Source organism: Leptonotus elevatus, chromosome 2, assembly GCF_054856555.1.
Source record: "Leptonotus elevatus isolate MCC_2025b chromosome 2, RoL_Lele_1.0, whole genome shotgun sequence".
Lineage (NCBI taxonomy): Eukaryota > Metazoa > Chordata > Actinopteri > Syngnathiformes > Syngnathidae > Leptonotus > Leptonotus elevatus.
In genome coordinates, this window is record NC_141240.1 from 31,990,025 (window position 1) to 32,134,203 (window position 144,179).

Below are 144,179 nucleotides of genomic sequence, written 5' to 3' on the forward strand. Positions count from 1 at the left end.
TTCATAGTCTACAACCAATCAGCTGTCAGCACTTGGACAGTAAAATCGATGGACCGAGGTTGGCAGCACCACCCTCAGGCAGGGAGGGACAACAACAGCACAGCGAAAAACTCAGGGTCATGACACTTTCTCCTTAGCTGACTTATACTTGGCCTCCATCATAGACTTAAGAGCCTAAAGCATACAGTATACATAGAGCTGAATTAACTAATGTTATATTTGGCTTACCATATTCAGAGTTATCAAATCAAAATTCTGATTATCATTAACACAATTTGGAGTTATCAAATCAAAAGGGAAATACTCCACTTCCGCTGGCTATACACTCTTTCATCCTTCTTTCTTCAATCTACTAAATCTTCAGACCATCTCTTTCTCATTCCTTCTTCTTTCTAAACTCTCCAAATTCTCTAAAGATGTTTCAAGTTTTAGTATCCAAAGAATCAAATCCATATCTAAACTACGAACTGACCCCAACTCTCTATCAAAAAGTAATGTTTTGAATAGAGCCGAAGGAGTTTATATTGCTGTCAAGCATGAAAAATGACTTCCCGAAGCAGTCACTTCCGACACCGTCATTTTCGGCACCTCCTCTAAATGAAGCAAATCTTGATATGCGCTTTGCGAAAACGCCCCTTCCATTACTCGAAACACTTCGAAATCTGCACATCTCATGATATCATTAGTGATTTTGTTTTCTTTTATTGTCGAAATTCTACCGTCTAACCGTCTTGATAGTTCCGAGCTGTTGTGCATTTTGTGCTCCTTTCCCAACCAGTGATTTGCTCATCAAAATGTGTTCAATTAAGCTGTAGACGTGTGATGAGTGAAGTAATATAACAAATATGATAACTATTTGATAATGCACATTTAGTTGTCAAATAAAACCTTTAAGTCAAGGTACCACTGTACATGACGACTCTCGCAGATGTGAGTATATCTAATGGCATCATAACCAATGCAAAGACAAAGCTTGGATGATGCAATGATGTTTCAGCATCACCTTTCATACGCTGACTGGCAAATACATGCCCATACAATAAATTGCAACAGTACTGAAAAAAAAAATACTCGAGTTGCTGTCAAGGTCACTGCAATCATGATACTTTCTCAAGTTGTTGTTTTACTATTTACCTTTGAGGCTCGTCTTCAGCCCAGTCTCGCATCCGCATTCTATCCCATATTCCATCGCTTGTTACATGGCACATGGCCTGGGTCCAATCTGGCGAGTCAATCTGCGCTTTTACTTGAAAAAGGATGGAGAAAAAAATGTTTTTGAGCTTTGGGCCTTAGAAGTTGCTTTGGAACCTGGGCGTCCAAGATGTGTGTTTTTTTAGCAGAAAAAAAAAAAAGCTAAAACACCCACACAAGTTGACATCATTGCTAGTCTCCCCAACCCCCCTGTGCAAATTTGGACATGATTACAAGTGAGAAAAGCAAAGGGGGGTCTAGCTTCATGGCTGCAATGGAAGATATTGCTCCCATGTGTGTGCGGCACACACACACATACACAAACACACTTCAGCCACAAGTACATGCATGCCCAGCAAGTCGACTTAATATGCATAGTTGCACAAATGGCATGACTCGGAAAGTCTCCAAACCTCACTGGAGGTGAAAAGTGTCCAGGAAGAACTTGAACAATGGCGCTCTGTGGCTATAGTGTGGCGATCATATTACTTTTGCTTAAGTCTTTGATATGCAAAAACCCAAGCCAACCTAAATATTGCTAGATTAAGGGCTCCAACAACGACACTGGCTTCTCTGCTTTAATTTGTCCAAGTGGAGCATCATCAGACTTCAAAAGTCCTGACTGGAAAAAGTCAGTGATTGAGTAAAAAGTCAGCTAATTACCAACGGACAAATGCACATAATTCTCCCTTTTTTTTCTCCCTTCCGGCTCGTACTCAAAAGGGAATGTTGTCAACCATTTGGGGGATTATAGTGCACGACAGCTCAAGCACTTTTCACTTGAGGTGTCAAGGTTTCACCGGCTGGAAGAGGAGAGTTAATTCCTGCCAGGACAGGCGGCACTTGGGAATCTTTACAAATTCTGTGAGGGGCTCCTGAGTGGCTTGTCATGCCCTCCAGTGTTTGTAGCTAGGTTAAATATGACATTTTTTTAAACTAACTCTCTCTCTCTCTCTCTCTCTCTCTCTCTTTCTCTCTCTCTTCCCCCCTTCTCCAAATATACATATGTGTATCTGTATGAATATGAAGCCTTTATGGAGATGGAGTACTCTATATGTGCTGTTAGCCTGGACGTCATGTCTGCTTAATTAATTTAATTACAACATACATTAATTCTGTAAAATTATCAAAATTCACTAACCTTCAAGTTATAAATACAGAGGTCACAGAGCAAATTAAGTTTGTAAATTGAAGTGTATAGTTTGTCTTTAATTAAGCAACAAATCGTTAATGTTAGTCTAATCACGTAAAAATAGCAAACATAAAATACGGACATTTTATGAAAAAACATTTTAACTTCTGAAGTATGTTTTAACTCATCAAGTGTGTTAAACAAACAAATAATAATAAATATTTCAATATCTGTCTCTTTCTAAAAATGTGTCAAAAGAGAAAGAATCACTTTTACCCGTTATGTCAAATCCAAAAGGTAAGCAGTGTTGCAGTATTGGCCTAGATTAGCCAAGAAAGCCTGCTCTGACGCATATCCGAATTGTGCCGAGAGAGAGAGAGAGAGAGAGAGAGAGAGAGACGCAGTATAAATATATCCTTCAATGTGTGACAGCAACAGCATGATAGTGACAATTGCTTTCAACACAAAGGAATCTGCACATGTGACATTTAAAAAGGAGACAAGCCATCATTTTCTTCAATGCAACTTACGTGTGGACAAAGAAGAAAAAGAAAAGTTACAAAAATACTTGTGGATGTGTGGTAACATGATAAATGTGATCGGTGAATTCTACGGGGGTTTATTAATGACTGACCATGTAAAAGTTCCCTTCTGACATTCCTGCTGCTGCTCAACATGCTCATTTTCTTGAGATATTAGGCAATTTAATTACAGCTAAGAGCATTAAGGAGCAACTTTAACTATAATTTGCAGTTCATGAACTGTTTTTGAAAATGACTCTTAATATAATTAACTTCTGTCATTAGGCCTAATCCCTGCAGGCTGTGGAGGGAATGCTTCCTTAAAGACATTACATACATGCAAGGCCACATTCATCCTTCTCCAGCAGTAAGGTTGGACCAAGAAGTCCTCAATGGAATAATTAACTATTTCCATGGACGGAGCATAACACGCAGCTAAGTCCATTACCAGCCCTAGAAATAAGGAACAATCACACACCAAGAAAAAGGGGAAAGAAAACGCAATATATTTAAAATGATAAAAATGTGAAGTTTAAATGAATTTTCTTCCCATTGTTGCAAAAATAGCCAAATGAGGATGGGCAAAGGGTTAACAAATCACTGCTGATTTTTCCTGAAGACATTAACCCTGTGTTCACTCAAACTGTCACAGTGTGCTGCATTGAAGAATGCTGCTTAATTACAGCAGATATTTTATGTCAAAAATGCTGAGCTCTAATTAAATCAAGTTGCTAGTGATGTGAATGAACGTCGAGGCCTCAAATGTGGCTTCATAAAAAATACATGCTGATCCCTGAGAAAAAAAAGTGGTAATTTGAAAAAGGAATGGGCCCTGCACCTTGATGGCTAAGTGATGCTTTGCTTAACGTCTCCTCCGATGAGGTTGAGGACGTGTCACTTTGTCTTTGGCGGCCTTTAATCAAGCTCCAGCCGCGCTGAACTGACCGCTGATTTTGCATGATATGATTACACCTACCATGCTGTGCGGCGTTGTGAATTAGCCTCCCTCCACTAGAAAACGTGTAATGAGCGATGTACCCTGCGCCCAGCTGGGACCATGATCCGGCATCCTAATCAGCCGTCAGCCCAGAAAAATAAAAATAAAAAAGATGCTGTTGCCGGCATGTTAGAATCTGTGTTTGTGCATATCAAAAGATTACCACTTTGGCAAAACACATAATCACTTACCCCTTAGTGAGAGGGAGGGGGAGAGAGGCTCTCCTTTGAATGTCGGAGGATATTACCACGGTCAGATGACCAGCTGCATGTTTGCATGATTTGTGAGGGTGAATTTGCTAAAAAGCCAACAAAGTCCAGAGTATTATATATGTTTGGCACAGTTTCATCTGACAATCAACAACAAATTAAACTCTGTTTGGGGCCAAAGAATGTAAGAAACCTGATACTGTACTTAATTCATCCTAAATATGCTCATTGTTAAAACCAAACTCACCACAAACCTATGCACTACATAAAAATAAAAATAAACTTGACTTGGTTGACCTTATGTTTTATTCCCATGGCGTAGGCATTTACCATGTTAAAGCTGCACACAGGATGGGGCCAAAAAGCTAATAAATAATCCAAATGTGCATCTGTATGTATACTGAATGGATGCAATATCACAGTGGAATTTTAAATGCGCCTCTGTTTTGATTTAACTTTTCCAGTCTGGATATATACAGAAACTAGATGTACTTGGGCTTCATGATTCAAATACTGCTACAGACTAACAGAATTACAACTAGTCGTTTGCATCCTCCATATCGTTCACATCTCTCCTTGTATGCTCAGCTCTTTTGGTGATAATGGAAAAAAATGTATATTCTGGCAACATTCTGTATATGCATTAATTAATCACAAGTTAGGTGACTTGAGTATTTCACCTTATCAGGTAAATAGTCAAATTTACATGGTCACAGTTAAATAGCGAGCCAGTAGCTGTGCACAATAAGTGGACAAGAGACCACTTGTACTCCACAAAACTACAAACATCAACACAAAACAACAGCAACATCACCTACAAGTTCCTGAGAAGTCGAAAACCCAACTGTACTGAAACTTAAACTTTAAACTTACAGTGAGTTGTCCTCCAGTAGGGGGCTCACCTGCCTGGTTTATAACAAACTCTCAGTTGGGGCCTCTGCTACCATTTAGGTACGACTTAGGCTGAAGGTGACTGAGGAGAAAATATCTTGAAGTTTAAAACTCATTTGGTGTGGTTTTATTAGTTTAGTGACCATTCTGAATTTGTTTTTCATGATTTACGTTTGTGCCTTCTTCTGCCTTCTGTTTACATCCTATCACTCTTTTGATTTGATTTTGAAAAATGGCACATAAATAAAGACTGAGCTTGGCTTATTTTTCAGATATTCCACGTTTGTAGAATATTTATTCATGATAATGCGGGCAGGGAGTCGGAGAGTGATGCCGAAACATTAGGCGAGTGTCTTTCATCAGCATCTTCCTCCTGGGCCCCCCTCCTCTTCAACACCGCTGGCATCAGGCTGCACCACCTGCTCCAGGCCTCATTCCGCACGGGCCAGAATGAACAGCTGGCCGATCTTCTGACGCTCTGATTGGTTAATCCCTGCTGGTCACTTGTGCCTTCTCCTCCCTGCATGTCATTGAACTTTCTCTCGCCGAGCGCCAAGGCCCTTCCTCGCTTCTTTGGACGTGCCCGTCCTTCGTGTGCCCCACAAACAGCCCGGGTCAAATGTTGGGATGCACACGTCATTTAATGCGGTCAAAACTAATTTCACTCTTACGTTATCAATAAGTGGATAAACACATATAGATGTTGAGCTTTTTTGACCCAGTGAAGATCAAGAGCAGCTAGGATAGGATTAACACCGCTGTATTTATTAAGAGACACATTCGATTTTTATTTATTTATTTGTAATAATAGACGATTAGGCATTTGTGGATGAGGTTAAAAATTGAAAATTCTCATTTATTTCACAACAATTATTTAAAACAAACAATAATTAGATGTGTAATACATGTCAGTCATGTCATACAGTTGCGTAGAACTGCTTATTTGACTATTAACTAAATTTGATTATTTGTAATAAATAATTTAACCAGCTATTTGATAAATAAATGACCCAAAATGCTATATGTACAGGGTCTGCTCTATATAAACCTTTTTGTTTTAGTTCAGTATTGCCTATAAATGAATTAACCAGTCATATAATGAATCAAATCAAACAACAAAAAATTAGGGACCCTTGATAATTAAATGCTTGTTGGACCGGATTAAAAACGAAGTGGGTCAAATGTGGCCCACAGGTCATACTTTTGCCCAACCCTTGCTTTAAAGCAAAGGTCACCAATATTTTTAAAAGTGAAAGCTACTTATTGGGTAATGATTAATGGGCTTTCAGGTTGATACACACTTTTGAAATAAATTTGCTCAAATTACCATTATGATATTAAAAATATTAACTAGGAAACACTCTCAAATATCTGCCTGTCTTTACCATTTTGAAATGATTACCCCCTGCAACATTCCTAGAAAATTGCAATGTCCCATCCTATTTTTTTAAGAACACACCCACAGGTCCTTAGGGCACCGTGTTAGTGACCCATGTTTTAGGAAGCTTACAAACACTACATTGCAGCTCTTTGCTTACATGTTAAAAATGATGATTATGTTTTGCTTTAGTTAAATCCAATTTCCAGCCTTAGTGATGTGCTTAGAGAGCATTTTCGACAACACGAGCGTATCGCTGTCATTGAGCGCCACGCAGCCATATGCCCGGCCCAGATTGGCGGTTTGTTTTGGACAGCTGAGCTGCAATGATTCACTGCGGGGCTTCATGGAGACCAAAGCTAAGTGTACATTTAGCCTGAGGCCATCGCGCTGCCTGCACGCACGCTCTCAGCGCCTCCATTGGCTCCTTTACATTGAAAGCATCCTCACACACTGTCTTGTTCTAATCACTGACACCTGATCGTCTTACTCTTCAGTAATGCATTGTTGCGTTGGGGGCATTTTTGTGTGGCTGGGTGAGCAGCCACAATTGGGAGTGATGCAGGGTCATGCTTAATACAAACAAAGACAGTAATATAGCAATGTAAATATTTACTTACAATAAGTAGTATTATGTATAATAATGTCTTAAATGTAGTGTCGCAAGTGAAAAGCAGAAATAATTGTTTTCTTGTTTAAATCAGTCAATAAATTAAGTGCACCAAAAATCTATCCTATTCACGTTCATTGAGCTCAATTCCAATTAGAAGCGGGCCTCGACTAATAGTGCCAGACGGTATTGATCAGTGCATGTAAAAGCAGACTGGATCACTTTCAGCCAGTATTGCAGAATGACCGAAACACTTCACGGCGATGGTCCGTTTTTGTCTGGGCTGAGGATCATTTCTGTCTTTGCCTAGCTAACTCAGCACTTCTCATTTGTGCCTCTCCTGGATTTGAAGATTTCATTACATCCATCCTGACCTTTGACCTGTTTATGATAGATGCGGAAGTAGCAGACGGTCAGTTGATTTAAAGATGCAGCCCTGAGAAAAATACCGCGCTGAACCAACCGGCTCGCTCCTTCAACACTCACCCCTTTTCCGCCACATCACATATCAAATTCAACAGCTAATCAACATTTAGCCCCCTCACTGCCTTGCTTTCATCCATGAGATAGTCTGCGAATGATCCGGTGGCGACGCGATCGATGGGAAAACGCAAAGCTGGTTCTGATGTTTGGCATCGCTCAACCTTTGGTGCTTTCATCTGGGCCTTTTGATGTTGCCGCTCATCTGCATAAAGTGAAGAGCGTGATGGAGTCCACCTGTCAAATCCAAGTACAAACGTGGGAAAACACACTTTGCAACTATTATGTCCTCCTGCTCAAATTAATTGGTGTTTAAGAGGAAAAACGTCACTTTTGTTTTGTTAATGTTCATGTGTAGTAAAATAAACACATTTATTTGAAACACTAATAGGCCCAAAACTTCTTTTTTTTTCACCCAGCTTATTTTTAAAATGAGGTGTGAAGTTCTAAATAATAATAATGTGTAATATTACATTGGAGCAAATATGTAGTTTAAAATAAAACAATTTTTATTTTATCATTACCGTGATAAGCAATAGTAATGAATAAAAAAAACAACACATGTATATATCATGATTAGCAGATTCAGAGTTAAACTAAAATCAAAGTGAGCAAAATGCAGTAACATATCACAATTTGTCGCCACCAAAACAAAGAGGACGCAGCAAATGTTTGGTATTTTGTAATTTGGCTACTTTTATTCGAGCAGGGTCATTTTCAAGAGAAATTACAAATCAAGAATTCAATAATACTTTTACAAAGACATTTCAGGAAAGATTCTTCTTTAGTCATGATATCATACATAGTATTTAACAGTCCCTCTTCATTTTTTAGCTTAAAAAAAGAAACAAAGATGAAGAAAGTGGAATTTTTTTTCAGTCGAAAATACAGTGTTTTCACAATTGTATAAAAGTTCCCAAATTTGGAATTTTCCATTATGTGGAAAATAGAGGAAATAAAATAAAATAAGATTAAACTTCGCATTTCACAATGTTTCAAAACACAATAAATGCTCTCTTTACGTAAATTTTGCCCTATGATCAACACCATGTTCCTTTTTACTAAAATATATCTATATATTGAAGACCTATAGTACTGTACACAACAGTATGAAATAAATAAAATTAGGAAATATAAAATGGGCCACATAAATAGTTTTTTTTTCCAACCTACAAATAAAATGAATGCAATTTGTTGTTTTCCAAAAAGAAAAGAAAAAGGTTTGGTGTAATACTGACAAAGAAACATTGCACAACATAATGTAAACTAAGTAACTGCTGCCTAGAGTCTTAATACTGACACGGGTGCTGCAGAGAACAATGGTAAACCATCCCATAATACTGAAGCTGGTGAAAAAAAAGTAACCTTCCTTTGACACAACACGAGGGTGGCACTTGCAGAAAACACACAGGTTAAAAGGTTTGCATATAAGGCTTCTTTTTCATAAACTACCTCAAAGGCTTCATCCTTCATTTAATACCCCCCTCCCAAAGCATCCAGAACCCACATTTTCCCTTAAGACGGAGGCGCCACAAGCTCATCTTCCTCCTCTTTGACCCATATCCTTCACAGTCTTAATGATTGGAGGCCTGACACAGTGTGGTTGCAGGTGGCGGAACCAAAGGTGGGTGACGACAAACACCAAAGGGCTAAAGGGGTACGCAGACCCCGCTGCTCTTGTTCCAACCCCGTATAAATATATACATAGGCAACACTTTATCTTTTTTTTTCTTCATGATTATAGAAGCGGAGTGCAATTTGTACAAGTCACTGTTTTGTGCTATAAATACTATGGAACACGGGCAGGGGGAGGTTAGCACCACACTCATGTTTAGGCCTTAGGACTGTACATTTTTTCCAAATGTATTTATTCTTTGTTGGGTTTGCATAATGCAGCTTCAGTCACAAACCCCTCCCCCTCCCTTCAATGCCGCTGCCTCATTGATTTAGCGGTCAAAGCTTCCCGGAAGCTTCAGGCACGTGCACGTACGGTTTAAAATGTCCCGTCTTAAACCGAGCAGGTAAGAATACTGAGCCGCAAGAAACGTCACACGTTTCCCGTGGAGAGACGACTACATGGCGTCCTCCATTGTGTCCTCCCGATCCGATTTGGTTTCCATTTTGCCATCCAGCGAGCTATCGTCCATCGAGTGCTCTCCGTTGTCCTCTTCGTCCCTCAACGTGTCCGGGTCCGTGTCCATGCTCTTGCTTTCCTCCTCCTCCTCAAACTCAAACTCATCCTCCCTGCGTCCTATCTTCACATATTCTTCATCCACTTCCTTGCGTCCCTCTATGATCCCTCCGTTCACGCCATCGTGCCGTAAGATGGCCTCGCGCTCCGCCAGCTCCGGGTAACCCTGAGGAGTGATTCCCTGCAAGTAGGCCCGGCTCATCAGCAGCTCCGTGGGCTCCAGGTGGCCTTTCTCGCGGGCCTCTCTCTCGGCCGCCTCGCGCTCCTCTGCCTCGCGCTTGCAGTACGAGTAGCGATGGTTCATGTGCTGCGAGTACGAGCCCGAGTGCGAGAACCTTTTGCCGCACTTGTCGCACTGGTAGGGCTTCTCGCCCGAGTGCAAACGTGAGTGCTCAATGAGATGGTGCTTGTGTTTGAAGGCCTTTTTGCAGATCTGGCATTGGTGCGGCCGCTTGCCTACGGACACACAAAACGAAGAGCGGAGGACGTGAGTGGCATGACAATGGTTGGGATGCCACAACAAATCACACAAAGCAGAGGAAAGCAAAGAGTTTGATGGGTTGGATGGCGTGGAGCAAAATGACATAACGGGACATCAAATCCAATGTTATTCAATATTGTGAGGCGAAAGTGCGCTCGCATTCGCAGGCTGACATTATGGAAATCCCCTCCTGTGGCCCAAACAAAGAAACTCGGTGCGTCGCACTCGTCAATGCATCATAAATACGGTGGCTGAGGAGTAAAGAAATCTGAACTCACTGGGAGGTGGGGGTACAAGCTTATCTGTAACTATGATTGAAGTTCATGCATGTTGATACCATGCCTGCCGCAAGAAGTCGGCATTTTTTTTCTTTTAAACTTTTGCAATGTACCCCTCACACGAGGAGAAACTGCTTTTTAATCTCCAGTCCGACCACTTCCCTTCTGTGCAGGACCAGAACAACACAGCGACGTGAGCATGAAAGCTTCGCTGCCCCAACCCCTGCTTTCATGTCCCAACAGATAAGACGCACAAAAGCGGTGAACACTAGACTAGAGATAGCGTCTGAAATGAATGATGCAACCCCATGAAAGAGGAACTTTATATCGTAACAGCAATAAGTAAGACTCTGAAGGTGCTGATGCGATCTATCGCCAATAACAGAGCTGCCTTTACTGATCAGGATAACGACTACCGCAACTATGTCCACCCTGTTGATGAAGAAGCAAGTTACAAAATGTGCAACAGAGGAAGGAGGAAGAGGAGGGGACACGTTAAAAGATTCACTGAGGATTTTCAATACAAACATTGACAAAAGGAAATATAATGGGGTTGGAAATAAGGGTCTTGAACAGTATATACCTGTGTGTTCATATTTGTGTCTGAGAAGGGAACTGCTCTTCTGGAATGTTTTGTCGCACAAGTCACACGCGTACATACCACTTTCAGTCTTCTTAATCTTCTTCCGCGACAGACAGGAGTCGGGGTCTGTCATGTCGTCCAGCCCTGACATGTAATCGGCTGTAGCGTCAAGCAGCTCGCCCTTAGCAACAACAAATAACAACAAAAGATAAGAGAAAGAGGACAAAAAGACAACAATTAGTTTGGGCTCGTATTGAAAGCTGAATGTGGCCAGCACAAAAATGAAAAGCCAAACTACGCAGTAGGAAGCAAAAAAAAAAAAAAAAAAACGCACGTAATTTTTCAATTATACCGTATTTTTCGGACTATAAAGCATACCTTTTTTTTCAAAGTCTAGCTGGTTCCATTACCAATAGTCATGGCGGCACTTGTTAAAATTAGAACTCTGACTCCCACCTAAAAATTCCGATCCCTAGTCGTGTTGACGCACACATTCCATTTCAGAAGGTGGCAGTAATGCACCAAAAGTATTTTCTAACAAAAAAAAGTAGAAGAATATGGAAAGGGAAAAGAAGAAGAAGAAGAGGTAGTCATGGCAACTACTGTGCGACGTCAGTTTGCTGCCACTAGTATGTGGCATGTACCACAACAAGGATTAACTACAGTACCAAAAGGTGCATTAACCGTCCAGGATTTTACCTTTAGCCACATTGCAACGTGAGATAATAGTTAAGTAAAGTGATTAATCTTCAAGTAATCGATTATCAAATTAATTGACAACTATTCTAATAATCGAGTAATCGTTTGGAGCCATTTTTTTATTTAAAATTTTCCAAATCCTTATTTCTGTAGTCCTTTATGAAAGAAGACGGATTAGCTTCTATGTTTAATCAAAGTAAGTAATTTGCAAACATCTGTTTTTACTTTGGAAAACAATGACTAAATTGGTAACATAGTACAACATCCATCCCACTTCATTATATTTCACAATCATTATACACAAATATGAAGTACAAAACAACCACCAATCACTGGTTAATAAACAGTAATCAGGGAAAAAAGTTTTGTAAAACACTTTCATGAAAAATTTAAATCAATCCAATTGATAGATTAATCGATTCTAAACATATTAGATAGTGACAGCACTATAGATAAGGTAGGTCATTGTCAACTAAAAAGAAAAACTTTTCTGTTATTAGTAGCGGAAGTTTCAAATCCAACAGGAACTCATTTACTGCCGACAACACGATTAGGGAATGGGAGTTAGAAGGAGTGAAGCACTACAGCATTACAATTTGGAGCCAATCCGGATAAAGGGGAAGATTTCCCTTTTTCATTCCACGTAAAACATGCACATTTAGCCATTTTCTCTAATTTTATAGTGAGCTTGTAGTGTTAGTTGGACTGCCTCACAGTCAAGAGGTTCCAGCTTCAGTGTTGAGTTTGCATGTTCTTTCTCCCTGCTTACTCACCATGAATTGTCTATAGATGTGAATGTGAGTATGAATGTTGTTTGCCTGCATGTGCCCAGTGAACGATTAGCGGTCAGGTCAGGGTTTACCCTGCCCCAAATCATCTGGGATAGACTCCAGCTCATCTGTGGCCCTAATGAGGACTTGGATGGATAATGCATAAATCTTAATGACAAAATGCCGGCATTTGCAGATGCTGTGTATGAAGGTGACTATTATGTGGCTCATCCAAACTAGGACTGTTTGACTTTGATGTCAGATTTTTTTTTGCTAGTCATTCTAGTTACTTATTGATTTAAATATTATTGATAAATCTTCATAGGAGTAATAATGCTAATATCTTAGTCAGTAAGGCTCCAAACATTTACATGATAATTGTTGTATAAAAATGTAATGAACAAGTCCTGCAGCCTTACAGAATGCATTGAAAGGCAGTTTGCGAGGTGGTCTATTGTTTCGCTTTTCACTCGAGTCAGTAGGAGTACCGTCCCTTTAAAAATCTATTTTATGATGAAGACAAGTGTGGCGTGTGAATTGATGGAGAACAATGTTCCAGCGTGAGAGGAACATTCTGCCACCGCGATCACAATCAGAAGGTGTGACGTGTTCCTTTAATGAACTTGACAAAGCAAGGATGTTTTAAGATGGGCCTGCGCTATCACTCGGCAATCAACTAAACGCCTGTAGCTGTATTTTTTAAATCTAATTTAATAACTTAGAATGAGAAACATTATTAATACTTTTTTTCATCAAAATGGTTCACTCTATGTTAAACAGCCCTCAGCATGCTGTGGTAATGAACATGGGGCCGGTGCATTATTAAACTGCACTTGGAAGCTAATCTCGCTCTAAAATGCCACAGAGGAGTGGCAGAGTGGTGTGGGGATGCTAAGGGGAAGCTCCACTGCGGGTTTTGTCATTTTAGACAAATCCAAACATTCTGGGACTCAACATTGGGTCCAGTGATGTAACACACCGTTTTTAAAATCCTCTGTTTAAAAGAAAAATTCATTCATTATTCTATCAGTGCAGACGTGTCTAATTAGCAGAGATATGAATTCACATGGTGCCGCCTGGGGCTGTCACAGAAACACAGGTGGTTGACCTACCTGGAAACCATGTTTCCGCTGGTACTTTCTCCTCTGTTGCATCTCAGCAAAGGTAGCGGCGCCAGCTGCATATGTGTAGGCCATGTGTGGTAGGAAACCCATCTGTTCCATGCCCGGGTAGGGCCTGAGTCCTGGGATGCTAGCCTGCATTGGTGGCATGAATGTGGCTGTTGGAAAAGCGCTCTGGGGAGGCAGTGATGTGTACATGGGTTTGGCGGCAAAGGGGTTGATGCCAAAGATGGGGCTAGTGCTTTTCTCCAGGCTGCCATTGTTGGCAGAGATGGAGAATTCCTTCTTGAGATAAGCTAGGTTCAGAGGCTCCTCGAAGTGCTCGCGTGGCGACGGGACACTGCTAAGCTCGACTGTAACACTGTTTACTCTTGGTCGGCTCCTCACGGTCAGCGCGTGCTTAGGTTCCTTGATGAGTCGTGGAAGGGAGAGGTCGAGCGGTTCAGCCTGCAGGTCCTCTGACACCAAGCTGTTGGGGGTGTATGAACTGCTGTGCGAATGTTTGGAGGACGTGGACGATAGGTTTAGTGGTGATGGAGTGTTGCTGCGGGAATGGTCCAACTTGTCACCTGCGGTTTTAGCCTCACCAAAGTGGTGGTTTTTCAAATGTCTGAGGGAGTTGTCACAGTTGTTGTGGAGCTCAGCAATGGCTGGAGATGTGATGAAGTCGCCTGGTTTGATCAGGGATATTGGCGACCGCGCCGCCAGAGAGTCTTTGGGGGGAGTGTAGTGGTTGTTTGTTCCGACAACCATTTCCGTGCTGTTGCTGTTCTTGTGGTCAAGCGGCGGTGTTCTAATGCTACCGTATGAAAACATTTTCCGCTGATCAAACCATTGCTTGACAAATTCCTGAGGAAGGCCAACGGCAATAGAGATCTTGAACAGCTCTTCAGAGTTGGGCTCCATGTTCATGGCAAAATATGCTTTGAGCACAGACATGTGGTCCCTATAGGGGTGAAGGGAACCTGTCAGTCCCTTTTCAGCCAAGATTGAAGAAGTCAGATGAGCACTCTTCTCCATGAACATGTGTTTGTTGGGCATCATGTTCTCACTGGGTTGGAGCACAGCTTTGATCTCCTCGTTCATTTTGCACAGGTAGCGCTCATGTTGATGGAGAGGGATGGGACCCGGGAAGGTTTCTTTGCAATACTGACACGTGTATGCCGTGAAGATGTTCTCTGATGCCTTTTCCTCCATGCCACCTTCTAGCATGTGGTTAGATTTCTCATTTTTGATATTGCTAATCTGTCTCTTTGAGTCTGTGGTCAAGCTGTGGAGACAGGCTTTGGCTTCGTTAACCTTCTCAAGTGTGTAGTCTATGATGCTTTTGGTGGCGCCATTGTGATTAACGAGTGGAAGACTGGCCTGTGGCCCACCTGCTGATGTCAGGCCCTGTTTTTGCTCCTCCACCTGTGAGCCTAATTCCTTCATATAGGCTGTGAGCTTGGACAGCTCCTCTGGTTTGCAGTCCATTTTCTGCCTGCACACTGTGTTGTCTACGATCTGTAAGACCTTTTGCACCTCACTCAAGTTGTTAATCAAAGGGTAGCCAATGAGCTGCGACTCTAGCCCGGGAATACCCAGGTGTTGCAGAGGGCTCTGGGCTGTTGAGTTGTGGTGAACTCCCAGTGGACTGTTGCCTCCGACTCCATTCATGAAAGGCCCAGGAGCACCGAATCCATGCGAGGCCATCATCAGCTTATAGTCGTTGAAGTCTAGCGGTTCTGTCTTGATGCTCAGGTGGTTGTTGTGGTCAGCGAGGCCCACTGGCTTGCCGTTCTCAAGCTTTTGCCGCAGCTGGGTGATGGCAGTGTTGGTGGGGGAGGAGGAGGCTGAGGTGGGGGAGGAGCCTGTCTTCATGCTGCCACGCATCCTGCCGTTGACGGCGATCAAGCCAATACACTTTTTGCTGCTGATGTGCGAACTGTAGGATCCAGAGTGTGAGAAGCGCTTCTTACAGTTGGGGCATTCATACGGTTTCTCACCTGGAACGTAAAAACAGGCACAATAAGATGTCTGGTTCAAGATTGGCACATTTGCAAACACCTTTTTTAACTGCCACTTACCACTGTGGATGCGGAGGTGTTCTTTCAGGTGGTGCTTGTACTTGAAGGCCTTGCCGCACTCGGTGCACTTGAACTTGCGGTTGCCGGCTGCTTGGTTCAACAGTTGGTGCTGTGGGAGAGAAATTTGGCGTTAAAATTCTTCACAGACGCCACAAGATTTAAGGACGTGACCATAAGTGGTCAAAATTAGAACTGTTATGCTCGCTGTTGAATGGACACAAGCGGTGGCGATAGAGAGGATCCCACACCTTTTAATTTCCTGCCTACTCGACTGTCTTTAGAATTTGGTAGCCTAGAAAATAATCTATATTTAGCGCATTTTCCTTCATTAGAACCTGTGATATGATCTACTTTTCATTCATTTCACAGTAATAAGTCTTGTCTCACCCAGCATACCTGCATTCACACCATTTTTGAAAGGTTAAAATTTCTTGTCGGACAGAAAGTATATAAGCATTTAATTAGCAATGTCTGAACCTGCTCATCACCATGAAAACATTCACTTTGAGTTAGACGAAAGGAAATCTAATGCCCCCTCCTACCGGCGCAGTCCTGACAAATGCTGGGGTGTATGAATTCCTGGGGAGACAGATGGTAGTGCACAGGACACTACAACGAAAAGCTCCAACCTTCGCGGATCAAGCGGGGAGAGTCGGGGGCCCCCGCCAAGCGCCGGAGAGAACCGCGCCACTCGTATGTTGCTGAGTTGCATAAACAAACAGCAACAGCTGCCTCGGTGCCTCCGCCCCCACCTCTTCCTCCCCTTCTCCCCCTGAGGACCTCTGCCCGCTAAAGTTTAGTCTCACTGCTAATAAGACACTATGGGCCCTTAATTGTGAATGGCACCATCAAAATGCTTCATCTCGCCTTCATGCACTGGTGCCATCAATGCCGCCACACTTGTGGGCGGGGCACCGGCAGGATGCTTGCATATGTATAAGATCTAATTAGTCATATTCCGGCTAATTACTTAAAAGGAGGAGGAGCATTAAGGCTTGTAAACATATGAGAGCACATGTTTACTGATGGCTACATTATTCCTTATGCTAATGCATGATGTTCTCAGGTTTGCTAACACAGGACGGAGATGACAAACAACCAATCGCCAAAGAAACTGACTGCGGGCCACACTGCAGCTGATTTTATAAGTTAACATAAGTGGTGGAGCAGAAGGAGCTGCGGTGCTTGAACAGGATTCGCCGGCCATTGAGAGAGGGAGCGGCGGCAGCATGGTAATGTGGGGATTGGGACGGCGAGGCATTCGGCCGACCCATCTGCTCACGTTTACATCCAGCTGGTAGATCAGGTGAGAGTGCTGGCTGATGACTTCAAATTCAGCCTGAGGCTGTCATCCTGTCTCAGGAGACAAGTGAACACAGTACGCGACATGGATTCTTTTTTAAACCACTTTTTTTATCCTCACTTTGCCTCCACCAAGTTTTCATTGGTGCGAATACACTTGAAGGGATGTTTATTTTGCCGTTCTACGGGTTTTATATAGCAACCTAGATTTTTAACGGTGTGTCTCCCCAGGATGTTGCTATTAAATTTAGGTGGAAAATGTGCACATTTTTGACATTTTAATATAAATCTCTGTCCATTTTTTATCTAATTTCAGTGAAATATTTGCTGTGTGTATGCACCGTGTTCAGATTACTCTACCAGTTTTCATTATACAATGCTTCATATTTTGGATCTAGACAATACTTTATTTTTACCACTTTAAATCCAAAATTTCTATGTGACCAATTTAACATTATATTTAAAGTGTTATAATCAAGAGTCAAATTGCGCTAAATTACATCTTCACTATTTAATATAATTCATAATTTAACATCCATGACCAATAGAAGTGTTTCATCATCACAGCTCAACTCGCATCCACTGTCACGAGACACTCATATAACTCTGATCTATGTTGTGTAAATGTTGCTGCTGTTTATGCGGTGTAAGTGTGTATGCGTATGTGTGTGTGTATGTGAGTGTGATTGTATGTGTGTGTCACTAGAACAACATTAAAGACCAGGAGAAAAGTTAAGGAGCTGATAAAAATTTCCAAATTGGAAATTAACACAATCACTGGATCGTGAACACGAGGCTGCAAAATCATATCAAGGAAGGCCATCAAAAAACCATTTAGGGCCTCAATTAAAGTTATTACCATTAAAGGAGTCGCATCTTCAAAATGCCATGAAAAATTAATAATGATTGCCAATCAGAAAAAAAATGATCTCTCTTCTCAGAGGATCAGAGCACATTACAGATAAGATGGAGATTGTGCGTGTGCGTGCGTGCGTGTGTATTGATGGGGTGGCCGGGTGTAAGGAGAAGAAATAGCTAACCTGATCCCTCGCAGGCTTGTGCGTGGCCATATGTCGCTCGAGCTGAGTGCGGTAGGCGAACGTGTAGCTGCACAGCGGGCAGGCGAAGTTCTCCTCATTCTTCTCATGGCGGTACTTGATGTGCTCCTTCAGTGATGTCAAGCGCTTGTAGCCCCGGTCACAGTAGGGGCAGGTCAACAGTTGGGCGAAGGCATCTGGCGTTCCAGGTGGCAAGTCTGCATGGGTGACGGTGGGGTAGGAGGGGAAAGGGGGTTGAAAGGGAAGGGAAAGCGGGCCAAAAGGTCAGCCAATCAATGGCAGCTAATGGGCGGCTTGCCCAGAGTGGTATGGGAGGTATCTACGCAATCTGCTGCACATGAGAGCCACAGTGTCGGCCTGGCACACACACATGCACGCACAGACACAGAAGGCCTTGTAATGTAATGGAGTACAAATACGTAGTTACTTTACTCAAGTAGAATTAGTAGAATACTACATATTTGGCTTTGTTATTATTTATATTTCTGACAACTTTTACTGCATTTTTTAAGTAAAATGTATAGAGCACTTTTACTTTGATTAATTTTCCTTTCCATCTTCCTCACCCATTAAAAAAAAAAAATCCAAAGAAAGTTCTCATTACAGTAATGCCTGAACCGCAGAGGACAGATCTGAAGAAAAAGTCCTGCCTGTATTGACACAATACATATTGATGGAACTGAGGACGAAAACACCTGCTGCTCTCTTTGCTGCAACATCTCCAGCAAACCAAAATGACGGCAATGATGAAATCTGTGACAGTGATTACGAATATAATGTTACACACATGTGGGAGTATCAAAAGGAATGCTTTTCATACATTGGATTAAGTTCCTGTTAATGCCTACCTAAAATACCAGATATACTGGCATTCAAAAATTCCCCATTTAACCTGGTAGGTTGAAACAGCTTCTGATAATCCAGTGAACACAAAACGTCCATGTTCTTTTAGTTATCATAAGCTTGTTCGGGCATATACTATATATATATATATATATATATATATATATATATATATATATATATATATATATTAACATAATGGCCAAGCTAAGATAGGCTAGCAAACGTCGCTCATTAGCAACACAAATCTTTAACTACACCACTGAAGTAACTAAATGAATTATAATGAAAATAAATTCAAACATCCTGAAAATTCTAAACACTCTTAAAGATATACACTAGATATATTTACTTATACTACAAATATTTTAGTATACAGCATTACTTTTTGATATTTATGTTCAGGAAATGTCAGATACTTTGTACTGAAACAATATTATATAAACTTCTAAGTTATTTTCTGTCAAGATATTTAACACTACACACTCACACACACACACACACACACAGCAGGATGGCAACTTCCTCACTGCTGTCACTTCTTAAAATCTTTCCCACTCATATGCTAGCCATGTCTGCAGTTTGACCCCCCTCCCTCAATCCTCAATCCTCCTCCTCCTGCTGGGACCTTCAGAGGTGAACTATCTGGTTTCTGCCCAGCTGTTGCTTTAGACTGTAGGTAAACACTATGGCATCCGGCAAATCTGTGGGACCAACAGCTGTCTGCTCACGTCGGGCAAGAGAACTGCTGCAGCTTCTCATCTCTCATTCGTAACTTTTTTTCTTCTTCCAAGAACAGGAGCCAAACTGAGCAGGCACCATCTTGACGAAGCTTATCTACCTTTTGATATTAGCCCTTTGCCATTTGTCCACCTTGCTTATGAATTTTTTTTTAGCCATGTTAATGCAAATGTAATAAAACCTTCCAACGAAGATGATGTTTGTCTGTTTTTGTTTTTTCCAACTTCAACTTTTTAAATGAATCCACAAGATGCTTACATCAAATTGTACCTATTGCCTCTATTTTAGCCACGATTAAAACAATTAAGCGCAGACTACACTTAAACATTTTAATTTGATGTTTACTACCAGATTACATAATTTATCCATTTTTAGAAAAGGTAGCAAGTCCATGTAATATTCTCTATTCTTCCTAAATATATGTAAAACACATGAGAATGGAAATTTTATACTAACACACTGGTCTTAATAAAAAATGACCCCCAACAAGTTGAAAATGTGGTAGAATAAAACCAGGCTTGTGTCTTAAAACAAGTTTAAAAGTTCCGTACCGTTTTCCTCTGGCCCTGCTGCCTCCGGCGTCCCAAGTCGGGACAGCTCCTCCGGGGCTTCTGGGTAGATGATGGCGGTATCACCTCGTTGGAGATACTCTGCGATGCTCACCACGTGGCTGTCACTGTCGCCCAGCTTCCTCTTGGCAAAATAGTCCTCAAACTCTGAAGTGCAATTGACGCTCTTGACTAAAGGGAAGAAGGGATAACAAATGATAATCCATTTAATTTAATTTCTCCCCAGATAAATGTCCTGTGCAAAGATTTTGGGAATATCTTGATACAAATGTGTGAGGACACACAAAGAATAGAGGAAAGCTTCAGAGAGAATATGTCTAAATTATGGGCTCTAAATGTCATGCTGCACTGCTAAAATAAGAATTGTAACCAAATCCAACTTCAAAACACAGAATAAGCAACAGGCAGAAAAACTGGACCAAGTTAATTCACTCATGACTGCCAAAACACGCAACTGCGCAGACTCTTGAATTCATCAGTAGCAGAGCATGGATGTCACATTTAAAGATCATCGGAGCCATCCGGGAAAAAAAAAAGAAAAAGAAAATTACTATAAAATAAATCTGACTCAATGTTTCACACTACTTTTCACTGTTTAGTATATATATATATATATATATATATATATATATATATATATATATATATATATATATATATAAAGAACATCGGAGGGATTGTGGCTTTGTTGGTTCGAGCCCAACCAAAATATATTACAGCGCTGGCTTGTGGTGCCAAGATGACCAACCTCGCTATGAAACTAAACCAAATTGGCGACCTTCATTAGTCCTCGTCTGAGTGACACCTCATTGAGGATCGATTGTGGCTAACGAGCCTTTTGGGCGGAAAGTCAAGGTGAGCTTTAAAGCGCCATTTGTGACAACTTCACCGGCCAATTTGTAAAAGGTCAAGGTAGCAAATATTTGGTTATCTAGAGAGAAAAAAAAGCAAATGTCATGAATGAATCCCTTTTAGCAGCCACGATTGCATCATTTACGGTGTTCATTAGACATGTCCTTCTGAGCTAATTGCTGGAATTGCGCTTACGATGATTAAACCGGCTCGTTATTTGTGAAAATGATGAATGTAAAATATTTTAACACTGCCAAGGAGGAAATTACCTTCTTCACAATGACAAATGCTTGTCATAATTTCAAAACGCATAAAAGCATTTGTTCCCCTTATTTTAATATATAGCTTGAATCCTTCAAGTTGTGTGTGAGGATTACATTATAGACAGGTAGGCTTTGTGGTGAGCATTTTATTTGTTATTCATAGATACATAGAAACAAGAAAGAACATTTCAATAGCAGAAGATGATGAGCAACAATCTGACTCACCTGTACCATTTCCAGCTATTTGCAAAGTGGCGTCAGGGACCAAAGTGTCGAAATCTTTGATTTCATCTGCACAGAAGGCAAGTGGGGTAGGGGTTGTGGAGGAAATGGACAAAGGGGGCGGAGTGAGTGCAAACCAACAAAGATGAGACATAAAAGGTGTGGGAGAAACGCTGCGCATCACTGCTTTGCCTATCATGCTCAATGAATACTATCATTCGAGACAGACAGTGACTTATTTACCTTTAACATGACAACAAGCTGCGATTAAACACGATATCCACCTGAGCAATTGTTGAGCTTTAGCCAACATGCAGCTTGAGCTCATTACGCCCCGGCTGTGATGCCCCGCACTCCTCCTCACGCACATTATGCCTCCTTTATCACATGTGAACATTTTCATCCAAAGCTGTTACACACAGTAGTGCACACTTGCTCGCACTAAAAATAACACAACCCTGCGCTACAAATTAAGAGTTATCATTACCATGCTTGCATTGCTTGTTGCTGTTGTCCAGTCAGATTCGAGCAATGTTCAAAGATTACAGATTCTTCCAGTCAATCGTGCTAATGGCCCAGCGCACAGCCAGTGTCGTGCTGACACAGGTGAGGTGGTTGTAAACTCAGGAACAAGTTCGAAAACAGTGTCTCCACGTTGTTTTCTGGTCACAATTAAAATCAACATGCTTTCCTAGAGCATGAAGGCCATGTTTTGCATCTTAGTTTTACTGTGTGCCACGAGGCGGCACCGTCCGGTGTCACTCGGCATGCCACAGGAAGAGGTGGAGCAAGTTGCGCTGATCATAATGTTTCCTGCACAAAAGCCGCACAAAAGCCAGAAGCAAAATGACTTTTTTATTTTTAGCTGACAATGGACTTGATGGCAGTGTAGGCTGTGAACACCCCCACTCTCTGGCTTCTGGATGAATTTTTTTTTTTATTGCATGTCTGCCAAGCGGCATCAGAACCGCAGCTTGAGAATAAACGGCTTTTTAGTCGCATAAATCATGAGCAACAGATTGAAATATACCCACACAGCTCAGATTTCAGCACATGTGTGTGTCCTCACAGGCCATGTTTGCTTTGGCTAATCAAATTTGGCTGCATTCTTTTGCCCTGACGCAAGGGGATGACCAGTGGGATTTACTGGTCCTTCTCTCTGCCCTGTTAGTGTTTACCTTGGAAAACATGTGTTATCTGCGGTCTGAAGGCGAGACTAGTGCTTCCAGCAGGAGGCAGGTCCACCTCTGGCACCGGGTAATGTGTCACTGCGGTGAATGAGGAAGGAGGGCAGTTTTCTCAGAAAGTGAGTGTTTATTTCCTGACATGGCACCCAGCACTTTTACATGGCATAAAAGCTGTCACAAGAGATGCGTGTGGGCCACAAAAATGTTCGGCTGGGGTCATGGGGTAGCCAGAGGTGTGTTGCGTCAGTGTTAAATCACAGAAGGCCCACACTTTGTGGAAGACCAAGACTCCAGCACACATCATCACACGGCACTGATGCTGTTTGTTATGAAAACATTCCTATTTTAATGGACGTTCTCCGTTTTGCCTTGGAGCTTTGGGCCTCATATAATGCAATGTGGCTGTTTTCGTGGGGGGGGGGGGGGATTTAGAGAGGTGGAGATGTAGATTATTTTAAACATTTGCTAAGGTTATGTTTTTAAATCTAAATTAAAACACAGCTTCCATAGAGTGTTGATGTTTTAGCTTGGCAACAATTTGTTCATGGTTTAATTCAAAACGTTGTGCTTTGTGAATTGTACTTTGTCTCTGTTTTGCTGCTGCCTATCTTGACTAGGTCTTGAAAAAATAGTTTTTTAATCTCAATGGGACCAACCTGGTTAAATAAAGGTTACCATATTTTTTCTGACTGTAAAGCGCACTTAAAATCCTTTAATTTTATCAAAAATCAACAGTGCGCCTTATGTATGTATGGATGCTGGCTTTTCAGTTTGTTGTATTTAATTACTACATATACTTTACTAGCCTAATGCTGCGGTCACCGGTTAGACCCAACTCAAACTGAGCTTTTCGGGCGGCATATTTTCAATGTTAGGCTATGGACACAATGTGGGACTGGACCGGTGTGAGGTAAATGACACAGCCAGCTTTCAATAGCTGCCAGGGCCGAGCAAAAATGGTTGGATAATACTGATTGCAAGAAACAGCAAGAAAGCATTTAGTATCAGACAAAGAACACATTTTCAAACTTATTTTTTCCATCTGTCCGCTCAAAGCAAATCCCGTGTAGTTGCATGATGAACAAAAGCAAGCCTGATTATAACCTAGCATAACAGCGCTAAATCTATCAAATAAACATATAGTATAATATTGAATAAACTATTTGCTTCAGAAAAGTAATGTGCCTTTTAACCTAGAGTGCCTTATGTATGAAAATATTTTAAAATAGACAATTTTATTGATATTTTGCCTAATAATAAATAAATACGGTAAATAAAAGAAAACATTTTTCATTTTGAAGCACCATACAGCCAAGTAACAGTTCAAAATTTGGACGTGCCAAATTGGGGGAAGGGGGTGGGGGGGAATTGATTTTATTCAACATTACTAGAAATTTCCGCAATTACATGTCCGGGGGCAATGACAATATGGCGCTGTGTCACAATGCTAACTCGAGCACAGGTGATTTATGTGCAAATGTCTGTCAGTGACTATGAAGTCATGCTTTCCAGAAGACTGCATCCAGCCACACTGTGGGATGGAGGAATGTCAAGGACAAGGCCAGATATAAGGCTCTGATTGTTTTCTGGAATCACAGGAGCTTCCTGTCTTGCATGAAGTCACCGTTAAAGTACATAAAATAAAATAAAACTAAAGTGATTTTTCTCCAACGTTTAAGCAATATTTCTGTGAGGCCAAACTCTCCAAGAAGGCCACATTCAGCCTTCTAGACACTTCCAAGCCAAGTATGAAGTTCCTGATAGGACTCCAAATCAGCAGGACAGTGATGTGTGTGTATGTGTGCGTGTGTGTGGGGGGGCTGCTAGCTTATCTCAGGACTCAGTTATGTGTTGAGGTATCTGCGCAGACACTCAGGCACCGCTAAAGTAAGAGTAGGCTGGGAAACACAGCAGCCACACGATTGGGAAAGAGACTCTAATGAACTTGACTTGCTCTCCCAAATATGTCAGACACTTTATCACAGCAGAAGCAGATTATGTGGGAATTGCAACATGGCTGATTTACAGACATTATGGCACCGCGGGTCTTTATCAAATAAACAATTACCGTACGAAACGACAGCTTGTTTATCCTTTATCTTGATTTATTTACCTAACTGTCTTCTTCCCTCTATCCCTGAAGGATATGAACTGTTATTTAGGCTTTTTCCCTCGCCTAATAAATGTGCCACCTCCCAACCTCTAGTATTAAAATTTAAGCCCGCTGAACGTTCCTGGGTTCTTGGGCGCCGTGCATGGCTAGTTCATTAGCAGAAATGAATAGCAAAGCCAAGCTCATTTAAAAAGGAGCTGTCTTACATGACTTCTCGCCGCACTCTGTTCCTGTCACTCGCTTCCAAGAATCATTGACTCTTATTATACATGTAAATGGCTATCATAAAAATAAAAATTTCATTTAAGATTGCTAATGACTTTTTTTCAGCAGTCTGGCTTCCTTTAATGGTTTTACCCTGCCCCCTAATTAAAAGTATTTATCTTTCAAGCATCCGTGACTGGCGCCCTGGCAATCAGCGGCATTCAACAAAAGAGCATAAGTCAAGTTTGGGGGCGTTCACCTTGGAGGAACCACGGCATGATATGCTTAGATCAGAGGTGTAAAACTCATTTTTGTCACAGGCCACATTGCAGTTATGGTGTCACTTAGAGGGCTGATATGACTGTCAAACCATATAAAACATATTTCACCTCATTTAGGTTAAGATGGGATTTGGTGAAAAAATGCTTGGAATCTCAGTTAAAAGTAAAGAAAATTTGCAATTTCGGTACAGTCTAAATGAAATGTTAAGAAACATAAATTAAACACATGATTTGCTTTAGTGTGCCACTAAAATTTATCCGGTGGGCCAGACAGACCCGGAGCCTTGAATACAACACCCACGGTTAAAGTTAAAGTTAAAGCACAATAAAATGGCGAGTGAGGTTCTGAATGGCATCGATATTGCATTCCATTGTGCATCCTCCTTGTGAGGTCAATAATGTCATAGCTCCCATTTCCTTAGCCTCACTTTACCCGCCATAATTATTTCTAGCGCCTGCCAGCCAGGGGAGTGCCATGGAGGCCTCACCGTCAGACCTGGCTTCAACCTTGTTTGCTCGACACTTGGCTGCATTTGTTTAAGTCTACACAAGCACCAGATGGGAGGGGTTTACGGTATAAGATGATACCACAAACGGCAGCATGCGCACATAAAGAATCTGCCAGTCAGATTAGGGGAGTTCGGTGATTAACAGCTCACCTGAACACCACACATCTGGCGGCTTGAATTTAACCAAATTCTGCTCCAGCCTCAGGTGTTTGATATAAACCTCAAACTGGCATCAGGTGTCACATTTTAATTAAAAAGTGAGCAAAATGGCTTCAGGAGCCAAGTGTGACATGCGCCTCTGTTGCTCCCCCCTCCAATGAGATGACATCAGCTGACACTCACCGGTACCATCCACGGAGGCACTCAGCATGTCGCTGTCGGGCCAGATGTGCTCCACTCCGCTGTCCCTCATCTCGTCATCCTCCTCCTCTTTGGTGGGCAGCCCGTGGCTCTCGCCGCACGGTGAGGCGTCCGCGTTGACCAGGCTGGCCGGGCTACCGGTGCCGTTGATCAGTGGGTCTTCCTCGGACACCTGCAGCTTGTCCTCCTCCTCTGTTTCCGAGCTGGTTTCCACCACATTCTCGTAGTTGAGAGCTGTGAAATAGAGGACATTTGGATTAGTGGGCGGGGCCGCTAGTTCCTGAGACATTCTCTGTCACTGCTGCACAGACAGAACATTCTACAAGGATTTCAACATCTTTTGTAAGCTATAAAGTTCCCGCATGGCTGTTTGGCCCAAGGCATGGGTTACACCCCAATTACAGCACTGGAATCTGCGACTGAACCGCAGCAATGGGCAGACAGCTGCCAGTGCGATGTGGGCCAAAATAGCCGCTAATTTCTAGTCCTGCTCACATGCCTCACATGCCAGCGTGCTGCACCTTTCACGGCGGCTCTACGCCTCAACGTCTCTGTCACATTTCAGATGCTTAACATAGCACAAGCGGCACACAAAGTCACGTCAACTACGGTCGTCCTGATTACTCATTGAATGCGGCCAACCATGAACATAAATACAAATGTTTCCTAACATGTAAAAACAATGGGACACAACAGGCCTCAAGGCTTTGTGTGTACACATGGCTCAATTTTTGGGACACCTGCGTAAAAGAAAGAAAACACTATAGTCACTGATAAAACAAAAGTAGTAATTCAATTTCAATTCAAATTTTTATTTCACTCTTTAAAATAAAATAAATGAAAGGGGACAGAAAGAAGTAAAACTTGTTGTGTCTGCCCCTGATTAACACAACAACAAAAAACAACACAAAATGAATGACAGCAAGCGGTCAAGACACCTTCAGTGTAATAAAAAATAAAAAATAATTAAAATTCATAATAAACACAAATAGGCCTATATGGATATATATGGAATATGACTATTGAAAAAATGACTGCTTTTATTCAATCTGACAAAAATATGTTAAAATTCAAAGTAATGAAACTGGCCTAAACTAATGACTAATTGACTATTCTGATATGGCCTTCAATTACCTTAGATTTTTAAATCATATTAAATATCTCTGAAGCTGTCATGACAGTGATCACATGACCAAACACAGTTAGAAGCTGAGCCGTGATTGGTCGTTACCTGAGCCCTAAGCAACTGTGATGTCATTTTCAGTCTAGAGCCAGTGGCAAAATGGCTGCCCGCTGAGATGGCTAAAATTAGGTGGATGTTGTTGCTTAATTCATATTCTACAGACACAATATTAATCCGAATGCCGTGTTTAGACTCGAGGGGGTGCATAAAACAAATTATCATAAAGAAATGTTTTGACTTGACTTCCGCCTTGAATTGCATTGTCCAGGCCGATTTAATTGTTTCAACAACAACAAAAATGTTGGAACATGGACAATTCTGGAATTCCATTAGTTAATTTCAACATATTTGGTTTATTGTTGCATTTTTCAATTTCAAGCTAGGTCAGTGCCTATTGAAAGCAACCAACAATACAGCCTTACAGAGGTATCACTTCTGACCAAGCTGTGAACTCACTCAAAAACTGCGTTAATGCAAATTTGAGACAAGGTTATGGTAAAGGTGGACAAGCTGGGGCAGGGGTGGGGGGTGTTCAGGAGTTGGATTCAGTCACGAAGAGGCACCGTGTTGTGTTGGATCTCACATTTTGAAGGCTTTAATAAATCTATAAGAAGCTGCCTCTTCCCACGGTGAGGTCCGTGCATGACATTTGTGTTCCCGTTCTACATATGAAAGGCTAAACCTCCCACAGCCCCCTCCAGGCACGTATGACTAGCTGGTCCACACTTGCCTGCATCGAACAACTGCACAACAGGTGCAAATTAAAATGAAAACGGGGCTTTGAGGCGAGGTCGGGGGTGCGGGCGTCTGGGATTGCGGTGACCTGCTTCGAATACCAATCGGTGGAGGAAACAAAACCCTTTCAAGAGGTGTGATCACAAGGGTTTAGGCAAGTTCAGACTCAGTAATGCTGCTTGTGATGACAAAAAGGGCAATGGTGACCTGCTAGGGAGGGAGACGGGGCGAGTTGTGGGGGATTGGTGCCGCGATGGGGGGAGGTTGGGCTGGTCAGTGTTCTCCTGGGTGGTCCAAATCTACCTTGGCATAGTTGATACTGAGCCTTTGCCGCACACTGCCCCAAAACAACACTATTATGTTTGCTATTTAAAATGGAATTCACTGCCCAACATCTCAAGAAGAGTTTTTGATTAGAACAAAAGGACCGGAAGGCTCGATCATCTTGCTGCTGCGGAACTCATCTACAGATGCAGATTCAATGACAGCCTGTGAATGACATTATCTAAGGGCGGATAGGTTATAAAGGTTCTGAAGGGGCTATTGTGTGGCGCTAAAAGGAATGAGGGAGCATCTCTTTGTTGCACAACTGACTTCTACTCCCACGTGAGGAAGGTGGGGCACCTCCCACCTTCTACACAACAAACTTTCACAGCAGAGAAGAAAAGTGGTGCTTTCATTTATTTTTGTCACCACTTTGTGTCTCCTGCTGCATGGGGGCGGCCAACTGTCTTGTGAAACTACAGCCAATGCCATCTTCCCCGAGCGTCAGCTGTCTGTTGGCGTCAAGGGAGCTTGTCAAGGCACGACGTGCGCCACTAACGTGCAGAAAGACGCCTTTGTTAAGGTGCCACTGCTGACGAGTCGCTCATCCACCGCCATTGTGCTGCGCAACAAAGTAATTCTAACCTACGAACAGTTCGCAGGCCGTCATTTTGTCACCCTCTTCATCATCCCTTTGTGGCGCAGGCGAACAAGGAAGACAATGATGTTTACTTCTCCGCTTGCTCATCTTACCTTTGTGTCAAAACACCATGTTGGCTGCATAAAGTGTTACCTGCATTGCTGTGCCGCTAATTCAGTTGACGTGTAAGCTTTGACAGTGGTATATCAGACACAGGGCTTTCAGGAGTCCGCCATTAGTGGCTCTCTTGTAAATGGAGTAGTGCTGCCCTATTGATTAGGGCGGTGAGATGGGTGGAAAGTGACAGCTTATTTCATTTTTCATCATTTCTTAAATAAAGATATAAAAAGGAGAAAAAGAAAGGGCAGTAAATACTCCTCAACAGTTGTCAAGATCTGTCACTGGCAGTAATCTACAGCCATCAACACTTTAATGTATTTGTTTGACCAAGCCAAAAGAACAGAATCACATGTGGAACGTTGACACCAGAAAAAGAGTCAGAAAACAACTTTTTTTGAAAGCCAAAGATCAGCAAGGTTCACCGTCAGGTGAGCGGTTTCCTCCCAGGCGTCAAGTTCAGAGTTGCTGCACCTGCACTCTGCAGCGCTAACAATGATAATCACATTCATTTAAGCATCCCAAGGTGCCGGTAAGTGCCGCAAGGAGACTGCAAATCCTGCTCTGGAGCCAGCCGGAGAGAGAGCGAGTGAGAGCGTTCTTCCTTCTCATGGGGCAGTGGTAAGAGGTGATGGCCGCGAGGTGGAATGACTAACACCCACGCTGTAATGCTAACCCCGGCTGACTCTTTAGCCGAGTGTCGAGGCTTAGCTTCGGGTGACACACTTGGCCTCCTACGCCGATAATGAGCCCGGACATTCTCCCTATTGGACCGTAACTGCTCGCGCTCGCTGGCTGTCTCATGAATGTGAGCCAAGCGGATCACCTGGATAGCTAAGAGCGAGATGTGGGGGGGCGGGTGTAGCGTGGCATTAGTCAGTCCTGGTGTGTGGGGGAGGGCACCAAGGTGGAGGCGAGGTCGCTGCCTTGTGGCTACAACTGGCAGAAGTGGATTTTTGCTTTGACCTTTTGTCTGCCACAGCGCCTTGGCTACTTCTCACTCTTCTGCGGTACAAAGCAAATACTGTAACATTTATTTTGAAGAAGAGACGCGGCAACCTGGCAAGAGGGAAACGCCAGATAAAGAAACAAGCCGCCAAACTTTCTCAGATTACCATTTAGAGAATAAGGAATTGTCAAGTCGCCGACAAAAATGAGTGTTTGGATGTTTGCTGTTATCTGGTCTGGGAATGAGGGCACGACAGAGCACGGGGCCACAAGGGGGCCAAGTCGGTGAAAGGGGGGAGGTCGCGGGCAAACAAAGACCCTGAAAGGAGACAGCGAGAGTAAAGGGAGGAACGAGGAGGTGGGGCGATGGCGTGCAATGAATGGTGAAAACTCAGCGGAGTGTAAATGCAACCTGGGAGTGAGTGTGTGTGTGTGTGTATGTGTGTGAGTGAGAGAGAGAGAGAGAGAGAGAGAGAGAGAGAGAGAGAGAGAGAGAGAGAGAGAGAGAGAGAGAGAGAGAGAGAGAGAGAGAGAGAGAGAGAGAGAGAGAGAGAGAGATTCATAAAGAGAGGGTGAGCCACATCGCTGGAAAGTGGAGTCAATTCAATTTAGAAACTTTATGTAACATTGAGATAAAACCAGCAAAAAAAGTAATTGCAATGGGTTTATTTTAGTATTTATTTGTAATGTGGCCGAGCCCATCCCATACAACAAACAAACAACATTAACATAAAAAAGGCACCAGCGACTAATTCCATTAAAGTTCCAATGTGCAAAGCAACAGGCACGGAGTGTGTTTGGGGAGGTGGTGTGTATATATGTTTTGTGTGTGTGTAGGGGGGTGGGAGGCAAATAAGGACTAAGGTTTGCTAAACAGCTCAGTGGTACCACCTTCGCATCGACCAACCATCTGTGACCCGCCTTCCATAACTACAATCCCCCCCCCCCTCCTCATGAAGAATCCCTCCACCCCCCCCCTCCACAACACCGCACGCCTACTGACACCCCCTTGCCACCCCCAGACACCACACATGAACCCCTTTCCTCCTCCCCCAGTTCATGGATGTTCCCGCCTCAGACAAATGTCCCCTCAACCCATTTCCAGCCCCACCTCCTCGTCCTGCTGGTCACACAAGCAAAAGAATAAAAAAGGAGACACAAAAGCTTCTCTGGCTGCCCTCAGGACCCCAAAGGCCTGCGGAGAGGAGGAGGAAAAGGGGCAGGCTGGCGACATAGGGGGGTGGCGGGGGGCGTCAGGCTGGCAGACCTTTTCATTCCTGCTCAGGTAAGACCCACTCCACCTCCTGACTGTACTATTACATGCATCAAGCAACAACACGAGGGGGTTCAAATTAGAAAATTTAATTTATTTGATAATTTCCCAGAATAATTAGAGTTAATGTGGGTTAATTAATATGCAAATCTCTCAGCAGATGTTCGTCAGGGAGGCCAAGAAAAAACAGCCCCCGTCTACCTTCGCCTGGCCGCCTTATTGGCCCATAATTACTGTAACTAACCAAATGTACACACGGCAAGAAAACAACAAGCTGGAAACGGCAGATTCACATGAAAGGAAGCAAGTGCCATTTTTTTCTCGCCACACGAAGAGCTCTTTTTACTCACTGAGCCAGTATACAACAGATTTTGTAAAGTTTGAAAGTTCAAGCAAACCATTGACTGACAATGTGTCTTCCTCTATGCACTCCATATATTCTCAAAGACACATACACCTAAGACCCGACAGCTTTTTAAATATACAACGCTTGTGAAAACACACACACACACACACACACTGGAGATGCGGAATCTGCTGACGCGGACCCAGATCAGGTTGAGGGGGTGCCAGATTGATGGCCGCCGCCCTGTTATCATGTTTAGTATAAAACCTGCGTGTGCGTGTGCATGTGTGTGTGTGTGTGTGCACCCCAGGAGAGCTGGTGTAGTCTTGCAGCACTTTGAGCCACCCTGATAACACATCTGCTTCAACTGAGTGTTTATGAATCATGCTTATCTGTGCGCCGATTGCTACGACGCGCCAGTGCGAGTGTGCACGTGTGGGAGTGGACATTCTGTGTATGTGTGTGTGAGTGCATGCTGCATGCGCGTGTCTGTGTGCGTGTGTGTCACTTTGGGTATTTACTCGGGAGGGAAGCAACAAGCCAATGACAAAAAAAATCTCAAGGAAGTTCCAGCCACTGACATAAAAAAAAAATCACGTTCCATGTCAGATGTTAGCTTTTTTGAAAGTCCAGAAATCAATGGAAATGAACATTTGCACTAGTCCGTGCCAAAGCTTCCAAATGTCCATTTAATTAAATCTAAATTAACCTATATAAAGACTTAACTTACTGTGATATACATTTCTCATAAGAGACTCAGAAAAGACTCTCACCAGCCTTCTTAGGTACTCTTGCATAATCAAATAAAAGATAAAAAATGCTCAATAATGATTGAAACTGTCAGAGAGGTAGGTGTTAATTTAGCAATTTGTGGATCGATGTAGCTATAATTTGCAGTGGTATACATCCCTTCATCATTATATTAATACTGTACATTAGATTGTGTTTCTTACCCGAATGTATGTTTTTATTAAATAAAATGTCAACAAAAATCGAACAACCCCAGTGCCAGCTTTGTACAGAAAACACTGTTATCTACAAAATAAATAACATGCAAGTATATGCAAATTCAAACATAAGCAATCGTTGTGAAATTAATTTTTGTCAAGACTGATTAGAAGCTTTAATAAATCTATATACAGTGTTGCAGCAATCTGATATTGTAAATATATTAGGCTCCCCTGAAATTAATTATAAATCTGTGGTAACATATTGCACTGTCAGGACAGATTACTGTGCTTTTTTTTTCCATGAGCAGAACCTGGACAATAATTACAGGCTTAGACTAGCGTTTGATGTTATGTTCCTTCAGCCGTAGCACACAAAATAAGACACAAACAAATGAAGTTTCTCACACATATGACGCATCCATTTTAGAAGAATTAATGGTGGCTTGAAGTTCGTCTTTGCATGATGCCAAAATCCAGCAAATGCGTACAGAAGCCATGAATCAAAAGCTCATTTGAGGTTGAGCAAGGCACATATAATGCCAAGTTTACGGGTTGGATTCTCACAGTGAGAGAAGACCATTATTAACATGTGCAAGCATCCTTTGGCTTTTTTCCTCAGACACTAAAACTGTTGATCTGGTTTGATCTGACCAAGGCTGTTCTGCATTCCTGCCTGACGCCACAAGGCCGCCGCTTATCTTTGCATAAATAACCTGAGTGCTAAAAACTGTGTTCGTGGAAAGGAACATTGTGGATGGCAGTGATGTGTAAAACATGGGACAGTGAGGCTGCTCACTGACATCAAATTATAGTTACCAGGTTAATCGGTGTGGTGTTGTGGAGTACGGAAAGTCAAGCAGGGACCTCAGATGGACTAAAAATATCAGACACAATCAACCAGTTGTGGGGTTGGGGAGCAAGGTTCCAGGTGAGGGGCCACATGAGGCTGGGATGGGGGGGGGGGGGGGGATCTTCTGTTTCCTCTCTAGATTGAATGAGCCAAACTGGCGGCCCAGGGCCTCATTCACATGGTAATGAGAGTGTAAAATCACATCTGTTACTCACACACACACACACACGTGCACACAAACACACATTTGGTGGTATGGACCCTCTTATCCAGCCTCCAAATTAGCTGTCCGTCAACTAGACATTACTGTTAAGCAATAGCTCAATGTTAACAGCAAAAAATGCTTAATAACGACAGTGTTTGTTTCTGGCTAACCAAGCATCTCCAGCATCTGCACTGGAGGGGCTTTTTTAAACAATGCAAACTAGATTGATTTGTGCTCAAATTTACTGCTTTAATAACTCAACTGTGTGTGCGTGCTAGCGGCAAGGTGCGCCAGGTGCAGGCCGACGGCAATGTGACACGACTTAACCTCTCTCGCCATCTCGGTTAACGGCAAGAAGAACCGCCAGTGCCCGGGCCCCAGAGCCTACCATGTGTGAGTGGGAGGAAACCAGCCGTGTTTTTTCTTTCCCATCTCCCAATCATGCACCTGTCTTTCCTTTGTAACCGCAGGAGGGAGAAAAGTACACTTTTAATGACACTGTGTCATGATGGAAGAGGTGGGACACCCGGGGCTCTTTCAGTCTGCCATAATAAGACAGCCAGCATGTTGAAGGTTGTGACCCCTAACATGTGTTTGATCACATCAGACCATAACATCCCACTTTGCTACAACGAGCTCAAACTGCAAGAGCAGATGCTACATTGAATGTTCAACCCTATGCGAGGTGCCCTTTGTACACATGCATTTATTGTTATTGTACGTGCCAGTCTTGTGTCACAGTCTGAGAAACTCCCTGCTTGCTCAGATGAGCGCTTACATAATTGAGCAGCTGTACTGGTGTGATGTGCTGCAAAACAAACACTCTCTCTCCCTCTCCCTCTCCCTCTCTGTCTCTCTGTCTGTCTCTGTCTGTCTCTCTCTCTCTCTCTCTCTCTCTCTCTCTCTCTCTCTCTCTCTCTCTCTCTCATGCACACAGTTACCCCAGGGTTCAGCCGCCCTGTGTACCTGTCAGCCCTGCTGTTTTTGATCAGTGGATTGAAAGCGGCGCTCAGGTACTCGGGTGACGATGAGGCGCTAATTAGCTTGGCAGCCTAATTGACGTGTAGATTACACCACTGAACAAATACTCCGAATTATTTGTTTTTGCCACTCTTTAGTCTCCTGTACCTCGGTCCTAATGAGCAATTTACCTGCCAAGTTAAAAGAGTGCTTGCGTAAACAAAACAGGCTTCATCAGAGTTCCGTTGCCACATGCGGAGTGAGCATCTCTGGGATTCCAGGGTGCGAGGAAGCATGCTTTTCCAAACCCTGAAGGAGAGGATGGCGAGCATACATAATTCCAAAGGGGAAACAATTCAGTAATGAAAGAGCATGCCATTAAGAGCATAGCTTGGCTTCCAGTCCTCCCCCGCCCCGTGGCCACCACCTCCCCACACTCAAATACTATTTCCTCCATTTTTTGTCTTCAGGATACTATTATTAGTATAGCACACGAACAACCTCTTTTCCCCCGCCTGCATTCGTTCTTTAACAGCAATGCACCTTGCACAAAAATATTGGCCTGAGCTTTCGTTAACAGACTAATCACAACTGCTTGAAGACAAACCAGAAAGGTGGAGGTCATATGCAGGATATCAGCAAAAGTTGAATGTTCGAGTTTGTGGAATCTCGCTTTGCTACTGGATGACCTGTGATGTATCCCTGCAAAACTTCACCAGTTAAACATGTAACTACGATTGCTGAGCCTATTTTGGAGGATGCATGGCAGAATCTGGTGCGCCATCCTCTCCTTTGCCATACGTTTATGGACCATCTAGCGCTTGTAGACCAAGGTAATATTTGTTTTTGGATTTTTCATTAGTTTTGTTTTTTTCATTTGCACTTTTTTTGTAGTTGGTAGGTTAATTTGAATTTGTTTGAATATACTTAGTTTTAATTATGTTATTCAGGTGATAGTTTTTGTAATTTGAATGGTTTAAGATTTAAAAAGGTCACCGTCAATATTGTGTTATAAAAAGCTCAACAAAAACGTGCATACTGAAAAAGTGAGGCCTTTAATTTGCAACAAAAGGGTTATGAAGACTATTGTATTTCTCTTTTGCTGGATCCACTCTGAATCCAAAGGGACAAAAAAACTCTAGCATTATCAAATGCCAAACCAGTGACCCCCGCCTACAGCTTGAACCTCCCACCTGTCTTTTTCCCATCATAATGTGTATATAATCTACCAAGTAAAGGCTTTAGGGGCAGAAAACTGGTAGAAAGTGAGCCCGGCACTCAGTCAGAGCGGAACTTAGAAGTCCGGGTGAGACAGAAAACCTGGGCACTTTTTTATCTTTCTCTCTTGGTCTCCCTAGACAGAAGGGAGCGAGTGGATGGATCTTTTTAAGCACATACCTGATAAGGAAACATGAATGAAGGAAAATTACCTCCCTCTCAGCATGGTGAAGACCCTCTCATCTTTTGAAAACCAGATACAGTCCCTTTCATCCTCGCCAATCGGGTTTACTATGGTGATTAACACCTTAAAATGTGTCATTACGGAGGGCAACAGAGATGGATCAGAGGGCGCCACTCCGCCTTTGCAATCAAATCCGACTGTGTTCATACGTGGATGGCAGCGCTTTGAATTAATTTTTTCTCATCATCAGAGAAAAACACCATTATAAACAAATAGTGCCCCCTGCCAGCACGATCCACTATGCTAGCAGAATTACACACGCACAACTGGACCAAAAACCCTCTCAGAGTTCCCAGGCCTTGCTTTGCTATCACCTCATCTGCACAAGAAGTAAATGACGCATCAGGGGAGCACTTTCCCTTTCCTTCCTCATATCATTTTTCCTCTGCCACTGTTTGTTGTTTCAGGTAATGCAAACAGAGCATCTCACAGCAATGTTCTCATGTTGTTGACTTGACCCCGACCACAGGACCACCTCCCTCAGACATCCAGAGGTGAAGTTTGAAAAGATTTGAAACTCCTCCCCTCCCTGTGCTCAAATTGGAATATGCTGTTGCATAACTACTCAGTCTCCATGGTAATGGGCAATTAATTGATCCTAGGGGGTTGTCTGACATGCAGGATCTTATTTATTAATATGACCTGCTCCAACATGCCCCTTTCCTTCTTTCATCCTTTTTATGTCAGGTGTGACAAAACCCACCAAGTGGAGCCAATCAGGCTTTAACACCTTGACGCGCTCTCTTAATGTGCCCACTGCCGTCTCATCACTGTACCCTCTGCCTGTCCACTGCTGCAAATTGGCTTCCAACAGAAATATGGGGTGTCACAGAGCCATTAGAAGGATGGAGACTTGAAGTCAGCCCCGGAATCATGACAAAGTGCAACAATCAGCCCGTCATTAGCTCTGGCAGAAAAGTCACATCTTCAGCTCACATCAACATTAACTATTTTTAATCACTCTCTTGAACAAAGCGTTTTCATCACATGACAGACAGAACAGCCCCAATTAGACAATTTTTATCATGGTGGCCAGTTCTCACTGTGCACCACCATCAGGGTGGTGGTTGTATTGCACAATAAGTTCAAGTTTGTGTTGCGACTTCCGGCTTGAAAACATAACAAACCCGAGCAGAAACATTTTTCTATGAAGTCAAAGTTTGGACACTGGACCCTCGCTCCCGAGAAACAAAACGCTGTGAAAGCAGGCATCTGGCCATCACAGCTGCTTCCTTTTGGGATTCCTCGAGTTGCAACACGATATAACTCCGCCTCCTTTTTCTGTCCGGACAGGAAGCACGCTTCAACCAGGGAACTTGACCAAAGGTCAACTGTTTTGAAACCATCTTAGGCAAGAGTAATCATCACGCTGACAGAAACCTTGTGCCTGTGAAGACATTTCAATGTGCGCACGGACGACACAATTGGTGTGCTGGCTGGCGCTGAGAGGGCCACCCACGCCTCATCGGCCATACTTAACGTCATTATGCATACCACATAGATTTCCACAACACAAACATTACCGCCGGACACCCAACCAATGTGGCAATTTCTCTTAAAAAGGCAGCATCCAATTTGATTAGCAATGCTCAATTAACGACAATTTAGACGGCAAAGAGGAAGTCGGACCTGAGAGGAAATCAGGTGGCTCGGCGGTGGCGTCGTGCTGAGTCTGTGCGCGGGAGATAAGAGCGGTGTGCATGCAGTCGGGCCCGAGGCCCATTCCAGAGTGTGTGTGAGTGGGGGAGGACATGTGCTTGTACAAAGATTTGTGTGTGTGTTGGCGTGGACGACACATGAGAAAGGTGCTTGACGGCGTGAAGCGACTTATCTCTCATTACGGCAAACAGAGCAGGAAGATGCTCTCTTCCAAACAATTAGAGGACACGCTGTCGTGGTGGACACGATGCTTGCATGCTAGCTCGAACAGCTAACGAGCTGAGCTGCTCACACTTCCACAATGACACGTGACTAGTATTGAAGCTTTTTTAGGATTGCAGAATTAAGAATTGGGAAAAATTGATGTGTGGTTGAAACCAGACACAATGAAGCAACTCTGGCCTCCAGAAATGGAATGCAGCAAGAACGATGATGAAATGAGAGTAAAGGTGGCTTGCAGGAGGGTAAAGAAAAATGTGACAACACATGAAACAGAACCAAAGCCGCTCTTTTGTCCTCTGCGTGCACGTGTGCGCGAGCATATGAGCATCCAGGTTGACTTTCACTTTGCATGTCGCTGCGCATCAACGTGTCGGCTGAATGGCTGAAAGGCAAATGTCGAGTGACAGGCCCTGGAGAGCTCGCTGCCCTGGATGTTGGTGCTCGCCCTTGATGGCGGCGAGAAGAAGATAAATATGTTTGTGGCCAAAGAGGAAGAGGGAAAAGAGGATTTGGCGGCACCGGAGTGTGTCTGACAGCTTGAAGGGCTGGAACGGCGAGCAAGCCGACACCTTGGTGGCTCCCGGGTGGATACGGGAGCCTTGTTCAGGAGGAGGAGCAGGAATAGAATTTTGCAGGCAGTGTATTTGTATTTATTGTGTCACACCTTCCTGCTGACACTATGGGTTCCCTCTGGGGTAAACGGAACCGGCGCCACACACACAGACACTTCCAGGTACAAGTCCCCGCTGATGCTTCCAACCACTTCCAGCTGATGCAATAAAATACTTAATGATGTGCTCACACCCCTCTTGGAGTGTGGAGCAGCCAGGAGGAGAAGGAGCCGCGCTACTCATTCCTCTCGCCTGCCCAACAAAGCCAGTATGATGTTTATAAGTGAAAGTAAAAATAAAATCAATAAAGGCGAGACCAAACACCAACCACCTGGCCAAAGGCCTGCTCTGTTTTGGAGATGCTGAGTCCATGCGCAGGGAGAATGGTCCATAGTCACTAGGGCAACAAGTGGACATTAATACCACAAGTGCATTTAAACAAGCTCTGCTGAGCTGTAACGTGTGGGCGATCCGCCTAAATTTGATCAACTGTGTTGAGGCGCAGGATCAAGTCCAAGTGAATCAAATGCTAAGAAGTTAAGGTAGCAAACTGACTTGTATGATTCAACAGCACCCGTTGCCCTCATGCATGATATTTTACTTTTCGCCACTCTGACAACATCCAAACCTATAGCTGGGTTTCCAGTTTTTCGCTAAATAAAAACGATATGTCTATAATTTAAATAAAGTACCATTTTTACTTGCAGTTGTTTCCATTAAGGAGCGTTTGGTTTCGGAGGCGCAATTCTCGTAACGTCTCGTCTCGCCAGATCTTGCATTTCTTGTAAAATCTTATGAAATGTTTTCACAAGAAGATGACGCCCAGAGTTATTAAGTTGTTGTTACTTTACAGACATCTCTCCCCTCATCAGGCGGAATCGGTCATTTGGAGTTGGTGTTACGTATGTGTGTGTGCGTGCTTACAATTCATGTATGCTGTCTGATCCCTATTTAACTCTATAGCTAAATTATTTTGTGGTTAAAAAGACTTGTTATCCCCTCGGGAGGCAGTTCCGACACAAAAGTGATTGGCTATTGGCCGTTTACTTCCTTCACTTCCCACGCACATGACTGGGCGGGGTCACATGATTGATTGTAATGCGAAAAATGTGTTTCCATTACACTTTTGCGCACATATCCATATAGACAGATCTCAAAAACCACCTCATGAGAGGATAAAACTGTTTTTGCTAGTTGATATTTGAGACGATTTTCGAAATGTAGGTATTTCCGTTACCAGTTTGCTATTGCGCAATTTGTATTTTACGCATTTCTAAGGGCAATGGAATCCCAGCTAATGATGCCCTTGTTCACCTAAGAATTTTGCTGACAGCTAACCAACCACTCTTACCTGCCCCCACTCTCAACTGCACAGACAAGCATAAGGAGGAGGGAGGAGAGCTTCTTAAGGATGATTTCTTGTGTTTTAAACAAACATGACCCTCCTGGTTACTTCAGAGGAGAAGTGGACAAAGCCATGGCTGAGTGGCAGAGAAAGCAAAGAGCCCTCAATGGTGGCAATAACTCCTTGCCTTTTGTTTAAGCATAGGTATGATGGCGGTGGCAAGGGGGAAACAGGGAGGGGTAGGTCTTGGTGAAGTACCATCCAACACCACTTAAAGCTGCACCCTCACCACTAAAAATAGCTACCGTTACTCTGAGAGGAGGGAGAATTAGGAAAATAAAGCCTGTGCGTGAGAGGGCCACGTACAAGTGCGTGCACGTTCAGCGACGCTACTCTGAGACAAAACAGTGGTGGAGTTTGACACCAGAAATCAAAACTTTGTACAACTGTGTGCTAAGGTGTTGAACATCTTATCTGCCGCTCAGGGACGTCTGTTGGAAACTCAGCTCAGGATTGCACCACTTCCTGACATTCCATGATGGAGAGTAGAGGGAGGGAGGGCAAAGAGGAAGTAGGGGGAGGGACGGCCATGTTGAGGTCTTCCAATAAGGGATTATGACACCGATCATAAATATACTCAACCTTATAAATATTTGAGCGTGGCTACTCCTCTTGCTTAATGTGCTATACAGCCCTAATTAAGCTGCCATCTGATAGATGCCACAGCGTAATGATGGGGTGGTGGGTTTGGGGTGTGCATGGCAGGGACAGGGGAGGTAGGGGCGACTGATGTGATGTAGCAGTGGTGGCTGGGGACAGAAATATCATCCATTTTGCTAGCTTTATAATAATGATAGTAATGGTAATGATGAGCTGCTACTTCAATTACAACGGCTTAATGTGGGGGCGACCCAAGAAAAGATCCCCCCTATCTACCTGTTTGAAAATTAATTGAAAGTCCAACTTTCCGCCACACAGTGGGACCTCTTCGCTCTTGCACCGACGTCCCGCCAGTGAAAGATTCTAATTCAAGCTCTTTATTTTGGAGGCTGATGACAGGTGCCAACAATAGGCATAAAGAGAGGAAAGCCGGCCTCTTCATCACACTTTTATTAAGAAGAAAAACAATCTAGTAAAAAGCAGTAAAATCTTTACGGCGCACCACAAAGTGAACCCGTTGATTCTTGTAAGACCCGAGACTGACTTTTCCCCCCTAGTTCAACATGTGAACCTATTGTCCAGTGAAAATGAGAAGCCAGCATTGAAACACTGAGAGGAAGCTGGAGACGCCCTGACTCAATGATTTCGCCATAACCAGATGATCGATGCGGATTAATTATGTGATAGTGGTTCTGGCCGGCTGCCACGAAGTGATCGTGACTCTCAGCTTGAAGGGGCAGAGGCAAAAGTCAGGCCCGTTCAGGTACTTTATTCAATTAGTGCGCTGCAGAGCTGCGCTGGAAGCATAATTTCACACACAAACACATACATATACGCACGGCTGACCCGACACGCTCATATTGCTGAGCAAACACGCATGCCAAGTAGCCATGAGTCTAAAGAGCCCATTATTGTATTTACCTTAGATAAGGTGAACAATGCCTGTCGATAAGAGCCAGATAACGTGGAGTATAAGGTGGGGGGGTGGGGGGTGGTGGGTGGGGGGCGTACATGGAGCTTCACAATTCAACAGTTGTGTCAAAACATGCAGGAAGATCAGAAGGGCAGGATTTGCAGACACCAGAGCAATGTACTGTCAGCTAAAATTTGCAGCTGGCCAAAATTTGGGTGACCTGAGTGATCCACATGGGGTTCAACATCATCCATGTTTACATGCAGTTAATATTTGGGTAAGGTCAAAATTACAGGTTCTGAAGCATTCGGGATAACCGGGATATATGCTTGAGTGGACAGTTACTCCCATATACATGGTCATTGTGCTTAATTGAAATACCTCTATTCGAAAGTGTGGCGAAACGTTACATAAATTTAATATGCTACGTTCAATAAAATATTATATTTTTGTCACTCACCATAAGTATGTTTTTTTTTCCGCTGCGTCGTCATGTTTGTTTTCATGTTTGAGTATTTCCATTGGGTTGCACGCGAGAAGCATTAACTTATATACACGTATATATGTGTGTGTACTCATACACACTATGGCATTTTAGAGAAAGAAAATGCATTCAAGTGAGACCCGTTTAGCCTGTGGGGTGGCGCCGCACATAGAAGTCGTTCCTGTACTACAAAAACCAAGATTCCTTGCAAATAGAAGTGAAGAAGAAGAAGAAGAGAAGAAGAAGAAGAAGAAGAGCATGTACAGAAGGCAAACCAATGCACCGTTCAATCAAGGTATTCTGAATGTTTATATGATCAAGAATTCCAATTACGAAGGGGGTAACACAGTGGTCTTATTCTGTTTTTTAAAAAACCTGAATAAGAGCATATTTGGGTTTTTGCGCATGTATACATGCCCTTTCAAAATCTAAATATTGCCAATACTGGGCTTTTAAAAGGGTTACTGACTGCATGTAAATGTACTCAGTGGGTTGTTTGGCATTCCCAGGAGAGCTCAGCAATTTGAGCATTGCTGGCGTGTGAGAAGGTATCCATCGCTATCAATCCAGCATACTTGCCACATATGTAATGTTCCACCCCCCACCCCTCTTCTCCTGCATGCGACTTGAGACGGGCCCCCAGCAGAATTGTGGGTAATTTTTCGCTCACATGCTACGCCGTCGATGGCGGCGCTTTTTTGAGGTGAGAGAAAGTGACAGCGCCGACTCTCCAGGGCAAAGCTTCCCAGTCGAGTGGATCGGCATAGTGAAAATCACTTATGAATAGTCATTAAGCCTTCGTTACTGAGCGCCTGCGAGCCCGCCACTTCCTGCCTGGCGTCCTCGCAAGGTGCATCATTTAATTGCCCGATGATCCCCCCAATGTATGACTACACATCACACGGCAAGACACTCACACGGCAAGACACAGCCTCAGTCAGCCCTGGGCCTCCACATATTCCGGCCATCTGCTGGATGTTCACGAAGGGAACTCAGAGTAAAAACTAAGTAAAGAAATTGGTTTTGTATTCAGTGATATTCTCTTGCTGACTGCAAAGCTCTCCCAGTCATGGCAACATTTCTTTGCTTTTTTTCCCTTCTGTTTTTCATTCCATCGGTGCCATGAGCGAACTTGTATGGGGCCAAATAAAAGGGTCTATTCTGCCCTGACCTCACAGTGTCACAAACGTTTGCCTGCCACCAAGTTTTTTGTGCTTTGATACATCCATGTTTTCGGTGTAACAACATTCAAATCAGCGGGGTTATCCGTCAGGTGCACTTTGCTTCGGGCGGAGCGAGCATTGTGTGTCAGCTACGAGGGGCATTTATACGCTGCCTTTATTTGCAGAGCAATTTCATCCTTCCCGCGTGCGTGGAGGATTGAGCTCGCAGTCTCGTCTCGCCTTCAAATGTGGCAAATCAGTACAGTCACCCCCTTTGACACCAAATGCAGCACGATTATAGAGTCGATGCAGCCTTAATAAGCTAAATAATGAGGGAATTGCAGAACTACCCCAGTGCCATTATGGCCCAACAATAACGCAAGGAGAACGTAAACCAGTGTAGGGCAGAAGGTAGGCGGTGAGGAAATAATGAGGCTACTGTGGAAGTAATGTTGTCTCTATTGTACGCCTGTGTAAAAGGCTGATTCTTAACACGCACAGCAATAAGCCAGTCGGAGGCTTCTGGAAGAATGGTGCACAGAGCGGTTCTCTCTCTCGCTACTTCACCCCGCTCGCCGCCTTTCTTTCTGTGCTCGTCTCAGTGACAGCCAGCGACGGTGGCGGCTGGCAGTGCCTGGCGTCTTCAAGGCGAGGGATGAGCTGCAGGTGTGCCAAACTTGTAAACATGCGCAAATTACACATTTTTCCAACCCATGGCAATGAGGTCACAGAATAATTGTTGTTTTGTCCTGGGCGATGCATCAGCATTGAGGCGGAGGAGGATTTGGCTTAACGTGATCACAAACATATTTTGGCTGCACGATCCCGTAGCGCTGCAGCTGATATTTCGCCTAGCATCTGATGTTGGCACATCCAGCTGTTCGAACAGCGGTGAAGGAAAGATGAGGAAGTTTATATAAGCAATCATCATTGCCATTTCAACTCGTGATAGAGACAATACTGCCTGTGCCTGCTGTGTGGAAGGTGGACATCAATAATTATTGGGGAACAATTGGAAAAAAAGAAAAAGTCTGTTGAGTTTTTTGAGATTTTAATGCTGCTTACACCTAAAATTGGCATTCCGAATCTAAAATTGCAGTTTTTTTCTAGCCCGCCAAGTTTTTTTTCTACACAGTTTATCCTCCGATTCCACTGATTATCTGTAGTAAGACTGTAGTAAGAAGAGCTGATTGCAATGGGACTCATCTACAACAAGTACCTTGAAAGGACCATCAAGGGCTTGACTGTGGTGATTCTGTGCACACATTAAAACTAACAAACTGGGCGTGCTTGCAACACAACACAGGTGCATAATTCAACAGTCGTGCATGTGTGGCACTGAAAGAGCGCTCGGTAGTCGTCCTTTGGCAGGATTGCATCCAGGTGGCAAGCTATGAATGTCGTCCTCTGTGAGGCTCTATAGAGACGCGAGTGTCTGAAAACAATTCAATACATTCTTCCAAACTAATGCTTTTCATCGTACATTTGTTTAGTAGTTGCGGAATCCTTGCAGACCTTTGACCCTTTCCACGCATCTTCAGCTACTTTCTTCAATACGGTGCACTTTGTTTAAGTAGGCCAAGCATCGGCGGTAGTTTTTTTTTTTTTTTACGAGCCGTTAATATTGATTGGCGCCGGCGCCGAGAGCAGCCTGGCTCAATCTCCGTAACAGCGTTCCATTATATAGCGGACGACAGCCGCGTTAGCCGCGTGTCTTCCATACAGCGGCGTATTCAGCGAGTTATCAAATTGATGGTGACTCAAATTGATTTGGATAATGAAGGTCGCTGCACCTTGAAATATAACGGCCACTTATTGTAATTACTGTCGCAATTACCAAGGTCATCGCCACGGAGACAAAGGCCTGATATACTCCTGCCAAATATGAGCCTTTTATTTTCTGGTGAGTGTAGTTCAGTGTGGATAAACATCTAAAAGTCATGTCAGACATACAACAAATAAGGGCTTAGAATGCTGTTTGACTTCAGCCGCCCCTCTCCCCACGTCCCTCGTCCCTCCCACATTCTCCCTTCTCCTGGCTGCCTCTCTGATGCCTGTCAACAAGGAATGACATCCTGATTCAAACGTACTCAACACCTTGGCTGCAGCGCTCGCGGGCACAAAAAGGTTTGACACAGAGCATCTTAGAAAAAAGCAAAAGTGACTTATTCGCTGCTGTCAGGTGCAGCGGCTGTTTCCTTGCCGCGCTGCCTGCTTGCTATCTGTCAGAATCAAACACTATTGGAGCGTGTTTCCTTTCACACAGTTGAGCCTGCAATGAAACCCGTGGCCTTTGTTTGGCCCGCACTAAGCAGGAGGATGACCTCAGCTCTGAAACAATAAAGGGCCTGTAATGGCCCCTTCAGAGGCACGCCAGGGGGGAGGGGCTATAAACTTTTCTCTTCTTTAACACACTGTGCAAATTGATGCTGTAAAGTAACCATCTCATTTGGGAGATACACCACTTATAAAACAAGTGAGTGCAAAGACCAGTTTGTTTCTTGCTGCAAAGAGACGAAGACTTAGGTTAAATAATTTGCTTTTGACAGTGACTTGTGGCTTTAAAGGTTGTACGAACGGTGGCGCAGGGTAGGCGTAAAGGGGCTGAGGCATGGCAAACTGCTAAGAGGATCAAATATGGAAGCACAACAAAAGCTGTGTCACAAGACCCCCCCCCCCCCCCACACACACACACACACACTCCTCCCCACCCACCGCCTCTACCTCTAACCTCCTGTTACCACGACAGCACCACAAAGGCAGCCCATATTAACACAAAGAACAAAACGGCGGACAGATGTAGGTATTGTCATGTAGAGTATACACCACCCCTCCGAAGACTTCCACCCCAGCCTGCCCTTGTCTGAAAAAGAGCAACTGCGGCACTGCCATCGAGATGGCCATGACAGTCAGCGAGCAGGTTGTCTTGAGTAAACAACAGTCAGATGTTTCCATGTCCACAAGGGTTTTACTTTGAAAGGGTGTGCTGAAATGCAGATGCAAATGAGCGGCCAACTACTGCTCGGCCCACTTTGACATTGTCAGGCTTTTTTAAACATGCTAAAATCAATCAATCAAACCATTACTGTATGTATTGCAGTTATTTTAACATTAATTCCTTATTTATTTATGTATTCATTCATTCGTTAATTCATTAATTCATTCATATATTTATTTATTTTTAAGGCATATATATATATATATACATATATATATATATATTAGGGGTGTTATAAAAAATCGTGAAAACATGATTTTTGTATGGGAATATCCAACAAAACGTCTTACTTAGGGTTAGGATTCACACATTAAGCATGGAAAAATGTTATATTAATGAAACATTAAGCCTTAATATTTTATTTCAGTGCTGTTCAGACATGAAACAGACCACAGCAACCTGTTTGTTAAATGCAGTGGCTCAGTTATAAGCCTGAATTTTCAGATAAATAAATACATTTTCATACAAATCTTACAGTGTACATGTACAAGTTTACTGATTTGTGTTTTCTAAATAAGACAAAAATAATAATAATTCGCAATAATCTATTTATAGATTTGTATCGGGATTAATCGGTATCGAAACCTCTAATATATATATATACATATATATATATATATGTTGAGGGCCGCTATGGATGGAGGGCCACAAATGACCCCTGTGCCATTGTTTGGAAACAATTAGTTCGTGATTATTATTATCTTATTGGTCAAATGGCTACTCTCACTTGGCTCTCAGCTTTCAGTGTTTTTATTTTAAAGGCCCAAATTCATGTCTGCAGTCGGTTCCGGATAGACATGTGCTGCATCTTTACTTATTTGGACCAGTGTGTTGCGGGACATCAATGTTAGACCACTCGGGGTATAATTGCCTTGTCGTGGTAATGACTCAAGAGTGGGGGCGTCGCAGAGCTGCCTTAAATTAGCAGAGGATTTAATCTAATTGGTGAAAGTCATCTGCTTCAACAGTACTCATGCTAAATCCCCTTGCTCGGCAGTCTAGACGGAATTCTTGACAGCCTACATGTTGGGTCCTGGTGGCAGTGGGACAAATGTAGAGCGGAAGACCAGTTTGAGGCTTGTGTGTGTGAGGGGTTAATATGGAACGACAGTGTGGAGCTTTATCTTTCTTTTTTTCTCTCAAAGGAATCAATACGGTTTAAGGTGATTCCTGGTTGTAGAGCTAGGATTTGCCCTGGGGAGGGAGGTGGAAGGGCCCGAGCAGGTTAAATAGAAACAACACATATAATCGCACATTTCAAGCACTCATGTCAGCAAACCACACAAATGCCTCACTGAAAAGTGGGCCATTGCTCGGGCAATTTGGTCGTCATCTTCCTACACTTCTCTTCAATAAACCTGTTGATAGCCTGCGGCACTGCAACAATTCCCGGAGAACACCCAGAGGGAATGTCGTGTATCAAAGCAAGACAATCTTTACCGACACAAAGGCGCTGCTACACCTTAATGTTGACTTTAATCTTCACCCTCAGGTGTCAGAAAAACTGTTCATCTATTCGCATAGCTGTAGCACCTTGAATAAAACGTGGAAATCATCTTACGACTTGATATTTTATGAGCGCTTGTGTGTACGTTGCAAGGTGAGCCGTGTACGCAATTGTGTTCTATTAAATATGAACCTCCTGCACACACACACACTTACACACAGGCGGCGGGGCTGAGTGCATAACTCTTTTTTATGTCATTCAATTTAGCTGCCGCTGGTCTTCATGATCAATGACAAACCTGAAGGCGTGTGCGGCATATGCAGCGTGTCAGGACTCAACCTATCACCTTGGAGGATTCCTCAAAGTGAATCATTTCCCTGCTTTTGCCGAGCATTTGTTTACGCAGTCCCATTGGGAATAAACTGTTACCTACACCTTGCATGCACATAGCAGGCCAATCTTAGTGCTTGTGAGAGATTAGTTTTTAGCACAAAATGTGTCAAAATAAAAACAAAATTTATATATGAACGGCATGTCTTTCTAAGTTTGAATTCTTCTCTTATTTTATGTGGCACGTTGATGTCTAATAGATTATACAAGCTATTAACATAGCCTAACTGGTTGTGTCTTATTCGTGTTGGCTATAAAACAAAAGGTAAAACAAAAACATCCACTGTAAACACAAAAAAGAGCACATAACATTTGTGCACTCGATTCTGAGACCAAATTTTATGAGATGTCGCACACGCCTCAAGGGGTTGTGCAGGCTTCCCGCAGCCTTGCTCCTGCCCTGCTCATACAGTATGTGTGGAAAATTCATTTCAATATTCATCTCCATGAATATTTTCCTGTGTTTTGTGCGAGAAATAAGGTGGAAATCACAAACAGGTTCCGGGGGTGGATGAGTGTTGGTTGGAGGTGGCTGGAAATTGTGTGTGGTGGGGAGACAAATCATGGCGTTACCTCAGGTGAAAAATATTGTTGCTTTGCTTAAAAGTGCATTGGAAGGCGAGCCACGTTATTAGAATGTTTAAATATTAATTCTTCTGCCGGCTCGTAAAGACGATGGAAGCGAACGCTTACACTACTTTGTTTTCCCTACGCCGCTGCAGTAATCTCACTGCGCTCGCCCTCCTGCGGGGGGGAACGTCGTTTGCACTTGGGGGGTAACACGATGGCGTGCAGGTTAATGTGTTTGTGGCGGAAATTCAGTGATATTACAGCAGGTTGTCACATGACCGGTACTGATGGGAGAATTAACACCTGACACCCAACAACCTGCAGCAACCTGCAGCTCGCACATCACATGCTGAGAACTGGCTAATTGCTATCCACACGCACAGCAGTGCATGTGTGTCACCCATGTTGCTATAGAAACGTTGACCTGTGTGTGTTTTTTTCCTTTATACAGTTGAGAGTGGAGCTCTCATTTTTATTTTTTAACTCAGGCAAATTGATGCACTTCAAATATTTTCTGTGACAGACTGAATTTTTTTTTATTTTTTAAGTCGGGGGGATGAAACTGAATTTAATTCGGCTTCAGCTTTTATGCAATCAAAACAATGTGTTCCCAAAGTTTTGCAAATAAATGCAGCAAATAAATGAGCTGGTGGTACAACGTATCTGACAAAAATATTTTTTAGAGTCAACAACCTCAAACAAATGTCGTAAATAAGGCCATGCATGGGAAATATTTTGTTGTACGTTCCTCTATTTATTGTACGTTCCGCCATGCCACTGTTGTCCCTGGCTTTTCCATCTTAAGTCGCTAAAAGATCTCGATCAATCAGTCAATGACAATTTCCCATCTATTTAAGTTTTTATTTTGTCATCCACGGACGTTGAAAAAAGTCACAACCCTATTTTTTAAAAGTAGTGAATAGAAATTACCAATACGATTTCAAACGAGTAATAATAAAAAGTTGTCCGAAAAATAAATATGTACACTAAATGCAAAATGTAAAAAAAATCTGCTTGAGTATGACAATAAGTTCGGTATTTGTACTCTGTGACTTCCACCGCTGGAGATACACAACCCAGTGAGTCACTAACAGGCAGCAGTGTGTCCGCCAATGTGTGGTGAAGCATCCATGTTACCTCCGACACCAAGAAGACAACAAATCGCGACTGAGGCCTGTGCGCACGAACGTGAGAGCATCATCACTTTCAGCTGTTCCTGCCAAGCCCCACTGCCACATGTTGAAGTCACTGATGCGGGAATGGCGATACACAAGTTGGGTGTAGAGCCACTTTAAAAGCTCATCAGGCACGGCCTTTGCTGGTAGGAAATAGCTTATTCATGACAACGCCAGACACGGCAAAGGTAATTACTGACATCAAGGTGGCCTCGCAAATGTTTAAACCTACAAGTGCTGCCGGAGCACATGAATAATGCAGCGTCATTTGCATCTACATCTTTTAAGTGTGCTTTATTCGGAAAAAAACTGTAACATGGGCAGCGATTAAACTTTGATGAGCGAAAGCTGAGCGTGAGTGTGTGTTTGTGTGTGTGCAAGTATATGCGCATGTTTGCTGCATCCTTGTTTCTAGGAATTATTTAAACAGGTGATAAAGGGGACAGAGGAGGTAAGAGGAATGGCCAATAAATAATAATAAAGCAAGAGTGGTACCGCGGTGGCAGCGGTGCCATCAAACAGGTTTGGTGCCGCGGAGCGCCTTGTTTTCGACAACAAACACATGTTTTTACAGCGCTTTGAATAATAATGAGGGAAAAGAAAAGCTGAACGTGATAAGGCGTTTGTTTGAAAGAAGACTGATTGAAAGGCTTACCTGCTATGGACCCAGCAGGTGCACAAGGAGCAGGACCCAAAAAAGAAGAGGAGAGTGAAATTAGTGAACACAGTAGCTTCATGTCACTCAAATGTTTATTGCAAAAAAACATGATGCCATGGCATGATAATGTCTTCACAATCCTGTGTTTGGCTGATAAATGGACCTGACCCCTCCCTCTTTGTTAAACAAACCATACATCACTGGCTCGCTCTGCTCGGCCGAGCCGGGGGCCGCAGAGGTGACACGGAGCAGGGGCTGAGGGGGAGGTGCATGGTGGGTATTTTTAAACTGAGGTTGCAAACAAAGAGCCCCCCCACTTCTGCCCGGAGGATCACCTAGCACCCCCCTGCCCCAATTTTCCCACGCTAACCTCCGGGCTCATTTGCATCCCACCCCACCCACCGCCACCGCCATTATTTTCAGGTGAGCTGCTCCATATAAAAGAGGTGGCTTAAGGATGTGTCACTGTGCACATTAATGTGCATGCGAGGTGATGTCTCCAGGTCCATCAGTGTGTGTATACACCCCTGCCCATTATTCGCCCTCCCCCCGCCCCGGGCTCTTAATTACGACTGACTGGCACCAGACACAATCGCCCCCTTGATTCGTCTGCTTCCCACCGCCACCTCCCCCTGCCGCCGCCATCGCCACCCAGCAGCCCGCGGTTACCCGATTCATTTCCCAGCAGCCGACTGTTTCATCGTAACTCTTTGAGAAACACCTTGGTAAACTTAACGAGTGGGCAAACATTTGCACTGGATTGTGTAAAGCTGGTTAGAAACAGAAATTATTGAAAATCATCCACTAGTACACACATTTGGACTAGAGATGTTCGATACCACTTTTTTTTACTTTTTTTTTACCGGTAACAGTAAGAGTACTCGACTCTTGAGTAGTCACATGACCAAACTCAGAAAACAGGTGAGCCGTGATTGGTCGATTTTGCTGCTTAATTCATATTCAACAAATGCAATATTATTTAGAATGTTGCGTAGTGGGTTCATGCACAATTTATTGTAAAGAAAATTGTTGGGTTGACTTCCCCTGTAAAATTAATAACATGATATTAATGGCAATTTTCTATTCATCTAATTTCAAAATTCTAGTTCCTGATTGTAAAGGTGGCTAATACTGGTATCGGCCACCGTTGCTAGTACGATACCTTGAAAAATGGCCGGGGAAGACGATACCAATATCTGATATCAGTACTCACCCATTCGTACACATTAAGACTTAATGAAATTGTGTGAGCTCACCATAAACTCCCCAATGGCCAACACAGCACTTCCTCAAAGAGACGTCACAAGCACAAAAATATCTATTTTCTCCACCTTCACTTGACCTCCCGAGAGTTCCCTGGCAGCACCCCGCCCTCGCTCAGACACCGAGAGAAAAGATAGTGGCGTTTCCTTCAGCGTACATGAAAAAAATTAACCAACTTAATGTGGCGAGCGCCTTTGAAGTTAAAGGGAAGGAAGTGGGACGCCACTTGAGACGCCAGAGGTAATCGTCCAAGGCGGCGACAAGCGTGATGTCATGGCAAAGTGAAGAAGGAGGGAGCGCGTGCAAAAGCCTCATTTAGCAAATAAATGAGCTCCAAACCAAGAAGATGTGAAGAAGTAAAGCTCCGCGAGTTAACACATCGAAGACGATCGAATCCATTTCGTCGGAGGAGGTGGAGGAAGGAGGGCGGGGGGTTCTTATCAGCGGATACACCTCCATTTTATTTCATTTATGAATTACAAGCAAAGATGCCATTATATATTATTAATTCTCTGCTGTTGCTTTGGCTCCGGCTGCTGCAGCGGCGGCGAGCTGCGGATGTTGGTGGCGGTGTAATTACGTTCTAGCCGGGCAGCCATCCGTTTCCTTTCAAAAATTTACAGGATTCTTAATCACGTTGCTCATTTGGGTGCACGGTGGCGGTGATGGCGAAACACAAACAGGGGGGCATGTCTGCTTGCACGGGAACACCTGCTTAGCATTGATAGCAGATGTCACCCAGTGAACTGAGAAAGGGGAAAGTGCGGCGAGGAGGGGGGAGGCGGAATTAAAAACGCAAGCCTCACCAACTTCTTATTATTTACTGACTCTGAAAATGAACTACTGGAATGGGAAAAGGAGAATCCTGGCAAACGTCAGGGAAGCGGGGCCTCCTAATTGTGCTGCTACCGCCAAGTGAAGGGCGGCATCGGGAGGCTTCTTATAACCTTCTCTCTTAGCTACATCGCTAGCGTCTTATATTTCTATCCGTTTGCATCAGTCTTTGCTGCATTATTCATTTGCATTACAGCTCTGGATGCTAATTAAGCCTTGCCTGGGATGCTGTTGTCTTTATATGAAACATGCATATTTTAGACAGGGAAATGCAGAATGCTTCATTTGGAACCCCCAACTCCCCCATCCCAAGTCACTATGGCACTTTGCTATAGGCTCAGCTTGGCTACTGTTTGCAAGAATAGCGTGTAGAGTCAGAAAAACAACCACAGGGATATTTGATACACACACAAAGGTCTTGGTGACAAACTGAAGACCTTGATGCGCCCACCTATCAGTAAGATAACAAAAGGCGAGAGAGTCAAGGAATTTAGGGAGGAAGAGAACGGGAGACAGTTAGGTGACCCATGTAACATATTTACAGACACACATTCACAACAAAGTGGATAACAAGTCTAGAGAAGAAACTGGCCATGCAAAAATCAAATATGCCCTTGGAAAGAAACATAATTGACTTCATTTACAGCATCTGCTGTATGCAGTCATGTTCGTATTAAGATCAAAATTCCGATTTTTGGAACATATATATATATATATAAAAGGCCGCTGAGAAATCGATGTATTCAAGTCAAGTGAAGCTTGAAGCTGAAAATGGCTGCCGCGCATACTTGTAGTCCTTGTACTCAAAAGACTAAGATTCCTTGAGAACAGAGAATGTTCAGAACACAAACCAATCATCCTTCCAAATGTGGTAATCCGAACGTCTTTATATGGCCAAATATTTGTGGTAGAAAAGGGGTAACTCAGGGATGTTATTCAAGTTTTTTAAAATTCGGGTCATAAAAAGGGTTGACTGCACATTAACAAGCCATGACATGAATGAAGAAAGAATTGTTGTTTTTTAGCAAACTGTCTCGTGTAAATGGCCACCCAAAATATAATACTGAGTACGACTGTGAACAACATTGCTTTGGCTATAGCGCAATAGTCCAACGTAGTTGTTGAGTGAACAAAGAAACTGCAACAAATAGCCATTGAGAAGCACAGTGACGTTGCGTGAAGGGATGTGAGCTTCCGTGCATTTATGTACATAAAGGTGCCAACGCTGCAAGAAAAGCAAGAAAGACAAAAGATGGTGAGGTGTGATGGAGAGGTTGGGAAGGATGAGCGCTGCCTTTAACGCCCATCTGGCTCCGAGATGTAATAAAACTGACGTATTGATTCCTTTGAATTTACGAATGCCTGTTTCATAAACTGCATTTCCAAAGCCGTGGCCTCTTTAGAGGCCCGTCATTTCTCCCCCGAATGGATCAATTATGTGCCCACGTAATCCTGTTACCTGAGGAACCCTGGCATACTTCACAGGTCGCGCTCACATTATGCGCACATAAATTCACTCAAGCTTTTTTTTGTTTATTTGCTTTTTGTGTGTAAGTGTATTCCACAAACCCCATCCACCCCCATGCCCCGCTCTAATGCTGTACTAATTTTAGCGATGCCCCCGCCCCCGGTTTTACTGCTCCGTCTCTCTTAGTGGCTTTCCACGAGGCTTTTCCCTACGCGTCTCTGCTTTGTTGTCACTGTGTACATCTCTTTCACCTAAGCACCATCATCCCATCACATCAGACATGTGAACTCCCGCAGAAAAATATGTTTGAATCATAGGGAGACACTTAGGGTACCATTTTGTCTGATAAATCCACGGTTGTCTCCACACTGCGCCTCAGGCCATAAACAAGGTACAGTTTTTAATACGACACACGAGAGGCTTCCTCCATCTGCTGCAAGATAAACGCCGCTGTGTGCGAGGCAAAGCGCAGCTACACATCTGTTACACGTGGCAGGCAGCTACAGCCATTATAATAATATTATCTCTTATATCCAGTTGGTAGAAACACTTATAATAATAAAATCACAACAGGTACTCGACAGAGTTCAGAATAAGAATTTAAAAATCAAAATTAGAAAGCACTATAAGGGACAGATGTTAATTTGTATCAGTCAGCAATGTTTCAAATTGATCTGCAACGAAATTAGGACCATGACCCATACCTCCAAAATGTTTAACTGTTTTACAACAACCATTCATGTTCATGTGTAATAATTATCCCAGTTCAACCAACACATTTCATTTGAATGTTAGTGTCACAACTGTTCTTATGACAAATTGGCTTCTGTTGCAATATTAGGTCATATTCAATTTAAAGTGAATGTTTTCAGCGACTTAAATTGATTTTGTGTAATCACATCAAAACACAATAAAAAAAACTTCCAAAGCTAAAACCAACAACATAATTAATGTTTTGTAAACCATATGAGACACTTGAAAGGTTGGCTACTACATTTGGAAGAAGAGCTTTTGACCAGTGCTATGTCGACAGGCAAGGCATGACTCAACACATGGCTGCAGCAGGACAGGAAAGGACGCATGGCCAAAAGCAGTCACGGATCATCGCGGCATGAGTGTAAATGTTGGACGAAGATGGCGGCCTGTCAGGTGGAACAGAAATATGTGTACGAGTGTGAGTACAACCTCTGAATATCTTGTTTTACTATCTATGCGTAACCAAGAGTGGTGCGGCAGAGAAGAAAAGTCGTGGGGTGGAGGGGGGTGCTCAATGGTGGTGAAAGCAAAAAAAAATAAAAAAATCAGCCCTCGATCTTATTTTCCACACTTGGGCGAGCTACAAGCAGCTCAGTTACACTACACTTGCAGTGAACAATCAGTCTGGCAAAGGTTCACAAAACAGCGAAATACCTTGTCACTTACTGGCTGACCTACTCCAAGGATGAGGAGGGGGGGCTAACAGAGGGGCTGACAACATGAAATAATCGTCAAGGAACTCTGCTGGGGCTGAAAGAAAATGGGCCAGTTCTACTTACACACATGGAAGATATCCTCTCCCTAAAGTTACACTTTGGTGAGAAACTATTTATACTGAAGCGTGGAACTGCCAATGTGGAGTAAACATTTTTGGCTGACAAATATGGTTAAACGTATTTGCAAGTATGTTTGAATGTATTTGCAAGTACGTTCGAACATAAATGCAAATACATTTAAATGTATTTATAGGCTAAATGCTAAGAACTTGAGATTTTTTCCAAAATGCCACTGGGTATTCACATATAAATACGTTTCAACCTATTTGTAGATTTAAACATATTTTGCGAGTAGGTCTAAAAGTATTTGCAAATATGTTCAAATGTATTTGCTTGTACGTTTGAACGTATTTAAATATGTTTAAATGTATTTCCAAATGCATAATTTTTTTAAAACTTTTTTTTAAAAGTTATTCTACTGATTATAATCCCCAAAGGGAAATTCAATTCACGCTCTGCTGTGTATATTTCGTGTTCCACAAAACACACTTAGATCCAAATCGCAAACATGCCTCTTCAACAGGGGGGGAGCAGGGGACGGTGCCTTGCTCAAGGGCATCTCAATAGTAGCCAGCCACATCATTTTGCAGGAAAACACAGCTCACAATAAACTTCCTAAATGCTTATTAATAAAACTCATGACAACAAAAGTGAAGATGAGGAGGCTCAGGTTGCACTCATGAAGGACATTCCGACCCTCATTTTTTCCCGCCACACTCTGCCGTAACGACTACTCCCGCCGGACGAAACCCCCTTTTACCACACTATAAACACAAGCGCCATGTTGCCGGCAAAAACGCCCGTCATAAGAAGCGTGGCTCTAGCGGGACTTTCTGTAGCCAGTTTTTTTTCCCCCAAGATGGTGGAAAGGTTTGGCTCGCCGTCTCGTTCCAGATCCGACATTCCAGCGCCGCCAACTATAATGATGTACAATGACAGGTAATTACTAGGGGTAGTGAACATGAGAGGTCCAGATCAGCAGTATCTGTGAAGGTTCTGGAAAGTCTGAGTGGGAGCGAGGACCGCGGCCAACATCCCAAGCGGAGCTCCCATCACAGTCCGGGTGGAAAAAATAATAATTCCGAGCCACCAGCTTAAAGTTGCGTTTTCCTTGACTTGGATTGCAATGTGAAGGAGTAACATTTGGGTCGTGTGTGAGCCACGTGCACTAAAGTCCGATTTCTAAATAACTTCCGAGTTTTGTCTGGGGGGGTGGGGGGGTATTTGTGTGTGTCTGTATTTAGCCAACAGCTTCACCTGCATGCCGTGTGTGTGCTGCTGTAATCATCCTCACGTTACACCCACCATCCCCCCACCATAAATTACCTCATCAGTGACTGAAATTAACACAAATTCTTGCAGGCAATTTGACAATTTCTAATGCTAATTAGCTTCTTCCCTTTACTTTTAAACTGTGTAGCACCTGTTTAGGGGGTGGAGTGTGTGCATGTGTGTGTGCATGTGTCTTCGCAGGCACTGCAGCCGCATTCAATCACAATTTTAATTAAGCATGTTGGTAGATGTGTGAGAGAGAGGCAATTATAATGCCGATGAATGATGATTTTGCCGCATTAAATTGTTTTGTTTCTTCGTTAGCTTGATTGCATAAACACTGCTCACTTCTTATCTGCTGTAATTTTGTAACTGTTTTGCCAAAGGAGGGGGAAAACACCAAGTTCTTTGCATTCTTTGATCCAGTTAACCCTTTAATTACCACAGCAAGAGGGAGAGGATTTTCTATCTTTCTTCCTAAAAACAATTAGAGTCCCAGCTTGTCAATCATTGTGAGGGTTTTGTTGCGGGGTGTGGGGCTTTGACCTTAAAACAAGCTCTGTTAACCAATCAAAGTCTTCCACTCTCCAGCACAGATGGGTTCTGCTGGCACCGGCTCCCAATCTTTATGTGCTCGTCAAAGTGACATTGGGTTCCACAACGGCGCCTTCGCCCGCCTTTACTGCTCTGGAACCTTGCTTTGAAATTAATGTAAAAACAAAGGCAAACCACTATGGCGTGTTTCCTGAAGATGCCAGCGCCTTATTTTAGTTTATATGAGATCGTTTTTCCCTAAAGAGCGGCAAGTGGCAGCCGTCCTTTTTTTTCTCTCTCTTTTTTTAGGGACCATTTTTACACAATATGAGAGTGTGTAAACTGTAAGTGGACTTGCCTGAAAACATGGTCAGGAAAAAAACTCCCAGAATCCCTCTGTGCTCTGTCCAATGACCCCACCCCACCACAAGCCCCCAAAACAACACCCATTCTCTAATCCCACTGAGCACTGCTTTCAGTTTGTCCAGAGAGCATGTAGGGGACAGTCCAGACACACACACACACACACACACACACACCCACACACACCATATAAAACTTTCCCTTCCCTTCAGTCACCCTGAAGTGCATCTAACAGGACGGAGCTCCACTCTGAATATTAGCGGCGACTGGCTGGAGGTAAACAGAGCATTAAATCCTGCAAAAGAGGCCAATATGCACGTAGGACAATGGCCCGGCCCGGCATCTCCAAGCCTTTGTTCTGAGCTTAACAAAACTCTGCCGTCACACTGCTTTACCTCAATGCTGGCCTGTCGAAACGGCCATCAAGCCGTCAGACTGCAAAGCTGAGGGCGGGGTGAGGATAGTGGGGGGAGGCGGGCAATTGGGGAAGAAGAGGATGATGAAGACAGGAGAGGATGAAGGTGGTACGCAGTCGTGAGAAGATGAAGCAGCCGAAGACACGAAGAGGAAAGGAAACCGTTAAATTATTTGCAAACAGGTGGTGGGAGGAGCAGGTGGGGGCTGAAATTAAAAACATAATCACCCTGGCCTCTCCCACGCATACGTTAATAACAATATATGGCAGCAAGAAGGGCTGTGTGTGTGTAGGTTAGGGGAGCAATGGGGGTGGGGGTGATCTCTGTGACGGGGAACTGGAGCAGCCAGATTCACTAAAAGTTTCATCACAAAGTCCTTATCTGCTTCCCTCTGAGGGCCATGGCGAGGTTCAAGATGAGTGTGTGACTGGGTGAGAGAGAGAGAGAGAGAGAGAGAGAGAGAGAGAGAGAGAGAGAGAAATAGACAGAGACAGAGACAGAGACAGAGACAGAGACAGAGAGAGAGAGAAATAGACAGAGACAGAGACAGAGACAGAGACAGAGACAGAGACAGAGACAGCGACCTGACCAACACATGGTAAATAAATTAAGTATCTGCCATTTTGTAATTGACAAAAAAAGAACTATAGTGTGAAGTCAGTCCTTTGACTGGCGACCACTATCCCACTGAACAGGATAATGGTATAAAATATATGAATGGATATTAAAATGAGATCATCTATAAAGCTGAAATATTTTCTTATTTTATATTCGCCATATGAAATGTGTTCACTGTATACGAATGCATGTTAATAATTAACATATAGACACACCCCAAGTTGACACAGGTAAAGAAATCTGTGATGGTTTAAAGTCAGAAAATGGAGAATGCTTAAGTCTTGGAAATGGCAGCCAACATTGTGTAATGTAAATGGCTATTAATTGCCAGTACACCATCACAATTAAAGAAGGCTGCTGCAAAGGTAGCACAAATGAATATTTCATGACTTTAATTACTGAAAAGTCATTGGCAGTCACTGCAACTAATTAGCAAACATAATAACATTAGCCAAACTGTGATTGGTGCATCAGGAGGTTGCAGCCAAATTGAGGAAAACAGGAACATCAGAAAGCAGACCAACGCTACCTGCATCTCCATCCACGTCCGTGTACCTCGCCCAGCTTTGTGGGTGGATGGGGTGCTTGTTTGGTTCAAAGTTTGCTTTTATAGCCTTGATTATGGAAAAAGGCCATATATATATATATATATATATATATATATATATATATATATATATATATATATATATATATATATATATATATATATATATGTGTGTGTGTGTGTGTATATAGTACAGCCACATGTCACACTTTCTTATTCAATGTATTTGCTTTATTCTGACTGGTTATTTTGTAAATTCTCACTGGAGGCATCAAAACTATGTATGAACTGATGTGGAGTTATGTACGTAACCAAAAAAACTGAAACGGTGAAATAACTGAAAACATGTTTTGTATTATAGATTCTTCAAAATGGCCATCCTTTGCTCTGGTTCGTTTTTTTTTTTTGCATACTCTTGGCATTCTTACCTCTGGGAACTCCTTAAAGACAGTTGGAAAACCCTTTCAGGTGACTACCTTTTGAAGCTCATTAAAACAATGCCAAGAATGTGCCAAAAAGTAATCAGAGAAAAGGGGGGCGAGGGAGGAAGATGTGGGCTATTTATTTATTTATCTATTTATTTATTTATTTTCACCTTTTTTTCATCGTAGTTGTCATCATAGTTTTGATGCCTTCAGTGAGAATCTACAATGTACATAGTTATGAAAATAAAGCAAATGTTGAATGAGAAAGTGTGTCCAAACTTTTGGCCTGTACTGTATATTATATATATATATATATATATATATATATATATATATATATATATATATATATAATAAAGCTGGAGAAAAAAACGATCTAGTTTTACCAAAAGGCCTGTCTAAGGCAATGTGTTTTTAACAAAAAAATATCCATGAAGAGGCAGCACTTAGCGGAAAAGGAAGTACATTCCTCAATTTGGGTCAACGGGCTGCAAGCTCTATCACCTTCAGTTTGTTATTTTGTGTGAGGGACATGAAATAAAAGGCGGTCATCAGAACGCAGCGACCTAACACAGCACAATAAAATGACCCCAAATCCAGTATGTGTAGAGAGGCCTGACCACTGAGACGTAGTAAAGTAAAAAAAAATAACACAGTGCAATTTATCTGAGGAATGCCGGACGATAAGGACGTGGCTTCCCTTGGAGGGGGGTGCATATGGACTGGGGGTAGCAGCAATTACCTGCTGAGAAGCACGGAAGTCAAACTTTTTAATCTGGACTGTTTGGAAAACAAACATCTAGAGCAGTTGGCTGAGGCGCAATCGTGTGCCGTGAGAGATCATCAGGTCTGTCACAGGAAATTATCAAATTTCCCTTGTTTGGTCCAAAATATATTAATTTGCTACAAACAGTTTATGTTTGTTCAGTGACAAGCAGATCAACAAAATGCTCTACCACTACATGGCAATTAACCTGTGTATCCACTTTTCTGTGCATTTTGTGTTTGGTGGGTTTATCTAATGTAAAACACACGCCTTGGGTCAATCACATTTGGGGAACACTGCATCCGTATCTGACATGATCTTGGCCATACCTTTGCCAACTCACGTAACCTACTTCCCGTGCATGAGACATCAAACTGACTAATAGCAGATAAGTCTGCGTCGCACATCAAACGGCGGCCTCACAGCATTTACCATGTTGCATTGAAAGGCTTCCTGTGAGGTGCAACCTGAAAGTGCAGACGTCTCCTCTGCAGTGTCGGTTTGAGCTGCCTGTCAGGACGGCGGCGGACAGGCCTGTCGGCGTGATTATCCCCCCGCTACCTGAGGAGGTGTTTGTTTGACATCTGCCTTTGACAGCAGCGGGACATGCGGCGTTCAGGGGAGGGGGCTCCCTATCCAGTCAGAACCTATTAACACGTAAATTCACCTCTCAGACTTTTTACCACGCTCGACTTTGCTCCACACGTCCATGTGCTGCGCCGCTGCTGACATTTAAAGCAAAGGGTGCTGCCTCCCCCACCTCTACATTTCATCTCTCCTTGACTCACTCTTGCCAGAGGTTAAATGTATGTTTGAATAACAGAGAGGCCGCGTGTAATTTCTGACCATTTCCTCTTTAGGCTGCAACCTCCGGTTAGCGGGCCGCTTGATCAGTGGCGAGATGAAAGCACGAGAAATGTGTGCAGCCGCAAAACGACCCAATTTTGTTAATCTCACTTGGCAATCGGCCGCAATTAAAGCGAGATAACACATCTGAATTCCATGTGAGGGCACGGAGCAGCGCAGGCGAGTCCTCGTTAGAGAAAGGTAACGAGAGGGTCTGCGCTGAGGTGGCTCACAAGCGGGGTGCCGGTGAATAATGGAGCAAAGTGATCCCGCTTCAAATAGCATGTTCTATTAACGTGTTAAAGGTAGCTTGTGGGGAAAGGAGCTGACTTCCACATATCACTATGCTTTAATTCGACACATTGCTTATTGATTGGTGCATGTGCTGCTGACCTTGCCTCCAGACAATCAAATATTGTGTATTGGTGTGTATGTAAGCAAATCTGACACACGGTGAACGACTTTCCAAATGTGTTTGCACAAAGGTGTCATTTCTACAGTGGCCACCGCCAGCGAGACAGCGCAAGAAAAAAAAGAAGTATTTCCAGTTGATGTGACGGCGCATGTACATGCACAATATACCATCTCAGTCAATGGAAATTTGTCAGGGAAGCTTCAGAATCGGGTTGTGCTGACACATTCAGACAAAATATTACCTTTTTTTTTTAGTGACATCAATTTAATTAGTTCGACAGCCTTCTCAACTCAAAAAAGTAGTTGCACAAACATGTTGATAATCACATGTGCCACAGGAGCAGAGCGAAAACAAACAGCAGGATGAGACGGGCCGGATGGGTCCCATAAAGACTTGTCACTTGCCTCAAATGGGGCGTGATATTTCCAAACGCATCGTGGTGCCGCGGCGAGGCATTAAAGACGACGTGCGTACACAAGCATGCAGGTATTTGCCGGACAATTGAGGTCTACGATTGTGTTTGCTTTTGTTTCAAGGAAAGAAAGGTGGTAAGGGAAGGAAAGAGGCGTGAAATGAAATCAGGCGGGCAAGGAGGACACGTTGATAACATGTCAAGTGGCTCAAGAGTCAAAACGTAAAAACGTCGGTAAAACCGCATTGGGGGCAAGCAACTGAAAAGTCCTGCCTGCATCTCTAGTGGCTAATTCTCACCCAGTCGCCACTTTCCTAATTTTTGGCACTGACTCCAAATGTGTGTGTGCATTTGAAGACCCTCACATCCCCTTTTCAGGAGCAATGCCCCCCCACCCCTCGACACCAGCCGCCCTGTTCCTCCAAAGCAGGGGTTAATATCATGGCTGCCTGGTAAGGCATTATCCGAACCTCTCAGAACAAAAGGCCCCTTTTGCAAACAGACTCTTTCTCCTTCAACCCCCCCACCGCACCCCCACCCCCCCCCCAGTGTCCAAAGGTGTTTGCTGAAGTAAATCTGCCTAAATCCTGCGCAGCTTGGCCAGGAGGAGGGGGAGGGGGAGGGAAGGTGTACCGATAATCCTTCTTCTTAACCAAAAAGAAAAAAAAAAGTTCTGTGTGAGGAAAAGAAAGGGTAAAAAGAAATCCATATCACATGATGCCCCCCAATCCCACGTCTCCCCATCTTTGCTTAAGATTTGCATCCATCCCGCCTGGGAGGTGCGCGATAAAGATATCAGTTACACAAGGAGCTTGTGAGACACCTGCCTGTGTTTGCAGGTCACAACTTTTCCAGGCAAGAAAGCGACGACACCTGCTCGCGGATGCACAAGCCCGCCGCTTCTTCTTAAGAAGCGCGAGTGTCCACGAATAGTGCGAGCACGCCATCTCGTAACACTATCTGTGTGTCAGGAGGGGCCCGGGCCCCCGCTAAAGGAGGGAGGCTATAAAAGGCTTGTAACCAGGGGACCGGCAACAAACAAGCACAAACAGCCCAGTTATTTCTCTCCAGCAGCCACCCCTTCCTCCCTCATCTTCCTCCCTCGCCCCCCCTTTTCATCTCGGCCCCCTTTCTGATGCTGAATGCAAATGTGCAGCCCTGCTGCTGGCGGCGAGAGGGGCTGAATTGTGATTAAGAGGGAGAAGAAGAAGCAGCAGAAGAGGAGCTCCTTTCTTTGTTCTCCCCCCGGGGGATGTTTACCAGGAGAGACGCGGCGGATCAGATATGAAAGGCATTCAGGTCAGCATTGATGTGAGCCAAAGTGAAATGGTACCTAAGGCATTCCAAAGACCCGCCGTGTCAGGGGTCTGGCCCGGCGGTGCCTCTGCGAGTGTGTGTTCTCTGGCCGCCAGGCGGAGGGGGGAATAAAAAAAGAAAAGGAACATCTTCACACAAGCGGTGGTCGAGGATGCAACAAATAAATAAATAAAAATGGGAAATCAGTGAGAAAAATAAAATACTTCAGAAAATGTTTTTCTCGGCTATTTTGGGGGATGATGATGAGGAGGGATGAAAAGGTTCTGTCCAATGTCCGGGAAGATGATCATTAGTGTGTGTGTGTGAGTGTGTGTGTGTGTGTGTGTGTGTGTGTGTGTGTGCATTTGTTTGTGTTTGTGTGTCCCCGGAGCCACAAGCCACACTATTTGCTTTTATGTGTGTTATCAAAGGTGCAAGCAACTCTGTGCATGCCTGTGTACACATGGTGCCGAACTAGGACACGTATCAGAGAAGATGACGACGAAGACAAAACGTCACATCAGGAAATGAGAAAATGACAAAATTTAAAAATTGGTTTGGATTTTTAAATGACAAAATGGAATGAAGGGAACAGAAGAAGACATACTCGTGTGCACTAAACTCACCCAGCGCATGTATTCATAAATATGTAGACATTTTTATATTTATATTTATAGGCCACAGCCGAGGGAAGAACAAATCCAAAGGTGTCAAGCCAGTTGTGATGGAACAAATCTGACCTCTTTATTCCGCCTGTTTGTGGTTGTCACACACTACACAAGGCTAAGGTGTGAGAACGAGCAAGCCGCCACGCCACAGCACGGCGGCCCCCGGAACATCTCGCCGTAATTATTTCACTTGCTCAAACAGAATAATCCCTTCAACGTGGACACGCCGTGAAATAGTTCTATGCACAGAAGAAGCCATCAGGAGTGGAAGGCTGCACACAATTGGCGACCCGTATGGGAATGGCGGCGCTGAATGGCGCGACGGACAACCCCCCGCCATTATTGACGGTATAAACATGTAAATGAAACACATTACCGCTGACAATCAATTGTCCGCGAGCGGCCTGCGAAACCTCCTCCTTCCCTCCCCCTGTACCTTGAGGAGGAGGGGGAGCACCTTGTCTCACTCCCACATGCCCCCCCTATCTCCCCACCCTCCCCAAACGCTTACGATTCTCTCCCACAGAACTTTAAAAAGACTGCGGAATAATAGTAATGGACAAATTGTTTGGACTGGCACAAATGTGGCATTGTGTTACACTCAATGCATGCTTAGACACACACGCACGCACGCACACACTGTCATTCAGGCTACATGTAAAGTGCGTTACTGAGCTGCAGCTGTTATGTAATCTGAGTACAGTTCCGTGGGGACATCCTGACGCTCAAAGGTCAGAGGTCACACAGGGAAATCAGAAATGATTCAGATGAGGGTAATGCAGGATTTAAAAGAGGAAAAAACATATTTCCTGGCTTATATCAAGATTTGCTGTTGCCGGTTGTCTGATGGGAAAATCAGACGCGATTACAAGCAAACTATGGTTCACAGCTGGATCGGAAGAGCAACACCTGGCCGGGTCCAAACTTTCACTTTGCATGTGACTTCAGAATATTAATGTTGTTGTGCAGACATGCAGGAGGAAGTGATGAGCTGTGGTTAAATATCACATGACACACTGGCCAAAGAGCGCTACCGTGTGCCACCTCCAGCCCTGAAGGCCAACAGTCATCTGGATGAGAATGTCATCGCTTGGACAACTTAGTGAGCAAAGGCCTCATTAATACTAATTGGCTGGATGACTGAGAAAAACATCGCGTTCACCGCAAACAGGCCATAAGAAATTTAAAAAGAACTCATGGAGTCGCCTCCAAACTGCTGCAAGATTTCACATTAGTAAGTGAAGTCCGCCAGTGGGCCTCGCGGAACGTTTGGGCTCGGCTCGGTTAGCCTTCCACAGCGGCCGGGGAGAGGACAGTGAGGCGGACAGTGAAGGAAGAGCGGCCAAGCCTCAATACGACTATATTCCCAGGGGGGGTGGTGGGGGGAGGCTGTAAGAGGAGGAGGGCGAGGACATCATGCAGGGAACTTACATGTCATATAATATTATTCAAAGTGCTGGATGTTACTATTTTCACAGGCAATTCAAATATCTGAGCTACTCCATGATGTGTGAAAATAATTTTTTATATTTTTGTACATTTAAGAAAATAAGCCAAAGGTGTTTTTTTTTTTAACAAAACAGGTGTTGCCAAACACTCTATATATATTTTTTATATTAATGAATATTTTAAGCCCAGCTACTGCTCTACACAACTGGAATATTATGTTTGCCCACCATCGATCCAGCAAATCAATAAATGAAATCTGATCCAGATAAAGAATCCGTGGGGACACTGCTTTAAAAAATATAATACAAATACAACAACTCTGTCGTCGAATAAGCATAGTGCAAATCTTGTCTGAGCAGCTGCATGGCAGCCTTCATGTTTCACACGCGCGCGCGCAAATACTCACGCAAGCACGTACACACGCACAGTGTGTATGTGTGGAATAATCAGGAATAACGGGGCCAGGAAATGTCACAGCACATTTGCCTCTTGTGGGAAAGTGTGCACTCAAATGGATAAAGAAAAGCAATAAATGTGCACCTCCAGCGCGCCAATTAGTGTCCGAGTTTAGACGACAAGTCCTTTATTTCTAACCGTCACGTCCACGCATACACGCGACGATCGAGCTGCGTGGCTTTCTGTGTCAATTTTTTTAAATTAAACAAATAAAATAAAATCAATAAATGACAAGAGTAGACTACTGATAACACCAACACGTCAACACAAACACGCGCATTGAAGCAAAAATAAATAAATTCATAAAAATGGAGTCTCGGGTCGCGCGTGTCCTGGGATCAGCCACAGCCGGGTGACCGTTAGACACCCCCACTCGTCCAGTCCAGTCCACCCCACGACGGGTTCGACCCAGCCGGGAGGCCCGTCGATACCGACACAACTTTCCAACATCCAAAGTTTGCTCCTGGCTCGCTCAACACCCCAAAAGACACACACGCACACGAGACTACAGACACGTTTGTCCCCGAGTAACGGTCCGGGCTGGAGTGCAGCAGACATGCAGGGACTCGAACAGCAGAGCAAGGCGAGAGATTCGGCGGACCATCTCTTACCGTTTTTCCGTCTTGGGTTGGCCTGTTTTCTCCGCTTGCACCGGGGCCCATCTGCCATCATCTCCTGTCTCATTTAGAAGTGTGCGTGTGGGCTCAGACGGCAGCTCGCATGGACCCGAACGCTTGGATTCAGCTTGTCGTCTGACTCTGACGGGACACACACACCAAACACGCGCACCCACACAGACAAGAACCGCAACAGTGTTAACGAAGACATCCACACAAACTAACTTTGATGTAGCTACACATAACAAAAAAATACTTTGAATAATTTAGAGGTCATCATAACAACAAGAGAGGATAAAGTAATAGTAGACGCACATCTTTGTCTAAAGTTGTGCTCAATTTTCAAAAAATTTCATTTAAAAGTTCCTCTTTTTTTTTTGTTTTATTTATTTTTGCTTGTTATTTTTAGGTAGCATATAACGGTGCTTCAAACTCGACGATGAGAGGGAAAAGCAAATTCATAAATCATATTTTAGGCCGATTTTAAACTGAGCTCCGCGGGCGTGCACACGCCACAATCCTCAGTGAGGAAAAGTATAACGGAACTTTGAGCAAATTGCTGCATTGTTACACCGCACGCATGCTTTCGGAAATAGCAGCTCAATTATAAACATGCAACTGAAAATGTTCGAATAAAAGCAATGGTTGCGTACGCGCTCAATGTGTGAATTGCGCACAAAGAAAAGCTCAAAGATTGTTGTGGGACCAGCTGATCAAATATGTGCGAATAAGTTTAAAACGACAAGAGGTGGTGTCAGTTGTTTTGCAGCATGGTGCGAGTGGGCACAAAGTGGACCGACCGGGCAGACCCGCGTCGTCTGGTCCTTTCCGAGCATTTAGCAGGGATGCGCTGAGCAAAACGCCGGGCAAAGAGCGCCTGGTGCGGGCGATGAGGAGAGTCCACTACTCGCCTCTGCGCATGCATGGATTTTTTTCTTTTCTTTTTTTTTTCTTCCCTGCGAAACAACTCATCCACCTGCGCAGGTAAGTTCCAAGTGAGGCGCGAGCGCGTTGAAGTGGGGAATATCAGTTTGGAGTGAGAATGAAAGAAAAAAGTGCGTGGAACGTACCTGCTTGCTGTGAGGGGAACAAACAGTGGTGTTGGTCCGATGACACCAGAGCGCGGCGGTGAGCGGATTCCGGTCCAGCGGTGATAATAAAGCCTTAGAAATAAAGCCTGCTAGTGGTTGGGAGGAGGGAGGGAGCGCGCGTCCTGCTCGGGCAGGTTTACAACTGATGTCTTACACCCACTCCAGGAAACAAACCTGGGTCGGGACTGACGTGTTCCGCCTCTTCTAATGACATTTTTTTCTTTCCACCTCCTTTTCTTTGCAGTGCACACGGAGGAGAAGCCCCCTGAAACGCACGCCACCTATCTTCACGGGAGGGGATAATTGAGGGGAGCCAAACGTGAGCATCTTCTGGCTTCAACTTATTTTTTTTTTATTTCCTCTATCCCACCGCCCCCCACCCCGACACGCTCTTGTTGCCCCCTCCTGCTCCTCTCGCTTTCTCCATCCTTCTCTTTTGCACTGTGAAACCAACTATGTCCACGCGGAGTTTGTGTGTGTGTATGTGTGTGAGCGAGTGTGAGCGGGGAGAAACTTGAAGTGCATCCACGCCGGCCGCAATCACGTAAGGATTCTTATTTCCAAAATGTTATTTACATTTGGTGTTTTTGGCAGAAATGTGCATGTTCTGAGTCCGCTTCATTGACCTCAAATTTTTGGATGGTCGCCAAAATCGGCAGTTAGGCTATTCAATGTATAACATGTATTTTTTTTCTTTCTGTAAAATGGAATATAGTAGCAATTAATACGCCTATTTATTGAATCGGTGCACCAACATATGCGCGGTCTGTTTGTGATAATTATTGAGGAAAACTAAAACAGTTTTGCACTCTCAATTTTTTCAAAAAACGTTTATCCCCCGTCATGATACCAATCGGCTAAAACAAATAATACAATTTTAATGTCAATATTTGAGGTATTCGTGCGTTACAATTGTCACTTGTAATTTTATTATTTGTATATGTGCAGAACATCCTCGCACTGCATGTAATTTATATTTAAATGTAACACGAGGGGAATAATTTGCATTTTACTGATTTGCACCTTTTTTTTTTTAGAGCTAGATAATAAACAATAAAATTTAGCAAAAATATAAATTTATGACTCGGCACTAAAATCACGAACTATATTCCAACAGTGACACATACAACTGCTATTTTAGAAGAGCTCTGTGGCACTAAAAGATGAGGGAAAAAAAGAGAGTGGAGAAAAGCATAAAGTGACATAAAGAGACGTAAAGTGTCCGCGGAGCTGCACGAGTCCCTGCACGAATATTATGCGAATATCATCGACATTTTCCAGGTTTATTAGAGTGATTCTCGCTTCTGGAGGCCACTTAAGAGGATGAACCCCACATTTATTAAAGAAGTCAACCATCTCATACGCTCATATTGCGCTCTCTCTCTCTCTCTCTCTCTCTCTCTCTCTCTCTCTCGCTCGCTCGCTCGCTCACCACGCGCGCACACACACACTTCGATGACAGAGGGAGGGTGGGAGGGAGGGCGCAAGCCCCGCCCGTGCAGCGAGTTGATTGGCTATGCAAATAAAGGGTTATTTTGTGTCCCTTCCTCTTGCAGGTCGCTACTGGATGGCTAATTAAATCATCAATCAGTCCCCCTCCTCATTTTTACATCAACGAAAACTCAGATGCATGATTAGGCCTACTGTAACACAGAAAAAAATAGGCTATGTATAATTCAGCTTCAGTCTTAAAATAGGCATTATTTATTATTATTATTGTTATTATTATTATTATTATTAGGCCTAGGCCTATAACCAACGGGTTGACGTTTTACCAGGTGAACTTATAAATTTGATTTTATTTGAGCCAACTTTTCTTGTAAGAAGGAAGTGACGTGCGGCCGCTTTGCTTCGCGTCTTTCCCGGGAAGTGAATGAGGTCCTGCGTGGATTATTGCCACGCGTAATTTGCAGTTGGGGTATTTGCATGTAAACGAAGCGGCGCAGTTGTCGCGCTTTTTCACGTGCGCGCACGCACGCGCACTTGAACACGACACGGCTCCAGATCCATTCATCCACGCCGGCCTGAAGTGGCACCTCTCGCTTTTCTCCACGCACGCAGGCTCTTGTGCGTGGGGCCGCATATTCAGCGTGTAAACGGATTAAGTGTGTGTGTGACCTTTAGGGGTGGCTGTGTTTAATGCATATATGTTGTTAATTGAGAGGGGCGTTACTGTCTTAATATTTATTCTGCATGTAAATTTGATAATAAAATTGTGATTACAAGATTAATTATTGGTCTGTTTGTTTAATACAACGTTGCAGCAAAGAAATCTGATGGGGTTTATTTTATCAAATTGAGTCAATATGTGCTCTGTTCGCTGGGATTTTTTTTTTTTTTATGCGCCTGGAGGCAGAGAACCACGAATATAATCCTAATTTTGGTGTGTCAGACGCAGCCACACACTTGTAGGTCCAGAGAAGGTGTTGATCAAATTGAACTTGCAGCACAACATGACGGCAACTCATGAATTTCAAGAAGGTCATAGGTCAAAAATGCTCAGAATAAAATGTGAATTGATGCTTTGATGCAGATTTTTTTCCCCTTCTTGTTAAAGCTGCGCTCAACTGAACGAAATGTACAAATATGAGCGCGTGATGCCGGATGATTCTCTTATGAATACATTCATGCAAGGGCTTGTGTTGCTGAATGTACGGCGGCTGCACACCAAATGAAGACGCTGCAATAGCCACAGCCCCAAGACAGGGCTCAGCCACCACACAGCTACCATTATGGGCCCAAATTAGATATGTGGGAGTCGCATAAGAATCACAGAAATTTTGTAACATGAAAGTGCACAATGGGGATTTTATAACTGAATATCTCATTATTGTGGAGGGTGGTGGTCAAAAGATTAAATTAGGATATCATGAGGCTCTTGAGCTATAGAGTAGTGATTCCCAACCAGTATGCCGTAATAGATCAATGAAACTATCCAATTTCACTTTAGTTGTTTGAAAAAAATATTTATTTATTACAAACAATGTATCTTTGTTTATCTGCATCATGCGTCAGGTTAACTCTGAAAATGTTAAGATTACACATCAGGTGTTTAAATAAATTACCCAAAAATGTAACCCTCAAATTTTAACACTCCACATTTTATGTTGTGTAGTTTTACTCAAAAGGACAGTGAGAGTTTGACCATGCGCGTGCTGATTTCCCTCTCAGGCCGCATCTCTTTTTTGATGACAAGAGTGGCCGGAGTGACGAGCATTTGAATGCACCACAGCAAGGCCCCAGCATCCCACATTTCATCTCCCTCCTGTGCTTGTTTGCATCTCTTCCAGTTTTGCGACATCAAACTGAGTATCGCTCGTCTGACTTGGGCTCTGATAGACGCCAACGCCACGCCACAGAGATTGACGGACAATTAAAGAGCGGGAGGCGACGGCCGGGTGCGTGTGATGTGTAAGGGCTCCTCCAACATGTAAAACGAAGAGTTTACATTTGTTTCTGATCTCTCTCGCTCGGACAAGAAGGAGAACAAGCTAGCAGAGGCACAAACAAATGTTTGCACTGAGAGCTATTGATTTTGCATCTTCTCATCTATCCACTTACACACACTGTGCTGCCACTTGCAAACACTCACACAGTTACAAACAGCTGCATGTGAAATGAAGCTGCTAATGTTGGATTGAGTAAATAAAGAATTGAAGACAATTGTGCACTGTGCAGAACTTTAATGAGAACTTCACTTCGCTTTGTTAGGGACACCTTTCTGCTCATTACGACATAAGCAGTCGTGTGCACTGAATGTCACAAAGAATCAATTTGATTTTTTTCGAGCTTGACAAATAAAAGGCTTCTGATCTGGGGTGTGATGGATCCCGCAAGGAAACTTTTTACTTGCTGAGAAGAAAAAAAAAGCACAACTTTATCGCTTGCCCCAATGAATAATTGACAGTGTCTCCACTGAATAATTAATCAAACATTTGAATAATTGTTGTATCTCTCATCTCAACATTCATTTGCATATTGCCATGCTCTTAATACGAGTGCACATCCTCTCAGGACACAAAGACACCATGAAAAGAACAAATGTACATTTGCAGGAACCTTGTCCCACATTTCTACTCAACGGCCGCAAAAAGATGCTTAGCGAGGACAAGAAAAAGATCAGGTCGATGTTTCAGAGTGAGACGTGTTGCATTGTATATATTTCACAGAATTAATCTTAATATCCCTCGAGGGAACAACTTGGTCGAAGACATTTGAAAAACTAGAATTGCACTCAGTGTATCACAGACCTCAACCAAGGCTGAACAATTCTAATTTGGATCAGGTCTATTGCAGAAGAAGGAATGTGCATCAAGGCATAAAGAGAACATGCATTAAAAATTTAAATACCGCAATGATGAAAAAAAAACAGACAATAATCCAAATGTGAGAATAATAACAACAGCCACAGAAAGAAAACTGCAATAAACCACTATATACATATACTGTATACTGTTCATTCATACTGTATAATGTGCAATGGAAGTGAAGTAAGTTTTAATTGTGTTAAGAATATATTTTTCCAGTCTACATTGTCAGATACCCAACTCATAAATGTTGTCATTTATTAATCCCTAACAAAACAAACAACAACGAATACAAAAGGCAACATGCACTTATATTCCGACCTGAATTTTTTTTTTGTCTCAATCATCAGGAAAGAAAAAAAGTGGGAGAAATAAACACACACGTAGCAGCAGTAAAAAAACAGAGGAGTAAAAATCAGATTGGAGTTAGATGATGACTCCACCACCAATAGAGGCATGCATACGTTCCAAGGCTCAAAATAAACTGTTTCACATCACACTTTTCAGGCAAAATTAGCATTTTGCACCTCTTCAAAACACATTGAAGAGCAAAACAGAGAATCAAATATTTTTATGATTTTCCGATCCACTGAGACTCACGGAGGCTCACATCACCTATCGCGGGTGTTGAGAGAATCTCAGTTTCAGCTGACTAAAAACATTGGTGAGTCGCTCTTGAGTCAGTAATCACGGTCTTGAATAAACCGTGCTTCTGAAAAGCATCTTTCTCATGAAGGAATGATGACAAAGAGGAAGAAGCTAAGCTAAACTAAGATTGACACGGCTAGCGCGTTTAACCCCAAATGATGGAGTAGACTTTTCACAGACAGCCACGCTAAAGCTTTAGAGCAATTTTAAAGAATATCATACTCGCTTAACAGAATTGGAACCGGAAAAGAAATAACTTCTGTTAGGGTGTATGTCAGCCAGGAGCGGCCAATAAGGTCTATTAATATTAATATAAAACATTTATAATATCAGTAATGTTACTTGTTTGTTTTTACAATAAGAGTCCCGAGTTTTGATTTTGACTTATAAGGTTTGCACAATAAATGTTCTCAAAATCGCAATACCTACAGCATAGCTTAGCTTCTTCTCCTTCTTAAATTTTTTTTTTTAAATTTAATTTACAAAAAAGTACTGTTTGGTGCAATGCGAATTTAAGAAATACATACTGTTGACTCTATCAAACAAGAAAACCAATTGTTCATTCATTATATTGTCATATTTGTATTGTTTAATACAAACTTTTGCTTCAGGTCCCTGGGATGGAGCTGCAAAAATATTGCTCCACAAACTAAGTCAATAATTCGCAAAAACGCTCTGTAGTGTGTCTTGCTTGTGCACTACATTCACTGATGTGTGACGTGTTCACTGCATGCCGAGCCAAGATATCCTATTGGCCCTTGAATGCTCTGAACCAATGGCAGAGCAGCTTTTTCATGTTGACAAAAACAAACAAACTAGGTATCGGTACGGTATTGGCATTGGCCGATACTGCAAAACTAGGTATCGGAATCGGTATCGGAGGCCCAAAAACAGTATCGGAACAACACTCATTTATATATTATAACATATTGTATATGATTATTTGAATGACTAACTATTGGCAGGTTGCATCATAAAGATGAGCATTTCGATTTCATTCTTTTGTTTTAGTGCAGCAAACAAGTGTGCGTACGTGTGTGTGTACACGGACCGCTGCTTGCATACTATGAACAAACAAGCTGCAAACAAACGTCTATTCATGAACTCTGCAGAAAAGTCAACTTTCAACTTGTGACCTCTCTGACAAGCCTCGGGAGTCTCGCACATGTTATATTCATTTTTTTTTTTTAAATATATTTTTCAGCAGTGCTTCACTCGCCTCATCCGTCCGCCGCTAAAGTTTACCGACTTGGGGGGAACGTCACGGTCGGCTGGATGCCCGTTTGTTATCTTGACACTCAAAGGATTTGGAGGGATGTTGATAGAAGTGGGTTGACCACTTCCTGCCGAGCGAAGCTATTGCACCGAGCTTTCAGAACAGAGGAGAAGAGGATGTACGGTGTGCTCGTGGCCGAGGTGCGTCCGGGATGCCTCTTTTGATGGCGGCCTTGTTGTCACAGGCTGCGCTGACTGGAGAGATTGTTGGGCACAATTGACTGTGACAATTAGGGTGCCATCAGCGTCCTGAGTGGCGCTCTTAAAGCTAATTTACATGTCACTTTGTTCTATAAAGAGAAAAATATCCCGTTCACTCCGGCTGTCTCCAATCCATCCCAGATCGCCTTGTAAACTGTCATTTGTACACCGCTCAGGGGAACCTGGCGGACGAGAGGCGGCTGCCATTTCCATGTGAAAAGAGGCAATCACCAGGGCACTGCTGAGCCTATTGTTGGCGGCAAAGGTGGGAGGGGGGGGGGGGGCGAGTGGGTGACGGCAATTTACAGGCAGAGAAGTTAACCTTCTGGCGAGGTGCGTTTCACACCCATTAGGCACGTATGTCTGTCTGGTGTTTGCCGATTTTCTGCTCTTTTGTCAAACACCTTATTAAGCCCCTTAAGTTCGGTTCGGTACAAATTGTGCGCGTATTGTCAAAATCTGTGAAGAGAAATAATAAGGTGCCAATGTTTTGAACCACTTCATAGAGGTACCAACCGCAGTCGCGGAGACATCACAGCGAAGAACAAGAATGGGAAGAAAACTCAAAACCAAACAATTAGAGAATGGCAAGCTCAACTTGAAATTGGGAAAATAAAGTCACTGTCATACACTGCTGGAACACTCTCACACACACTACTGAATTGCTCTCAGCCGCGCTACTGAAATACTCTCACACACATTACCCAAATTCTTTCTCACATTAATGATTTTTCCCTGTCACACAAAAACAACTAAATATTCTCACTCTCATTGATGAAGTGCTCTCTCACACCACTGAAACTGTCTCATGTACTACTGAAATACTCATACACACTACTCTCATGCACACAAATGAACTACTCTCAAAGAAATAACTAACTTCTTTCACTCATATAAACCAACAAAACACACACAGCCACAACTGATTAAAAATGTTTTGTTTTAGCTCATACTGATGCTCTTATACACTAATAAATGCTGTCTTCCACACTAATGAAATACACACCACTGTCTAAAGCACTAATACAAAGATCTCATAGTTTCTGTTTGAAATGCCTCATCGATGCTACTATAAAACGTTTACACACTCTACTATATATTTATTTCCAATCACACTCAAATTAAATATGCACTTCTGAAATACTATCACAAAAAAACGACTAACTTTTTTCTCTCATTTGCACAACCAAAACAGCCTTACACCCACAACTGATTATTTATGTATCTATTTTTTTTAGCTCACATTCACTGATTACTGACGCTCTCACACGCACTAGTAATATGCTTTCTTCCATACTAATGAAACAATGACACTACTGAAATACTCTCATACGCAGCACCAAAATGTTTTCACAGGCTTATGTTTTTGTCCCCCTCTCACACAAAAAAAAAACCTCTAAAATGCTTTCTCACATTCTATTAAATTGCTTTCCACTGACATACTGTACACACTATTTAAACTGTCTTTCCCATGACTGAAACACTCTCATGCAGACTATTGGAATGTGTCATTGATGCTACCAAAACACTTTGACTTCAATTTGACTACTGAATTTTGTTTAATCACAATCAAATTTAATGCCCTCATACACGCTACTAAAATACTCCTATACACACTACCTAAATTATTTCACATATTAATGATTTTTCCTCTCACATACAAACAACTGAAACACTCACTCACACTTATTACTGAAATGCTGTCTCCCACAGTATTAATATTTTTTCTACTACTGAAATGCTCTCACACCCACTATTGAAATGCTCTCACATTCATTAATAAACCACTTCCTTTTGCCACCATTTAGCACATATACTGTAACCCACATACACTACTGAAACACTGTTATACTTTCACTACTGAAACTCTCTAACACAATACTGTAACAGTCTCACACATGACTGAAACACAATCATATGTACAACTGAAACACTCTAATGAATGCTACTGAAACACTCAAACATGAATAAAACGTGTACCTCAGTTTATTATATGTGCATCTTTCAGGTTGATGTGTGAGAGGATTTCAACAGTGTGTGAGAGCAAGTAATGATCCAGTAGTGTGTGTGAGTGTGTTTCAATAGTAGAAATGAAAGCATTTCAGTAGTTTTTATGAGTGCATATCAGTATGTGTGAGAGGTAATCCTGAGTTATAGCCCTGATGGCCTCTCATAGTTATGTGTTAATATCACAAAAATTGTGACAGACAGACGGACCAAGTTTTCCTTGTTATGAGTGGTTGTCTGTGGCAGGTGCAGTGTGTGTGTACGTGTGCGTGCGTGGGCGTGTGTGTGTGTCAGAGTGTGTGAAAGCCCTCCCAGCCCCTCCCACTTTTACCCACTCTACACGCACACACATGCGCGCACACACGCACGCACACACCGGCTGTCCTTTCAAAGGGAGCAGAGAGTGTGTGGAGAAACAGCAGGTTGATGGGATAATGCCCATCATCTGTTCCACCGTGTCATTTGTGCACCGCCGTAACCTGCTTTTGTTGCGGCCGTGTACACACACGAATGCAGGCACTCACGCACACACAATTTGCCAGCATGTTTTTTTTTCCAAGTGTGTTTATATACAAGTCTGAACAGAAACAGAATCAGGTGGGCACCCCGTGTGTGTGCGTGTATACTGTACATGTGTGTAAAGGTGGTGTTACATCACCCTGCACTGCGATTGTGCAGCTCACAATAATCATTTGAATAAATTCCCTCTTGTGATGCGAATAACCTAATCCAGATTTGCTGCTCATTATTTCCATTCTGCCACAAACATACAACAGATATAATCTCGATAATTCTTAATCTCAATAATTCTGTTGAAAACGTTGACAAGGCGGTTTCCTTCTCACGGCCAAAATGTTGTTGATTTTTTTACACATTCAGAGTCAATCTTTCAGCATTTTTTTTCAAGCATACAAGAGTGGCAAATATCGGTGTGAATGTAGGTTACTAATCATAGCCTTTTAATTAATTGTGTAGCATGAGACAGGCTGGATTAGTGTGTGGACAGGTGGGCAGATTTAAACCGCCCCACTCGGACACATGTTGGGACTAAAAGCGAGCCATCATCCCGAACAAAGAGGCTTTTTTTCATGGATACACTCCAAATGTGTCTGCATGTGTGTGCGTGTGCGTGTCTGCGTGATTGCGTGTGTGTGTGTGTGCATCCATGTGGTGACTCTATTATTGTACAATGGTACAATAATTCCTCAGCTAATCAATCTTTTCTTATCAGCTCGAAATCATCTGGTATGTTTTGGTTTTCGTTTAAATGTTACTTGAGCATTTTAAAGACCACCTCTGTAAATGTCATCATTAAATGTTGCTGCAAAGTCCCTCAAACATGAGTCATTGTTGTCATGCCACCTTCGCACATCACGTGACCCACTAACTGGCTCACTTGCACTCAAAACAAAATCAAACACACATGCATGCTAAATTACAGTGGTACCTTGATTGGTAACTCACTTTACTTATATCAATTTAATTTTACCATTGGAAATTGAAACGCCATTTATCCATTCCAACTCCGCCAAAAAGCACTACCAAAAACATTGAGTCACAGCAAAAGTGCATTAAGCGCCTTTAAGCGATGTGGCTTAATGATTGACATCATGAACATGGCAATTTTTTCATGGTGTGAGCACTGAGTTCAGGCTCAGTTTTGCTCCTTCCCATTCTGTATCTGTATGTTTGACTGCTTGTCCCATTTATTAAACAGCTGAAAGTGCTGCTGTTTTTGGCTTGCAACGCACACACAAAAAAAAAAGACCAAGTGACTTGAAAAACCCAGATACAGCTGCATTTGTAAATTTAATTTGTTAAGTAAATGCAAACTACCTTTGTAATTAATTGTAATTAAAATTATAGCTCAATATTGAATAATTTTCTTCATGCTGTAAGATTTAGCTTGGTTACCATTTTGCTTTTTTGTTGGAATATGACACTGCCACTGTGTTGACTTTGTGATTGCTTGAAACAAATAAAAATGAAATAAAATGAATTAATAGTGGTTGTTATTTTTTATATGTGTGGTTGTTTTGACTCCTGAAATGTTGCTTAAAACAATGCATGTATGTTTAATAGAGGATTTATCAAGGTGACAGATTGACCCTGCAGCAAAATACTTTTTAATTTCCATTATTTCCAGTCACATATGGAAAGGAGCTTATGAAACTTCACTTTAACTTTTTAACCAAACTTCCTAACGGCAAGAACATTAAAACATGCGAATGTGGTTAAGCTGAGCTCAATTTGGCCTTTTTTGCAGTCTTGTCACGTATGGACAGGTCTGTCAGTGTAGAATGAAACTGGGCGTCAGTAGTTACATTTGAGCAAAAAAAAAAATGAACACAGTGTTTGGATCTCATTACAAGCAGCCTCCAGTGGCACAGCAACATTTTGTCCTTCATGCTTGCGGGGAGCCATACTGTTAGTGGCCCCCAACGCTTTCACAGCACATCGTTGGTTTGATCTTCTGTTGGAGGTATAATGGTGCTGTGTGGCTGAACAGATGAAGAAAAACGCTTGCTAAAGAGCAGCAACAAAAGGTAAGTTGTTGTCCATGTTTTTGTCTGGTGGACACCTCACTTACTTTCAGCCCTACTTAATTGGATAAACAATTTGTAACAACTTTACAGAAGCCGTCAAGAAGCCAACTGTGATTTGAACGTTTGGAAAAACTTGCTTGTACAGACTCAAGGTCAAACAGACAAAACAAGAAACATAAGTTACAAACATACCGACACACCAAAATAGTTACAAGAAAATATATAGATATTTATTGGAAAGCCTTACACAACAGCCAGTGATGCCATTGTTCCAGATCTGGCATTAAACTTTGTGCTTCTTTCAAAATTGATGTTAAAGTTTCCTTTTAAAGTACCAAGCACCCAAGCTAGAATCAAAGCTTCTGGCATCCGGAGCTGCTACTGCAGCGCTCCAATCACATTTTGCCACTTACCTTTGTGAGCAAAGGGAAAAAAAAAACTGGGAGGAGCCTCAACTTTCAGCCTCTGTCTTTACAGAGCCGTCTGTCAATAGGTGCAGCCAGTGTCAGTAGTCCTTCCCATCAAACGGTGCCTGACAAAGAGGCGGCGGCGCATGGGAAAGGGGCAGCAAGGTGAAACTAATGCCATGGATGTTTGATTCATCAGGGCCTCATTGTTGGCGGCCACAGCTGATTGTGAAGGTGCAGTCAAGCAAAAGGGCTGCGGAGTAATCAGTCGGATTTATGGTGCCGAGGGCCTCGGAGGGAGGAGGAAAAAAGCTGGATGGAAGCTGTGTGCACGGCTGCTAGAACACACTTTCATGTCATGTTCTAATGCTTGTCTTTGTGCATGTTCTTGTGCATAATGCATGTTCTTGTACTCGCAGTGATGCAGGTGAACATGAACTAGAACCAGCCAATCTGTAAACAAAATGAACTCTCTTTTAAATCGAATCAGTAATTCTGTTTGAAAAAAACCCGGAAACCACAGTTAAACAACCTTTGGACCTGTAAACGCGTAAAAAAACAATCATCTCAAAACAAGCAGAACTATTAGTAAAGAAGTGGAACAAACCTGAAAAAACACAAGCATTTGTAAACAATAACATCTGTGTACGTGTTGTGTATAAAGAAGCAGATTGGAACTCAGTGTAAGCACGTGAGCGGTGCTACATCATCATATTTTCGTTCCCTCCCGGCTTCACTTTAACCATGTTCTCCATTCTTCTCTCTAATTCTCAGCTGTCCTCCATCATGTTGGACCACCCCTCCCCCCTTCAATGCACCTTCCTGATTGGTGGCGGCGGCGGGAAGACAGATGTAGGGCGAGCAGCCGCTAAGCCGTTGTACTCTTAAGCCTAATGTGGAAGTTTTATATGCAGAGAGGTGAAGCGGGGAGGAGGCAGTTGCGACTGATTATGATAATTCCTGCTTTTAATACAGCTGTCCCTCCAGCTTAAGGTAAACCAAATGTTGCCATGGGAGATTAGTGTACCTTGCTTGGCTATTAGTGAATCCCTCGTTCCCCCACCCCAACTCAGCCCCACACGCACACGTCAGAAATGCCACTAAAGCCGCTCACGCTAGCATTGATTCGAGAAGCAGAGAGGCAGGAAGCACAACGTGAGGGTGCAACGTGAGGCTTGAAAGGCTGCAGGAGGAAACATTTTGTAACTTGATCAGCTGCTGCACCTGTTGGTGAAAAATCATGCACAGCCTCAACTTCCTCACAGGGATGTTCACTGTCATGACCTTTGGATACTTTTGTGCCAGAAAAGTGGATGCCCTGTAATCTGTAAAATGATGCATGTTATTTATTTTTGACCTGATGTTGTGTCATGGTGAAAAGGTCTGTAAGAAGAAGAAAAACGTGTGTGGTGTGCATGTGTGTGTGCGTGTGTGTGTGTGTGTGTGTGTGTGTGTGTGTGTGTGTGTGTGTGTGTGTGTGTGTGTGTGTGTGTGTGTGTGTGTGTGTGTGTGTGTACATCTGTGCGCTGGGCCATTTGTCAGCGAGTGGTCTGATTGCCTTAATGCCTTCACACCCACAAGAGAACCAAAACACAATTTGACACACTTGGCATCATATGTCAAACAAGATGTCAGCCACCCCAGTAGAAGTGGCTAAACGCAAACACTCATAAACTTTCAGTGTTCAAATAGCCGAGCAGGAAGTCCAGGCGGTAGCCAGATCTCTAATTTGCCTTTGCTTACAAAGAAATGATGGTACCACTTATTCTATGGCAAATAAAGTGGCACTTTATTGCCTGGTACTTTGCAGTATTACACACACATGCACACACAACATTCTCCAACATTGTGGGTTTGGGAAGGCCGTTTTCTGTTCCAGCATGACTGTGTCCAGTGCACAAAGCTTGGTCCAATGCTCATGCTTACATGAGCTTAGTAAGGACAAATCATATTTTCTTAAAATTTTTACTTCCAGTTGGTCGAATGGCATTGCATCCAAATACTTCCATCTACACAAATAGTGTATTGTCAGCCAGGCCTGTTATGCATGAATATACAGTATGTGCCTTAATATGCTGCTTCTGTGCCGTCATCGACATCCTAACGAGCAAATCTGAGCTGACACACGTTTGCAGAGGAGCAGCAAGGCAGCAGAAGTGTGATGCTGCAGGCAGGCGGGTCAGTGGGTTAATGACATCCCGCTCAACCTGACAATTGGAGCAGTATTCAGGTTCAGTGGCAGTTTCCGGCCAAGCGTCAAGATCTCTGAGACTTTATCTTTTAGTCTTCATCACTTCACTTGTCACTTGAAGAGTAATAGAATCAACATTTGTGTGAAGTGAACCTCACTTGCTGCTCATCATTCAAGCAGACAAAGGTAGAGCTATTTGCCTCACACATTCTCTTGCAATGATACGGCTCGGAGTTGTGCTAAATCCAAACGTTTTATTACACATTTGAGTTCATCTTTTCACATCACTCATCATTTCATCAGATCTCCTTAACTTCATCTATGTTGAATCACAAGGAGCCATTAAATGTCTCCCAGGATTTGATATTACACCAAGAGGTGGGCAATATGGACGGAAGATCCGTCAATGACAGACGGCCATTTTGTTGGAGATTAACGATTGACGAGAAACTTTGACGGATTAAGCATTTCCAGAAATAGGTGTTTGTTCGTCAATGTGATCATCAATAAACGGATCAGTACTAACGGATCCGGGGATTCCGTCAATAATTTTTTCAAAATTTTGCTGACGAATGAAAGCAACATTGATGGACGCCCATGATGAATGACGTATGGATGATTACAATGCAGTTCAGCTTGAAATATTGACATATTGATGACGACGGAAGAGTGATGACAGATGCTCAAAATTCATTGACAAGCCCACCTCTGATTACACCAGTCTCACCTGTGTTATAGCAAACCAATAGGATTTCTATTTAAGGTGTGTACAGTACATGTGAACAATGCAGCACAATCTACTGGCTACTGATCCCCTAATATTGAATGCCAATCTGCTACTGAACATAATGACAGTCACTGTCAGCTTTGTCATAACGCACAATTCTTGATAAACATAGAATGACAGTTGGGACAGAGAAGAGGTCGCACGTTTGGGTTGTGTGTGCATGTGTAGGCGCTGGGGTCTAACCTTGCTGCGGCCTGACAGACGCTCACGTTGAGTTGGGGATTTGTCATACAGATCCCCAGACATCCAGCAAAAAAGATTGAAGGCTTATGTTTAGGTCACACATCGAGTGGAGTGCAAGTGTATATTTTGCACACTACAAAAATACACAAATCAATGTAAATTTGCTAGTTGGTTGTCAACATATATTCACCTGGTACTTTTTTACACGCAGTGACGGAGGATATGTTTTGCAATGGATATTGTTGATGAACTCAGCAAAATGTTTTGGCAGCAAGGCCTGAACGTGTAGCCTGGAGATAAATGACATTTTGACTGAGCAGGACACATTCCAGCAGGGACAATGAGAAAGATGAGCAAAACAGCTCGCGAGTGTAAGGCTGCAAGTTCTCAGGAGGCTTGTGATTGGAAGAGTCGAACACAGTGACCGTCGTGACATAGCCGTTGTCTATGTTTTGACATCACTGACAAGCACAGTGAATGAACTTCAACCTGAGATGTCACCACCAGGAAGCAGCCAAATCACGGCGAGGAAGCGATAAGGCTGGTCTGTTGCAGGAAGTGACCACTCAGCTTAAACATGCAAACCTGCCAAGATTCAATCAGCTGGTGTTTTTCCTCAGACCTCAGAAGAAATAGAATTCCATTTGTATGATTTTACCATTTTATATTCCAAACAAACATAGAAGAATAATCTACCCGACTCCTGAGTTTTTCATCTCCAAGTCAGAACTTTGAATTGCAAGGACAACATGGAGGGCGATGTAAAGGTTTGATGTCTGCGTGATTGGCCCAGAGAATGATATGAGTAGGAACAGCAGCACCTGGAAAGGCTGTCAAGTAGAATACAGGCAGAGCAACAAATACGCTCTATGAGACATCCATCTTTGATTTTTGTTATTACATCAGTCATGATTGCATGTTTCCCATTGCGTCACCAAAAGTTAACTTGGTTGTTTGATGTGCGTTTGTGTTTTAAACGATGAAAGGCACGTCCCAGGATTGTTCTGAGAATGCTTCTTCAGTGCGACTTGAGCAGCAGTCCCCAATGAATTCAAATGGCCTGGGTCTATTACGGGTCTCTGGTCTGGTGGTTAAGGACCGCTGCAGTAGAATGTATGGTCATTCTTCAACAAGAGTTTTAAGCCCTGGACTTGAATTCCAGTCCGTTCGGTCTTAACAGACAAACATTCTTGCTGATCCCAGCAAGCCACGCCTACATTCTTCCCATCCTTCCTGCTGGAACACAACTCTGGCAAAAGTCACCTGGGCTTGAAACAGTCGCTGAGCTCATGTGAATCAGTGACAAGCTGCTGAGAAAAGGCAGTTCTGGCAGTGAGCTCTGGGGTGTGTCTGTTCCCGGCCGGCTGTGCACAGATGACAGGGCAGGCGAGCACGGATCCGAAAGGAGGGAGGGCTGACAGTGGGTCGCGTCCTTACAGTTCCCTGATTAGAGAAGCATCGCTGTGGGAGAGTACTGCAGATTATGAAACTCTCACCTTCTCCACTTCTTCTGATTGTGGCTTCTAATGTGGTCAACCTATTCACTGCTTCCTTGACAAAAAGAAAGAGGACTTCTTGGTTTGACCAGAAACAGTACCACAGATCTCTGTGATTGAGCCTATTTAATCCTACAGAGTTGCTCGCCCAGAAATGTCATGTAAGTGCATCGAGCTGCAGGTGGAGAATGGACATGGGACCTAAGAATACGATCTCGATCCGAGCTCACAGTTCTGGCTCCCAACAACAATTTTATTGCCGTCAGCTTTGCAACATTAATGTGCTCGCTGGGCGTCTTTGCAGTCTTTTGTCATCGCCGCCACCACCGCCAAAACGTGACGTCTCATTCTTACAGGTTTCAGACTTATTTCTGCTCCATTGGTGAGGTTGAGTTTACAGGCAGGACTTTTAACTTCACTTAATACAGTTAAGTAAATTATTAGGTACTGGATATCACAATTTTTTTATTATGTTACATATCTACATTTGCAGTGTCACTTATGTGGTGCACTATTAACATTAATCAAAGGTGGCTATAGTACTGTGTAAAAATAGACTGGTAAAAGTAGAATAGACTGATAAAAGTAGAACTATTGATTAGGCTCCTTTGCTTAAGTACAGGTAGTCCTCAACTTACAAACACAATGGGTTCCGAGAGGTTGTTTGTTCGTCAAATTTGTTCATAAGTCAAATGACATTAAAGTTTGTTTCAAAATGAAATTGTATTATTTAAAAAAATAAAATAATAAAAATATGTAAGAAATGAACCAAATTAAACTGTATGCAGTATATGCTTTCTATACAGTACATAAATTAAATACAAAAATACATTAAATTACACAATGGGCTCCGAGAGGTTGTTTGTTAGTCAAATTTGTTCATAAGTCAAATGACATTAAAGTTTGTTTCAAAATAAAATGTTATGATTTTTAAAAATTAAATAAAAATATGTAAAAAATTAACCAAATTAAACTGTATACAGTATATGCTTTCTATACAGTACATACATTAAATACAAAAATACATTAAATTACATCATCCATCCATCCATCCATTATCTCAACCACTTTTACTCACAGTAAATTAAATATTTTTTTTACCAAGTACAATGCAATAAAAAAACAAAATAAATATGCTTACCGATGGTGGAGGAGTTCATTGATTTGAGTTCATGTGACACTGTTGAAGTGGAAGGCATTGTTGGGTGTAACGTTCTTAGGAAAGTATTCCGTAAAAGTGCACATGAATGTGATTGGCACATATGACGAGTCAAGATGGTGACCGCCAAATCAGATTAAAATGATTCCAAGCTATTGTAGCCTATGTTTTGCTTATACGCTAATAAAGAAGACAACTGAGGGCTGCTTCTCATGAATATCCTCCAGGAGAGCCTCTGAAATGTACTCGCAGTGTTAGTGCTAATATTGGGTGTATGAAGAGTGCGTGTGCCGTGGCTCCTGTGCCATGCATCGCACGACAGAGAGGTAGTTGAACTGTGCAAATGATGCGGTGCTGCTCGGTGGGGTTGTGGCAGATAGGGGAATTACAGTACAGTACTGTACCATGTTGTGCCGTGCGCTTAAAAATATTAACTTACGGCATTTACGGACATTAGTCAGCCTTGTTCGTATCTGCGCATGTTCGCAAGTCAGATGTTCGTACCTAGAGGACTACCTTACACTAAAAGTTAAAAAGTGAACACTAAAAACTACAAAATAAACCTAAGACTTTATGTTTTGCTAACATTGTGACAGGACAAGCGATGCTACATTAGCTCATAATAACTGAAAAATGCAATCTACGTGTATATTTTTACCACATTGACAGAATTTTTGAATGCTAGAAGATGGTGGTTTTCAGGCTGGTACAGGACAACACATTTGCCACAAATCATTATTGTAGTCAAGACGAATCTTCTTTCTCTGCTTTTCTGAAATCTGTCGCATATTTCCTGTTTTTTACACCTTCTACTGTCAGGCACCAATATTTCAGCCGCAGTCAACTTCATCTCTACTATTTATGTCTTCTTACTTACCGTAAGTGCGGCAACCAAGTATTTGTGTTTTTGTTACTTCCCACCGCTGCCTTCAACTCAGGCTGTTTTGTGGCATGAATGTGGGACTCTTGACCTCACCACCAACCAGAGTTCCAGGTCTCATCACTCACCAGGGCCGAGCCGGCCCGCCAGTGTCAATCAAATGAGCACTGCAAAGACAAAAGCCAGTTGTTGAACATTGTGATGTCGCTAACAGCAACCAGCAAACACTAAGATGAGACACCAGTCTTTTTGGTACCACTTGCCCAGTAGAGCTTCTTGCCATGAAGAGTCACTTTTTGTCAGTGGCGACACAGCGGTGATTCTTCCACAGCATCGCTACCCCACCACTTTCTTGTCATCGCTATAATGTTGATCCATATTCCCTGCTGGCGTGCAGTATTATATATCTGCAAGAGGTAATGTTTTTCAGAGCCATGACCAAATGTGTTTGGCTTGGCCCAGAAGGCTCAGTGAGATTTAACACAGGTTACATGGGCTGATAGCTGGTCCAAAATAAATTAATTCCAGCAGCACAAAAAAAGAGGTGAACTTAATGAATATTTACACAAGGCGGTGAACATGTCAAACTTCACGGAGGCGGGACAGAGATCACTCACTATGGCGCCATGCGAAGGTGAAGTAACCACATTGTGATGATTTATTTAAACAAGTCGAGCGTTCCGGCAGACAAGCGCTGAAACGGTGGTGATTAAAGCAGAAATGGAGGATGAATTGAAGTCGAAGTGTACGAGAATTAAGGCACTAAAGGCAGTTCTATGTCAGACCAAAGCTATTCAGCTAAATTTCTCATAGCCAGACTGTATTAACACTCCCTCCAAAGTACTACCCGAAGGCTGATGCAGATAGTTTCACCTGGAATAATTATTTTCATTGTCATGTGTCTGCTCTACCCACTCGCTGCCGTACAGAGTGTACAAACTGCAAGACAAACATGGCCGAATCAGGACAATTGACTTAACTCAATTAGATCAAACATAACGTGTTCATTATTTACTAGCGCCCGGACTCTCACCCAAAATCAGCACTCGCTATTCTCGTTCTCATTAATGAACGAGTCCTGAATCACTTTTTGTACTTTTCTGAAAAAACGCTTCATAGCCCAACAAATGAAAAACCCAATTTGACCATAATATTAAATGCTAAATGAAGCACTACCTTCATCATATTTCAAGCATATCAGAATGTAGCATTCATGGCTACATGTATGCTATGGTGATGCAGCGTATCAAACCACTGAAAGGTTTGCCATACCCTGGTCAATGGCAGAACCACATGATGTTTTCTTTTTGGTCCCATTTGAAATCCATCCCTTGTAGTGTAGCATTGTCCGAGCTAGTGCTAAGTTAGCTCGTCTCTCATGTCCGGCCACGGTCCACGTTTGCACACCCCCTTTCATTTGTTACTAGGATGGCATGAGAGGCCAACAGCGCAGCGTTAGGCAAGGCATGCCAGGTTAACTAAATTCTCTAAATTGGCCCAAGATGTGAATGGTTGTTTGAAACCTGAGATTGACTGGCAAGCAGTCTCCGGTGTGCCCTGTCTTTTGCCCAAAGTCAGCTGGGATAGGCACCAGCTCACACGTGACCCTAATGATGATAAGTGGTATAAAATGGATGGATGCATTTTATTGCCAATACATTCTATTCCTAGAGTTAAACATAGTATGGAAAGTAGGACATACAAGCATTAGTGTTCACGTTATTTGCATCAAATGCTACAGATTTTTTGATGAATTATTTTGGAGGATTTATTATAATTGCATTCTGTATTTTTCTCAAACTGTATTTCAATGTGCACCAATTATATGCAGATTATCACTAATCCCCTTTGTGTTGTAATATCACAATTTATGACTAGATGGCAGACTTGCTATAGTTTAACTTGTTTACATACATTGCCCGATACAACAACATGAGGTGGTATTTTTGGTCATTTTTATGCAAAATGTTGGGGGGGGGGGTCCACAGTAGCCTACTTAATGTTGTTATTTTGTTGTTTGCTTCAAAACCTTTTTTGGTGAGTAGTAGCCTTATGGTAGAGTGTCCGCCCTGAGACTGAGAGGTTGTGGGTTCAATCCCTGGCCGGGTCATACCAAAGACTATAAAAATGGGACCCACTTGCCTCCCTGCTTGACACTCAGCATTAAGGGTTGGAATTAGGGGGGGGGGGGGTTAGATCACCAATTGATTCCTGAGCGCAATCCCTGCTGCTCACCGCTCCCTCGGGGGATGGATCAAATGTGGAGAACGAATTTCGCCCCACTTAGTTGCGTGTGACAATCAGTGGAACTTAACTTAGTCATTTATACATGCATTGAGAAATATATTATAAAGAATTGAAATACATCAAGAGCATGTATTTTGCATGTATGAACATATTTTGTCGTTATTTAAAATTACATTTTTGCCATTGTTAGGAAATGCATGGACCTATGTGGCCCCCATGTATAGCACTGATGTCACCATATCGCCTCAGAAACATCAACAATGTAATACCAGCTAGGTCATACTAAGTTTGACACGCACAATGATTTATTTGACGTTTACTAGGGTTTTATCGTGATGTTGGAAAACTCACCAAATTAGACACTTTTATGTTGGATATATTCTTATTTGCCACAGACGCCCATTTATCTCCTGACACTATTGCAGCTCATTGTGCCTATTTTGTGTGTGTCTGCCTTATGCCCCGCCCATTCCCTCATAATTCACCGTGAAATACTCGCAGCCATTTGACACAATTAGGCGCACTCTTCCCACCACATCGCATCCCGCTGGATGGCCCTCATTATCACGAGCGCTTGCCTTTTAGATAACTTATAATGAGGCCGAAAATGTTTCACGTTTTGCTTTTGCGCGACACCGATAGTTCAAAGAGATCCACTTCCAGCTAATTAGGAGCTCCAACACCGCTCTCACACGCTTTTCCTGCTTCTTACGGGGTTAACAGCACCGACATATGGATGTACGCTAGACAGGATCCAGAGCCATTATGTCAAGGCGGTGACAAATATCCCTGAAGTCTGCGTCCCACAGTAATGCGCTGCACTGTGACGGAGGAGATGTTGGAAGTCAGTGTAGGGAGATTTTTCCTTTTTTATTCCCATGATGAAGCTGACATCTGCACATGTCAAGCACCTGCTCTACCACCTCGTCCTGCCCCGGCGGTCTTATGTCGGAGCAGCGGCTCAATCCTGACTGTTCCCATGTAATCCGCCTGGGACCTCAGATCCGCGCTGCATCCAGCACCTGTTTGGACGCGCAAGTGATCCCGCTCGGATTCTTTTGGAAGCTGCAGGAAGAGGAAGTTTTCCCACCGAGCAAGTAAAAAAACGGAACACATTATTGAATAGAATATTTTATTAAGCATGCACTGATTTATGCACAGACAATTTACCATTAAAAAACAACAGGTTTTCTAAGCGCACACAGATAAAGTTCCACTCACACTTGCAAGGTCATGAAGTTCATGGATGAGCTTTAACCTTACTTGACCATCAACATGGCTGTGTTCCACTCGAACCGGCTGGAGGTCATGAGGTGCCAGCTAGTTTCCGTTTACAATGTGAGCACTGAACCTTGGCCCTCACCTGACTGGAGCAAGATAACAGACAAATGGTGTGTGTGTGTGTGTATGCAGGACTCTTCGTTTCTCATAGTCCAGTTCCCTCATCGTCATTGAGCATTCAGTAAGCCGAAATGGTATGTACATGCTCCATTTTACTCTCCAGAAACCTGTTGGCAGAGAATTGCACATGTTGATGACAACTGACGCCTGCATTCTGAAGTTGTCCGGTTGCTCCAAAGCACACATGTCGTACTGAGCTCTGATGTCGCAACGCAGCCTTCTTCCCGCCACGCTACCTTGGCAAGAAGGTTAATAGCCAACAGGTGCAGGTTTATGTGCTGCTGCCTCAGCTGCTTACCTTCGTGGCAAATGTATTGCAGCGGTCGTCACGGTGGGATTTTACTCACACACTGATTTGTCAACCACTCAACAGTTTGAATGATCTGTGTGTGTGTGTGTGTGTGTGTGTGTGTGTGTGTGTGTGTGTGTGTGTGTGTGTGTGTGGGGGTGTGTGTGTGTGTGTGTGTGTGTGTGTGTGTGTGTGTGTGTGTCATACATCAACAATTGCGTCCTGAGCTGCTAACCCCCCCACCTCCCCAACCCTTTTCAAATACAGCTCTACAGCTCTCCTGTACTCATGGAACTCCTGTTTATAATTTGAAGGCTGCAAATAAGAACAGGAAGTCATCTGTTTCCCATAATCCTCCTGTCAAACCAGAAGCGTTCCTGCCCCCCAATATACGCACCGGGACAGCACACATGTTGTGATATCTCACACACAAACAACACACGCGCAAACAATTGCACAATTGCTTTCATTTACAGTATGCAGATGCAGCATACACAAATTAAAAGTTTTCCTTTGTTGCACTTGAGATGCCACCAGAATAAAAATAGGAAAACAATTGTGTCGTTCACAAATTCACCATTTAGTGCCAAATAATTATGCTTTAAAGATGCACTTTGTAACAATTAGCCCAAAAATCTCTTTAAAATAGCTTTTTCATTTGACCATTTAGGACTGAAACATCTTCTCATCAGTAGATTAACACCTTAGCTGTTCATAATGGGAACTCCTGCAAGCCTCTGGCCAAAGGTTTTCAGACTGGATTCGGGTTTGAATTTCCCGCTCTCTGTATGCGGATGTGACGTCATGCATGTGCCCATTGTGCATGTGAAGAAGAAGGGAAAATGCAGTTTCATTTTTCGACCACAGTATACGCTGAATGTAATTATTTTACTCTCAAACTTGATGACTTTTCCTCAAGTGATCCAAAATACATAACACTGATTATATTTAAAAATCGGATTATTTTTGTATAACTAAAATTTATATTATATATACAGTATCAGCGTATGTGAAGAGAGAATGAGTATTCATTAGGGAAATACGATAATGATAACCAGTATGAGTATTATATTTTTATTATAGTCACCAATACCAAGCACTGATACCACTAATACTTTTGATAGATAAAATGTACACACTTGACAGACGATTTTGACTAAAGACCAAAATATTGGAATATAGCATTTTTTCCCTTAAAATTGTAAGAAATTCATGGCAATTTTCTTTTCCTCTAATTTTTAGTTCCTGAACGTAAAACGGACACAAGCCGCGAATGCTGATACCTTAAAATAAGGCTGGTATTGGTACTCGCCCATCCCTAGTTTTAATGGTGGGAATCTAAAAAAAAAACTGTAAAACCTAAAAAATGCAATTTACCTTTTTATTGAAACACTTAATACATTTTGAAAAGACCTAAAGTTCATAATCAGCTATAGACAGTTATGAGGATATTCATGGTCCGATTGATAACTAACCTGCAACAAATGCGTGCATGTAAAATGAAAACTAACTAAGGGTCAAGGCAAAGGTCAACTATATCTCAAGTGAACGATATTTTCATTCAGGTCGGGTCATGGGCAGACAGTGCGCGGGTTTCACCATCTTGGCACGGCTCTGCAATTAGTAGGCCATGCAAAGTGTTTCCAAGAAGTCTGCGGCTGCTTTGTCTTTCTAAACGAGGTCAGATAGTCACCTGGCGAGGCTGCAAAAGGTTCCAAAGTGGGAAGGCTTTGTTTGGAGGATGGCGAACCTTTTCCCTGTCGGCTTTCCAGGGAAGATCGAGTATACAGTATATGGGAGGGTGGAGATTTATTTACTCCCTCCTTTTTTTGTTGTTCAACCCATAGTCATTAGTGGGCTACATTGAGGAAGAGGGAGGAGAGGGGGGGAAAGAAACGTGAGGCCCTTTGCGGGACCTGAACCTTTTCAAATGAGAGCGCGCCTTTTGTTTTTGCAAGCCTGTCAAGAACGGTCACCTAATTAGAGCTGATATCTCTGGCCAGAGAGAAGCCGTTTGTTAATGGCTCTTTACTGAATGTTCTTAATGAGTTTAGATGGCCATTGTGCGACACAGAGCTCCTCTAAGACAAGAGCACACACACTAACACACACACAAACGGTGAAATGAGGGCGAAGAGTCTACATGACTGTGGACCAAAAAAGGAAGGTGTAGAGAGAGCTGTGAAAATCATGTATTGCATCAAGGCGAGTCATTAACGCAGATCTGGCCACAATTTTAAATCCCTATTTTCAACTCCAGATGGACGTTTGAATACAAAAAACAAAACAAAAAAACAAGAACGTCTTGATCAAGTCACGTCAAGTCACAGATTATTTTATTCTGCAAACTCTCCTCTCCTCAATCCTGCCTCAGCACCAACCCTCTCATCCTCCATCTTATTTTTATTTTATTTATTTATTTATTTTTGCTTTTGTTCATGTCTCAAGGCTACAGCCTCCCCTTTCTTGTCAGTTCTGCGGCGAGGGAACGAGCTTGTTAGCTGGCATGGATGCTTTGACTGCAGACACTTTGGCCACTTGCCTATGGAAAGAGAGTCAAACCACAACCTGGTTTAATTGTCACATGGGCAGTCCTGGGAGAGGTCTTTGCTGAGGTCCAGGCCTAATAAATATCAAAAGCTCCTCTCATCTCGGCTCCTACCCTCCTCGTCTTGCTCACCAGTGAGGGAAAAAACTTATAAATTATCGCAGACTTTCTCTTCTTGCCTCACAATCTCTAGTTATTTTTCTGTATTTGTCCCAGAAGTTTTCATCAAAGCCAAACGCTGTCTGAGGCCTCGTGCAAGACCATCCATGCAATTTATAGATTTGATGTTTATAGAGGCTTGCTGTTCCTCGCTTGATTTAATGAGAGTCTAAAGCTTGAGCAAAATACACAGCAGCACATGAAGAAACATCTGCACGCCTGAACAGCAAACAAGCTGTTTCGGCAGTCAGGAAGAAAGCGCGAAGGCAGACGGGGAAGTCCAAGTTGATGCTACTTGATGCTCCCAATCGGGCCACCACGCTGCTGCATCGCGATACGCTGCCATGGAGAATTGATTCTAAATCGTACGCAGCATGCGCATGAGGTGTCAACAGTGGGCTCCTTGAGAGGAGAGGGTAGCAAACATCCCGTAACGTAACGTTCTATTCAAATGAAGGTTCCAATTGAAAGGACATGCCTGTCGAACTGTGCATAAAGACGTTTTTATGCTCAAAGTACAGTCTGAACTGGAGTTTGCTCACCTTGTTTAGATGCACAGAGGTTGATGACATCTTTTTATCAGGACAAAGCTTGAAGCTCAGCGCATAGCATCAAGCTTATTTTATTTATTTATCATCTCTGTCAATGAGTAGAACAAGCACAGCGCAGTTGAAGAATGAATACACGTTGAAGTGTTATGAAAGTTCATTCACATGAATGTATCCGCAACAATAGGCCAAACCTTTGCCCAGGATGGTTTGAGCAGGCCAAGAACAGCAGCATCATTCACATGAACCGCGAAAACAGCATGATGATGATCTAACGTTGGGCCATAAAATACACTTTCATCATCATCATCATCGTCACTGTACACATGAGACACAGTGGCGTGGTTTCACGGGGTTTGGAAATCACGGCGTGACATGAGAACTGATATCAGAAGTCTCAAGACTTTTAAACCGTGACTAAGAGCTGCTCCCAGTAAATTAATTGAGATAATCAAAATATTAGACACAGTTTTTGGTATAACGCAGTATTACTATGGTTGCAATAATAACCACAATGTCAATCAAAACTGAAAATAATTTTAAAGGCAGAAATGTTGTATTGGAAATTATTGTGTTTATGTATAAGTGTTTTTTTTTATGTGGACTGTGTATGTGTCTCATATTTGTTGAACATTCTATATTTCACATGTGAGGGATTTACATGTATTTATGCAACCATAATGTGCTGCCTGTAAGACAGACTGACAATTTCTGCTGCATGGGGACATGAAGTGAGTTCAGGTCAGATGAGAAAAGGGACATGTACGGTGAAAAAGAAGAACATAACAACAATGCAGTGCTCGAGGCTTTAAGTGTCAGCCATGAAAGATGCACACAGACAGTTGCCTTCTCTGAAAAACAAAGAGGGTTTAAGCTTTTAGCGCCCCCCTCTCAGTCCTTTTTAATAAGCACACTTTGTGACAGCTTCGGTTTCATCGGCATCTTAGGTGAAACCAGGCAGAAACTTCCAATTAAAGAGGGAGGGGCCCTAACGAGGAGCGACCTAGGAGGAAGGTGATGATCTGCATGTTTTTTTTTCTTGGAAACCACTTTGTTAACCCAGTTAGTGTTGTTATAATAGCCACCGCCATGCTTTATGGACTAGCCGCAATTGGATTAGTTGTTTGCGCTACTTGGCGGCGGCAGGATGTGAGGAGAGAGGCACTTACAGGAAGTCCAGCTGTTGATTTCAAGTCTCAACAAAGAGACGTGTCAAATGGCGCTTTAGCTTGCATCTGCCTGCCATTAACTGAGTGCCGCAAGAGGCTAGACTTCTCACAGAGGGCCTCGCCATCAAAAGTGACGAACAGGCTTTTTTATGCTTTAGCTCTTGACACTGTCAGTCTCGTCGACATGTTCGAGATGACAAAACGATGACAGCAAGTGGGGGAGGGGCTGGGGCGCAAGTGATGAGGTCACCATGGGTCACCATCAGGAGGCGACGCCATTTCCTTTATGTCAGTGTGTGATGAGACAGCCAGCATCAATTGTCAGCAAAGTTTTCATGGACTGCCTTGCTTTGTTCAGGATGTGTCGCATGCCAACATCGGACAGGAAATGAACTAAAAGTAGCCCAGAATGCTACTAAGAGTAAACCATGACAACATGGGAAATGACATGTAAAAGGGCAGGACACCGGTACCTACCTGGTCTTTTAAAATGTCAAATATTAACTTTTAAATTAACAAACTTTTGGCTGGCCAGTTCAAACAAACTTTTACCAAGCTTGGTCTCGCATGGTGTGATGGCAGAGGTTTTGAGTGAAAGCACACCATCATGGAATCATTCAAAGTGTTGCGAGAATGTCAGGTGCTCTTTGGCCTGCTCCTAAAGCGGCTGTGCTGCAACCTGGGGGCGAGGGCACGTCTCACAAAACATGTTGTCTGTCACAAACTTGTCTTGTGATGAGAATTTCAAGCTTATCTTTTATCTGATCTGTGGGCAACAAATTTCCATGCACTGTGCACTGTGAATCGGCTTGATAAATGATGAGCCGTGCATTTTGATGTGTGACTATCTGTACTATAGTAATCATTATGTCTACCCAGGAGTTTTTGTTTGTTAGTTTTTTCCACCATCAGGTTTCCACAGAATTTAACGGATTTTCACAGAATTTTGTGGAGGGGAAGAGTAGAAACTGAGAAGAAATAAATTACATTTTGGTGTGAATCGAGATAAAATGGTTTTCACAGAAGTTCCCCTCCGTAATTTGCAATATTTTTCCCCAATATACATTCGTTATGACATAATGTATTAATCATAATGAAAAATAAAGGCATATTATATTTCATTACATTCACTTGCTTCACTCACTCAACTCACAACACACTTGGCACGCAGGCAGGGTACACGCAGCTCTTGCTTATGATACAGCGAGCACGATGGATACCTTTTTAAATGTACCACGTCAGCAAGTGATTTTAAAGCACACCTGGCAAAACATAGAATAGAAAGTAGAATGCGCTAGGTCATTCTAAACAAATTACATTCATTTGAGTAACTACATATGCTAGGTAAACAAAATTATGTATGCGTCATCATGTTCAATATGTGTACTAAATGTGACACAACGCATTTTCTTTTCTGCTTTTCTCTTAAATTTGTTGTCCCTCATTCAGTTCTGCTTTGCTCATTCAGTGTATTTTTAAATTGATTTTCCTTGAAAATCCATGCATGTTTAACTGTGTTCAAGCATATTCTTTACATTGCTAGTGAATGTCATTCTTTAAGTTTAACATTGCACTTTGTTATTGTTCCATATATCTCATTCAAATTAAGGATCATTTTATGCTAAAAAAATGGTTGCCAAATAGGAAACCACATAAAAGCTCAACAGATGGCAAGGAGTAAGAAGCAACACAAAATAGGGAAATAATTTGTTCTTCCAGCATCGGTAAAGCTGTGACAAGTTTTTATTGTTACAAGGATAAAACCTGAAGGTAATCTCTTTGTCACTTTAGTTAGCCTTCCAACATTTTCTAGTTTTGTTTTATGCCGAATGTTAAAGTGTATGGTCGCTGCAGCATAATCTAAAGAAGGCCCAGGACTTTGGCACATACTGTATGAATGAAAGTATTTTTTCAGTCTTGGCACAGGCATTTTTTTGTTCTTGTTTGTTTCTTTGTGTTAGTATTTAAAATTAATGAACCTATAGATACAATATTGTGGTCTGCTAGCCAAAGATACTTTCACAAAATAAAATCACTAATTTTATGCAAAGAGCTTTGGCAAAGGCCTGTGCTCTGCTGGGTGACATTCTAAACATAAAACAAGTGTGTGTTTGGTAGATTATTTATTTTTGTAAAAAAAAATCTTATAATACATTTACAGTAACACTGCTGGAAAGACTATTTATGTCCCTCTTAAATAAAGTACCTACCTGTAAATGATAAGTTCGTCATCAAGGAGTACAAAATTAGTTGGTCGAACCTGACTTCTCACCTCTGCGCATTGAAATTGTATTTAACATTACATCATCAACGAGGATTTATCAATTTGTAAAAATGACATTCACAGAGTACTGACCAACAGTATATATTTGTGAAAAAATATGACATTTACTAAATCATGACATAGGAATATGCATCGCAATAACAGGTACATAACAACAACCTACCTAACACGAATTTCCCAACTTTTTGTTTAATGATTAGTGAACCGTGTACTATAGCTCACAGTGAATAGTGAGCCATATAATTTTACACCTGACTGCCCCCCAAAACATGTGGTTAATGTTTACAAACCAGGTGAAACTCACCTGTGGACAAAAGCGGACTCCAAGTTAACCATTGCAGTTTCTTTTTGAAAGGCGACTCAGGTGAAAGTTTTAAAATGTGTCCATCTTAACGAAGTGTGGCTGACACTGCACAAAACATCTTTGATTGTTTGTGTAGCTATTTTGTTTATAGGTATTACCTTCTTGAGATGCTCTGGCCAAAGACTATAGATGAACAAATTATAGGAAACACACAGCCATTTATCAGTGTACATTTTTAATTATGTGAGCAAATGTGTCTCTACAATAGTTGTATTTTAGTTTGAAACATCCATGAAAGATCCTGCAGTTAATGCATCAATTATGCATAAATGCATATTGCAATGCTTGTGGAATAAATCCAAATTCTCCTCCAAACAAACCAGGAGTCATACTGTGCTGCTTTGCTCGCCATAGATGAAATAAAGACATTGTGGCATGCACGCACCCTCCTCCTTACAACACCTTCATTTAATCCACTTACAATGTTTGAGCTGTTTGCCAAACATGTCGACATCATCAATTGTCATGTTGGCAAATAGCGCAGCCAATCCGCTTGTGAATGTTTATCTCCTCACACACTCACCCACCTGCAAAGAGGTGCTGTCGGGAAACCGTTGGGCCAGCGGCGCCTGTTGCTAAGGAACCGTGTCATCATAGGTGAGCGTAACCTCTCGAAGCAGATAACAACGCAGACATCTGCACTGATGCTCCATGTCTCTCTCCTGCCACAGCTGCCCTGCAACACAGGTGACATGAAACAAGATCACAACATCCCTGTGCACCTCGCAGGCAGGAGGCTGGCTGGCCCTGCCAACATTCAATGTCTCCTTCCAAGAATCACCAGCACAGCTTAATATCTTCGCTAATGTGATTGGTGGAGAGACACTCTGTGAAGGATGTTTTTAATTCCAAACGGCGCAAACGTGGCCCCCATAACGTGGGCGCCCAAACTGACGTCTCATCACTGATGAGCGGGGACATTTCTTTACCTTGCAGTGAGGCTCGCAATGCAACCTCGTGATAATTTGTTCCAATGAGGCAATCGGATAATTCAAAGAGAAGAAAACACACGGTGTCACACCCAAGCGGTTTTCCCTCTCAACAATAACAGCTCTATCAGATGAAGACTGTCTGAAGTGATTTGAAAGGCTGGAACACACACACATCGAACCAAGTTAAATCCAGGGTTGGAAGTGGCTAGAATTTCTCTCTCTCTCTCTCTCTCTCTCTCTCTCTCTCTCTCTATATATATATATATTGTAGATTCTCACTGAAAGCATCAAAACTATGACAACTATGACAGCTAACGAACACATTTGAAGAATCTCCAAAGTAACCAGTGATGAGAATAAAATAAATGCATTAAATAAGAAAGTGTGTCCAAATTGTTGGCCTGTACTTTATATATATATATTTAGGATAAAGAATGACATTCACTAGCAATGTAAATAATATTCTTAGATCTGAATGTGGAACAAAAAAATTAAAGAGAAAAGCAGAAAAAAATGTTATGTAATTTTTTTTTTCGGGGGGGGGGGGTGTCTGGGGGTACGGGGTGTTAAACCTCCTCAAACCACCTAAATGCAAAGAAAATTGCATTTGGCGCAGTTATTCCTATGACACACAATGCAATACAACAGGCCTTACACATGCATTAGGCTTCTGCATTAGACTTACTGTAACATGATTGTAACAAGGCATAGGGCTACATGAGAAACAGATTTTCATGAAAAAACATATTTTTTCAATGATGTGCAAAATAACAGTTAACAAAAACACCAATAACCCCAACCTCCATCTCCTAATATTATGTTCCCTCATTTCCTAACATCTAAATGCAAAACCTCAATTTTAACTACTTTAAAATATAAATTAAGAACATAAGAGGCACACTAAAATGGAAGATAATGTACATTGACTTTTTTTGTTAATAAAAATAAGTAACATCATTTAACAAAAATAAGTGCAAATGTCTCTTACATTGTGCACATTGAAATATAATATATTTTGAGGATAATGTAAACATTGACTTTAAAAAAAATATATTTTCATTTATTTTATCTACTTTTTATTTTATATATCTTCATCATCCGCGTCAACTCTTTTTTCTGTTGCATTTGTATCACATTAATTCAACCAGTTGTCTATTACGTCTCCTGTCTTCTTGTTCTTGTTGCAAAAAACACGTGTGCATATGAACCAATCGGAGCTAACTATCCATGCTGGTCAGTCTGTCAGCCAATGGTATGGACAACTGAGTCCAGGGTGGTTTGCTGCACATGCATGCGCACATCGACATGACTCGACCGATACACTGAGACAGAGCTGGTGGAATCCGTGGAAGAATTAAATAATACATATCTGTGAAAGCGATTTAATGCTACACAAGCACATTGGAACATTTCAGAAGCACTTTATTAGACTTGGTGCTTACACGTGTGTATGTAAATCTGATGTTTGTTTTCTTCTTGGAGATACGTGTGTGGCAGCCAGGCAGGTTATTTAACGTGGGGTTTTGACAGTTGCCATCATATTTTCGGGACCGAAGCACCGTACCGGATCATTCCGGCCCCTAAATTTTTTACCGGTACGTAGTATCAGACCATTCCAGCCCACTTTCACCATTGGTTAGATCAGATATTTACACATGGTATCAGCCAGGTCACATGAGGTGGGAGATTGTCAGGAGAAGCGTTGATGGATCAATTATCACTTAACGTGTTGCAACAGGCCTGCACACCAATCTTTTAATGGGCTCACTATTCACTGAGCAACTTTCTCCTGATGTGAGACTCACCTAAGTTGGCGAAAGCAGATTAACTGTAATGGCATGCTTAGTGAGCAAGCCAGGTCTATCGTGGGCCAGCGCTGTTTTATTTATCAAACGGGTAAGGTCAATTACACGCAAGACGATGAGCTGAGAAGTTCTGGCAGCTGAACTGAACTTGATGTAAGCGGAGGCGTGCTGAGATTGCCTGATGTTACGTCATCCGGGGTGCAGATCAGAACTAGGTAGAACGCATGGAAGCACCTCTTGGAGTGACGAAACGGATCGCTGGTGGAGGTAAGCGCCAAGCTGGCGAGAGCATCGTCGAAACGCTTTTGCTCTTTTAGATGTGCAACATGCTCGTCAGCAAAGGTTTGATGTTATAGTTACAGCATCCGCAGCATTCCAGTTGTGGAAGAGAAAACAGCGACGTACTGCAATTTGTGATTAATATGCAATTTTCTGAAGAAAAAAATAATAGTAATCCACAATTGGTCCGAGTATTGTTCATTGCCTGCTAAAAATTATGATTTTTTTTTTTCACATTTAAGACGGTCACAGACAGACAGACAGAAAGATAGAGAGAGAGAGAGAGAGAGAGAGAGAGAGAGAGAGAGAGAGAAAGAGAGAGAGAGAGAGAGAGAGAAAGAGAGAAAGAGAAAGAGCAGCAGGTAATAACAGCCATTGAGTCTATGGAAGTGTCTATTGATTGAGGTTGTTGTAAGGGGGGTGTAGTTGTTGCCGCTGTTATCGATGGGCTCAAAGGTTCTGCTCTTGGGTAGAATGATTCGCTGACTAAATGAGGGGCTCTTCTGCCACAGCTTGTTGTAGAGGGGGATGAGAGGAGCTAATCAATACAACCCTGATTTTTGTCCTTCATCCTCCTCTCAACCATGGTCTCCATGTTGCGCAACTCTAGACCAACCACAGAGATGGCCTTCCGCATCCTCAACACCTTGTTGACAGGACAGGGAACCCCAAAAAACTGTGAATATTTTGTGACCAGTTTTAACTTTCTGTAAATATATTCTCTAAATATGAAATATGTGTTTATGTTGACAATAGTTGATTAAACAAAACAAAAATGCTTATTTTACCCAACGATTTACCTATAAAAAGCCAAATCTGAGAAACTGATCATTTCACAGTGGCCTCTAATGATTTTTTTCCCCAAAGCTTCATCTACTTGACAGATATCATCTAACCCAGTGATGAGCAAACTTGGTCCTCAAGGGCCGGCGTCCTGCAGATTTTGGAGGTGTCCTTGCTATAACGCAGCTGATTCCAATCAACAGGATCGTTACCAAGCTTATGCATGGCTTGCTGTTGAGCTGATCATATATCAGCTGTGTTAGAGAATGGAAACCTGCAGGACTCCGGCCCTCGAGGACCGAGTGTGCCCACCCCTTGATCTAACCTCTTTACAGCAGAAAGAGGTTCACACATTCTATCAGGTAGTAGGAAACTGGGCTAGCACACACCTGCATGTAATATTTACCAGTGTCGGATATCCCAACCTGCATGTTGTGAAGGTACCTGTTTGTCTCAGCTCTGGAGAAGCGACTCAGTCTCAAGCTAACCTTTAAATGTTAATATTTCATTGGCTCGTGCTGATATGTTTAGAGAGCTCTCTGCAGAATCAGGGATGGGTGGGCTAGACGGGGGCAAATCCACTCTGTTGAAGGAGTATTTCTGTACCTGTTCAAACATGCTGTGCTGAATTATTCATCCAGCGAATAGTGAGCAGCCATGCTTTTACCTCCAAACAGTAAAAATGCACCTTAGCGCACAAATAGGGGACCATCAGTGAGAAGGAGGTGGGGGAATGGTCGTGGGAGAGCTCAGCTAAAGCTACACTGCTTGCGGAAAAACACAACCAAAACTTGGTTGTTAATCTGTGCCGTTATTGTCTGTGATTATACATGAGCGCTCCGAATGCATGTTGTGCTGACCTGGTCAAACTTCTTCTCGTATTTTTCTCAGGTGAGCGCTAACTTTCAGATGCTTCTTTAAGGGACATTTTCAAAGAACTCGTTGGTGTAAAAGGTGCAATTAAAGTTGGTCGAAATTGTTTCCCTCGGAGGAGCGCCGCGAATTAGTAAATGACAAATGTGTCTTTAATGACAAGTGCTCTTCAAGTTACAATCACCTCACAAAAGAGTCTTAAGGTGGAGAGCGAGAGCTGAAGATTGATGAAGGAGCTATCAGATTAAATCATCAGCTAATTCCAATCTTCATTTCTCAAGAACATTCCAGGAACGCTAATAATCCATGTGTTTTTTGTCTCGCTAATTTCAAGGGAAACATGGTGATGCATTGTGGGAAATACACATTTTTCAACAGAGAATTTGTACTTTAAATGAGTAATAATATAATGCTCATGATGACACGGTTACACACGCATCTTATTCTGGTCATTTTGCACACAAGTGAGTAAAATTAACTTCCAGTGACACAGAAAAAGCCAAATGAAGAGCAGGCTTATTGAGAGCAGGCTTCAGTGATGGTCCTCTCTTTAACCAAGATTCAATAAATACAGGAGCTCAAATCTAACCAGCAGAATTCCATTAAGAACAGTGGAGGAGAGCTACCAAATCATGGTGGGTGGATGGATGGATGGATGGATGGATGGATGGATGTTGATTTTAGTGCCGATGTCGGCGCGTAGCCGAACCCAGGTCAACATTGAACATGCAGCATACAATACCTTGCATGGTTTGCAACAGCCAAACCCAGATTTGACTTTTAGCTGTGTAACCCACCAGTGAATTCAACAAAGATGGAGAACAGGATAACAAAAAAATATAACAATAGAGGGCAGCTAGCATTTTGTGGTCATTCTTCTTACAATGTAGCTGTTTATAAAGGAAAATTATCATTTTATTTTAGGAAGGGCTCATTTTGTTTTCAGCAGATTGCAGTATGTTTTGCATTACACATTGCGATTGGTGGCCTACTGAAACCGTGCTGTAGAGATCAATTATTTTGTCACGGGCTTGTTCATGGCTAAGGTAGAGCAATGGGCTACACCAGAGCCTTTTATAGCTCAGGTAATCAGGATTGTACCATGTTCTGGCAAGGTGTTTTTCTTTCCTTGCCGTGAAACGTGTCTGAGAGACTACATTAATTTAAAAATAAAAAAAATAAAAGGGCAACATTTGCTGAAGCCTTTATAATACGAGGCCTGACGTGGTAAATTAAGTCTCTTTGTTTCATTCCTGACTTAAGACTTTTTTAGTATCTCATTTGATCATTTTGTGGAAATTTTTACATTTTCAGTAAAGTTACAGTTTATTCAGTTTCTTTTGGAGCACCAAATAAACAAAGCGCCACAGGAAACTATTTCCAAGCTCCTTTCTTTCATTGTTGGACCAAATGTCACTGTAACTCAGTAAATGATGTATTCATAAAATGTGTATAGAATTGAATTAATAGTTACAACATGGTGGTGTGGACAAGTATACAAAGGATGCTCAGCAGAGATTGTGATCTCATTGCTCGGCCCATGTAAGTGGGAAGAAAATATCGCCATCTTCAACCGCACAAAAGCAATACAGAGGTTTCTCGCTCGCCTGCATGCACCGGGGGCGGCTTTCTGCTTCAGAAGAATTCCTGGCAAATTAATGCTACCTCTCGGGCTAATTAAATTAAAGGGGATCAAACCTACAGAGCTGCTTTTGTGGTGGACACAATGTTGTGCTTCATGAGCTTTGTTGCTCCAGGGGGAATTTCTGCCATTTAGCCTCCACACTGCCTGCAGCTCCACGCCGGACTCAGCTAACACGGTCAAGTTTCTCTAATTTGCTTGAATGAGAAGGAATTATGAACTGATAATAAGAGTGAGAAAGCATTGCAGGGCTGCAGGCAAGGATGAGTGGCAAACGACTCAGCTCCGTGGCACCTGAAGCACACGCAGCTTTTTTTTCTTTTTTTTTCATTTATTTATTATTAATTGCTCCTTAAAACAAGGCATTGAGGAGTAAAATTGCTGTGTAAAAGACATGAATGATTATGCTTGTAATTCATTTTCTTTGGCAAAATGTGCTTAGGGGCTTTGCTGCATCACTTACTGGCTCAGCTGCTAACAAGCTACTGCTAACTATGTGGCATTGAGCATGATCTCTACAACACACAATTGAGATTGACTCTAAATTATTGCAGTTATTAAGATGTGAACTTATTAACGTTACTATTAAGTGTAAAGGCTGAATCTGAACTTGTGGTCACTTATTAGTCAGACATTTTTACCAGTTTTTAAGAAAGTTAATCAGCTGTGTTGAGTCAGACTCGCATCTGTAAGTGAACATAATTTGGACCAGAAAACCATGAGACTTTCTCGCCCTCCTTCAGGAAATTGCTCAGACGTTGGGAGGAATTCAAGCCCCGCCCACAACAACTGCCACACACTTGTAATAAATTAATACATTAGTGCCTTGTTGACATGGACGTGGGTTAGCATTCACTGCTAATAGAAACACATTTTGCAGTCAAGGCAACAAAGGAAGATTAAATTGCATGACGTCAGCTGATCATATGTGGTGTCTCTCATGGCAAACAGAATCTCCACCATATCATACTTGACCACACAGACATGAGATCAGCGGTCATGTCGGCGCTGAAGGATGCTTCAGGCTGGAGGATCCACTCCGCCATCAGAGTCGTGACCTTCATTTGCTTGCTTTAATCAGTGTGCTGCTTGTGTGGCTTGCAGCATGTTGGCTCTCAGGTTATTAAGGTCTTCATGGTCATCTGTGTAAAAATGTGCCAACAACACACCACCTTTAGTTAATCAATTTCTGTTCTTTGTTTGCATGGACATTAAACACACACGTAAACAGCGCTATTGAACAAGCAATTCTGACCGTGATTCCTCGTTGGATGAAGCTGATGGAATTATGCATTCTGGGCTTTCACAGGCCAGCAGCTGTCCAAATGGCAACTTGCTGTCTAATCCATAGAGAATTAGGCTTCTTCCTGTGTACAAGGGCCTCAGTTTGTCAGGGCCCCTGTCCTGTTTAGATGTGGGAGCCCGATAAACCTCTATGGCCAACAGGTCTGTTATGAGTGGGAAAAGGCAAAGCAAGGGCTTGGGATGGGGGAGGGGCGTTCTCATAGCCAAAGTCAACCAGGGGATAATACCTCCATCCTAATGGGGCTCAGCACGGGCATTATCAGCATCAAATGTTTTTTTCCCCACTTCCTCTTTGTTCACGCGGAGTTTATCCAGACTCCCATTCCCTCAGCGAACACGCAACCCAAACCCCAACCGAGCTACAAAATGCTCGGCTCCAGGTACGACATGACCATGAACCCAATGGGTTATGAGTTAAACCTCCTCGAGCCTTTTCCCATGATAGCACTACGGGGATGACCTGCACGTCCGACTATGTTGGTCTCAGCCCAGTGAGTAAAGCTACAATATGTGTGTACAGTGTCAGTGAAGGTGGGATACACGGTGCATTGGTAATATACCACCACACTGCGTTTCGTTTTCTCTGGTCCACATTAGTGAATGGATTTATAAACTTTGGCAGGTTCCCTCAGTTTGATTTCTATTTCATGTGGAATGAAATCAAAGCAAAACAAATACATGAACAGGGTTTGGCATCTGGAATAGTGCTCATGAGTCATGGGTCGCATCAGTAGTTACATTATGCTGTGTAGCGTCAGATCTCAGTGCATCCTTTCTTCAATCTTTCTCTCTTTCTCAAAACAACCAACTCATGCCAGAGATTTTTTTATTTTAAATAACTGTCTCTAGACCAGTCCATATTCTGGAACACCATCTCTTCTCAAGCAGGTCCACTGCCAAGTTTGATTACTGCATTCTACCTGCCAAAATGAACCACCACACTAATGGGCGAATGAACACGAGTTTGATTAAAACTGACTAGTGGGTGCTTGTGGGAAAGCACCCTAATTTAGTCATGGTTATTAGTTGGGGTGTGTGTTATAGCAGTGCATACCTAAAGAGCCAGGTTGGTGAGTGATTACAAGGTTGTTATGCAGTGCAGATGCTAATGATGCACATTTCAACTCGTCTGTCACCCCCAAAAAGAGAGATCGCACGTGAGGCGTTGTCGCTTTTTAATGCAATCATTTTCACATCAGGAGGAATGTGCCAAAACACACTCCTGTCAAAGATTTGGTATTTGACAAATTCTCTGCACACTAATGAAGGCGATTACGAGCATTGAAGGGGGCACACAGAAGGCCCTATTTTTGGAGACAGGCGTAGAAATGGATGCATCTTCATTTCTGTGCAGGGGTGAGTCTAGTTTAGCGTGTTTGCGAATTTGAGAGACCCCCCCCGTGTCTACTCACAAAAAGCTGGTCTAAGTAGTGGAGGAAGTAATGTATTGTGATTCTGGTGGATTTGATCGAAGCGTACGCAGATTTGGATTTCACATGTGGTGACAGCCAGGTTGATGAGTTAAAGAGAGCTTGATTTAAATGGATCCAAATAAACTGAAAAGTGCTACAGGCGTGATGGCAATGGGTCCTCCGCACGAAGTAAACAAAACCTCCCTACAAACATCAGCGCTCCCTCTCCAACAATATCAGCGACCACAGAGGACCTCCACCTTCTGAAACGCATACCCGGACTCCAACCACACACACATACACTCAGAAAAAGAAAGCAAACCGTCAGCTTTCATCGCACCCTATCTCTCTGTATACAGGACCCTGTCTGCCCGTTTCCTCTGTCAAACACCCTCACCCCCCTCCTCGCTTGCTCTCTGTTTGCTTTACTGTAATCATTGCGCTGGCCCAGAACCGTGTGGGTGTGCTGGCAGCCGCACAAAAAGCAGGAGAAGGAGAAGTTACATGGGAACTGAGTTAAGGTTGAATATTTATTAGAAGAAGCCATCTGGCGTCACAATGTCTGCACAAAGAGGGCTCGCTCTCGCTATGTAATAGTCCCTCCTCCTTCTCCTGCCCTGACTTTATCTCTCATTCTCGCTCCTATTTTCTTCATCCAACACCCCTCTCAGCTCTCCATTCCACCACCCCGCCTCTACGCCCAATCGCCGAGAAAATATTCAGCTTTGACCACATTCTCGCAGCGCTTTCACATAATCACAGTGTTACAGCATTTCAAAGAGGCTAATCAAAGGAAGGAGGATATTTTATCCTGGATGAGTTACTTTGCAACCTGTGTGTGCATGTGTGGTTGGTGCGTGTAGGCGTGTGTGCATGCGATGGGGCTGTGTCACAGCTGTTTACACAAGTTTCGTCTTTTATTGACATGAAAATGTACAGTGGATTCCCTCTATTCACAGGGGATAGGGACTGAGTCCAACCACGAGTAGAACATTTCCACAATTAATTGGCGCTGCCCTCAAAGTCATTTTAAATGTTTGTATTAATAGTATTAATACAATAGTCATAGTTTAAACCATAAGTACACATATGCCACAGACTATGATCCTAAAACAACATTTCCACGGCTTAAAGTACTGGCGTAAGACCCACCCTATATATTTGTCTTGCTTAAATGTGTCTATGCCATAGCGAATCAAAGATTTAATCCACCAAAAGAATAACAAATAATTCCATCAATAGTATAATTCAAATTAATAGCCACTAGCCAATCAGAGGCAGAGTAGGGCGGGTCTTGTATTGAAACAGCGCAATGATAAATCCATATACATAACCGCACATCTTTAAAGATGGAAGGGAAAATCATTCAACACGGTGAAAACACGTCTTTAGTGCAAAAACAGGGTGAAAAACAATTGCCGCTGGGCATGGCTCGATGTAAAAAGGGGGCGACGGAAAGCCTCTTTTCCCCATTGGTGCCACAAATTGACACTGCCATGTGTTAGCTTATGCAGCGTGTGCTCGAAGAAAACTGAACGTTAGGAGCCGTGAAGCGGACCCCGGCCTCAAAACTTCGTTTTGTGTGCTTAGTTCTACTAAAACATATAGCAAATGCAGTTTCCCATGAAAAACATGTATCATTGCTGTGGGAGCGTGCACACATTGAGTGTAAGTGACATTACTAGTATGTTTGTTTCTATTTGAAGACATGAAAACACTTCAAACTTTGTTTTTCAGTTACATAAACAAGGTTTTGCAAAAAAAAAGTGCTTGGATTCAACAATTAATAGCTACATGGAGAGAAGCAAAAAAAAAAAAGTACGTCATTCACGTTCGGCAGTAGACTTGCAGAGTAGGACATCTAAAAAAATACATAGAAAAAAACTCACCCAATGCATCAAACAGAACAAAACCAGTACGTGAACACATTGCAGGGAGTAAGTGGAAACATTTTATAACTCAACAGGTAATAAAATGTATTTGTGTTATGTTTTATGTCATGTGTTTCTGTAACAGCCGCATATCAACTCATACAAACATCTTGCAATATTGCAGTGCTCTTAGAATACAGTAAAGTATTTAAAGCTAAGACAACACATACACATTGTTGTGATTAATAAAATGCAGAATTACTGTAGTAGGTGTAAAATTTGACTACAAAGCAAAGTAATTTATATAAGACACTTTGTTGCCATGGGGTCAATGAGAGTGTCCTGACACAACTGATTACTGTGTTGATTTGGTCAAAAGTAAACAATGGAAAATATTTTAGCAGTAACATATTTTGTTTGTTGGAACAGCAAATGAAAATATCAGTAATAGTTCGAGAAAAACAATTAAAACACTTGACTTTGTGACTGCAGCTGCAAATGAATCCAAATAAAAACAACTTCTTAGTGCTTCTTTTTTTTTTCTTTCTTGCTTTAAAAAAAAAAGAAAAACACACCAATGTCACGTTTTTGGCAAGGAGGCACAAGAAAAAAGGTTTTCAATGATTTACCTGCCAAATGGTCCGAGTGAAATGTATGTGCTGTTATTGTGTCTTCTCATTGGCAGCAGATGAATCGACTCCCACGCTCTTCCTGCATTTGCACGCAGTCTCTCCTGCAGAGAACAAACTTTAGAATTTATCACATTAATTGAGAGGATTGTTCCACATTAGGGGAGTTAACACTGCAGGCAAGAAAGCACATTAGAATCAAATACATAAAGCGTTTGTTTGTGAAATGTTTGCCAGTTTGCAGGTACACACCAGGCATCCCAATTACGGCGGGATAAAGCCCAACAAAATTTCCATCTCCATTCAAGAATACTAATGCGCAATCTTACGAGAGGGAAAAGGTGCCAAAGAGGTAAGTACCTTGCCAGCGGCGTGACAAATGGCGCCAATTAAAGCTTAACTTGCTTGTTTTCTCATAACATACATGTTTTCATAAGTGTGGAATCAAATAATTGCTGCTCTTTATATCAGCGACAATAAAGGGGGAAATATGGCGGCTGCAGGATGCTGCTGAATATTTTAGTGCGACGGAGAGAATGTGGCAGAGTGAGATGCATTGGTGACGTTCCTTCAAGATATCCACCTCGTATATTTTTTAGGGGGCTTGTGAGCTCATGGTTGGGATTCTGCGCCAGACAGGCACATGCTGGCCTCAGAGATTATCCGGAATCGCGCCCCCCGGCCACAGTGTGCAGGCTGTGACCAATCATATGCTATTCACTTAACCAATCAATTTAGAGTTCATTGAGTTAAAATGATCACGCTATTAAAGTAAAACGGTAATGGTGCTAAAGTGTCTCACGCACAAGAGGGATTTAGATCGACTGGGAGAACTGATGGAATTGTTTAAACTTTCATCATCATCAGGCATGAATTTACTGTAAAGGGAGGTGCTCTAATGCAAAAACACAGGTAGCTCAGAAATCAAATCACAAAGTAAAACCAGAATCAATCGTAGTCTAGCCGAAATCAAACCTATATCCTATCAGGCAAGGCTTGAAATTCTCGAATTTGGTCAGAATGTGCATTTTGCAAAACATTTTACCACATTCAATAGCAAAGCTGAGTATCGAACGCCGAGACTACCGTAAAAAAAAGTAGAAGCAGAAAAAACACTGAGATGGCCCTAAAAAAATGGTGGTCGAGGGAAGCTCGGCGCTACAGCAGCACACTAGCAACAGATTTGGCTGACTATAATGTGGCTACACTTTGCAGTTGCACCTAAGTCAGTAATCATTTGCCTGCGTGGCAGCGAATAAGATACATTTATAACAAGTGTCATACTCACAAAAGGATGCTGAAAAAAGACCTGTGATTTACATGGCTAGCACGTCTAACACCCAAATTAATTGCTTGGGTGCTTTTATACTCTTTTTTTTTTCAACATCTGGCTGAAACTGCATTAAAACGTCATAATTTGAACAACAAAATAGCAGGCAAATTAATAAATTCTAGAGAGAAAGTCTACTTGCTAAACAGAACCAGAAGCGCAAATGAATTACGGTAGACTATGCTACGCCGTACGTCAGGCATAAGCGGTTTGGAAATAAATTTAAGATATAGTAATGCAAAAACAAAAAACAAAGTATTTGCAGGAATAGTATTTGTTTTTTTGTTTTTTATTTGTATTTATTTTTTCAATTTGACTTTGCTTCTAGACACAATATGCAGTGTGCTGTTAGAAACAATCTGAATTTAAGAAATAAAAACTCTTGATTATATATGAAAAAAATATTTAAAAAAATTTGTTTTATTATCATATTCTTATTGTAACACTTTGCTTCATTTTCCTGGGATTAACATGAAAAAAAGATCACCAAAATTACAAAGTTTCTCCTCCTGAAGTCATTGATTCGCAAAACTGCTCAGCAAAATAACAAAAACAAAAATATCCTGCCTTGCCTATCAGGTGAGATTAGAGTGGTGGTTATTAGAGGCAGACTGAGTCGTCACAGAGCCGCTAATGATTCAATCGGGCCGCCTCCAAGCCTCCAACAGCCTCGCAAAATGAGGTTGAGTCTTTTTCAAAGGCCCCGGGGTTAAGTAACTCTTGCCTTCGACATCTTCCTCTGCTAAATTGAAGGAAGCGCTGCGAGGAGTGAGGATTAATTGCAAATAAAGAGGTTATTCTCCAAAGAAATAGGCCACTGCTCCCTCCTCGTTTGCTCAAAATAAAAAGGTCACAGGTGCTAATAGTAGTTTGGGTCCATTGTGTCTGTTAGCAAACGGTTTCTGGAGCTGTGCGTGTCTGTCACAGGCATACAAAATCTTCTGGAAAAGTGTCCTGACTGTCAGCCTCGACGGATAAATGTGTGGAACATTGCTCTAATGCGAGGCGGGCTTCACTGTCTTGTTTATTCAAGGTAGAACCAGCGGGCCGCTCCAAATAATTGGCCAGTTTGCGGTCACGCTCGTTGCACTGTCCAGCGAGTGCGCGGTGACACGTCGACCCGCATCTACGCTGTTCGGAGGAAGTGGGTCGACATAAAAGTTGCTTGTGTGCACAGAAACAAAGAGGGTTCACGTGGTTGGGGGAAAGTTTGCAGTGGCAGTGGAAACAAAAGATGCATAAAATTGATCCAATTTAACGTAACACTTCCTTCTCGGACTCCCTGTGAGTCCAAATAGCCGAATGGCAGCACCTCTGCTTATGATGTTTGGTCAGTGTAGCACAAACAGCTCACTCCAGGCCCAGGAATCCGAAAAGCATCTATCATCACAAGACTTTTTGCAGAAAATTGCTTTAATGGCCAGATTTTGGCTCCCAAATAGGAAACAAATAAAAAGACAAAGCTCTTTTTGAAGCTCACAATACGAGCGGGTGTGAGTCGCTTCTCTTCTTTTTGATGGAATTGATTGATCTTTAGCGCCGCCCACTGCTTCTCTTCTTGCTTTCATGCTGTTTGCGCAGCACTTCCACAGAAGTTCTGCTGTAAATTATTCATTTCATTTGTGGCAGCGCCCTGTCCTCGTCATTTGATCAACGGGCCTGTTCGGCTGGGCCCCGCCACCTCGGAGATCCTCCCGCCCCTAATTACTGCCGTAATTGTTCAGGCATCTCCTCACCGCTGGAACGGCGAATGAGCGCTCTCACGCTGCAGCTCCGAAGCCAGAAATGAGTGCCATGTGGGGAGAGACTGCAGCCGACCACAGCAGAGAGTTTGAGGTGGCGCCTTGACGCCTGGAGCCCGCCGCCATGGCCCGAGGCTGCCAGAACCGCCAAGACTCAAGTGTTAAAGTCGAGATCTGCCTTGCGGCCCCTCTCCTCTGATCCTAGCGCTGATTTATATCTGGGAAACGTTGATGACAACGTTCTGATGTTTAACAGGACGAGGGAACGCTGTGGGAACGGACCATTGTTCTGCTTTTTAGCGGAGCTGCATTCTTGTGTCTCGGCGGGCATGTCACATGCTTTATCCTCAGTTCTGTGGGCCAACACGGGCCTTTTAATCACAATGTGACATTTGCCAGTGTAATGATGGAGGCGTTGGAGTCAGTAAAATCTGCTGCCTCACCCTGATTTAGAGAGCCGGAGCCTGTAAAACTGCTTTATTAGCTCATAAGGCTAGGAGCTTTTCCACCCTTCAAATGTGTGTGGATTCATCTGCATGACAGCAATGCTTCATACACTGGCCGTACTACTGCTTATTATTCACTTCATCAAGCCCACCTCTGCCTTTGTTTGAATGTCTTTCAAACACCACAAAATGACCAAAGCACAAGAAAGCACATTACAACGAGCCATGAAATACGCTTAATAAGTGGCATTTTGACTCCGTCCTGCAGCTGTAATTGTTTTTGAGACCATAATTTTTTAATTTATAATATTAATAATAATTTTAAAAAAAATCGAATTAATAATAATAATAATAATAATAGGAAGATGATTAAGAATGACTTAGCTTTGACGGATAATTAAAGTTTTAAGAGCGATCTGAGCGAACTCTTAGGGCCTTAGTTGCATAGGCGTAAAAATGGGCGCATCTAAATGACCGTGCCGGGCATGTCTAGTTTACCGTGTTTTGGAACTGCATTGTACCTCGCAGGCCATTGCAGCAGACTGAGAAAAAGTAGACTAGATATTAGACTCGCCAAAAGAAGGTCTAAGTGGTAGTGCAAGTGGTTTTGATCGAGGAGCAGGCAGACATATTCAGCGTTCCGCGGATGTGTGTGATGGATGGATCGTATTTCAGTCAAAAATATGACAACCGCGTGGGACAATTCCTATGAATTATTGTAGGAATACATTCATTGAACAAATTAGCATCATTATCATCTTAAAAATATTTAAGTAGCAGCCCCCTGACTGTGTGGCAGCACTGGGGGCGTGGGGATCACACATCACAATCAAGGCAGTCTCCAAATTGCCCACATCACATGTGCGGCCTGTATAAACACACTTGCCATATGCCCATTTCATGCACACACCAGCAAGTTAATTTCCACTTCTGCAATATCAAGCACTGTGTGCGCCTCGACCGCCCTGATTTTAAACAGAATTAAGAGAGCCACTTAGATTGGCGGTGAGTCAGCTGCGTTCCATCCCACAATGGTGCAAACACTTCTATCATTGCTAGTCTAGAAAACTAGAAAAACTAGAAAACTCACATGCATGTTCACAGCTATACTGAGCTTTTCACTCGACTTGTGTTTGGCACACAAATAAGAAAAACGTTTCTAAAGTGTTTGGTCTCGCTAGCTACGATGACTCCATCCACCTTAGAATATTAATGAAAAATTTCCCCACCAATACACCTAGAATTTACTTGATTGATTAAGGAGAACATTTACAAAATAACAAATGACAAATCATTTAAATCGGCTCAGACTGCGGAAATGAGATGAGCGGGTTCACTTGAAAAAGACCTTGGAGGTGCACAAATGTACGCTGCGACCCAGCTAATGACCAGTGTGCAAGTTCACGGTGACCTCATGAGAAGGATGTCACCAGCTTCCTGAGAGGGAGGCTGAGCTTAATCAGCTGCTGCTTTCAAGATCATCCAAATAGTCTTGAGAAATCTGTTGGTTGGGTTCTGTTCTGCTTGTTTACCCACCTTGCAGTCATAATATCATATTTCCGCACCAAGATCGAGAGTGCACACGTTAATTCAAATCTGGCGCTCCCACCAGCACCCAATGACACATTTTGGAGAACATAAATGTTCAAAAGGGGAGAGCGATTCATGTGTCAGCGCACTAAATATAGTGCACATTTGGCAGAATTTACTGCCATATAATTAGAGAAGTATGTTCTGAAAGTGCATTTAAGGCGCTCTTTCATGACGAAGAGGCTCGTGACCTCGCAGTCGTCAGTGAAAGTATGACCTAAAAAGACTGGGAGTCTTCTGAATGGCGATCAGGACATGGCGCATTGGGGGGCTCCCACCTCTGCCTTCCTGCTGGTGTCGCTAGCCTACACAAACACATCCGCAACTGTTTCACACCTCAACCTCCCTTCACTCTCAGGAGTGCATACTTGCGACCTTTAAGGACCATGCGATGACTTTGCTAATGAACTATACACTTCTTAGCAAAACTGTCAGGGTTGTCAACAGATTTCACTATCTGACATACTCGAGAAGGCAGAGGAGGGAGGAGGGTGCAAGGTGGATCTTTCGTCTTTAACTTGGTTAATGTGAAAATGCAATCATTAGCAAGTTTGACAGTGGAGGCGGCGGCGGCGTTCTGTTGCAAATTGGGAGCAAGTGTCACAACAGACTGACGATGAAGATGACACATTGGACCAAGATGAACCTCAAACACATGAATGAATGTGTGACGATCATTTTCGGAACATTTCTTTGCTTATAGTGTCTTTATGGTGAGAGTGGTGCAGCTCCTATTGTGAGTGAACGGGTGGGTCGAAATGCATTGCATTTACCTAAAGCGCCTACGTTCACACTGCAGGTCGGTCTTAATGCTCAGTTATGACTTTTTGGTGAAAGTATGTTTCGGATATAATATACTATCAGAGTAGTTTTAGTGCAACATTATTTTAAGTTTAAACAACTTTTACTCCATTACATTGAGCTACATCCCACTTGCTACTTTTATTCTTATCTGCAATAGCTACAGTATTATTGCATGATTGGTCTATTTATTTTGGTTTGTCAAAGAAACATCAGTCACATGACTCGCCAATCTAACCACAAGTAATGGTTGGTTCCATTTGAAAAATCAAATGGAACCAGGCAGTCACATAACCACACACAAATGATCTGCCCTGCGCCCACAGAAGCAAATTTTTCAGTGTTACTCATACATGAAGCCCTGCAGAAAGAATAGACGAAACAATCACTGTGACTCGTACCCCTGGCTTTGCACTTCATCTATGTTTACCTACAGACTACAAAAAAGACAAAAACAAAACAAAACTGCTATGTCATTTTCTGTTGTCTGCCTACTAGAACCTACTTCGAACGAAGTCTAAGCAACCAGCGACCAGCTCAGTGGCCTTAGACTGTCCGCCCTGAGACTGGGAGGTTGTGGGTTCAATCCCCGGCCGGGTCATACCAAAGACTATAAAAATGGGACCCATTTGCCTCCCTGCATGACACTCAGCATTAAGCGTTGGAATTGGGGGGTTAGATCACCATATGATTCCCCTGCTGCTGCTCACCGTTCCCTCAGGAGATGGGTCAAATGCGGAGAACAAATTTCGCCCCACTTAGTTGGGTGTGACAATCAGTGGTACTTTAAATAAGTCAATTTTAAACCATGTTGTGTCATCTGAGTTAATTTATGTTATTCATAAAGATTAAATGTTTAAATTTACTAATTTAGTTGAAGTGGTATTGTTACACAATATATGAATGTACACATTTCGTAATTTTGTGTACTTGACATTAATGCTCTAATAAAAAAATAAATAATAATAAATATGCCAATATACTGACTATCTCTCCTCTGGACACCTCAGTCTGGCCTCTCTGACTTTAGTTCCAAAGCCTCTATGTGCTGTCCCTCTGATGTACTCATTCCTGATTCTATCCATCCTGGTCACTCCCAAAGAGAACCTCAGCATCTTCATCTCTGCCATCTCCAGCTCTGCCTCCTGTCTTTTCCTCAGTGGCACTGTCCAAACAACATCGCTGGTCTCACCACAGATTTATAAACTTTTCCTTTCATTTTAGCTGAAACATCACAACTGACACTTTTCTCCACCCGTTCCAGCCTGCCTGTACACGCTTCTTCACTTATTTTCCACACTCTCTATTGCTCTGTACAATTGACCCTAAATATTTAAACTACTCCACCTTCCTGATCTCTTCTCCCTGAAACCTCACTCTTCCACTTGGGTTCCTCTCATTCACACACAGATACTCCGTCTTGCTATGGCTACTTTAACTTGAATCATATTTAAAATTAGTAGTACTGTTACTTGTACAGTTTTTAACTCTTCCCACCTCTGCACAATATTACTGTATACTGTAGCTCCAAATATGATGGTTTAAAAAAAATATGCTTAATTTACACAAAATTAAATTAATTGTAGCTATATAATTGGCCTATATCATATTTGTTTCTGAGCCAGTTTTTTTTATACCATATTTGGTCCTTTAAACTTTAGTCATATTAAAAGGACCCGTGGACACAGCCTACCTGATATAAAAGAAGTACGAAGACAGAACTGCATGTACTGGATTAGATTGTAGCTACAGCAATTGTAATGGAAGAGTATGTGTGCGTGCACGTGAGTGTGTTGTACATGAATGGGCCTATTAGCAGAGTTGACAGCCCACTGATGTTCCATCAAAGAAAGCAGCGCTACAGGTACAGCATGTAAAGGCTTTGCTTTGAGAGCACCTGTCATCACACATCAGTAGATTAGAGCACTTTGCTCTCTTGTTCGGCGCTCCAAATGCTGCCGCTACTACCGTCTGTAAAGAAATACATCAATGAGGTACACATCCTAAACCACATCTACGGTTCATATTTGGAATTTAAACCAAAGTGGCGCAATGGTGTCACAGAGCGCATTTCAGCATGCTGATGACAGAACATGCTGCCACCGTACATGATGCTAAATGTAACGTGTATGTTTTAGGCGTGGCGACATCTTGATGCCAGGAATGATAGGACGTTCCTTTTGGGCTCCTGGTATAGATTGATGTCGTGACTGAGTCACAAGAATATTATGATGATGATTTGATCACCTCAAACCGCTTTGACTCTACTTTCTAGTTTATTAATAATGGTTTTATGTTATGTTAGGTTTGAGGAAAGGCCAACCAGGAATTGCAAGACATGTTAATGTAGTTGGACCTAGAATAGAATAAAAAACTAAATGATGGTTCCTTCTGTAATCCTCAGTGACCCGTAAGCACGGCCCGTCTCCCCCCCAGGCGAGTCTTAATGCGCTCTGGTGTCTCTTTGCACCGAGGTGACGTGTGGAACTCCATAAATGTGATTTAGAGGGTTTGTGCACGGAATGAGCAAACACATGAGCACAGCATCAGCTCGTATCAGGCCGGCGAGGATGATGAGGAAGGTGGTCCGCACCACAGGCAATCAGAGAAAGTGGTTACTTCTGCAACCTTTCCTGAGCTTGTGTGCACATGGAAATGGAAGGCGAAGGTGCGGGCATTCTCAACACCCACAGGTAAAACCGGAGGTAACTGGAGGTTCTGACAAATACAAGCTCAACTTTGAAGATAGAAAAGTTGCCTTGTCACATTCTTGGACAAAACACAGTGATTCCGCCACAAGATAAGCATGTTTTTTAGAAAGCGAGCAGTTCTGAGTGGTGCCAACTTTCAGACGCAACTAAACGATGACACTGATGACTTTCTACAGGCTCATGCAGTCCATATCAATGCTACACCCATGTCACGTTGCAGCGCAGCCTGTACTCATCCACTTGGTACATGTGCAAACAAAAATGTGCCCTTTTGACTGCCTGCTTGAACGAAATCACACAGGACTGCACGCCAGGAAGACCAACTGACTTGGGCAATGGGGGAACAAAAAAGGCGAGATGGGATTATTCAAAGATGGTGACCCTGTTGGACAATATTGTGTTCCCAGCAGATGAAGAATATATGGCATCATTGCTGATCCGATCATGCTCGGATCATCCGTCAGATTTGCCAAGTACATGGCGCTCTGCTGTCTGCATTCCTTTAATTACCTTCCAACTTTGTTTACATCAGAAAAGCAAGGCTTGATGCTAAATGTATGTTTCGTTTACACTAATCAAACCAGCATGAAAACCTTTTCATAGAATCTCACTATTGAGTGGCATCTCCTTTGCTTTTATTTGACTTTTATTTGGCACATTGATGCCATTAAGAGGCTTAAAATATGGCGTCCAGGCTTTATAAAGCCAGGATGCTCATAACTCCTGTGTTTTGAAGGTAAAAGTGGAGAGCAGTTGATTCCACGCTGGCTCTATTTTTAGTTTGACATCTGAAGCATCCACGGAGTCTAAATGTGGGAAAAGCCTGTCCGCCTTCCTCCCTAAGCGTCTGATGATTCCCAGCAAGCCCCGTTACAGCCCTGCGTGTGTCTACATGTGTGTGTGCGTGCACGCACGTGGTTCGATGTGTGGGTGTGAGAATACATGAGAGTGTGTGAATGGAGAGCAGAGGACTGTGGGAGGACTTCCTCTGTGGATCCTCTCTGTTTTCTTTTCAGAGAATGACATTCCGAAGCTGTTTCACTTTTCAGGCAGGAAGTGAAAAGCATCCCATAATGATTAAAACCAGCAACAGCAACATATCAGCTCCAGCGCCGCCACAGAGTTTGGAGTGTTGACACAAAGTCAAACACTGGTGAGATATTGTTTAATAAATCTGAGTTACTGGACAAATAGCACATTCAGGTCTGGGAAAGAGCATCGTGGACTGATTTCGGAGAGGAAAACTTCACTCAAGTGCCAGGCTGCTACTCTCACACTAAAACATCACATCCGTACAGCCTACTCTAATTTTGTCAGACCTCAGTCTGACTGTGTTTCAGTGGTGGCTCTAGACAGTTTTACCTGGGGTGGCCAAGGAGTGCAGGAGATTTAGTTGGCGATACTGTGGCCTTCACATTTTTGTCTGTAAAAGTTAAGTGCATATTAAAATGGAACGAAAAACTATACACGCTTCATAGTTGCACTATGAACACTATGAAACTGCAAATACAAATAGATCAAGCATGTTTTAACGTAGACCAGATGAGTAACTAATCAGATTAGTAAAATTTGGCGCCATGCTAACAAAAGTTAAAATTAACACTATTGTATTGTTTTTTTTTTGGTGTATGTTTTTTGTAACTTTTATTTATCCAAAATGTTTTGCTTTGCTTCACTTGCTTCATATATATATATATATATATACATACATATATATATATATATATATATATATATATATATATATATATATATATATATATATATATATATATATATATATATATATATATATATATATATATATATATATATATAATTTAAACATATTAAATGTATCTAAAAATCTAAATTAGGTGTGCACCTAAAAATCAGATTATGACAAGTTTTCTTTAAACTTTCTAAGGTAGGGTATTGTAATGAGTTATGTGATTTTATGTGTTGCTATTGAGGGGTTGTTCCAAACATGTCATGTTCTGTTTGTGAGTGTGGGAATGAGAGAGAGAAGGGGGGGGGGGGGGGTGTTAACTCTGAACCTGAACCTTCTGGGTTCATATTAATAATTGTTTTGTGTTGTCCATCCATCCATCCATTTTCTGTACCGCTTGTCCTCACAAGGGTCGCGGGGGTTGCTGGAGCCTATCCCAGCTGGCTTCGGGCAGTAGGCGGGTTACACCCTGAACTGGTTGCCAGCCAATCGCAGGGCACACAGAGACGAACAACAATACTCACAATCACACCTATGGACAATTTGGAGTGTCCAATTCACCTGCCATGCATGTTTTTGGAATGTGGGAGGAAACCGGAGTACCCGGAGAAAACCCACGCAAGCACGGGGAGAACATGCAAACTCCACCCAGGAAGGCCGAAGCCCGGACTTGATCTCACAACCTTTGCACTGGGAGGCGGACGTGCTAACCAGTCAGCCACCGTGCCGCCCTGTTTTGTGTTGTGTACACTTCAATTGTCAGCTTTGACATTTACGTTGCATGCTATTAACATTTTTAAAATCCTAAATGGTATGCCCAGATGAGGTCTACCTGTATAGGCTGAAGTTTACTCACAATAGAGAACATGGATAGATGGATGTTCTCGCTTAAAACACAATGTTGACTTCTGCGTCTGCGGCTCAATTGTACACTTCCTGCTACAGCCACAGAATGGCCCACGTGGATGAATGACATGCACAAGCTCCTGCAGTCAAAAGGGATTATGTTGGCCCCTCAACTGGAACTTGACTAAAATGTGCTGAGGGTTTACACACTAAGGGCCTGATTTAGGATGCCAAATCGCGAGTGCTAAATTGCATGTTTGCTCTATTAAATGGCTGGCAGGCGTGTTTTGCAAGATTTACTATGATTATGATCTTTTACTAAGATCCCAAATAGCAGGGGCTTCACTCACTATAACATATTGTGTGTGCTTTTGGCAACAGGTTTAAAAAGGGCTGTATAGCTGAACAGTGGTTATGACAGACTAGAGTAAATACATGAAATATTCTCAGCAAACTACAGTCAATTTTTTTCTGTTTTTATTTCCCCTTTTATGGTTACTTTGAATATTTATTATTTTTTTCAGTAAGTCCACATTCCCATATTTAAAGGAGTACAAGTTTTGGAAGAGTACCACAAGTGCAAAATTAAGATTGAAGTGATAGAATTGGAAGTGTTAGTGGAAGAGGAAAGTATAATTTTGGGGGACCCATGCTTTGTTTTATTGGCATGGTATTTTTATGTACAGATATCTACCCATCCTGCACAAGAGTACTTATAAAACCAGGGAAAGTTAAATTGAGTTGTTTCTTAGGTTATATTGCATAAATCCTTCTGATTGGCTGCAATTTAGCTTTAACATTATGAAGCAGGGTGGTTGACTGGTTAGCATGTCCGCCTCCCAGTGCAGAGGACGTGAGATCGAGTCCGGGCTTCGGCCTTCCTGGGTGGAGTTTGCATGTTCTCCCCGTGCTTGTGTGGGTTTCCTCCGAGTACTCCGGTTTCCTCCCACATCCCAAAGACATGCATGGCAGGTTAATTGAACACTCCAAATTGTCCATAGGTGTGATTGTGAGTGTGGATGGTTGTTCGTTTCTGTGTGCCTTGCGATTGGCTGGCAACCAGTTCGGATAGGCTACAGCCCCCCCCCCCCCCCCCCCCCCCGCGATCCTTGTGAGGACAAGCGGTTAAGAAAATGGATGGATGGATGGATCATGAAGCAGCCCTTAAATTATAGACATGAATAGATATGTTGTAATAATTTATGTTGGCAATTCAAAAATGCTTGCACAAGAGGAAAATATTCTCTTGTTTTGCAAGCAACGATTTAGCACATTTGCCAGACACAATCCTGATTGCACTTAGTAGATCAGCTTCCACCTCTCTTTGGTTGCACAATCACGTTTGCATCCATTTTTGCACTTGAAAACTTTTAGTAAATCAGGCCTTAAGTTACAAACATTCTAGCGAGGAGGTAAATTGTACAATTAGTTGTAATGAGCAAACCAAGATGGAAAGTAACTCCCATCGCCGAGAGCAAAACACAAAACAGTGAGCGGTTCACAGCAGCCGCTGCCAAGGTGTCACTCAGTGAGCCGTTCGGACCAGGCAGGCATCTTCAACTGCTTCCCGCTCATCTGCATACACAGCCAGTGTGCGTGGGCTTCTCTGTGTGTGCATGTATAAATGCATCATCTCCAAGTTCCGGTACTTCAGCTGATTGTATGCATCTGACAGTAATAGGCTATCAACAGTAAAGAGGCCAAATGTCAGGGATGAAACACTTGATGGACGTCAAAAATTCGAATACACATATGCAGATAAGAATGAAAACTCTCATTTGTCAAGTTTAAGCATCCAAGAGGCTCACCCACGTTGGCGTCAGTTTAACCAAGATCAACTGAAAATGGTGCAAGGGGCGATGGGGGGGGGGGGGGGGGGGGGGGGGGGGTCGAAGTGTTATTTTTAGTGCTGGCCACCCTTTACCACTGCAAAGTATTCTTTCCTAAAAAATGCATGAACATTGGAGGGGATTCAAAATGCGGCACTCATGCATCATGAACGAGGCTCTATAGCGCTTCTCATGGCTCCGAATCAGGATAAGTGAAACCTATCCTTGTTTCCCAAACTCATGCTGAAACATTGCTCCGATTGGTGAATTATTGACCAGGGCACAGACGTGGCCTTATGATGACTTCACTACAAGTAAGCTTTATGTACGCGTACACGTGTTGTTGTCTTGAGAATGACAACACTAAGAAGGTCACTGAAATAGGGTGATGCTTTTGTTTGAATTGTTGTGATACAGACATAGTTGTTTCTTTTACCATTTCTTTTTAAGTTTACCCTTCTAATTTGATTTTTAGGCAAACAACATCCATCTCTGCAATGCAAAGTTGCAATGATGTTCCTTTCAATTTGTTTAGCTGTGGGGCTTTTTACTTGCTAGTGTCTAATTGGTACAAGATTGGTTGAAACAATATTGCTTTGTACATGTCATATGCTTATTCATATGTGAATAAAAGAAATACATAAATAAATAATTCAACATTGGTGATATTACTTGGATCTTGAAAGAACATTTTTGGGCTTGAGGATGACAAGTAAGGACTTTTAAACATCTAATTCCTTGCTTTAATTTCAAATTTGAAAATACATTTTCTAATTTTGGTTGTTCAAATCTGAAAACAAAATATGCACAATTGATTGTTTTCCACATACACGTGCCAGTTGTCATGTGACATTTTCTAGATGCTCTAGCAAAATCCATACATGTAATATAGTTAATAGAGTATTGACTTCTTTAATATGATGTATAATAAATGCATTCTCATTGGACCGAATGTGCCCTCTCCCTTGGCTTCGTCGTCTTTCCCTGTTCATTTATTGGTGTAAGAGTTCAAGATAAGTACGCAGAAAAACGGCCCCAACATTCAACCGCTGCAACTATATAAATACAAGCAGAATTTGTATTTTCCAACCAAATAGTCTGCATATGTTTTTCTATTTTTAAGAGTCAGACACTGTCACATGCATTATAAAAGTGCTTTGAATAAATTTACAGGAGACATACTATGCTACTAAAAACAGTTCTGCGTTTTCTCTATGAGGTATATGCCACAGATGAGGCAGGACTTCCGTGTGTCACACACTTGCGCTATTTACGGTTGCTGTTTGCGCCGTGTGGGCCGCGTTCCGGTGCTTGCGCTTCCGCCCTTGTGCCGCTCGGCTGCGCTTTCCCGTCGATGGGTTCGACTTGTGCGAGTGTGTAGAGTGTCCATCTCAGTTCTCCGAAGCATTTCAGAGAGCTGAGATGCTCTGTGCGCATGTCCATCGGTGGAAGCACGCGGTTGGGGGGCTCAGGGGTGGGAGTGCGAGGTTTGGGACGCGTCCTGTGTGTCGCAGCAGCGGCCGCAAATGGGTTCTGTGTTTGACTTAGAAGTCGGAAGTCCGTGGCATCTACCTCATACTATGGCAAACTTTGCTCAAAATATCTCAAAGAAAGCACTGGTAATGTTTCTCACAATGAGCTGCTCACACCACACTTCAATGGGAGTACAGTTTTTTCATTACCATTGATGACGAGGGCCGGCGCTAGCGGGTGGCTACTACAGACTTGGTCACAAGCGAGTGAGAAGCACGCCTGAAAAAGATATCAAGTAAAACATCAACCATATTATCACATGGAGGTGGCACGTTATGGCCAAGGTGCCAAATTACTCATAAATTAATTACAAATCTGGTCAAAATCTGAACAGCTTGCTTATAGGCACATTTGTAAGTTGCATGTAGTTGTATGTTTGTAAGTGGGGGGTTTCAAATGTCTGCGGGAGGCCGGCCGAGATGTGGCCACCATGACGGACAGTCACTCACCTTCTGACAGCATCCTCTTCAGCCACTTGTCCTCAGAGGAGTCCAATTGATTACACGAGTGCGTCACTGTCACAACGTGGCGGGGTCTCGCTTTAAACGCACTCCTGGCACTGTCGGATAAATCATGTCAAACGCCACTTTGCCGTCCTCCCTTTGTGGGTAATTGCGGCGTTCCTGTCCTCCTGTGAACGTTCAATCCCTCCATCCGTCAACCAATTGGCTCCGGTGGCAGCGGGGGAGGCACTTCCTGTCAATGCTGCAAAAAGGATCTGATATTTAAGAGGCACGGGAGATCAGATATCTATCACCGCTCTACAAACACGCATCAATTGTACAGAGTGCTTGATCAAGACTGAGAGGGAAGTTATGACTCTGCCATGATGAGTCTGTACATCTTTGTTGGCGCAAAGGATCGTGACAGGTGGAGAAGTGGGATGTGTGAGACAGATATACCCTCAGAACATGATGGGGGTCTGGAGGTGATGAAGAATAAGATTAAATATTCATTCCAACAGCATCTCTCATTGTCAAATCCTCTTTCACAGTAAACCCAGGTGGCAACAGAAGAGGAAGCAGGTCCTTTAACTTGTGCCACGCAAATCAAAGCATCAAGTTATATTACTGAGGCTAACTGTGTTGGCCTCAACCTGAGTGCTCCTGCCATTTGCCCGAGAGGTGCAATTCCCACAGTAGACTTCACTGATTAACAAGCCTTCGACTGCAAGAGGCAGAGCTAAATGCTGGAATTAGGTTCAATCTGTATGATTCAAAACCATCAATAGTACACTCAAATTGCACAACATATGAATAAAACAAAAAGTAACAAATAGCCTACAGTAGTGTAAGAACAAGAGGGTCATGTTGGAGATTGGCAAATAGTTGCTCACCTGCATACTTACTATTGTCAAGGTGCACTTGAGCAAGGCACATAATCCTGCCTCAAATCTCATCTCAGGTACAGAACCACATTTGTGAAATCTCTCCATGCATAGCCTATGTATGGTGTGCAACATAAATAACGAGCTGTAAGAATGTAACTTCCATTTAGGGACCGTAATTAGCACAATTTGTTAAAAAAAAAAAGGAAAAAAAAAGAAAATGGACAAATGGTAAGCACCTGAAAGTCCACCTCACAGTACTAATCTTGGAAATTTTAATCTGGGGTCTGTCCTTCCCATGTTTGCACGTTCTCCCCGTGCTTACGCGTGCTTCCTCGAGGCATTCTGGCTTCCTCTACGTGCCCAAAACATTCATGTTATATTCATTGAAGACTAAATTGTCCATAGCGGTGATTGTGAATGTAAGCGATTGTTAGTCTAGGCCAGGTACGTGAACCCCGCCACTCTCCTAAATTCAGATGGGATATATTCCAGCTCAACTGCGACCTTATTTAGTATAAGCGATGTAAAAAAGAAAATAGAGGAATGGACGCATATATATATATATATATATCGATGTTGTCGGGCCTTATAACTCCAAAATCGTCACTTTTCAAGAGACTCCTAAAACGGCATGTTTATTCAACCATTATATATCGCATCATCAAAGAAAGAAAGCTAGTTTCAGCACTTTTGATTGGCCCACAATTCTTAAAAATGACACCCACACGTGTGGACTAACCAAAAGTAGATTTTTGAAAGAATATTAAATTTGCCTAATTATGACTTATGAAGTTACGGTCCGACGCCAAAGATATATTTTCTATATTAGGGTCGCAGGTGAGCTGGAGCCAATCCCTGCTGACTTTACGCAACAGGACTGATCACCAGCCAATCGCAAGGCATGCTGTAGATGCCAGCATATTCATTTATGTCATATTGGTTAACTGACTTTTAGGGTCAAGCAGTTGGTTGACAGACTGTCTGAATGATCTGATTATGCTGGCAGCAGCACTGTTGATGATGGAGGACGCGTCAACCTGCCCTCTGTGAAACTAATAGCAGCACCAGCGCCAAATGTCGAGGAGGTACCATATTAAATCAAAGAGGCAACAGGAGAACAAGGGTGGGGAGAGGTCTGTGACGAGTACATAATGTGACCAGTAAATCCTAAAATCAAAACTCAGCATCCTATGCTTTCCAAATGCACCGCTGTCATAAAAGCATTCCCATCGACAAATGAGTCTGCGGGAAAGGTCAATAGTTAATTGAATAATCTATCACCTTGGGATGGACAGAGCGCAGCATGCCACGCAATCAATGACAGGCGCATTAAAAGGTCAGCCACAGACTGCCATGATAAGTCACCTGGCTAATGTTTTCTGTGGTTGGACACGGCCAATGCCGAACACCATTGAACATGCCTATGCTGAATAACATATTCCGTCAAAGAGTAGCCCGGAGTTCTTTTATTTTTTTACATAAATGTACCAGGTGTATACTTGAAGGTGGGCTTTTTGTATAAAAATGGTAATGTGTCAGGGTGCAGTTTGACACACTCATCTCCACTGATCAGTCAACAGAGGATTGTTACTTACAGTATGCTTAACAGTGGGAATTGAATGTACTGTAACAAACGATTTAATTAAGTTAATCCAAAATTAATATATTAAGTTTAATGAACATTAAACTTAACATATTCACTTTGGATTAACATTATTGGTTCAACAATTCCATTTTTAAGAGTGTTTTTGTGAAGAACAAACACTTATTAATAATTTCCTGGAAAGAAAGCAAACAATTGATTTTTAACTTTTCTAAAAAGTAAATATTCAATCTGTTGACGTGACGCGTTGTTTACATGATTTCATTGTTATTTGAGGGCAACCCTAACAGCAATGTGGCCCACAAGTCAGCGTACTGTTATAATATGACTTAAAACTAAAAGTAGTCCTCCAAATATTTGCTTGAGTAAGTGTGAACAAACTTGAATGTGCTGCTTAGTGGAAATGTTATGATAGTAAATGCAACTATAGCTACTTCCTGGGCCTACTATTTGTTTCATGACAAGAATTTATTTCTTCTGTTGCCCCTGCACCTGACAATTACTTTATTTAAGACATGGAATTTTTAGAGCGGAGCATAATATTTGAGGATACCCGCTAATCCATCATGAAGAAAATATTGCAAGCCCATTTAGACTGAAAATATTGCATGACTCCTCTCACATTAAAGTTAAAACAACCAGGAATTGAACAGCGGTCTCATCTGCATCAACCTCTCATTAAGTTTATTTTTAAAAGGAAGAAAAAGAATCAGAAACTTGCACGTGTGCCCTCTTTGCAACAATGCATTATAAACACTTGTTAAAAAGCAGAGGTGCTGCAGTGCTGTAATGTGACATGTGACCTCTTTATTAAATACAGATGAATTACATTTCCTTATAATGCCACTTCCGTGTCGCTTGCATGCGAGCACAAAGCGTCGGTCACTGCAATGTAAACATGCGGCTTCCAAGAAAAACACAATAATTATGCAAATTTGTGAGGGAATAATTATGGCCGTATTCATTATTTATAGCACTGAGTACGAGCTGAATGTAGCTTTCTGCTTTAATTGTGTGTGCGCAGAATTATGTCATTTATTTCAACCATTTCCAGCACAATTTCATTAGAACGGCAGGCGAGAGGGACGGAGATTGCCAATTTGCTTCTGGCACAAGCGTCATCTTGTGTGTGTGCACGTCTAAATGTTTACTTTCCGGGCATATTGCTTCATGAAACCCACAGAAATGAGTGAAATGAAGGAGAATCTCATTGATGTCGTCACAGAACCGCACAAGGCGCCTCATTTTTGCCAGTAATTGGACTCACACTTGCATGTTTGTTTCAAGCAGTTTTGACAAAGAGAAAAGCAGGCAGACGGATAGATAGTAGCATTTCTCATTATTTCCCGGGAAGTTACAAACTTTTCCAGACAAATAAGTTGCCATGAAGTGCAGTAGGACAGCCGCACGTCATCTGGATCAATGTGATTGGATCCATCGCGGAAACATAAGTGATCCTCTGTGACGTCTGTTTGTCATCTCGTGATCTGCCACTGTCACCCTCTGAGCCGCTCTCGTCACCATGAGGCTTTAGACAAACAATTAGCCACGGCCCCAGTGCCGTAACTGAGACACCCAGGCCGCTTTTTCCACCACATGAAAGATGTAGAAAGTCTGAAAAGGATCTCATAACTGTACAATCATCTGACTGTATATATAAATAATTTGCCATGTCATGCTTATCACATGAACCCTCCAAAATAAACCAAGACTTAAATAATATTTAAGTAACTTCCTCTCTACTCTATTCTATTTACTCAGGTAAATGACCAATGAAGACGACTCAATTGTTAATTATCTTCATTAATAATAATAATAATAATTATATGATTTGGCTGGGTGATGGTTTTGTTCATTTATACATAAGAAAATGTTTTTTAGGTCAGAGGGCTCAGGACTAGTCTAATGGTGTGCATGATTGAAATTTTCTTTTGGGTGGTATTTTTGAAGACAGGTGCATTTAGAAATTTACGTTTTTAACATTGTGGGAGTGAACACAGCCAACTTTATTCTTGGCCAATTGAAGCTGCTCCTCTCATTCTCTTTAAATTCAGCACTGGTGAAGCGCACAGTCTTCATTGCAAAAGTAGAAACAGACTTGATGAAGGCCATGCAAGAGGTCGGTGAGCGTAAAGTACATGTATAAGGAAGTGCAAGAAGATCTCCATTTGAAGCACTTAGAGACGGTCTTCTACTCCTGATCGTGCGTCCCATGTGTGACAACCCCTGTCGATTGTCCGGCCTGCCAAATTCCCAAAGACAGTAAACTTGACTTGCCTTGCAAGTATGAAAGTAAAGCACCCCACCGCCCAAAATGGGAAAAAAACAGGGAGATAAAAAAAGAAAAATAAACAAGCAAAGTAAAAATATGACTGAAAAGCACGAACTTTAGAATTGCTTGCCTAATTGTTTGACAACAAGCCTGCTTGCAGGGAGATTCCTGAATCCTGATGTGTCGTTGCAGCGTCTACGGGGGGATTCCACTTGTATCATTGATATGCACCAATGTCAGCCGTCTCAAAGGGCCCCCTTGTTCGCCACCAGTCGGGGAATACCAACGTGTTACCATTGTGTCGTTACGTAGCGCCATTGTTTTGTCAATGTTGCAATGTCTCCTGTTCATCCCAAATGTGCTTGATGGGGTTGTCAAAGTTCTAAAGTTCTTCTACCTCAAACTCGTCCAAGCCTGTATCAACCCTGCTGATTCATACTGGAACAGAAACAGGCCTACCCAAAAGAGAGAGTTCCATAAAATGTCCTGGAAAATGATTTTTTTTTTAGATTAGTTGAGGCTAAGCACCTAGTCGAACAAGCCGTTGTTTGAGTTTGGTTTGGTGGTAGAACAGCTTCTGCTAATCCATCACATTTCCGATTCAACATTATTTACAGCAGAAAAAGCCAGAAGATAAAACAATCACTTAAAGAGATAAAAAGGCTGATTTCTCCCGACCTCAACTAAACCTTTGAGTGGAGATCTAGGCTCCTCTCACTGTTTGAGAATTGCCTCGCAGCTCATTCGTAAAGGTGTGTGTGTGTGTGTGGGGGGGGGGGGGGGGGGGTGGCTGCACTGTGGAAAACAGGGAATTGAATAAGGAAAAGGTAGACAGAGGAAGAAATGTCTCCTTGGAGGTCATGCCAGCAAAATTGAAAGTCTCAGGTATAGCGAAGCCTGTCGCCTTAATAAAATGGATAGAATTTCAATTTGCCCTCACCCGCTCCCCCCTCACTTAATGTATTGTTCTTGTAACAGAAGCTGCGATCGAGTCGGCAGCCGAGAAATGCGCTTTATAGACACAAATAATCGTAAATTGAGAATGTCACCTTTAAGCCAGGGCATTTTTATTATTGTTAGCGGTGCTGTTGAGTGGCTCTGATGCTTTATTCTCACCGGGATGCCACACGCGCACCCCGTCTCTCCTTTCGCGCCTTTTTCGCCATCTTTATCAGGCTCTTGGCAAAGGAGGCGCAGGGAGACTTTAAGATAATTCACCGCTTCTCTGCCAGATGCTGGTGGGTGATTGATGGTGGATGGCACACTTTGAAATAAACCCATCCATTAAGGCTACACTTAAGCTCTGCAATTTGTACCGGACTTGGGTATGCCGGTTCTTTTGACTAGCATGACCGCTTCAATCTGGAATCAAGTGCGGTACACTTTCCTGGATGAGGTGAACCTTCGCGATTGATTTGAGCACCAGCACACACACAACCGCCAAACTTGGACGTGTTGTATAAGCAATTTGATTGCTTCCTTTACTATTTTTTTATAATGACAACCCATTGTGCTGCTGTTCTAAAATTCATATAGCGTCTGTGTATTACACATTTTGTGCCGTTGTGGGAGGGAACACAGCCAACTCACGGCTAATCAAAGTGGCTCCCCTCATTCTCTTTAAATATCGGGATGGTTGAGGCATTCACAGATTGGCAAGCGCAAAGTACGTTTATACAGGTAAACTGCAAAATCTCACCTTGTGGATGATGTAGAATATCTTTGAGATGATAATGATAATAATTGGCTCAATGAATTAATTTCGACAATGATTCAGAGGGATTGTCCCACGTTGTTGTCATATTCATGAATGTAGCACTATGGCATCCACCACACACATCCTCGGAGTTCAGATTCTGTCTTTCTGTGCCTCGTATAAATTCACCCAAATCGCATTACACCACCTGCGCCACAAGTTAGACCTGAGTTTGGATATTCTAAAATCTAGTCTACTTTTTGGTCAGAAAATTGCCAGATGCGCCGGGAAGTGCAATTGAATATGTGGTGTACCAATTTCTCAAACACGGTAAACTAGACTGGCCCCAGCACGAACATGCCAATTTTTACACCGAGCACAAGGGTGCCTGTCTATGAATGTGTTTTATGTTTTACCTTGAACCTGTGCTCTAAAACCTGATTATTGCTCATATTTAGGGGCTTTTCATTAATTAATAAAAATAAAATGAAAAAATATATATACAATAGACTCAAATGATCAAGCACAGGGACAGCGTTGTTGTGTCATATAATTAATAGGATCGTTCTCCCGCCGCAGCACGGTGGACCATCGGTTAGCACTGCACAGGTTCATAGAAGTCTCTAAATTGACTATAGGTGTGAATGTGTGTGTGAACAGTTGTTGTTGGGCACCACTCCAGGTTGTACCCTGCCTGGCGCCCAAAGTCAGTTTCGCAAAGGCTCCATCTCCCTCATGAGGATTATTTACAGAAAGTGGATGGATAGAAATTTTCTCACCGGTTATTTATGATTACAACCACTTCAACAATAAAAATAAACAGAAAGTGAGTGCCCATGGTACCCACTCTCTGCCTATGCTCGTGCGTAGATCTGTCAGTATTAATACAATTAGTCATCCCATCATTTGTTAATTATATAAAGTGACCCAATGTGAGTGCACCCGATGCATTTCCAATCGCCATTGTCCTTTCAGTGTGGCCCGAGCCGATCTGGTTACTTTGCACATAAGCTATTTATTTAGCTATTATTTGAAAGTTACACAGCAGCGGCCTCGTTTATGGTGAAGGCTTTATAGATCCTTCCTTGCACAACGATATTAACTGCCGCTCCATGATATGAGGGAACAAGGGCACCTGGGAGCTGTAGCATGGCAGCAGCGCATACAGGTGCTTGTCTAATTAAAGTCCAGGGAGCTTCGAATATTGACACACATTTTGCCGCGCTGCTTTCTCTCTATGACTGCGACAAAACTGAGTTCAGGGACAAAACATTCATATATTTAAATTAGATTTGCAACACTTGACTGACTTCACCGAGCGTGCGTGTGCACCTCAGATGGACCTGTTTACTCCCGCTCTTATTTGCATTATATGAGAGTGCAAATTAACGAAGGAGGCCCTCTGTATTTGCGTTTCCATGTTAATTGAGAGGAGTAATTTTAAGGGTGCGCGATGCTCATGCCGAGGAATATTGCATTCTAATAAGTTGAGCAACATTAGCAGGGAACACAGCTTATTAAGAAGAAGCAAGGTGGAGATAGATTTAACTGCAATATACCTAATCCCGAATATATTATACATTTGCATGCAAAAGCTACATGCAAGATTTGAATATTAATTGAAATATGCAGATGGCTATTGCGTAATTATTGCTGATTTAGAAGTATAATTGGATGAAAACTTTTTATTGGATTCAGCCGTGCTCAGATTTAAATGCGTATTCATGGCTGAATCTACTCAGTCCACATTAAATGCGTATGGAGGGTTCAACGGCAAGGCTACGACGAAGAAAAAGCAAATGAGGCACGGAGCAAAGGGGCACAAGGAGCAGCTGAAAGATCGCCGCTCTGAACTTTTGAGCTCCTTTACAGCAAATTTAAGCATATGTTAGCATTTAAACTCATCTGCCGAAAGGTGGCTCGGACGCATCAAAGGATTGCATGATGTGACAACATCCACTTTCTTTTACACAATCGAATCCATGTTGGGTCACACGTGGAGCAAGTTAATTCACCTGCTCCGCATTGAGAGACCTCCATCCTACAATCCTGCACCCCCGCCTTCTGTTGTCAAAACTTCATGAGTCATGACAGGCTGGTGTTCAAAGTGACCTGCTGGAAGTCACTCCCACGCAGCACAGAGTATCCCCACCACTCCCGTCACACTGCGGAGAGATGCAAGAGGACCTCTGCTAACTCCTGTCACAACTGTCACACCAGTTGACAAGTGGCTGGCTGAAATATCTGGCGAGACCTGTCGCATTGAGCCTCCCTCCCACCAGCACCCCACGGCCAAACACTCGCCACTGGCCGCTCATATAAGTCCTTCTTTTATATGCTTATTCGACTTGCCCAGCCTGAAGCTGAAGCCTCATGAGACACTGAAATTAGAAAACAACGTTAAAAAACACAATAATAATATATATATATATATATATATATATATATATATATATTAGGGCTGTGAATTGCCTAGTACACGCACATTAGCTGTTTCAAAACATGATTGCTTTATTGTAGACAAACCGATCAGGTTTGAACACGACAAAAATGCAGCAGTTACTGTATGTTCACCTGCCTTCAACCAAAATGGAAGAAATCAGAGGAAGAAATGTGAGGGTGAGAGGGAGGACAAGCAGGAGGTTGAGGAAGAACTGAAATAGGAGAACATCCTCAAAGAATATGACGACCAAAATTTGTCAAATAAAATTTGTGCAACGCTATTTGATAATGTCATCCACCATGAATTGATGCTGAGGGAGCCCTTCCAACAAGACAATGGGTTACAGTTCTTTTCAATTGTTTACCCATAATTTTGAAAACAGGGCTCCTTTTTTCAAAATATTGCCACAATTATCCAAACACCACATTATATTTGTAGAACTCCTGCACTGTTTGATAAATGGCACACTTCATTCACAACGTACACACTTATATTAAAAACATACATATTTACAAAAATGTTGTGTTGTTGTCATCTCATGAACACAGTCTAAAATGATGAGACACTATTGCAGTCAGTTAAACACCACTGTGACCAATATAAAACACATTTAATTAACTATTTTAGGGACTACCTATTTTTTATGTAAGGGTAATTTAGATGACAAAAGATATTAACAAACCCACAAACTGTTTTTTTGAAAAATACATTTTGTCTTTCATGTAAGGTTAAAAAATGACTTGTCACACAGCATTTTTTTTTGTATCCATCTTAGATTTTGGAGACTTGTTTTATATGAATATTTCAGCTCAATGTCGGACAAAGATTGATTTGGTGTTTCGTGCTTCCGAGGTATATTAGTAAATGTAGGGCCTGGAACCATCATTGTGAACTGTGCTCTTGAGTGGGATGGCCTCCATTGGCTACCAAGAGGTTGGCTCACTGGTACATCTTTATCTACAAGGGACTACTGTCCTTTTACATTTGCAACTTTATCAAGTGTTACTTCTTACAGTTTGCGTTCAAATGACATTTTGTCGCTAACGGTTCCATTTGCCCACACTGAGCTTGGGAAAAAAAAGCTTTGGTCTTCTCTGACCCTTCGACATGGAACCTTTTGCAAAAGGGCTACAAATTACACAAATTGCAGCCTGAAAATATGTATTTCTTACCATACACAGTTCCAGTAGCATAACACTAAAAATAAAAATCTGAACAAAATAGTTTTTCTTACTACCACTAGACAAATAGCAATCTGTAGACAAATAAAAAAGGACATGCGTGCTTCCACACTTAGTGGATGTGATTATGCAACGTGTTTATTGGTGTGGTCATTGACAAGTCAGTGCTTTGTAATGACTAGGAAGTAACCTCACAATCCTTAACTGTGTCCAAGGTATGAAAATGTGTGTAGAGGTGTGTAGCGTGCATGTGCAAATCACAGTGTGGTTTTGCAAAAAAGTGTGAAGCTGAGTCTGTGCCTAGTGTTGTGCAACTCTGGACAAGTATTTTGCTCCATGTGTGTAAACATCGGCAATTGTGTGAAGATTTTCATTTTTGTGTGTAAGCGACTGTACAATACTGTAAAAAAGAAAAAGAAAAGAAAAGATAATAATAATAATAATCCAACGAGAGGATTGCCTACGATGTTGATGAAATTTGTTGGTCAAATCTAACTAGGCCAGGGGTAGGGCAACCCTGGTCCTAGAGAGGTGCAGTCTTGCGTGTTTTAGATGTCTCCATCCTCCAACACAGGTGATTCAAATGATCAACTTATCAGCAAGCTCTGAAAAAAAGCCTGATAAGGATCCTCGCCTCTGTTGGAGGAGAGAGACGTCTAAAACACATAGGACTACGGCTCTCTGGGACTTGGCAATTTTTTTATTTAATTTATTATTTTCTTTTCTTTTTTTTTTTACAGTGAATTTAACCTGTACTGGGAGTAGTGTTGTGATTGTCTATCTTGACTGATTTTGGTTATATAAAGACAAACGAATCCTATTTCTAATAGTGTGTACTGTGTAGCATTGATCTTGTGTTTGACTAATTGACCATATTGTGTATTTGTACTTTCTTTGTGTACTTCGCTAACTGTAACTTCTAAAAGTTGATGAAGTAAAACATTGCAGTGTGTAACAGGTTCAAACAGAGTTAAACCTTATGACACGCGAGTATGTCACATGACAACATAAGATGGTTTCTATACATGTGTTTAGAGTTTTGACAAGATTGATTCATTTTGCACAGCATGTGAGATGTTCTGCATCTCTCATATGCATGGGTGTGCTAATTTTGTGTCGTGTTTTTAAAATCCGAGCCCTGTTTTGTATTTCATGCTTAAGCAATCGTAAAACATTTTTGGGAGAAAAATACTAAGGAAATCTTTGAACAGCTTAAAATACCAACATGGTATGTTGGGAAAAAAATTATTTTTGCACATAATTATGTGATACTGTGCCTTTTTTTACAAGCATGGAAAGAATATGCTTCCATATATAGTATACATCGCATGGTTGTGAAAAAGAAAAATGAACAATAAAGCTGCAGGCACAGCATATTATTATGTGTGACAGATTTGCATATCTTGTGTTCGCACACCATCAAATTTTCTGCAGTCTTAATGAGTTACAACACATTAAATGATCTGTATTTTGTCATTACAAAGATGATAATAATATTCAGTTTTATCTACCTCCATCAGAGTAGTATACATTTAATTATTCATGTTAGTGTCTATAGGTGAGAGTGTGAGTATGATTGGTTGTTTGTGCATATGTGCCCCGCGACTGGTTAGCGACTGAGAGCTTTTATTTATACAGCGGTACCTTCGACCTAAGGTTGTTTTTTATTGTTGTAACCTGAAAAAAAAATCACAAAATTTTTAGCAGCAAAGCATGGCCTTAGCATGTGGTTTTTGATTCTTCCATTGGCTTCTGTGGCATTTTGTGAGTACAGTATTATTTTTAAATATGACGATAGATAGAATAAGAAGGACAGTATAATCATCCACCTGTGACCAAGTGTTTGGGTGACATGCCAGTTAGAAACGACAGCTTGTAGACATACGGATGACTGAGTAAAAAAGGTTTGTTCAAGATGTTCTTCAGGTAGTAATATGCTGACATCTTTTCGGTGGCTTTTAAAATTCTGGTCTGAGTTAATAATCCCACCAATCCTGTCAATGACACGGAGTCAAGTTGAGCACTAACCTTTGACCTTTCGGATTTAAAGTCTGGAACAATGGCTCCTGTCTTTGTCTGACTAGTTGCTAGCGTCATCTCCCATATTCTAGTCTTGCATGATCAAATGTGTTATGTCTTAACAATTACATTATGTTTGTGATTGACATCATATCAAAATGTCATTTCTCAGTACCGGTACACTCTTTGCAGCTCAGTGGTTGACTCAGAACATTTTGCAAGCTTTGAATACGGAAGAAAAAATGGGCGGAATTCCATGGCACACTATGTTTCAGGCAAATGGGTTTGCTGTGGCTGCAGGGAACACTATGTAAACACAGCATTACCAAGTTACTACCATTTTACACTAAGCTCTGTTTTTTAAATTGAGCCTATGAGTCAAAAGATTAAACACTATTATCTGCGTAATGGCAACATTTCTGATACAGCTCTTTTCTTCAAGGCAGATAGGAAATACCTTATTCTATGACCCTTGAGTATATCCATCTGTATGCATGCTAGTTTATCCTACACTATTGCATTTGTTACTGCTAGGAGGCTTTACCTTGACAGATATACTAAGATCACACGCCCACACAATCCACCCAAAGGAGAGTAGTAACGCCCCAAAATGTCCTCCCTAAGATTGAGGGAATCACCTTGAGGAAATTGTGGTAAATCTCACTTTATTCCGGCTGTTAAATATAAATATGCAAATAGCGTGAAAGGCCCAACCCCTGCCACGCTGTCCATGACATACAGTATTAGTGTCTGTGTTCACTGTTGCATGCACGCAGGTCTAAGAGGCATTGGCGCTAGTGTTTGTTTAGTTCAGGGATGTCAAAACTTCTTTCCCCAAAGGCCGAATACAGAAAGGTGGAATTATGCAAAGGCCACTTTGAAATGATTTGTATTTAATTAGTAACTTGCAACGCAAAATATAGAGTGCAAGTTGAATTTCCCTTTGAGAGATGATGAGTAGAAAATATTACATTGAAAAAAGAACATTTTAATTAAACACACACCACTCCAACAATCAATTAAATATTGTTTATATTATAGTTATTTTTAAAAAAGTGTAAAGTGATAAGGCAAATCTTTTAGGATTTTTACATTTTCAGTTTGGGGTGGTTCATGGCACTCTGTCCTGATCTGCTTCTGCACTGAGCGGATGTCCATCTTCAGAATCTAAACAAGAGCAATCTGCAGTGAGAAGGCAAATTTTAAATCAGTTGAGGATTGTTAATGTCGACAAATTGTACGTTGACACGAGGGATGTAACGATAACGGCAATATTGTGATATCGCGATAGTAGAACTGCCACAATATCGTCGTTATGTCATATTAAAAGCACTAGATCCGTTAAAAAAAGTCAGGTTGATTTACATTTGTGCAGTTCTAACACACTCTGGAGGCTATTTTTTTTAATGCAGTTCAAATTTCACAAGGCATGTTTTGGCCCTTCTATGTTTAGAAATCACGCTAATGGTCAGATGAAGCGGAATGTAATATGTTTGTGAACCAGTCAATATGTGGAGGAACTCAATATGTGCATGCTTCAGCAAGTGAGTGCCTCAATATTAAGTGTTATTAGAGTTGTTATTGCAGGTTGTTTATATGCATTGCTGTTATGTACAAAAGCACAATATTGTGCTTTTTTTAGTATGAGCTCTTTTTTTTACAATATTGTGACTTTTTTAATATTGCCAACCTCCCCACAATATTGCGATAATTATCGTATCGTGATCTTCACAGAGCAGAAAGTGGAGCTTTTGCTTCTGAAGAAAATCTTGATACAGCCAATATCAACAGACATGTTACTCGTTTAGTTGTAAATTGTTTATTTGCGTCTTTGCATACCTCAAAAAGATATATACAAAACCAATTTATCTTTTTATTTATTTTGTTTTCGCGTTGCACCCCGAACCCCCCCCACACACACACACTCAGTAAAAAAAAAAAAAAAATGCATTTCTTGACTTGTTAATAGTAATGTTTAGTTTATGCCGTAGGGCGCCGTATTTTGGACACCCCCGGTTTAGTCGTTGGTGTCATGACAAACAAATAATAGCGTGTAAATAAGAAAGCAAGGTTTCTACGGTATGCTTGTTTGAAGCATCTTTTGGTTGGGCAACTTGTGAGAAAAACAAACAAACGTGAGTGTGTGCGTGTGTGTATGTTGGCCCACGTGCACATCGACGATAGCCGCTACACGACATTGGGGAAAATAAACACCTCGAGAGGCTCGTACATATCCACTCAGAGGGAAGTTTTATAAAGTGGGCCACAGTGCACTGGTCCACCCACGCATGCATGAGATTACAAGGTGTCCTAACTCTGCCAAGAATCCTTGAGGTGCAACACATTGGGAGTGTGTGTGAGAAAATTGTTTTGGGGTGCGGGGGCGGTTGAGGGGGCCTGGTGGTGGGGAAACCGGGGGCTGAGGGGTGGGCGGCTGCTGAGGCCGGAAATGTCGAACGAGACCAAGGAACAGTGGGAGAGTGACCTTTTACAAGACAGCTGTTCTCTCTCAGGTGCTTGTTCTCAGCAGAAGTGCTTCAGCCATTATTGGGCCCCAAGGGACCAGAGGGAGGCCCTGAAAGGGTGGGAAGCTACACAAACCTGATACATCAAATATTATTGACTGCGGCTCTTTATTTGTGTTATTTTATTGCAAATGCAACTTAAGTGCAGCAGGGTGATAATAAAGACTTTTATTGGCATGAACACATTCACATACATCAAACCGTCCATCTATTCTTCGTCTATAAGGCTTATCTTCTTTATTGTTGTGGGTACTCTGGAGCCTATCGCAGCTGACGAAGCGAGATGTGAGCTACTGCCTGCACTGGTCACCAGCCAGTCACTGGGCATATATCAACAAACAGCAATTCACACCCACATTTACACCAGATGAATATTTAATTAACCTAAAAGAGGTGGGCACTTCCCCCTCTCTTCTCTTCCCGTTGTTGACGGATGCCCGCATTTTCAGCGAGTGCTTTATGACACGTAGCCTCTCAAAAATACACAAACTGATCGATGGACAAAAACCTGCTTCAGTCGCTGCTCAGTCCGTGTATTTTATTGAGGTTTTGCGTTATGAAGCCTTTGCCGACATTGTCGGCACTCGCTGAAATTGTTGGCATCAGTTAACGACGGGAAAAGACGGAAGTGCCCACCTCTGTAGCCTGCTATGCATGTTTCCGGAACGTGCGAGAAATAGAGTCCCCACAGAAATCACACGGAAGAATCATGCAAACTGGAGTTCAGATTTGAACCCACAAACTTAGAACTGTGAGGCAGATGTGTTGATGTGACTTTTTTGTGCTGCTTATTTACTGTATATGCATTCCATGAAATTTGACTAAACTACAGTAGTAAACAGGGTGACTGGTTAAAAATGGTCGGTGTAATTTTTAGAGATTTTCCATTCCAGTCCTCTTCTCAATCAATGGGCAACACAGACTATGTTTGCATGCAGGCAATATTCAGGATATTGTCAGGATTCGGGTTTCTAGAATAAACACGTTTACATGTGCAAGTTGACAGAGTTACCCCCGCATACATGGCGTTTGGAATAACCAGATGTAAGGGGGCGGAACACGGATGACGTCATGGTAGAAATAGACGTCATTTCCGCTTCTAACTTTAAACGGTCAATAAAATACATTATATTCATGTCACTCACCACGCTAAATAAATTAGTCGGTTTCTTACTCGTTCCATAAGTGTGGTTCTTGTTGGTACACGACAGAAGCACGGACTTACTCGTTTGGATAAAGCGAATCTATGTGAGTGTCATCGAATGTTCCTACATGGATGTGTATTGAACACGGCAAGCTGGAGATAAACATTGTTTAAGCATTATGAGTGATGTCGCGTCTGTCTCACATGAATAGTTAACGGGTCACAAACTGTGGCATTTTCGCCATAGAAGCACAATATAACGTGAAAACGCTGCAGAGAAATCAATATATTCAAGCGATCCCCGTGTAGGACGGCGCTGCACATACAAGTCGTTACTACAAAGACCAAGATTCCTTGCGAGTACAAATGAGCGAAGAAGAGGAAAAGGAGACGAAGAAAAGGTTGTGAACAACGAAAAGCAATGCCCCGTTCATTCGAGGTATTCCAATTGGGTTTATATGAACCAGTATTCCAGTTACGAAAGGAGTACCCAGCGGTTTTATTCGGGTTTTTAAAAACCCAATTAAGTCCATATTCGGGATATTGCTCGTGTTTAAATGGCCTTTCAAAACACTAATATTGCCAATATTCGGGTTTTAAAAGGGTTATTGCCTGCATGTAAACATAGTTACAGACAAAGCACTTCTTTTGCCCATAAACCTTTCTTGGTGAAATCCACAGATGCAGACTGAAGAAGTAACCACGCAAATCATAGCTTCCTAGTGATACATGATGATGATGATGCAAGCTAATAAAGCTGGATGACACTGTTGGGTGAGACGACAGGACTTATTATTTTTAACAACCCATACAAGTTATGTTTAATCCTCATGAAACCCTTGGTCTGGTGTGTCTATTGAAAACTGTACTATTGCAATAAAAAAGAAGAGAAGTTCCATTAATTTTGGACTGCACCAGTCTGCTTACAGAAAAGTCAAGGGTTTTTGTTATAAACTCGAGGAAAAGGCATTAGGTGCAAGCTTGCCAGGTTACAAGAGATTTTCTTTTTTCTCCCTGAAAAAGTATTCAATCTTGTGCAGCCAGAGGGGCTGAGTAGGTGTTTAATTATTAAAGGTGTTTGAACAAAAGGCTTTTCTAAGCCTGCTGGAGCCACCAACTGGACATTCCCCTCAGTGTTTGATGGATGTTAATGTCACAAATAATATCTTTTCTTCACTGTGTTTGTGCTAAATTACCCCCAAAGACCACAGAAGAGCCTGTAAGCTCCTTTTTTTTTTACTTTTTTTTTTTTCAGTGCCAATGAAACAAGGCTCACACAAGTTCACATACATTGCAGGAATCTTCTCTCCGTGGGTCACTTCCTGTACGCCTTTGTTCTTGATATCACATTTGGAACACATTTCTGTTTCCTGTGTGCATCACATTGATGTTTTCATGTCAAATTAAAGTTGTTTTCTTGAAATGTTTTCACTGACTTTTAGACAAAATGCAAGGATATTAGGGAGTAGATTATGATGGATTTTGATTATTTAACTGAAAATGTTCTTCACAACACCACAAATTACAACCGTCTGCTGTCCAAAGCTGTGAGTGAAGTGAAGCGAGCTGCCATCAACCTCCTTTTCATGGACTGCGAAAGCTTTGACCCGGTGACATCAGCGCTCGCAGCTCAGCCTCCAGAGAGAACCTGGCGTCAAATTACCTCTCTGCCTGCATCTCCACTTTCTCTGTGAGACGCAGTTTTGTTTGGAGGTTGGGGACAGCGCTCGGTTATTGGGCTTGTACTTGACTTGGCCACAGGCTGACAGCTTGCCCCAGGCCCCTGGTGGCAGTGTCAGGGAGAGGTGAACGCTACTATCTTTACTTGCAAATCTATCCCAGGGGATCGCGGGGCCTCGCAGTATCTCCACCTCCTGAAAAAAAACACATCCTTTTAGTGGGGGGCTTCAGCCATTATGTCCCTCGCCTTCACTTCCTTCGCCATCTTGACAGGGTGCCATGCAAAAGGAGGTGAGGTGCGACCACACCACTGATCTTCTCTACCGGGGTTGACCTCGATCAAGGAGCTGTATCCTGCGCGTAGACGTATAGACCTGACTGAAACACAGTCCTCACTTAAGTGCTAATTTAGGTAGGAATTAGAGGATAATGTGCATTTTAAGAGAGGAAATCCTTTGAGTTTCCTCTTGCTATGCTGCAGCAGCTCACATTGGGTAATTGGAGCCAGATGTTACTGCATGCAGCAGCACAAGAAATGTCTTTCTTTCCTCTGAGAGACACGAAACACACTGAAATTCTGTCATCATGCCGTCTTTTGTGCGCTCGCGCAAACTCCTGCGTCTTCACCGCTTAATCACATTAGATTTAATCGAAGAGGAGGCACATTATGCGCTTTTCCCATCAAATTTAGTGGCGTGACGAGTGGCGTGCAGAATCGGCGGGTACAAGCTATCCCAGAGTGCTTTGCAGCAATGGCACAGGACCGGGAGAGGAGACAGCGAGGGATGAAAGGGAAACGCTAATAATGTCTCACATGTGTACTGGCAAATTGTCTGCCAACACCGGCAAGCGAGGCATTGACTGTAATAAGCAGCATGCACTATTTATGATCACAAAGCCGGGCCGGGGAGGGCGAGCGCTGTCAAAATAAAAAAACATGTCAATCTGTTGCCTGTCTGCGAACGTACTTTTCTTCATGTTTGCATGTGATGTACAAAGGCGGGAAAAATCACATCAAACTGGCATATTTCTTAAAGTTCCACGCGTCTTAAAGGGGAGGGAATGCAAATCAAAGGGAATATCAAAGGCAGAAGTGCGGCAATGTGGGAAAATAAATATTTGCTCCTAATGGTTTGCGAGTGCACGTGATGCACTGCTGCAATCGGTCGGAAAGCAAGGTGGGGAAAACGGTTAGGTAGCAAAGAAAATGAGGCCAAGCTGTGTTTTAATACTTCATGGAGCATTGAAAATTCTCTATGAATTTTCCCAACTTCTTCCCGCTCTGCACAATTATGCATGTTTATTCATTTTGATTAGTAGCGATGAAAAGTCATGTTCGCCGTGAGTCCCAGAGAAGAATATTTGTGTCACTCAGAGAGTGACAGTCCATCAGAAACACATGAAAGACTAACTTTCTCCTTGTTCCCGCTTTCTACCTAGTGGAACAGCAGGTAACTGGAATATGCTGAATATTTCAGCAGTCTCGCAGGACGCCATTCAAAGGCAGCAGAGGAAAAGTTTATTTAACTGGCTGTGACACTGGTAATACGTTGATGAGCTGCCTTGGGCCCTCATCATTCGCAAAAGCCATTTCTTCTTCACTCGGAATCCGGCAACGAACGCTAGACGGCGCAACTTACAACCTCAGCTAACTTTTGTACACTTTTGATGTGACACACACACTTGCACACACAAAACGGGCAAAAGGGATTTACTGTTTGTAAAACAACACTTGACACCAAAAGAAAAAAAATATCCTCCTTTCTCCTTCCATAAACAGTTATGAATACACAATGTTGGGATGTGACGTGGTCCACCCTATTTCCCAAATGAGCTGATCAAATGGAGTGTCCAAATAGCTACAAAGTCCAACTGGAAAATTCCCTGTCCTCCTAACACCGCAGTGATAAAATACAAAGGATGCTTCAAGTAAATAAAAGATCATGTTTACGTCCATTTTTTAAAAAGTATTTATGTTTATGCCACCATGTCGTGAAGTCAAAGAATTCTGACGTCAACAAAGTTCAGCTGATAATATTTGACTTTCAAAGTCACTAACACCATTGAGGCTGGTTGGCAATCAGGGGACCTGATCTCCATCATTGGAAATCTTTGGAATGTTTACACGTCTCCACAGTGGAAACAAGGCCACTTAAAGGTGAGGAAAAATTCCAGAAAAAAAGTGATGTAACAGAGCTGCAGCGTGGGATACAGAAAGGGGAGGGGAAGGGGGTGATTGCTGCTGAAGATGGGGGGTGGGGGTCTTGGTTTGAGGCAATGCTGCTGGAGAGCACGACAGCTTTGGAGTATAATAATAATAAAAAGAAACACCAATTTCCTTCCCACAGCTGAGCACCTACAGGTCATTATTTCCTCTGTTGGGCTGTAATGTGAAAATCCCGAAGCCCCGGCTTGGAAAACTTCCCGCCACTGGATCAACAGTAAATAATGACTCCATTCCACTGCTATGACCTCTGGCAAAAAGAACAACAGTCCACTAGCTGATGTGGTGAAGTCAGTGAACATGAAGACACGCATGTTGCATGTGTTGCGTCCATGAATCTCTTACAGGGCCCCGGCAGCGAGGAATGATAAGAGCACGTAAACACTGCAACTCCTGAGGCCGGGCTAATGAACGTACTAGGACAGGAATAGTTCGTGAACTAGCCAGGGCCGTCTTCCAAAATATCCACTCCCACACAGGTCAGTGGACTTGGCTGCATCCTAAGCGGCGCTGGGGAGGGAGGGAGCTGCTTAAATGCCTGGGATCTGAGGAAAGAATTCGACGGGGCATGGGAATGGCAGTGTCACAACGGTCGCCAGAGAACGCTCTTAAAAATGCAGCCGCCGCCCGCTCGGTCCTGCAACAAAGCAGTGGCGCTCCTGCACAGTCTCAAGCTCGACGAGTTTGTTTTGGGAGGACGAGAAGTGTCTCTCTAAACAAACGCAGTGTGAAACTAGAGGACTGTTTACTGGCGTCAGATAACCGTAGTCAGGGGGGGGGGAGGCCAATTAGGACAAAGTGCAGTAGCAACATAGTTGCCTCTAGACCTTTGTCAGGTAGTGTGACCTCATGAGAAAGAGAACATGGCGTCAGAAACAAGTAGGGAGGATGGAAAAACATTGTTCACTTGTTTTTTCTTCCTCAAGTCATAATTGAATCCAAGCATTTCCTGACAAGGAGGGACGCGCGCCGCTAACTAAGCACAGATAATGCGCTTATAATTTATTTCAATTACTGGCGGCTCAAGGAGGATGAAGGTGGTGAGGAAGAGGGCAGGCAGCATTGGGGAGAGGTCAACTCCTACTAAAATATGTATATGACTAATGAGTCCCTCTCTAAACTCAAAGAAGTCACAAATTTGGAATTGCTTTTGATGGAATCTCCACTTTGTAGAACATGTGGCGCTGTCACATCAGTGATAACAACTGGCAGTCCTCTTAAGGCGTCCAACACCGGTGAGCGTCCGGTTTCATGGTCATTTAACAGGCACAATTCCTGATA

General features: G+C 42.5%; 1 protein-coding gene and 1 long non-coding RNA gene across 4 annotated transcripts; one reads left to right on the plus strand and one right to left on the minus strand.

Annotated features, from left to right (window-relative positions):
* Nucleotides 1-8,080: 8,080 nt before the first annotated feature.
* On the minus strand, nucleotides 8,081-67,973 carry zeb2b (zinc finger E-box binding homeobox 2b). Of its 3 annotated transcripts, none has more exons than XM_086067795.1 (10): nucleotides 67,598-67,973; nucleotides 66,522-66,668; nucleotides 26,085-26,336; nucleotides 21,452-21,517; nucleotides 20,094-20,282; nucleotides 17,941-18,155; nucleotides 15,599-15,707; nucleotides 13,524-15,517; nucleotides 10,943-11,123; nucleotides 8,081-10,056 (listed from the first exon to the last, which is right to left on the minus strand). In XM_086067795.1, exons 2-10 carry the CDS (start codon nucleotides 66,592-66,594, stop codon nucleotides 9,482-9,484), a joined length of 3,654 nt encoding a protein of 1,217 aa, XP_085923921.1. In that variant the 5' UTR covers nucleotides 66,595-66,668; nucleotides 67,598-67,973; the 3' UTR covers nucleotides 8,081-9,481. The 3 variants fall into 3 exon arrangements, with proteins under 3 accessions (XP_085923921.1, XP_085923922.1, XP_085923920.1); XM_086067796.1 differs by having other exon boundaries at nucleotides 11,021-11,123; nucleotides 26,085-26,339; XM_086067794.1 differs by having other exon boundaries at nucleotides 26,085-26,339.
* Nucleotides 67,130-74,345, plus strand: LOC147179630 (uncharacterized). The gene is made up of 3 exons (XR_015094024.1): nucleotides 67,130-67,511; nucleotides 67,863-68,162; nucleotides 70,909-74,345. It is a non-coding gene; the product is annotated as an uncharacterized LOC147179630 (long non-coding RNA).
* The last annotated feature ends 69,834 nt before the right edge of the window (nucleotides 74,346-144,179 follow it).

Excerpts from the sequence above, each read along its gene's own strand:
- zeb2b (XM_086067794.1), bottom strand. The coding sequence starts at position 66,594 with ATGAGACAGGAGATGATGGCAGATGGGCCCCGGTGCAAGCGGAGAAAA. Across the intron at positions 20,283-21,451 it reads AATAGCTGGAAATGGTACAG|TCAAGAGCGTCAATTGCACT; the intron begins GTGAGTCAGATT and ends TCTTCCCTTTAG. Across the intron at positions 18,156-20,093 it reads AGCAGGGCCAGAGGAAAACG|ACTTGCCACCTGGAACGCCA; the intron begins GTACGGAACTTT and ends TCACCCATGCAG.